The 144,037-nt window shown below is 41.6% G+C and overlaps 2 protein-coding genes across 3 annotated transcripts; both read left to right on the forward strand.

The window, feature by feature from the left end:
* Positions 1–4,364: 4,364 nt before the first annotated feature.
* On the forward strand, positions 4,365–85,342 carry PLCXD3 (phosphatidylinositol specific phospholipase C X domain containing 3). 2 transcript variants are annotated; one of them, XM_054283463.1, is made up of 4 exons: positions 4,365–4,507; positions 52,191–52,899; positions 77,973–78,109; positions 83,547–85,342. In XM_054283463.1, exons 1-4 carry the CDS (start codon positions 4,405–4,407, stop codon positions 83,567–83,569), a joined length of 972 nt encoding a protein of 323 aa, XP_054139438.1. In that variant the 5' UTR covers positions 4,365–4,404; the 3' UTR covers positions 83,570–85,342. The 2 variants fall into 2 exon arrangements, with proteins under 2 accessions (XP_054139438.1, XP_054139439.1); XM_054283464.1 differs by lacking the exon at positions 83,547–85,342 and having other exon boundaries at positions 77,973–80,747.
* A 27,051-nt stretch (positions 85,343–112,393) lies between these two features.
* C6 (complement C6) lies at positions 112,394–133,712 on the forward strand. Its single transcript, XM_054283512.1, has 17 exons — positions 112,394–112,536; positions 113,352–113,508; positions 115,784–115,928; positions 116,523–116,664; positions 117,501–117,639; positions 119,577–119,777; positions 121,477–121,717; positions 122,388–122,510; positions 123,480–123,646; positions 124,585–124,810; positions 125,988–126,159; positions 127,080–127,191; positions 127,626–127,758; positions 128,724–128,915; positions 129,450–129,540; positions 131,019–131,260; positions 133,190–133,712. The coding sequence occupies exons 1-17, from the start codon at positions 112,394–112,396 to the stop codon at positions 133,369–133,371; spliced, it is 2,808 nt and encodes a 935-aa protein (XP_054139487.1). The 3' UTR covers positions 133,372–133,712.
* Positions 133,713–144,037: the final 10,325 nt, after the last annotated feature.

Below are 144,037 nucleotides of genomic sequence, written 5' to 3' on the forward strand. Positions count from 1 at the left end.
TTTCATGCTCTGCCACTGCTGTTCTTGATAATGCCATTAGAGTCTTTTCAGTAATGCCAACAAAACCAAACCACCTTGATTTTAACCAGGTAAAAAAGTAGCCAGTGGTGTGCTTTGATGCTCGCTGAGACATAGCAGGATTCTGCTTGAAAATGTTAAAAAAGACAAAACAAACCTTCTTCTAGAAACCTGATAAACACTATTCAGAAATAAGTATCTAAGGTGAAATTGATTTCCACATGAGGATTGGATACAAAGACTCTAATTTGCCGTTTATCTTCTTTATTTCAAGCTTCCAGAATTTGGTCAACTATAACAAACTGTCTTGTTATACACCTTATTTAATTTTCTGTATATTTTTTAATGTCTTTGCTTTGATTATAAAGTATGCAAGTAAAAACATGTGTTGTACCTTTGTATTAACCCACCACTGTGCCAGTCAGTGTAATTTACCACAAGAGAGTAGGGATAACATTAGCATCATCCTGAAATTTGTCAGCTGCTTGGAACAAATATTGTTTCTTCTCTGATTCATTACTGGCACAAGCAAGGATGCTTCAGTTTTCTCAGTAGAGAATAACGAATCAGAGTACAGAATAAACCACATTTTCTTCTGATTGAAAATCAGAAACAGATTTATTCTTTCAGACAAAACGAAAAAAATACTATTTTCCTGTTTCTACAAGGTTTCTGACTACTGAGGAATTTTGTAATCTGTTTTAAAAAAACAAATACTGCTAAACAGAGATTGCTTAATGAATGCAGGATGAGATTCTCAAAGTAGCCACACAAAGTAAAAAATGACAAAAAAATACCTGTAACAACCTCTATTCACCCATATAACTATTGAATAAATTATCTCATTCAATCTACTTTGACTCTTTGAGACTTTAAGTACTTGTCCCACTTATTATACTTGTTAGCCATGAGAAGTAGCAAAATTGAGAAAATCGTGGATCCACTGCCTTTCCAAGAACAAAAATATAATTAGCAACTCAGTTGCAAACAACTGGAAAGGCTTTACTGCCCAAGTGTTACTGATAGAGTCACTGAAAGCCATGAGAGATGCAAACATGGGATGGCAGCCAGGATTTGTTCTGAAAAACTTCTAATAATAGAAATGGGTAGTAAGAAGGAGGAAGAAACCAACCTCAGAAGCAGAATCCACTGAAAAAGTTCAATTATTTAAACAATACTAATTCTTCAGTTCCAAGACTTATTTTGAATTCATTAACAATATATTTAAAGTAGATAAATAATTTTTCTATATAATAGGATAGTCACAGAAATACAATGCCCCATTAAGTAATTTTTTCTTTTACCTTTCAGAGTGGAATGTACTTTGTGTAACTTACACAAAAAGATCCTGTTAGTCCTTTGTTATTCACACGATTAAAACAGATGCCAAGGACATATGAAAAAGCAAACTGTGTGATTGCTAAAATGAAAAAGTGTAACAGTGAATGTATAGTGTAAAAATGCTATTTTTTTAGGAGAATAAAAACAACAGGAAGTCTTTTTAAATAGTGTAATTAGTTTTGAATGCTGAAGCAACATTCCTATTGGCTAAATTACTCTATTCCATTCCATGGAAGCAGAGGTGTCTCTATTCATACACACTGCAGACTGGGGAGAACACAGTACATGATGAACAGATAGCACAATTTCAATTTTCCGTCTCTTCATGGCATCTTCAGTGAGCTCAGCATAGCTGTGAATAAAAAAGCAAAAATGGTATTTTCTTGTTTTTTGCTTTTAATTTTATTTTACCTGGTATTTTCAAGGTTTTAAATAATTTCATTCCTGGAATCTACTTTCTTTAACAGTTCAGACTTGCTATGTGTAAGGATTTCAAAAATATAGCCAAACATGTGATTTTCTTTTTGGTTTCTTACTGTTTTTAAATAGGAACAAAAGCTTGTATGGATGTTCTGCCTTTGATTTACAGGCTATCATTGTTTATAAATCAGTGAAAATGAGTCAAATAACAGGTTCAAACTAAACCACAATAAAATGCTCTTTAATCAAGATAAATGGTTTGCCTTTTTTTTATTAAACAACTCCCAAGCAGATAAAAAAATGTTTTTCATACCACTGAAAAGCTAAAAAACCCCCCTTTTTATTTGATATCAAAGCTTCCAAGTCAGTGTTTCTTAGTTTGCTCTATAAATGTTTCTCACATTCTGTCCCATAAAAGTCTCCTTTCCTATCCCACCTCACTTCAAATTCAGCCTGTGATTTAAGCCTGTGATTCCCAAGTCCACAGAGACTCAATGACAGATTTTAAGCCTGCTATTGTAGCAGTTACATTGCACTAGAAATAGAGGCAGACCTCTTCAAGCATGATTTGTGGGAGACATGTTAGAGTGGGCCAGTTTTCATGAAGCACAGTATCCATGGTTTTAAAATCCAGACTATGAGGAATAATACTTCGGGTGTTAAAAAAAAAGAAGATATAAAAGCCCAAATTACTTGCAGAAGCAAATACCAACAGGTTTCTAGTCAGTACAGAAAGGGATATTTACAGGTCTTCATTAGAGTAGAAAGCACTACTGAAAGGTAGTTTTAGACATTATACATATTAATACATTTTAAAGTGATGAGTTTGCTGGTATTTGTTTTATTTTGCTCTGAGCTATCCCCAAGCTTCAGAGACCATAAGAGATCAACAACAGCATGAACAACATGTTTAATCTTTCAAAAAGATTACTTCAGTTTTGTCTCAGAAAAGGTAGGCTACATAGTGAAATGGATGAAAGTTCATCAGCAATTTTCCAGGTGACCAGTGCAATTCATAAACAATTTTACCCCTTAAATAAAATATCTAATTTGATTTAATCATGTTGTTTGAAATATTAATTGCCCCTTACTGAAATGCTCTTTAAAAATCTTGAAATTTTTACTAAAATTTCTTCCATTTTCTGAAGATGATGTAATGTAACACCTTCCACCTTTATGTAAGTAGTATCTTCCATGTTTTTAGTGAGGCTTATGTCTTCATATCCAGAATGTGGATCTGTCTTTTTTTTCATGCTTGCTAATACCAGTCATTTTGGAAAGGGCAGATTAGCAGCTTCATACACAGGAAGCAGGACTGCAAAAACTTGACAGGCCTTGGTGGCTGTTTGCTTTCGCCTCTCCCTTTTTCATGTATTGTTCAAATCAGACTCAACATCTCCCCCAAGGTCAAACATATGATCACATTTCCCCAGTCAAATCTCTCCTCAAGAGCTATTTCTATTGCAAAAAGTGAGTCAGCAAAATTTCTTTTATTTAAATATCTCAGAAATAGTCACTCACTTTTCACGGCCAAAGGATGAGTTTCTCATCATACTTGCTCTGGAAACTTTAGACAGAAAGTGAAGGGAGGGCGATTATTAGTTGTTCCCTTAAGTTTTATTTTCAAACTCAGCTGTTATAGAAGGGTTTGAGTAAAAACACAAGCTACAGAACCAGAGCTGACCCTCATAAGAATTCAAGGTGAACTGATAAAGTGAACCTGCCTCAGTCATGGCTCTCTCTAGGCACTGTTTTTGACAGCTCTACCATATGAACTTCTACACACGTATAAACAACTTCCACAAAAATGGGTAATGCTGAAGGTGAAAAGGCCACGTTTGTTCTAACAGTTCAAAATGGCTCACAGAGCTTTATAAGGTTCATTCATCCATCCATCCTGAGGCAACCACGCAAATGCTTCCTTACTGCCAACGCTAAGATGTTTCTCCAAAGACAGGCTGGAGATGGTAATAGAAGATACTACTTTGGATCATTAAAAAATTATTGCCAAAAAATTCGATCTGCAGGGCATGTTCAACTAAGGTGCACCGATTTTTTTTCGTATGAACAACACATTGCAAACAGAGACGTTCGTATCAAGGGCAGATGAAACTGCCCGGGAGCCGCCTGCGAGGGATGCCAGATCCCGGCGCGGGGCGTTCAGCCGAACCATCGCCAAGGTCAGGGAGGTTCTGCTGAGGCCGAGGGCCACCAGCCGGGGCCCCGACCGCCATCCCAGGCACAGACCACGCTCCCGGGGCGGGCTCTGCTGAGGCTCCCGGGCCGGGCCGGGGCGCTGGGCCCGGGGCCGGGGCGGTGCGGACCCGCCACGACCGGGCTGTGACGCCGCTCGCTCCCCGGACCCCCGCGGTACTTGGGGCGGGATCGCGCACCGAGTGTCCGGGCCGAGCCCGACGGTGCCGTCCGCTCGCGCCACGCTCGGTGCCGGCCCCGAGGGCTCTCACGCCGCGCCGCGGGGAGGTGGCGGGGGCTCGGCGGGGCGGGGGGAGGCGGTGCCAGGCGGGCGGGGCCCGGGCTCGGCGGGGCTGTGGCGGTGGCGGTGGCCGTGGCCGGGACTGGGCGAGTTGGAGCGAGCGGCGGCGGCGGTACAGCTGCGGCGGCAGCATGGCTTCGTCGCAGGGGAAGAACGAGCTGCTCTTCGCCGACTGGATGGCAGCGCTGCCGGGCAGCCTCCACAGCACTCCGCTCACCAACCTGGCCATCCCCGGTGGGTGCTCCCGGCTGCCCGCCCCGCGGCCGCCCTGCGCCGGGAAGGCGAAGCGCTCGGCGCGGTTCAGCGCTCCACGCTCTGGGGAGGCGGCGCGCCCCGGCCGTGCTGCCGCGGGGCTCCGCGGAGATCCCTTACCGCGCTGCCGCGGGGCTCCGTGCCCGTCCCTCGCCGCGCCGCCTTGCACTGCCTGTGGGAGTGGGTGGGAGCCAGCGGGGCAGGTGCGGGCAGAGGCGCCGGCGGGACGCGGCTCCGGCGGCCCCGCGCCGTGAGCGGCTGTGGGGCGGCGGGCGCGGAGTGCGCGGCTGTGCCTGGGGTCGGGGAGGGAAGGGAGCCTGTTCCTGTACCGCCGGACTGGGGTAGCAGCCCGAGCAGTAAACCTCGCCTAGGATCTAAATGCCACATACTGCCCCTTTCCCCGTAAACTTGTGCGGCGAGGTCGGTCGGAGCGGGGACGGACGCAGGGCTGCGGCTGCGGGAGGGGAGGCAGGCTGCGGCAGTGTGCGGCTTCGTGTCATGTCGCTGTCAGAAAACGCTCGATCTCAACACAATTCTAAATAAGATGAGGGATGGCAGGTGATGGTATTCAGACTACGAACTGTTTCCTGTCCTGCCTCAGTATTTTTTTTTTTGTAAGATTTTAAGTATGGTTGTAGACTTAGGCAAAATACATGTTAGAATGCAAACCAGTAATTGTTTCACATGATCTCTGGTTTGAAGGAGCACCTCAAGATTTCGCAAGACCTCCTTACCAGCATCTTTCCTCTCTAAGGTGTCTAACTGGAATGAGGTTTCAGAGATGTTGAAGCTCTAATGTCTTTTAAGCTTCTTATGAGAAATGTTTACTTCTTGCAAGTTTCGTGTAGTAGGTGCTCGTGTTACACCAGTTGTTATAGTACTAAAGATACTTTAGTACAATGTAATAGCAGCTGAAATTTGTGATAATGTGTTTTCTATAGTTTCATTTAGATGCAGGTGTGCCCTTCTAGAATTAAATGTCTCTTAGTTTCTTATGGTTTACACAACCTATATCTAGCATTTCACTGGCTACACTGAGTGTTGCTGTTGGTTGAATATATCCTGTATAAAATTGTGTCCCTCCAAGGCATAAGAACCCAGCATCTGCAATTGTTCCGCCAAATTCTGTTGGAGCTGTAAAAGTCTTCCAGTGTAATAACTTTTCATTAACCCACAAACTGTGGAATGCTCTTATGGAATATTGGCATGATGAGAAATTATTCTCTTTGGGATGCATGGTGTTTTTTCCGGTTAGATGTATTGTTTTAAAGACTTTTTCCAGGTTTGAGGAGAAATTATGAAACTTAACTTGCTTCCAGATGCAAAAAATTGCCTTTGTTATGCATCACCATTAAGTGACTTCCTTTACCGAAGGGAGCATCATGAGGCTGTTACTGGTACATCTATCTTACCAACATCTCACTGTTGCTCCCTTACTGTCCACAATTTTTTGAAGTGGACATTTCTCAGAGCTTTCTCAGTAATAATGCAAGCTTTCACACCTTGTTTAAATTAAAAACAAACAAACCAACCAATTTACAGTGGGCTGTTCTGGTTAATCCCAATATAGCATTTAACAGTGAGCAAGTTCTGCAGGCTGTAAGGGACAGAGACTGAGTCCTTACATTGGCAGAACTATTTTGTTCATGTAACAGCAATGCATGCAGACTTGCTTTTTGTGAAATTAGCAGAAAAACTTACATGATTTGAGTGGCGTAGCATTAAGACCTTTGAAATTTGTCCTTCTGTTAGTGTAAATTGACACAGACTTTTATCTGCCTGTCTCACTCTTAAAACACTAGGTTTGGCAAATAGAGCCTTATGGGGACGGTAGCAATATAGTTCATGTGAATTTTCCAGCTAGGGAGCATGGCACACAGACTATAGGTATCAGTGTAGTTTAAGCACTATCTTTTAACAGTAGACTTATTATTATATTCAACATGCAGTGTGGACATGCACAATAGTGAGGAAAAGGGCTAACATGGGATTGGTTTCATCCTTTTAGAAGAGATAACCTTTTGGACATTCTTAATATTTATATGAAAGTTTTCTCCCATATGTCTACAACTGAGCATTAATAACAGGTGCATAGTAGCTGTTAGCATGTAACTAGTATTCAAGTAGTTAATGCAAGGAATATGTGTAATCCAAACCTTCATGTGTCAAGGTGGCGTTAACTTGTGAATTTTTCACTGTTTTTGAAGTTAGTGTTTAAGAACTAAAATATTCATAGTATTTTTTTACGTTGTCTTTTTTTTTCCCATACCAAAAGAAGTTAACAGTACATTTTTTTTTCTGTTTTTTTCCAGCAGGATTTAAACTTCCCTTGTGCAGTAGGAATACTGATTTTGACCTTATTTCAGCTGGATGAAATTCAGTTCTGGAGCCAGAGTCCAACAATGCTAATGTTGAAGAAAACAAACTATTAGCTTGAAAATGTTAGAATGAATTTTCCATTACAAAGGGTGTTCCTCTGTATTAGGGGGGAAGTGTTGTTTTACGAATCATCAGTACATTTCTCATTGTCTAGAAGGAGGGCCTGGAACTGAGGTGATACACTCAGTTGTCTTTGCACAGACTTGCTTGTATTATTTTAGCTGTTGCAAAGAGAAGCACAAGTCCCATAATACTCTGTCGTGATTGTATTTAAACTATATTGTTGAAGGAATTTTCTGTTAATAATCTGTTTAAAAATTGTGCTCATACTCTTTTATTGTTCAGTTGCTAAGCTTATGCAGGTACAAATTTATACTATTTACCACTCCTTACACTTTTATAAATAACAAATCTGTGCTGGATTTTTCTCATATTTCAGTAAGTTCTTCTACTCATTCCATTCTCCACAGTTCAAGGTGGGTCCTTTTGTTTTCCCAACTGCAGGAACCCTCTAGATGAGACAGAAATCTCTAATATAGCTTGTGCCAGCTTTGTGGATCAGAAACTTTTCTATTTTAATTTCTTCCACATATGAGGATGATGCATTTTCTATGAGGTTTTTGTCTTTGTTTGAGTTGACTATGTCTGTGTTCTCTTATGCTGCAAGTGGCAGATTTTCCTCAAGTGATAATGGTAGCAAATAACAGTATACAATCTTTGGAAATTAGATGATCTGTTAGTTTCCAGAAAATGCCGCACAAATTTAATCTTCTAATGCTATGACAATTAGAAAAATGAAAGGATATATTCTTAGGACTTTGGGTCAAGGTGTACATCTTCTAGTGCTTGCAGACTGCCTCTTGTGTTAAAGCATCTGCCTGGCTGAGCTCTCAACAGTTTGTCTAAGAAAAAGGTGGAGGACAGTGGATTCTGGTCTTTGGGGGAAGGGTGTCTTTCAGTAGTTTATAAAATATGGCTTTGTCAGTGCCTGTGCTTCTTTGACCAGGGTAAGAAGTAGGTTTTTGGAGGCATTGCATGTTTATAGGACTGAAATCATCATGCTCCCAAGCTGAGGCGGAAAGGTGTGGTATGGAGAGCCTGTGTATTCTGCTGTGTCAATGCACCTGCCTTAATCTGAGCTGATCATATCAGTTACATGCAGTGCAGTAAATAGACATCAGTAGGCAGCATTTTCTTATGAATTGTTCCACTTACTGATCAATAAACTTTCTCACTGACAGTCTTTAAATATGTGTCTAGTTTAATATCAGAGTCTTTGTATGAATAATTTGTGCAATCATTGTTGCCTTTTCTCCTGGTGCTAATATTCCAAGACTCTGAGAAGTCCACGAGAATAATTTATGATTGAAAAGAATATTTTCTTCCATAAATAACTCATCCCTCCACCAAAACTGGTACTAGCCCAAGATTCTGCCATATGAGCAGTCATGATGCATGCTAGGGCCATGTCTGTAAAGTATGGGTAAAATCTTTTGAATGAATTTAAGACTCAGAATATCTCTTGAGTGCATAACTTTCTGGAGCTGTGATTATTCAGGCTTTTGTTTCTGATTTCCTTGTGCAGATGAAACCTGTGACCTCAGCATATGTTCTTGTTGCTTGAAAATGCAACATGAACATTACAATTCTTGTGAAAAGTATTTTCCTAGGACCTCTTTGGCTTCTGTCATTTTTCAGATGGGATTTTAATTTTTTTTTAATTTTGACATATAACTTTCTTTGTCCATCAACTGGAAAGCAGTTGCTAGACACCGCAGAGCTAGCTTGGCTCACCTCAAATAAGAAGCGTCAGGTGGAATTTTTTAGTACTACCCATCTTTAGAAAAAGGCTCAGAGACTTGAAATTTCTATTTCCCACTATCATCATACTTTGCAAAGAAAGACCAAGACCTCATAGGGAGTTATTTCACAAAGAGGAGGATGTGTAGTAGAGTCAAATATCAAAGATGTATTAGGATATTGAAGATGGTTGGGGGAGACTTGGGAGAAGAAAGTTAGTGCAAGTGGAATCTTTTGGCCTTTTTTGTGAACAATAGCACTGCTGTGTTAACAGAACAGGTCTGTTTCAAATACTTTAACTTCCATTGTAATAACTTGCAAATGTTCAAGTGATATTTTGTTTCTTGGATAGACATTTCCCATTCTCATTCCCTTAGGGAAATTCTTTCACCTTAAAAAAGTCTAGAAGTTCTTCCTTTTAGTTACATAGACACACAGCATTTTCACTGTTTAAATGTTATTAGGAAACTCTTTAATTTTGATCTTGAATAGCCAATGATTTGGATTTGGCTGAAGAATGAAGGGTGATTGTCTTTGAGATGTGGGATCTGTTTCAGCCTTTTCTGTCTGCTCCCGGCCAGCAGAATACCTCTGCTTCACTTGGGTCCAATTTTTTTCTGTACAAAATTAGCTTTGCCTAGAGCTCTAAACTGATGATACAGGTAAACTTATAAATAAAACTATAATGTAAGTCGCCCATTAGCTTTTGACATGTATATGTACCTGGAAGAGTTCTTTCTTTTCTGCTGTGCGTTGCACTCAGTTTTCAGTGGTTTTCTACCAGAAGTAAGTACCTTATGCTTTCTTTTTTTCTGATCAGAAAATGAGCAAATATCCTTACAACTTTTCTTTAGGATAGCTCTGTTTTAATTTGTTGACGATCTTTTTAAATCAATCACTTTTATCCACAAAACAGTTTCTCACTGGCCTTGCACGTGTTAATGTGTCATTTCCAACCCTTTCAGAAATATTTCTGTGTGATACAGTTTCCTGTGGCATTCGCCATTAATTTCTCCTGCTGTGACATGTTTCTAGCACACACAAAATAAAGCTGTTTGTTTACTCACACTGCCGTAAAAATCAAACAGTTCGAACCCTTCGGTTACTTGCCCATCTGCTACCAGAGGTAATTCGAAACTGCCTTTGCTTGGTTTCCCAACAGGGGCTGTTTATTAATCCAGCCATCTCTGTCCACCGTGTCTCCTGCGGCTCAGTTCCAGCAGAACTGCCTTGCATCCTGCCACCGTGGCAGGTGTGGCAGAGGGAACAGCTTTGTTGCCATCTGGAATTATTTCTGTCTTTCCAACTCAATGAACTGCTGGGGTTTTTAATCTCTTGTCTGAAAATTTCTTGACTGTTCTGTGTATCCAAACTGCCCTTACCTTCTGACAGTCCTAAACTTTGTGTTTGGTGTGTGTTTTATGTTTGGTAATTTCCTATGGTTCTTACTATACAGCAACTTGAACTCTTGTCTTTCATGCAAAATGGATTTTCCTTTGAAGATGCTCAACTGTGACGTGCCCTCAACTGTGTAAGTAGTTTAAAATGCAGATCCTAGGTAGACAAAGTTTTGCAGACTGTAACTTTAAACCCCCTAAGAGTGCTGTGCAATCTCTTCTACTGTTCTGTATAGAAATAATAATTAAAATGCACACTACTTTTTAGAAATTAATTGTATGCAATTTATATAGCATTCAAATATAATGTATATAATTTATTTATATAGTATTCAAATATAATGTATATAATTTAAATAGCATTCAGATTTAGTAGACAGATTTCTGTTTGACTGTTCTGCTCTTCAAAGAGCAGCCAGTTCCAGGGAGAATAACTTTAATTCCCATCTTACCCTTTCTTCAAAGTAGCTTGAAATTATAGGTTTGAGAACAGATCTCCTTGTGCAATCCCTACAGTATAGCCCTTGGGACACTGCAAAAAATATAATTGGTAAAAAATGTGGTTCAAAGTCTGAAGGTTTAGATTTTAATCTAAATTTTTGCAAAGTTGAATGGTTTTTCATTTGACCTACTGTAGCAAACCTTGGTTTAATCTTTTCCATTACTTTGAACAGCTATATAGTGTCAGCTAATAATGATACGTAAAGGCCGAAATATGCAATTTCATTTTAGAAAGTCCCGGTTTCTATTTTTCTGTCTATTTTAACACCATCTCAGTTTTCACCATAATCTAATTTGAAACAAATTGCTAAAACAGTTTTCAGATGCTTTGCCATTTTTTGAAATGGTGTCTCAATATTTAAAAAAGTTAATCTTTGGCTCATCCAGTCTCTTACCTGGTTAGCTCACATACCTCATGCTTAAATATTTAGTGTTTCAACTATGAAAATAAAATGTTGTAGAGTACTTTTAAAAGATAGAGGATGTAAAGAAGAAACAGATTTCCTTTGTTTTGGTTCCAGGCTTTGCTGCCTTCTGTGTATGTCACTTAGGATGTGTCAGATGATTGGAGATACATGCCATGTACTGCTGCCATCAAGGCAAACACCTATCTATGAAGTCTACTGCATTATGAATTTTGCTTGTAATTTAAAAAAGCCAGGATAAAGGTCACTGAACTAATCTAGCCTTTAATAAATTCTGTAGCCATTTTTTTAACTGAACAAACTCCAGTGAGATGAATAATATACTTCATGCTTTACATTGTTGTCATGCTGTCATCCATAGTAGTTTTGTGTTTGAATAGAAATTTTTTTTAATCCTATTAAACCCTCTTCTTTATATATTGGCAGCTTGGTTTTATAATTATGAAAGGTTTCTAAACTGGGATTTAAGTGAGAGTAAGAAAAATGTAGAAAAGGTGAGTTACATGTAGTGCTGTGCAATCAAATTGATGCTTTAGAGCCTCAAAGGTTATTAGTTTGTTAGCTTTGCTAAATCCTGCTCTAATCTCAAGGAGCCCACTGATACCGAGGCTGGCCTTGCTCTTAGGAAGCTGGGTTAGGAAGTCTGCTCAGTGGGTTATGGAAAATTTCACTGACCCCTAGGCTGCACTTTGGAAGTAAAGTTGTTTTGTTTTATACTGCAAAGCTCACAAAAGCTTTTGGTGGAGTTCTGCTTTCCATCCATTGTGCATACTACTCAAAAGTTGCTTTGTCAATGGAGAAGTTTGAGCAGGTGCTCATTCTGGGTGCTAACACAGGAATCCCAAGAGATTGCTGTTTTAGGTTTAGTCTTCTTTCTTTCTGTTGAAACTCTCAGAATTTGCAACACTGTTCTAATTGTGTAGCTCATGTTCACGAATACTGTATCAGAAGCCATGCAAGCTGGGGTAGTGGTCTCTTGTATCTCATGTGTGAGGATGATTTTCATGTATTCCTATCATGTGATCAAAAAATGGGAAACACTTGGATGGGTTCCCTGAGACTTGAAGTGCCTGTATCTCCAAGGGGGCCCATCTGTGTGTGGTGGGCAGATCAGGAGATCACTTTGAAGCTGCTGCAGGAGGCAGTTGCCAGTTACTTTTTCCATTGCTGGAAAGCAATGAAGATTGTGTTGGCACTCAGCATGGCACAATGGTAGGAGTAATTCATTCACTGGGGTGAACAGGCTGGATGAAACTGGTTTTGGACAGAAATTCCCAGTTAACCTAAGCCACAAAAAGGGGGAGGATATTAATTGGAAGAGGAGAAGATCTAGGTTGGACACTGAGTAGCAGATGCTGTATTTGTCTGTATTCATCTGCATCCTCCTTGCACTAATAAAATCACTTTTAAGGGGTTGCATCAGTATTTTTTTTTTATAGATTGGTATGTATTTGGTATATATTTTGGTATGTTTAAATTCAGGACACTTAGACCATGTGAATCCAAACCTGGAATTGTCTGTTTTGGACCATGTTTATGTGTTTGTTTGTTTGTTTTGTTTTGTTTTTAATGCTTTAATCTTCCATCCACCTTGTACAGTTATCTCACCATTTCCATGGTTGAAGTGAAACTTTGCCAGTGGTATGGAAATACGCAGTTTTGATGAATTGTAATCTGCAAAGCATTGCTCAGTTGGAGTTCTGCCTTCCTCTGCTTCTGGTGCAAAATTGACAGCTGTTCTTCTTTCAAATAGGAGAGATCACCTCAAAACAGGTGCTGTCCATGATGGGAATGGGGAACACATGTCTAGACATGCTCAAGGCTTATCTAGGAGTGCAGGCTCTTGCTGTGAGCGAGAGCTGGACTCCTGCCGTTAGCCAAGTGTTATTTAGTCCGTGTGCCGAGAGAGTGTTTTGAGAAACACTTTATAAGTTGACAATACATAAGGAGAGAACAAGCCAGCTTCTGTAATTTTTGGATGTATAATAGGGGAAACAAGCCAAGGGACACTGTGAAGGACGTGAACTGCACATGTACAAATGAATGCTGTTGCTTCTGGTGTGCATGAGGCAGGATTTCCTTTAGAAATCACAGTGTGGAATATGGAGAAAACTGGGATTTCTACGATGAATTTTAATGAACTGGCCAGCAATGCTTCAGACTCTCCTTGCTGAAAACAGTGTACAAACCAATAAAACTAACACTGACTTCTTTGAGAGCTTAAGATGATGCCGTTTTTCTGGTGCTGCAGAGAAATGGTTGGCTTTTGTGCCATTATGTATTTGGCCCTGTCACATCCTCCTGCTCTACAGGGGTCAGAACAAGCCACTGTAAGGCTGGGTGATCTGGTCCGTGTTGGGATTTCAGTTCCTAGCTGCTTATTAATATGCTTTGTACACCACAGAATTCTTACTGGTTCCTTTGAGGCCACATCCTTCACGCAACCAAGAGTAATCGATGCTATTGGAAAGTGACTTCAGTTTTGCAGGAGAGCCCTGTTTGTATCTGGATTGAAAAAGGGTTAAAGTGGGTGAAGGTGGAGGTTTAGGACCAGGGAGAAGTGCTGTGTTGAAGGTACATCAAAGGTGCAGTAAGTTCAGTGCCTTGGCTCTGGTATCATCTCTGATCTATATCACAGAAGAGGCTTAACGACCATGTGAGAAAAAAGAGATATTCCCCTCTATACATATCCCTTTACTCTTCTGGCCTGTGTACTTTTCGAAACTGGATTTTACCTTTTTTCAGCATGGCTCTCTCAGATATGCTAAGAGAGATAAAGTTTCTTAATCTTCAAGCCAGCTATCTTAGGCTGTGAATTACCTTGAATTTTCCCATGGAGAAAGATGATGATGGTGTTTTGTTGCAATTTTTAGGGTTTATTAATTGGTTTTGTATTTCAAAAGGTATACAGAAGTGCTGATAAATAAATTAAATTCCCTGAAAGCAGCTTCTCCAAGTCAAGTGAGAGATAATGCCTTTTCATTTTGGAATTGCTATTGTCTACAAGAGCATTCTGTTCTTGCAATGCAGAAGCCAAGAAGCAAAATGCAATCCCTTTTATATCTCACTTTCCATCACGTGTTACTTCTGCTCTGCCTTAAGAGTGGGATACAGGGCAGAAATACTTAGAGAATATGTAAAACCAATAGAGATATGGAGAAGTATTCTAATTGGAAATGACACTTGAAAGTAAGTGGAGATAGGATAACATGCCTGTTTTTCTGTCTGCTAGATTAAAACAGTGCTTAAAAGACACTATATATGACAAAATAATGTTTTTTTAAAATTTGCACCAACTTACAGACAAACCAGGAAAGATCCAGGGTAAAAGAAGAGAACTACTGTGTTTGCAGTGAACATTTTTTCATAAGTTCTACTCAGTTCATGGTTTGGGTGCCTTTTTTTCCTTCGGATTAATTTTCAGCAGTTTTTTTAGATAACAGGATTCACTCACAAGAGGAGAAATTTTAACATGAATCTAACTGAGTCTGGTTTTCCACTGCCTTATACCATGTGTAAATGCAGATCTGTATGAAATGTCACTAAATTAGAGCAATAACTGTATTTTTACTTTGTGCACTATGTAGGGTGGAACTGAGTCTGCTTCAGTTAGCTCTTGATGAATAAATTGCTCTGAACAGCTGAAGAAAGCAATGCTGACTAGATGATGAACTTAAATATGGCCCGCTAAAATACCCACTGTAATGCATGTGTCAGAAAGAAAAGTACTAGCTTATGTTGCTTATAAGTGAACCATTATTAAATAGCTACATTAAAGAAAAAATAATCTATCTTCAGAGTGAAAAAAGTCACAAGATTTACAGTTCAGCTTTATCCAAAATTTCCATTGTCTTTGCTAATGACCTAAACATAAAGCAGGGAACAGCAAGAGATAAGCAAGTTTGGGGATTTTACCTATTGCATGGCAAAATCAGCTGACACATACACTGTGATGACTAATGGTGCTAGATCAAACCCTTATGTACAGAAAAGGAGGAAATAGCATATAGTCTAATTGATTATTTTGAAGCTGAAATACCACTAAGTAACATTTTGCATTTTATCTGTATTGTAATGGTGTTTGAGGTAGCAGGCCTTTCACAGACTTGCTCCTTTTTACTGTAGAAAATATGGTGCATTAACATTTATTTGTAATAATATGCTTTAATATTTAGACCAAAGTATTTCAAAGACAAGGCGACTTATTTTCAAAGTTTCAACATATCTTTTAAGATGCTGACGTAATTGAAGTCTGGAGAACTCTTGGAACTACAGTAAGTAAAGGTTGAAATTTCTGGGTTTTGTCTCCCAAAGATGTAGTGATTTTTTTCCTGGAATTACTATGGAATTGAGATAGGCATTGAAACAGAAAATACTCTTCAAGAAAGGGCTTTAAAATTTGGATTATTTGAGGCTGCATATGGTTCTTTCATAATAGCAGTATTGCTCTGTTTTCTGAAGCCCTGGAACACCAAGGGTCATCATACCTCTTTTGAACAGCTTCTTCCAAAAGACCAATTCCTTTGGTCTCTGGTCTAGGCTGGATTTTCATGTTGCATTGCTGTGTGATGGCTTGAAAATACATATTTTAAATTATGGTGGGGAGAATAGAAGAGTAGCTGTCAAAAACACTACGTGGATTTCTGTATTGCATTGAAGATAAGGATTTATGGAGTTTTTGATACCTGGACTGGGCACTGAGAAGAGTAGTAGAGCTGGAGATCCTTGAGACATCACAGTGCAAGTGATCAGGCATGGCGACTTTGACATTAGTCCTGCCGAGTTGATACAGGTCTATACCAGCATGTGAAAACACCAGTGACTGGTGGTGGGGCTGATCTGGGACAGGGCTTCTGAATTCTGCCTTTTGCTGATGCTTGAGCCAAAGACATAGGCTTAAAGCTTGTCAGAAAAAAATGGTCAGAACATGGAGAGTGTGTGCATGTTTTATCCATCTCCATAGCCTTCGTATTAAACACAAATTATAAAGGACTCATTTTTCTCTATCATGACAGGATGTTTTCTATGTTTTGTTGACAGGAAAACTAAATTACTTGATTAATATAAGGGATGCTGAGGCATGAATAGAAAATGAATCTGTGTTTCATAGATCTTAATTTAGTGACTTGACCTTTAAGCCATTCGTTTTCCCAAACATAGAGGAGAAAAGCTTCTTTTGACAGCAGATACATCAGGTTTTTTATGTTTTGTACCTGAGATTTGTGTGCTTTGCACTATGTCATACCAGCAAGGAAAGGAAACATTTTTCACAGGAAAGGAACATGTGCATCAGATCTGATGGCATGCAGAGTACTGCATTGCATCACTCACCTCTCAAGTGGTGTCAGAAAAGAAGGACCAGTCAGAGATGAAACCAGGCTGCAAAAAAAAAAGTGGTAAGTGGTTTGGCCTGGCCTCACTTGAGAATCAAATAAAGGGTTACAGCAGCTGCAGCTAAACTGGAGGCTTGCAAGCTCTGCAGAGCAAGGGAAGCCAGTTAGCAGCCCATTCTTCTGAGTTACATTCGAGGTTGCATGTGCTGTCTTGGAGTTATATGCAAGCACTGCCTCAGCCTGCACTGGATGTTCCCTAGTGGCATCTGGCAGCGCTTCTTCCCCTTTCAGTCTGGGAGCCACAGACAGGTGGTTTTTATCTGCGTCGTGTGGAGTTGTTTCCTGATGTGAAGGTTGTTAAGCAAGTTGCATATTGCTGTAATCTTTAATGTATTCTAGTGGGGAGAGAGGCAGGGTGTGAGCACTTGGAAGCCTCATAAGCAGTGCCTGAAAGCATGAAGGCACCAGTATTTTCATTCATGCTCCAAAATGATGCAAGAGAGAGAATAAAGTGAAAAAAAAAGAAATAAATATTCTGAAGGCTGGAGGGATGCAGATGAGCCGTTTAGGTTACTACCCTAAATCTTTGCCTGGAGATTTGGGGGTGAGCACTGCCAGATTTAGCTCCATCTCTTTGCAAAGCACTGCTTCAGAAAGCATCTAGAGCATAGCCCAGGAGTCTTTTGTTGGCTGATTTTGCTTTGAAGACTTCAGCAAAAGTTAAGAAAAATGTGTGCTCAGAAAGAGGGACACAGGTATTAATTACACGACTGTTGGGGAAAATAAGTGAAATTTACAGTAACAAGGCCCACACTTTACTGCTAAATAACAGGATATACCAGGCATTTCACCAGCTGCTAAGTTTTTTGTGGGATCTGAAAAAACTATTTTACTTCTGCTGTTCTTATGTGTGTTCCAAAAATACGCATTGCTGCGATACCCTGTCTAATAAATTTTGTACTCAGGACCCCTGTTTGGAGAAAACCATCTATATAACATTGCAGCCCAGGCCTTATTTAAAAAAAATGTGAGTGTGAGAGAATTTGCTGTGAAGTTTGAGTAAAGTGAATGGTAAACCATGCAGGTGAAAGATTTCTGCAACTCACAGCAGAAGGGGGCTGTGTTCTGATTATTTGGTGCTGCGATCAAGCAATGTTGCAGTATGGAAATACTTTATGAATGCCAAGCTTCGATGTATAAAGTGAAAACTGTTGACAATTTTTTTTTATAGCTTTTAATTTTTTATAACTTTAATTTCAATCAGAATATCAAATTACTGAAGCCCTAAAAGGATGTTTGCCAGTAGGCCTTTGCCTACTGTTAGACACTTCCTGCTGCTCTTCTTGGCAATGAATTCATGATTTCAGAAAAATAAGCTTCAAGGAATTTCTTTGGGGATGAAGAGCAAGGCTGATTAATGACTTTGTCAAAGCAACAGGTTAAAATTTCTTTACAGTTGTCCTGTTGTGCGTGACACTTCCTAAAATATCCAGAATAAATCTTGGTAGCAGTGTTTGCAGTCAATCTGAATGGCTGCTGGTGAAGGCAGCACTGAACTGCTAAAACTGAGTACTGAACATGGCGCTTCTTCATTGCTGCAATGTTTGGGTCCTGTTTTAATTAATTTTTTTTTTCACTAACAACCTAGCTGATAACAAGCTCATTATTGAAGCATATACAAGGAAAACCAATGTAAAGAGGCACATGAAAAAAGCAGCCTGTATTGCATCACAGGGAAATGGACTTGAGTTGGATAAAAATAAACGGAGAGTCAGGGTTGTTTTTTTTTTAAGGGGGATTTTAAGCATGTTAAATTCAGGAAGAGACTTGGAGGGTGGCAAAAGTGAGTATTATGGCAGGTGAGGCAGCTGGGAAGAAATCACCACTGCTGTTGTTATCCTCTGTTGGGGTTTGAAAAGACAGGTGTCTGCTAAGGAGGGCAGGAGCCGCTCTTGAAATGAAAAATGTAAACCCCCTCCATCTGAATTATTACAGTTTTGAAATTAAAGCGCTTTCAAGCAAAGATATGGGAGTAGGAATAACAGTTCTTTATTAGGAAAAATAAAAATGCAGTAATATGAAACAACACTGACAAAGTGAGAATACAACCTGACACCCTGTGGTAGTAGCCCAATTAAATGGTGGTTGCAGCCCTCCTGCAGTCACAGGTGTGGTTCTGTTGAAGCAGTGATCCTGTAGAAGGGTGTAGCTCTTCTCTGAAGGTCCAGTGGTGGTGTAGATGGGCCTGGTCTTCCTCTGGGAATCCAGTGGGAAAAGGCTGCCTGTGGTGTTCCAAGGCTCAGATTGTATCCAGGTGGGAATGCTTGGCTCCTCCCCCTGGGCAGAGCATCTCCCAATGGGATGATGTAATTTTATCAGTCACACAGTGAGACTCAATGGCCCATGAACAGAAGATATATCTGGAGGGAGAATTGGTAATGGAAGAGATAAAGAAAACTGCCCCACCTGGTTCTAACAGGTGGCCCAATTAACAGAGGACGACTGCCCCACCTCTAACAGATGGCAATAGAATGCACACCCCTAGGTATATCTTGCATTTGCAACCTAAGACAGCCATGTGCTCAGAACTGTGATGGTTAATGAAGAGGAGGTGGGTCTGGTGTGGTTGCAAATCAGATGTGGCATTCACAGAATGAGCTGAGTTGGGAGGGACTGGCAAGGCCCTGCACAGGACCATCCCTAAGAATCACATGTTACGCTGCATGTGGATAATGTCAGATGGATCCCAGGAGCACTGGCTGTCGTCTGTTGCAGCTGATGCACCTGTCTGCTGCACGTTGTCAACATGTTGGTGAAGTTTACTCATGAGGAAACTCTCCACAAAACACTTCCAGAAACTTCTTAAGAGATGAAAAATGTTCATCCATGCTTTGTTGATTTCTCTTGAGTTGCGATTACTTTCTAGCAGGAAGCATTTAGAAGTAGTTTAGAGAGTAGCAATTAAGATGCATTTATATTTCTTTATCAGGGACAAGTTTGGAAGAATATTGTAAATTTAGAGACTTTGCTGCTAATCCAGACTATGGGTGACTTGTCACAGCTGTTGCTGTATAAAACTTGATGCTGTGAATGCCTTGGTAAATGGTTTTCCCATACCATATGAGAACTCTGGGCAGGCATTGGAAGACTGAATTTTTGTACATGACTTGATTTGTTCCCTGAGCTCTTCTTTGCAGGGGGCATCTTAAGCTCTATCAAAATGCAGTACTCTTTTATAGTGAAGTTTTGTGATGAGTATCTCTGTCTGGTAAAGAGCCAACGTCTGTGACCATGGAGCCTGTGTCTGGGTTGTTGTGCGTGTGGCAGAATCTGAACCAATTGAATTACAGCCTGACAATTATGCAGAAGTCACTACTTAACAAGCAGCAAATCTTGCATTCTTTTCCTCTTACCAGTGAGGTGTCGTATATGTTTATGCTATAACTGGAGGATGACAACCTCCAGCTGGGCCTTAATTAGTCATTGCTGTAACTCAGTGAAAAGTAAATTTATATTTTAGTTATTTGCTGGAGTCAAAGCACATTCTTTTCTAGAAGAAAATGTAAAGTAGGGAAGACGCAAGAAAATATATTAACAATTAAAAGTAATGCTACTTTTCAATATGCAGATGTACTTTGAGGTTAGCTGTCCCTGACCCATGGGACACACCTGACCACATACTGTATCAGACAGTTCCCTAGCTGTTGTCTGTAGCTCACTTCCCATCAGATCTCAGCTGGCTCAACTATTATTTTTGGGTACTACCTACACTGTTGTTGCTCTCTGGCAGCATCCTTAAGCCCTGCAAGATCCAGACAGAAAATCTGATCTCTCCATGAATTGTTCTGGGGTGCTAGTCATGTCTTGTGTTGTAGAAATACTTCCATAAGATTAACGAAAGATCTGGTGACGCAGAAAAAATGGCTAGTGTCCCCCTCTCTGAAGCTTTTCTTGTAATATGCACTGAAAAATAATTCCTGTTACTTTAAATTTGCACAGTTTCTGAATATGTGCATTAAAATGCTGGGATACATATTGGGGAGTCCACTTGATACCAAATTATCATCTTCTTTTTTAGGCAGTGATGCTGACTTTCTGAGCTGTCCCTGTATCTGCAAATGAAAGAAAGAACCAAGCCAAAACCCCACAATCACCACAGTATTTGTTACTCTGTTCATTCTGCTTGAACAGCCCTTTCACCTTCAATGCAATCCTCTTTTTACTCTCATAAAGGCGTTATGGCTTTCAAAGTGTGTTTGAGGTCCAGGTATGTGACACTGTAATTCTGTATAAATGTATGTTTTCTGCCTATGCTGTGCTCCATAATCATAGTTCTCTGGTTGTCTGGAAAGAGGGTATTGCTGTTTAGTATGTCAAAGCTGAATTTGAAAGCCTTAGGAAGAGCAAATGATGAGGAATTGCTTATCCCAGCTAAAGGGAAGAGGAGGAGGCTGGGGATACCAGGAGAAGATGTTGAGATCTTTGCCCTGCCTGTGCATTTCAGTCTGTATCCTTGGGTGCCAGTTGAAGATGATGTCCTGTAAGTTGTTCCATGAGCTGTCCTTTTAAAGCTTTTAATGACACATTTTATTCCGATACTAGAAATTATGAAATCCTGAAGAGACCATTTGCTACATTAAGAACATGAAGAAAGTTGGTGTTAGAGACCCTGTGAGAGTCATATTTTTGATGGAGCTGTCTCTTCCTACAGGGTATGAAAATGTTTCTGAGTCTGATTAAAGAATATGAGCAATGATTTTTCAGAATGGCTTTCTGGTAGGATTATAACTATCACAGCATACTCTGGGGGTAGTCAAGAAGTGAAATATAAATGTCATTTTTCTCCATATATATTCAGCTTGAAATTAAACTGTTTTTACCGATGAGACTGCTAGAACAACTGAAAGATTGAGAAGAGAAATCTGTTAAAAGTGAGATCAGAGTTCTTTCCAGAAAAAGCACTCCATCTTAGTATGAGGTTTCAGGATTGCTGTAGAGTCTATTAAATTGAATTATTCCATGGCTTGAACTGATTTCTTCCATGCAAGGCAACAGTCCAGCATCAATAACCATTACCTCTTGTGGCCTTAGAGGTAAAGCAACCTTGATCTGAAATGCCTTTACTGTTGTTGTCCGTTTTCCAGTAAATGCTGTATTGTGAGGAAAAGAACTTGGAAAGTAACAAATGCGTTTCTTCATCCACAGTTGACGAAAAACTGCAAAAAAGGAATATTCCATTTGGGACGGATTGTAGGCATTCTCTCATTCAAAAATGATAAATTTCTTGTTGAAAGCTTCCTTTCTGTGATGTCTGAAATACAGATTATTTTTTAAATTTTGTTTTTAACTGCTTATGTTTCATATTTCAGTTTTTTATGAGTATGGACTTAGATCAGAAACAGGAGTCGTGGGACGGAAACTCCTGGCAAAGAGCCAAGATGAGCTGGAAATACTCAATATTCAAGAATTAAAGTGTATTTCCGCCTCCAGTGTTTTAAAGTTACTTCTCTTGTGGAGATAGCTGTTGCAATCTATGTTTGTTGAACAGCCTATTCTAATATGATTTTGGTGTGAATCTATTGATTTTGTCTGTTAATCCCCTTGGGTTTTTCTGTTCTGTAAACCAACCATGTAAAATTACTTTTCTCTAAAATACTACCTTTCAGGCACTCTTGAACAATAGAATGTGTAAGTGTAGATTGATAGTTGAACACACATAAAAAATTAATGTTATTTCTTAGTGACTTAAATAATACAGGAAATATTTTTTGAAATGGACATGTCGTGTTAATTTAGGTATTACAAAAGTAACAAAAGTAAACCTTTTTCTGTTACCTACACGTCCTGGAAAGTGTTATAGTCTCACCACTTTGCAGAGATTTCTGTTGGAAACCAAACCATTTTCACTACTTTTTATTAAATAAATAAAATTTTTAAAAATTCTTCAAGAGATGGAGGCTACTTCTGGCAGGGTTATGAAAGGATATTTCACCGCAATGCCAATTTTACTGTCTTCTTCAGGAAGAGTATCACCTAGATGACTAAATAATTGCTTCACCCGTACATGCCCTGAAGCACTGAATCGTTTTTTGGCCTTTAGGAGCAGAAATTGGGTTTTTAGGAGCCAGAAGCAGGCAGTGATACCTGAAAATATTCAATTAGACATTATACAGAGAGTATGTAGGCCGGGACAAAATTGCTCTCCAGACTGAACAAGGAATAGTAGTTGTGGAACAGTTAATCAAGGACATTTAATCATGGCTTCAACAATTTCTTATAACTATTTTTTTTCTTACTTTATTTCTTCCCTTCATAGTTATTAGACTTAATTATTTGCTTTGCATAACAGATAGTGTAATCACATTGACTTGCAGAATTTTTGTTTTCTGTAAACTTATTGTCTTTTCACCTTAGTTGTGATATTTTTTCCTCTTCAATATTTTAAAAATCAAACTTTTATAGCATTGGAATTAGGTGCTCTATCTTCTAATCCTTTTTTGGAAGAAAAAAGTAATGTTTGTTAAGGGTTTTTCTTTGGATTTTTACATTCCCTGCAGCAGAGTAAGATGTCAAATATGGACTGTTTAGAATGAATTTATAAACATAGACTGCAGTGGGGTAGATGGGGTTAGACAGAACAAGGTATGGCAATAAGGAAACACATTATTCTCAGCAATACTTTCTATTCAGTTTTTCTGTCTAAAGTATGATCCTTTCGTCATCAGGATTGCTTAGATCGAGCTTTGTTCTCAAAATGTTTTATAGAAGCTTAATTCTAAGTGTTTACCCATGTGCTCAAAACAGGAAAAGTCAGAATGTGAATAGGGTGCAGTGTGACTGTGACCCTTGTTCAGTAGCTTACAAACATTTGGGAGGTACTAAATTAAAACTACAAAAAGGTCCTTCTTGAATGCACTGACCAAGTGAACTTCCCTGAACACTTGCCTAACATTTCTCACACAAAACAATTGTGTGGGACAACAATTACTGTGAGTTTACTTACCACTGCCCATAGGAGAATAAATTGATGAATCTGACTGATTAATAGGCTGCAAAGTTCAGACAGTACTATTAATCCCAGCCAAATTCACTATTTCAAAGCAAACTGTGGACTAAGATACATAATATGAACAGTGAATCCTATTCCTGGAATGTGAACAGCTGAGCTTTGACATAATGAATAAATGCATACAAGCCATATAAAGACAGGGAACCTTTTTAGTAGGTGATCAGCAGAAGAGTAAAGTTAATGAAAACATTTTAAATTCCTTGTTTATGACTAGCACTGGTGTCAGAAGAAACAAATATCTGTATGTATTTTCAGGCTTCCACTTTTTTAATATCAAGTGAAGATTAACAAAATGCAAATATTTTTCTGTGACATGATGTCTTTAAAAGTGCTCTTTGGGATTTTGGCTGACTTGCTCAGGTAATATGGATATCTGATTTAACTTTCATGGAACTGGTAAAAGTTCCAATTTGAATTTCTAAATGCATCTGGAATTCATGAAACCATGCTTTCAAGAAGTCGGAGTTAGGTCACTGCTGAGGTCCGTGAACATGTTGCCCTAAGCTGACCCACTTGAACCTTAAGCAAATACATGTGGGCTCCCCTGTGGACAGAATTTTTTATGTTTTCAAGACATTTTAAAAGTGACCCCATTTTGTGACCATGTTCAGGGTGTTTCTCTCTTCCTAATGCAGGGCGGATTACAGTCTGTCTCAGTCTGTATGTCTTGCTAATTTCACCATGCATTTTCTAATTCCTGGAAAGGACAGTGAGTGGGATTAGAATGTGATTGCAAGGATCCATCCCAGCCTTTTGAAGGTGTCTGTACATGTTGCGTGCAGGTGTACTCTTTAGGCTCACATTCAAAGGAGTCTTGCAAACTTTTTAATTCATATATATATATATATATGTGTGTGTGTGTGTGTGTGTGTGTGTGTATGTGTGTGTGTGTATATGTATATATATATATACATATGTATGTAGGCAGAATTTTTTTATCAATTTGTGTATATATGTATATATATATATCTATATATATTTATGTGTGTATGTGTATATATCTATCCATATATATTTGTATGTAATTCATTCATTCATGGCTTTTTCCAGCAGCTGAGTTAGGCTTTCACCTATAGTGATCTGAGCAATTAATTATCCTCTGCATATAGCTCTTTAGGGTACAGAGGTTAAAAGACAGTATGGCTTTTCTTCTCAGAGTTATCACTACTTAATTGATACATTGGAGCTGTCAGTATTTGGTGTCCATGCTTTTGTCAGGCACCAATCTGTGCCACTGATTTGAGAGGTGGTTGTTAAAAGTACCTGAAAGATAAACCTTCTCTTCCTTAAGTATTGTAACCAGCTGAACACAGAGCTTTGTAGCTAACTTATCTCCTTGAATTTGAGTGAGAGGACTAATATCAGTCATGCCTGGGCTTCAAGACAACTCACTCACTTTACTACAGAGATGCTTCAGTCCCTGGCGTTTCTTTTTTTGATTATGGAAGTCAGCTCTTTAAAAGACATTGTTAAAAAGGGACTCACAGGACCAACCTGCCCCTCTGCCCCCTCTGCAAACCTGAGTGCTCTCACTTGGGTGTTCTACTTGAGGGCTTGAAGATCAAAGATCTGCACTGGACTTGGGCACAGGCCTTGTGTGCTGAAAGGAGTGCTCTTTTAAGTCTTGCTGAATTTGTGTAGCTGCTTAGAATCGTAGAGTCACAGAATAGTTTCATGTGGAAGGGACCTTGGAAGTTGATCTCATCCAAACCCTCTGCAATAAGCAGGGGCATTTTCATAAGAAAACACTTGCCAGAGATGAGCATGGTCTTACTTTGAGTCAGGTCCTTGTTAAACCATCCTTTCATGTAGGAGAGCTGAAGAGGGTTCCTCTTCCTGTGTGGGATATAGCAGGCCAAGCCAACATTAACATGAACAGGGATTTGAAATTTCTCTTCATTTTGACTGCCACCAGTAGTTTTCTTTCTCTTCCTCTGCACTTTTTTTGTCTGTCCATTTCTTCTCCTTGTAGACTGTAAGATACCCAGAGCAGACTTAGCAAACTTCAGTTCTACACAGGGGTAATTTTAGTAAATTTTAAAATAATTTATAAAAACCCCTCTAAACAACAAAACAGATCAAAACCACAAAAACTTCACAACACAAACAAACAAACAGAAAAGCCCCACTCCAAAACCAAACAGGATGACGAGCCACACTTTGTATTGGATTGGCTGCTGGGCTTTTTTGGATTGAGTGAGAGAGAGCAGAGACCTCAGGAACTGAAAAACTATTCCTAGGCCAAATCCTGGTTCTTTCAAAATCTGTGTTTTTGAAGACAAGAGAAAGCTTTTCCTCCCCAAGAACAGAGATTTCCCTGTCAATTTGTAAAGAGTACGGTTTCGTGTGGTGTACAGTAGTCACTTGGTTAGTGGGTACAATAATTTGGGTGTGTTTTAATCATTGCATTGACTCCAATGTGTATGTGTGTATGGGTGTTTGCATATGTGCACATGTATTTTTCTGTTTTTTTCCTTCAGGTGACAACTCCCTGTTGGAAGTTTATAAGGGATGAAATTAAACTCTATTTTGCAAGCTGCACAAAGAATATGGGACAAATCAAGTGATAGATGAACAAGTTAGAAAAGGAGGACCTGTTTAGAAACAGCGTTTCCTACAGGAAACCCTGACAATCTCAACAGTCCTATTTCCAGAGTGAACATTGCCACTGTTTTCGCAGTTCTCTGTTCCTCTGTTTTCAGTGTGTGTGGCAGTTGCACACATGGGTGCCCTGCCCCAGGTAGTGCAGAAGCAGTTGAGCAGCAAGAACCCATGTAGAACCTCTCAGAGAACATGGATCAGTTGTGTCTGCTCAGGTACATTATAGTGATGATTCCTGTACTGTTTGCCAGAGAAAAACAGCATATTTGTCAAGGCAAATTATTTACTAGGTATTTAATATTTTGACCTCTTTACCACTTGTAAATGCCAGAGAAGTTAATTTAACTCACCAGATCACATAGTGTCTGGACAACTCTCATTTAAAAGATATATTATAGTTGTTTCCTTTCTCTCAACACCTGTACAAGACCTGTCTGATTTGGCTGGAGAAATCTGGTAGGGGGGAAGAAACTAGATAAGGGAATTGTGTTTTGCTGTGGGTGAGCTTTAATTTCCCAGAAGCCCTTTGTGTGAGAGGTACAACCCACTTTGCTGCTGCAGATAGGTACCAGGCACTGTCAGCATCCCCATACTGTGAATTCACATTTTTGCAATATTGCATTCAGCTCAGTAACCCTGTCAGAGACATGTTCCCTGTGAGTGACTTGGAGTTGATGCTTTGTCTCTTTGTCTCTACAGTGATAAAACTGTAGGATTTAGGGCCACAGATCAAATGCCATTTCTCTGCATCCAAGCCTCCTTAGTAGCTAAAACGTCCCTGGGAAGGTGCTGTCTCTGTGTGGTCAGCAGAGCAGGATGAGCTCCTTCAGGACTTCTGACCAACCTCAGAGGGAACCTTCTATGGAACACACAGATTTTATCTGTAGATTAACTTGTGTTATCTGAAGCAACGTAACTTTTAGCAATGAAATGGACCATAATTCTGTGTCCTTGTAATTTCTTCAGTTAAATGCTTGTCATCCTCTCCAGCTTTGCTGTGATTGTTTTGTAAGGACATGTGCTAAGGACATTCTCTATTGAATGGAACCTAATAGGGCATTGAAATATTGATGAGTAAAAGGTTAATTTTTAATTCCCCATCAGTCTGAACTGCTAGAAATTCAGTGTGCTTCTGTCTAAGAGACTTGCTGACATTATATGGTTTAATGCATCTGCAAGTTAAATGAGCATGGAGCTACAGGATTTTATTTTGCCAAAGACCATGGTGCTTTGTGCAATAGAAGAAAATCATAGAATCATTTCAGTTGGAAAAGACCTCTATAATTGTCAAGTCAACCATTAACCTAAAACTACCAGATTCGCTACAAAGCCATGTCCCTTAATGCCACATCTGCCCGTCTTTCAAATACTTCCAATGATGGTGACTCTGCTGCTTCCCTGGGTAGTTGGTTCCAATGCTTGCAATCCCTTCAGTGAAGAAGTTCTTCCCAGTACCCAATCTAAACCTTCCCTGGCACAATTTGAGCCATTTCTCCTTTTCATTTAATTTGTTACTTGGAGCAAGAGGTGGACCCCCACCTGGCTACACCTTCCTTTCAGGGAGTGGTAGAGAGCAATGAAGTTCCCCCTGAGTCTCCTCTTCTCCAAGATAAACCACTCCACTCCCTCAGCCACTTCTGGCAAGACCTGTGCTCCACACCCTTCACTTTGTTGTCCCTCTCTGGACATGCTCCAGGACATCAAACTCTTTCTTACCCTGTGCTACTATGTGTAGTTGTGCCCATGTCCCAAATTCTGCTCTTGCTTACCCTTCGATGGTCGTCACGTAATGCTGCACCCATTGAGCTAAACCAGCCATAAGGTCTTCAAAAGCTCATGCCAGAAATCATATATTAATGCATTATTATTGAGCATATCTGAAGAATAATATAATGTAGGCACAGATGCAAAATGTACATAGTTGCACATTCCTTCTTTGTGCCGGATCAATGGCTTCCAGTCTTGAATACTTGCATTTCTGGTAGTGTCTTGGGAGACCTGAGCCAGCTAGAGTGATAGTTGTCTCACTTCTGTCCTCATTTGTGTTTTGGTTGTTTGATGGTTTTGCCTGATAAAAATGCATTCATTTATATTATGTTTGTATTTTGAAATACATGAAGATGGTCACAAATCCTGATTTTTATTGGTGAGATATAACTTAAGAAAATGTAATGGAAAAAAAAATGCTTCTACCTGCTTTTCATGGTCAAATGTTGTCTCATTGAAATGCATGACACACAGTTAATGCGTTGGAGCCTCTTCATGCTCCAAGATTAAGCAACAGTTCAAGAAAAAAGGACAAAGAACTTCAGAAGGTAAGGAAATGTTTCCTACTGCCCCAGGAAAATATATTATTCAGTGACCTCCCCTGTGCCTGACTGAGCCAAAATCCATCAGAGTCAGTGCTCAGGTTGCATTTCTGTTTGAGAGAACTTCGATTGCATTTGCATGAATCATGGACTCTCAGTAGGTTTGGCCACAAGGAGAACTGCTAAGGGTAGGTCACCAGAATATCTTCTTCACTGGTGGCTGTCCAAAAGATTGGCTCCATTTATGCATTTGCCATGAAAGCATTTATGTGAGGCCATCTCTGGCATTGTAAGCTTAGCTTATAAACCTTCACTGCCACAAGAGACAAACTTGGACTGTTTCGCTCTTGCCTCCTTAATGTTTTTTTGTGGTTTTTTTCCCTGCAAAACTGGAGAGATGATTGCTGGTATATGCACAGTAATAAAGCTTGTCAGACACAGTCAGTCAGAATTCTTCTGAATTCACATTTAATTTATTCACAGCACAGCACGCAGCAGAGCTGATGGCAAGTTAATGTGCTGCACTTTAATGAGATAACTGTTTCCCTCCCAGGTTTTGAGGTTTATGCTAGTTTTATTTGTCAACCTGGCTAAAGCCATACGGAATCACAGCTCTGTACTAAAATATTTTATTTGCTTAGCTGATGCTTTTGCCAGAGGAGAAAATGGTGAAGTAATTAAATAGCACTGCTTTTATTTTAGAACAGGAATGAGGGATTTTTTTGAGTTTACAATATGTCCTTGTCAGAATTCTGGCTCACAAATACTACCGAGATAAAAATATTCTGTTCAAAATTTTCCAGTTTTGGTGGAATTAAATTTCCATCCATCTTTGAATTGATGCCCTCTTTTTCTTTAGAAGTATACATTTCTGGGGAGGAGGCGCGGGGTGGAAAGTGTATCTGTAGTATCAAATGCAAATGCAGAAACTTCAGTGTGACAGAGCTGCAAAGTCTTCCATTAAACAACAGATGATATGGCTCCACTCAGATTTTGAATTGTAGTTCATGCCAGTTGGGTTCTTGTGTTACAACTTAGTCTTTCAGCTATGGCAGGTCCTCCTTGTTGACTAATTATTGCGTCTGTAATGGAAAGAGATAAAGAGATTTTTCCTGGTCAGGAAAAATGAGGTTAGGATGTATCGTTACTGGAAGGGTTTCTGTGGCGCGGAGGGAGCACGCAGGGTTGGGAGGCCCCGGGTGCATCCCCTGCAGGTGCTGTGGGATGCAGGTCCCTCGCAGGGTGGCTGGAGGAGAGCGCCGTGTGTGGCCACAGTGTCCTGCAGCATTCCACCGTCTGAACTGCGTCTGCCGGCGTCGGTGTCCTCTGACACGCTTGCATTAATTTATCTAAAGCCACTTAAAAATGGCATTTTGGCATTTTAATGGCACACTTGTGCTTGTGCCTCTCTTTGGTGGGCTCGGCACCCAGCAATGTATGTGGTTGGATTCGATGGTCTTGAAAGTATTTTCCAACGCAAATGATTCTGTCATGCTGTATAGAAACATTGTTTCTGTACACAAAAGAGTGCTTGGAAAAGGGGCTTTGAGACAGAGCTAGCATCTTCTGGGTGTATTAACCTTTAATGTCTAAAACCTGTCAAAGTGAAGGTCAGATTGACCTTTCAATTCACCACTGTACCTTTGCATTGTGTTTTCTGCAAAGCTACAGCCACCTTTTGCAGGAGGAATGCAGCCAGATTAAGAAAATGTATAGTTATCTGTCCATTTTGTGCACCCTTTGTGATATATACCATTGTCTATTTGGCTACAAATGCATAAATAAATAATTAATGGAAAATAACCAATAGATTTGTGGAAAAATGCTGTTACAGGCTTCAGTGGAAATGTAGCTGATGTTGGTTATAATTTCCTCCTGGTTCTTTGCTGGAAACAGAAGGTTGAGAGAATTGAGAGGGATGGGGAGGGAGTGTATAGGAGTGGATATGCCACTGAGCATAATCAGTTTTGGGAAGAAGGAAAATCAAATTTTGTCCAGCCCTTTGCTGAGACTGTTCAGAAAAATACATGCAAGGTCTATATTTGGAAATACCAAACTGTGTTTGGCATTCAAGTCAGGTAATATAATCCATAGAAATCACAAGATCGAGCCGACCTTCTGTGTGTTTCTTCAAGCAAATTGAGAAAATGTTAATTTCCAGTGCTGTGCAGGTGGGAAGATGCACACCGACGAAATATCAGCACATTTGCCAATGTGTAATGCTTTTTATTCATAGATGTATTTCTTTCCTGTTGGACCATGAGCTGCCTGTTAGGCTGTGTCTCCCCTCAGATGTCAGTAGCATATCAAAGCAAAAAGTCGGAATCGTTAGTAGGGAGGGCTGGTGGAGGTGACTGAGGGAGAAGGGCTCTACCTCCCAAAAAGTGCAACCTCTGTATGCTGACGGTTCACACATCCTCTGTCATTTCTTTCTCATCTGAAAAATGGAGCCTTTGATATCAGATCAGTCTTAGTTCAGAGGTTGTTTACTTGGCAGAGGGAAAATGTAAACTTCTAGCACTGACTGCTGGGTGTTGTTACCTATATTGTTAAAATCTGACAGTTGGGTTTATTGACCAGGCATTACAGGGATTAGCTTAATGAATAATTTAGAGTTAACAAAAAACATTAAAGGTTTAAGAGGTTTGGGTTTTTATTAGTCTCCTTCTATTGAAGAAATTTTTTAAGGATTTTAGGTTTGTGTCCAAGATTGTTGCTTCTTTATGCATTTGTAGGGATTCCAGGTTAATTTGTTGCCGGCAGTGACGTGTTTTCCTCTTAATGAGATTTTTTTTCTCTGTTTTGTCTGTTACCAGATTATTTTGGCAGTGTAACAGACTTTGCTATGTAGTGCTTATTTTTGTTGCATGCATGTTTAAGTGTTTGGGAACACTTTTCTTGTTTCTGTTATTTCCTGAGGAGTTGAGTTCGCTGAGTGAAACAGATGATTTCACAGTGTTTGAAGTTCTCTACTTAGTTGTATGTAATAGTTAAAAATGAGTAATACTTAGAGGTTTAGGTGTATAGGTCTTCTGGGCATGGTGTGCAAATTTGAGAACTAAGCGGTAATGTGATTTCATTTTTCTTCATGTTGTGCAATCTCCATTCAGATACTAAATTCAGTATCTTCCCATATTGCAGTAGTTTCCTTATGATGGTGATGGTCCCAGGCACGTAGGAAAGGTAATATCTTTTGATGACCAGCAGGTATAATTGGAAAAAATTGGATAAACTTTTAGATACAGAAAGCTTTCTCGAGGCCTGAAATGGAAGCAGCAGACTTCAAGCTATATACAAAAATACAACCTGACACTAATACTAGTGCTGTCTAAGAATATATGCAGTCTGAATAGCTCTGTCTGTGAAACCTGAAAGTGTTACTGTCTGGATATTGAGTGTATTCCAGCCTGGGTTGTGCTGACTGTGTTCCAAAAAATGCTTTCCCTCAGTACAGCAAGGACTGATCGTCTGGGCATTGTTCTTGTGTCATGTTGGGAGAAATACCAAATTGGCTTGTGTAATTTTAGTTTGTCAAACAGAAAGTGTTATGGTATGCTCTTTCTCCCAATAGGATTTCTGTCTCTCTTGTAGCTTACAGAGAACAGTTGAGGGTTATGGTGGGTTTCTCTGGGCTATGTGGAGCTGTGTACATTTGTCCCAACACCACTCACGTACAGCAAATATGCAGAAGTGTGTGTTTCCCTACAGGTGTCTCTGGAGGACCTGTAGCAGCAACTCTGGTCTTGTAGGCTCTCCCTCCTTTTGTCCTGTGCACACTTTCCTGCCCACAACACCCAGCACAGGGTGCTCACACCTGGTTTCAGAGCCCAGCTTGCCTCTGTCCATCTGGTGAGTCCAGGTAGCTGTGGAGAGTTGGTTCTTGCCTGCATCCCTTTAGTAATGGCCTCTGCTCTTGAACCTGAGTCAGCATTTCCCACAAAAGATGATCATCTTTTATCTTTTATGCTTCTGTGTGTTACTGTGGTGGAGAAGCACTGTTTTGTACTGGGAGTCTGTCATGGTTTAGCCTCAGGCAGCCACTAAGTATCACACAGCTGCTTGCTCATTGCCCCACTAGCAGAATCAGGGGGAGAATTGGAAGACCAGAAGCTGGAAAATTCAGAGATAAAGACAGTTTGTCAGAGAAAGAAAAACCCACATGTACAAACAAAGCAACGCGAAGAACTCACCCACCGCTTCCCATGGACAGTCAGGTGTTCAGCCAACTCCAGGAAAGCAGGGCTCTATCACATGGGATGTTTACTTTGTAAGACAAATGCCATCACTCCAAATATCTCCCCCACTTTCTTTGTCTTTCCCCCTACCTTATATCCTAAGCATGATGTCATATGGTCTGGAACATCCCTCTGGTCAGCTGGGATCATGTGTCCTGCCTGTGTCTGCCCCCAGCCTCCCATGCTGGGTCCTTGCTAGCATGGCACTACGAAAAACAGAAAAGCAGAAAAGCCCTTGGCTCTGCATAAGCCCTGCCCAGCAATAACAAAAGCATCCCTGTGTTACATCTCTGTGGAAGTTTCTCCAGCTCCTACCCACAGCAAAACAGACATCCTTCTTGTTGAATAATTCTTCAAGCTGCCCTGTACAGGTGTAACTGCTATAATTGGACCTCAGTGAGACAGAAAAGAGGTAAGACTTTCTATTCATTACCTGCCACAGAGGGGTTTTCAGGGTTACACTTTTAGACTTTAAATTTCCACATTCAGTGTAGATGGACTTTAAATTCTTTGAAAGTACAATTTACAGCCTCTCAGGCCCTAATTTGCCCATTAGTAACAAAGGGATAATATTTCCCTTCCCTTAAAGACTCATTAATTAGTAGCAGAGATATATATGCTGGGATACATCTCACCTAATTTTAGCTGACTGAAGTGAGCTGTTTTTTCCTCATTTGAAGAGGGAGAAAAAGAATCACTTTCACTAATGAAGTGTCCTAACTTACATTAGTCACAGATATGTGAACAAGGTAAATAGACACCAGAGGTCTTTCTCTTTCACCTCAGAAGGTATTTAGATAACCCATATCAGTTTAGACAAGAAGCTTCATTTTTAAGTGTTTGCAACTTGATGAAATAGTTGATGTGATAAGCATGGGTCAGCTAAGTGAATGTGCTACTGTGTGATGAAATTAAATACCCAATAAATTGCTGCTTCTGCACACAGAACTTCTTCAGCTGAGGGCAGTTTTAGTGCTATAATTTTGTAGTGATTTCTGAGTCCCTAATTCTTAATGGTGAGGATTCAAATCCATCCTAAAAGTCTCTAGGTCTAAATATCACTACAATTGCTGGGGCAAAGTCATAAAACATATCTTTCCTTTGGCTTAGTTTCAAACAGGGTGACATAGTTTTTATCAAACTGCCTCTATTAATGCTTTAATTCAGCAGAGATTCCTAAGTAAGGTTCCTTTTCTAGCCAAAATGTCAATCAGAACTGTATGCTCCACAGAGTACTGTACAAATTAACATTTAAACACTACTAGTGTAGTAATTATTTTGAGCATCTTTTTTATGACACTCAGAAGAAAAGGGATGACTTTTTGGTGAGTTTCCAGACTATAATTTTCTCCCTATATAAGTGTGCTCTGCTGACATGTCTTTCCCCTCTGGCTGTGCTGTATTTCTCTACTGCTGATACCCAGCTGGGAGCTCCCTGTCTTAGTTATTGAGCTGCCACAATAGAGGCAAGAAGGATCCAAACAGCCTTTGTGTATGTGGTTTGAATGTTCAGGCAATTTGATGAATAGACAAACATATGATCTGAATGCTAGGGAGATGATTTGATGGCAAACAAAAGGTCACATACCAGCAAAACTGTTAAATGGTGCCATGAGGGTGGGAACTGCTGTTCTGCTCACTGTTCCTTTTCCTCCTACACTGAGGGCCAGATTCTGCTTCCATTGCAGCTCCTCTTGCTGCACAGGATGGGGGAGCCTTTTGGGTGATGTGCCTGTGTGCAGCCACTAAAAGGAGCATGCAGCAGGGGTGGGTTTCAGCACAGATTGCCTGCTATCCCTCCTCATGTGCTGTTGTGTGTGGCATCATACACAAACCCATGTCTAGCATTTACATTCACACTTGGCTTGTCATCCTTCAATGTCACATTAACTGTCCAGAGCATAGTGCCCTTTTGTGCCTCTCTTCTGCTTGTCTGGTGAAAATCAGTCAGTGCCATGAAATCTGGCTCTTTGTATGCAAATAATTGAACTGTCTTGTTTCTGGAGTTCTTCAAAGGATGCTGACTTGTGAAAGGAAACAATTAGTGTTTAATGTATATTTGTACCTTGTCAAAGATGGGTAGGGAAGATGAAATAAGGCAAAAGGTGGAATGTATCTTCTGCTTTCCTGGGTAGCTAAGCTCATGGAGCAAGAAGTTCCTGTGCTTCAAGTGCACTTCAACAAATATAGAAGGCATTGTATTGCCAGTCTCTTCTCATACAATAGAATTTGCAATCTGAAAGCCTTTCTTCTCAAGATTTTGTGCTGATTATTCCTTTGGCTTGCACTTATCTGCACCATGTTTGGTTTTTGTTATTAGTGCTTCAGGAAGATTACATTTCACCTAGCAGATCCAGCAAATGAATAAAGCTCTGCTCTTGAAAACTGAGCTCAAATAAAACTGCCTGGAATAATGCCTGGAAATCAACTCTGAATGTTGAAGAACCGCATGAGACCTGAACTTCAGTAACACCAACAGCTATATCACTATTATAAAGGGTTGAAATCTTTAATTTCAATTTTAAAATTGTGTTTCCTCAATAGGAGTGTTGCTGCATATTTAGTTATACACCAGCAGGCTTAAAACTGTCACATTTGGAAGAACCTAGATGTCACTGACTCACGCAATAGACAGAATCCCACAAATCAGGGTCTCAAAGGTCCTTGGGAACAGAAAGGATGATACACCCAAGAGGTTTTTTGTAAAGAACTGATGATTAGTTTCTGTGTCCTCCTGAAATGTATTTGAAAAAGGTACTAGTCCCTGTAGTAAAGGAGTGATTTTTTTCCTTTTTGCTAATTGTTTCAAATGAACAGAGATTTTCGTGCTTTTAGCTAGTAATTTGTACATGATTTTCAGAAAACCAGAGTACTTAAGTGGAAGACAAGTATGTCATAATTCGTGGTGGGAAAAGAAACCTTTTTTTGCACTAGTGAATTCTGTAAGAATAAGGTAACAGTTTTTCTAGACAGTGATTATAATTTGTGAATTAGAGCTAATTAAAGTATGGCAGTAACCTAATGTAGAAAATGGCTGGTTGCCAGTTGTAGGAAAGATTGTAGAGCTTCCTACAAATTTTAATTTTGATGAATATATTTAGATCTAAAAGCATGCACTCTGATAACAGGCATGTATTTTTTGTTTATATGTCAGTGATATTGTTAATAACAGAAGATTTACAGACTAGGTGCTTTCGTAGGTGATAAACAATTTGCTGTGCAATTATTTTTATACGTACTTTTTAAAACACGAAACATTTTAACCATACACGAGGTTTACTGTCGTGAGCCCAGGACAAAACTGAACTTTGGCGAAAAGAAAGGCCTTCTCTGTTGTATGTGGGATCTGTCTGATGGCTCGTGACGCTTCCAGGGCAGGAGGGGTGGGCAATGTCCTTGCAGCACCATCTGGAGCACCATATGCCTGTAAGGGCAGAGGACAGGCTCTGCAGCTGCCGTGGTGGCTGGTTGTGGCTGGATGAACTGGCAGCAGTGCTGAGGGCTCCTGGCTGCCCTGGTGTGCAGGTTTGCAGGCTCAAGGGTGGCAGTGCAGCTGCTCTCCTGTGGGCAATGCAGATGTTCTTGTGGTCCGTGATTGGCGTAGTGAGAGTGTTGTGAAGACATTGACTGTCAGTCTGCACAAACACTGCCCCAGCTGAAAATCCAGCAATACCCAGTTCCTATGTGGCACTTCTTACTAGGACATTACTGTAATGGGGGAGAGTGTATTTTTAGCCCAGTATTGCAGAAATGACTATTAAGCGATTAAGAGATTTCCACCAAAGCTATATCCTGAATTTGTCTTTCACACCTCCCTTTGGATCACAGCTGTGGGTTGGAGGAATGAAAGGTCCTGGGAACTTTGGTTTCACATGCCTCACAGCTTCAGGGATGTCCCAGCAGGAGGGCCGTTCTATATCCAAGAGAGTGCTTAAAGTTGTGGAAAAGCTTTTTATACAGTTACATGTAAGATCTGGGTCTCCTGCCAGTTGGTCTTCTTTAAGGTAACTGCAAGTTGCTTGCTGTATTGTTTTTTTACCCAGTAGAGATGATCCCAAAAAGAGTAAACAGGACTTTATTTTTCAAAATATCTCTGTTACTGAAAATTTTTCAAATTGCTGAATTAATGTCTATGTCTGGAGGAAAGATAGAGAGATATAACTGGAGAAAAGGTAGAGAGAGAAAAAAAAAAAAAAGCCACGGATCATGGTGCAACTTTGACAGTCTCCTTGAAAAACAGCACAATGGCACCTGTATCACATTCACATTGTGAAACATGTGCCATTGTGTTTGGCTATGAGGTGCAACTGTTGCACTGAGATGCTCTCTGCCAGTGTAATTTTATTGAAGAATTACTTAATGGTTTAAGGAAAAGGAAAAGGGTCTCCTTCAATTCAGGCCACTCACATTCTCATGCAACTGGGTCAGAAATTAACAAGTCCTTGTAAGTACTTTGAAGATATTCAGGATGACATAGAGCTAAAAAGTGGAGAGAAAGAGGACGTTAAGGATGTATATTCTGTGACATTCCTGACCAAGTAATAAAGGCAATCTCTATCCAGAAGTAAAGGATGACACATAGGTTGTTTGAGAATTTAAAGGAAGCATGGAAGAATATGTGCTGGCATCATCACCACACTGTAAATGTCATCTTTACTAATACCCTCAACTTTACCAGTATCACCAGCTGTGGAATTGTTGCAGATAACAATATTTTGACTTCTAAGCTGTGTGTCACACTGAAGCCAAAACAATGTCAGTCTGGGTGGACTGCAGTCATTGCCATTATGTTCAGAGGAGACATGGCTTCTTTTTTCAGCATATGCAAGACTGAAAACATTCAATTTTCAGTTTTCAAGTGTCCTTACGATATGTTTACTAATTCTCAATTTTACTGAATTGAAGTTAGTTTTTGAATTCTTGAAAACAGATGAAATTAGTTAAAGGATGACAAAAGTATGCAATTACATGTTAGGAAAATACTATGAAATGATGATATTTTACTTAATGTTAGTATGAAACAGCTAAACTAATAATTGCTTTTGAAGACACAAGCATATCCAGTGTAAATTAGTTGTATCCTGAGTCTGGAAAAAGGACAGATCATCTGTCTGTTTTTTCAGTTAATCAATAGTACCACCTGTGCTTTTTCATTGACTTCTTAATGCTAAAGTCTAACACTAACAGCCAGATCTGCAGCAGTCTAAATTGGCCTAATGGGTCATTAGGGCTATACTGATAAATGCCAACTGGGGATCTGGTGTGGACTGTAGGCTGGAAACTTAGGAAATGAAATAACATCAATACTGTTTTATAACTGGTTTCATTCATTTCTTGCAGCCCTCCGTATTGTGTAGTGGCTTATTTGATTGCTGTGTTGAATCGAGCAGGGATAATGTTAGCAGCAAATAATGCAAGAAGAACTGATTGAAATTGGATTGCTAGGCGTTACAAGGTGTTTGACAGGAGTCTAGGTTCATTGATCATGCAGACCTTTAAATTGCCTCTTTAGTGATCTTAGAAGAGATGTGTAGAAGACAGGTATTGACAGTTCAAGTTCTCTCTATTCTATGTATCTTTACTTGTCTTACTTGTCTTTACTTTCTGTTTGCAAAATGAAATTAAAAGCAGTTTTATGTTACTGGGCTGGCAGAGATATAGACCAGGGATGAGGCAGATAGATACATTTTGCAATCCTAGCTAAGACTCTTCCAAGAGTGGCACTTTTAATTCTTTAGTGTATCATAGTGTAGTGGTTTGTTTTGATTGTTTGTTTGTTTTTTATTTAACCTACAGGCTAATATAGCATGCAAGTGTGTCCCATTTCCTGTCTGTTGATTGAGATTGATACCTCTGGTGTTTTCTTGTGTTTTCTGTTCTTTTTAATTTATTGTCATGGCTAAAAAAACAGTTCACCTTTGCTTATATTTCCATTTAGCAAGGACCAAATAAATAGTTTTGTTGAAAGGTGTTCTTGGGGTCCTTCTTTTCCAAATAGGTACATGTCTCGGCTGCTTCCCTTTATAAAGCCTCTTGGCTCATTGTCTTCCAGTTTTGGTACCACCACACAGCAGGAGGCTGTTTTCTGGCATGATCCTGTGTTTTACAGGTGTTGAAGTTGGTTTTCTTCATTCAGTGTGTAGCAAGTCACATTTTTATCTTGCACACGTGCTGCTAGAAAGGATAGTCTATCTACAGTGACTAAACATGACTGGAGAACTTCTGTGAGAATCTGAGCAGCAAAGCACGATGTGGGACCGGACTGAAAGGTGTGAGGGCAGCACTGTCTGAGGAGGATGTGCTCTGACACCTGCCGTGGGCTCTGGGTGCCAGTGAGCTCAGAATGTGTCCCTGCCTGATGGCTCGTGAGGCCTTGCAGCTGGCGAATTAGGAAAGCCACTACTTGACAGCCCATGTACAAAAACTTTTTCATGAGGCTGTTTTCCTTGTTATGCAGTTGGGTGTAAAAGACAAATACTGATTACGTGGAGGAGACAGTGAGGCCTCCTAGAAAGGTTTTTTTTCTCTGTAGTTACTTTCTGAGGCAGACAAGCAGTGGTGTGTGTAACAAAGCAGAAGCTGTGCTGTTATTTGCAGACCTCTGGGCTTGAGAAGGCTGGTGACACCACGATGTGGTAACTTGGCAGAGAGGTTATATTTATGGCCAGCTGAACGAGCCCATGTGCTTCCTTGTGGTGAGACTGCTCCACTTGCCCATTCCTTTGCCCAGTCTCCTGAGTTACAGTTCCTGACTGTGTGGGGACCCCTGGGCTGGAGGGACGCTCCATTTGAGCATGTGTAGCTGGTGAATTCCTAAAGTTTGGGCTTCAAGTGCTTAAGGATGTTTTTCTAGAGTCTGGCAGGAAAAAAAATGCTTTGGCAGAAAGGACATAGTGTTTTCTATCTGTATCTCAGGGTCCTAGGGAAATTGCTTCAGTATTTTCCTCTAGGGTACATGAAGTTGAACATTACAATGTCTTTGCTTATAGTTGTGGGGACCTTGGATGAGAGACTTCTTTTAGAGCACCTGGTCTCAGAGGATGAGTCTTGCATTCTACAGATTGGCTTAGGGAGTAACTTTGTTTATAGCTCTTCCTCAAATCTGCCAAGCAGTGCACAAAAGTAGAGCAATGTCTAATGTGAACATTTGAGGCAACTAAATGATAAGGAAGGGTGCGTAACAAGGGCAGTGGTCAAAATATAAAACATCTGACAAGCTTCCATCTTAACTCTTCTTACTTTGCAGTATTTTACATCCTTTTGCTGTCTCTCAGGCATGATGTGGTCAGTCAGCTAAGTCTTTATGTACAGATTTTTGAAATGATGCTTTAAGAGTGTTTCTTCGTGAAAGCCTTTGCAAACTGACTGATAGGTAAAATATTTCTCCTATCACAAGGTATATATTTTGCAGCTTTTCTCCCTAAGCATCAGGTGAGCTGCTCAGATTTGCCTCAGTTTTTCAAACTCGGTGACTGAGAAAAAGCAAAGAAAGCTAGTCTGGATTTCTTGTGTGGTAATAGAAAACTTTATCCATATTGTCTTTAGGCCGTCCCATTCTAGAATTCTGGTAAACTGATGGCCAGTGCACTCAATTCAGTGCAGGAAGAGTCTTTTTTCTCTGCATTGCAGAGGTTCTTGCAGCACAGTTTGGTATTTGTAAAATTGAAAAATCTTACCTATTAAATTTCTTGTGGTGATCCATCTCAGATCACAGTGCTTGTCTTGTAGGGATCTTAAAATAAACAGACAACCTGATTGAAGGTTTTTCATTCTTTCCGCTGGCTTTGCAATGCAGTTTAATTTTGTCCAGACACAGCTCTTGCCATTTTCTTGGCTAAAATTATGGGTAAAGATATGCAGAAACCATATATGCTGTGCAAGTAGTTTCTGTCACCTACAAGATCAGTAGAACTGTTTAGAAGGGATGCTTAGATTGAGTAGAAAATGCTGCACCTTTTTCATTTTGTTGGGGGTTTTTTAAAATTACTGTTACTGATTTTTAAATAGAAAGAAGAGCTTAATGAAATAAGAACTATACTGAGGCTAGTAGATGTGCAGTCGTGAGTTAGGAAAAAGCTGCACTGTGTATTTCAGAGATAAAAAAAATCAAAGAAGAGGGCATATGGAAGAGGTGAGGGAAAGGCAAAATCAAGTATCCAAAACCTTCTGCATTGCCAAAAAGATACAATAGGTGGCAAGACTTATATCAGTGTAATCAGAGGGATTATTTTTAAGGGAAATTTCTCATGTTTCAAAGTACCAAAGAATGTTTTTCACAAAAGTAAGTAAAACAAAAGCTCAAGAAGCAGAAGTTGTCTGATTTGATGCTATTTTAGAGTGTGAACATTGAATTACCTGTGCTCTTCATGTGCATGGAGAGGAAGAAATATGAGCGTTCTCTCTTTTATGAGCTTTCTCAGGTGCATGCTGTCCTTCAAGCCTTTTCTGCCAATGCATTTGGATCATGAACCAGAATTATGGTCAGAAGGTGCTCACTGTTGGCAGATGCCATTTTGCAGGCTCAGCGAAGCTGCCTGGGATCATCACAGCCTCTCACTAGTCCCAAAGCTATTGGCTCACAATTCTAGTGCTTCTGATTGCCCCAGGAGATATGACTAGGATGCTGATGACATACTCAGACAGACTGAGCTGGTGCTGGAACAAAATACGCCCCAAACTATTCCTGGCACATTAATTTTATGCTTAGAATCAGATATACCTCTTGCTATTTTTTCCTCCCTTTTTCTTTCCTTCCTTCTTTCACATTCCTGTCTGCTGGTCCCTAAATTAAGATGAAAAATAGCTATTACGGCACTTCTGAGACTAGTCTTTAACTAAAATGTGAGATCTGATAGAGATCTCTGATACATCTAAACACACAGCAGTGATCTTGCAGAGTGAAAAGAAAACATGTAATACTAGATTTGTTTGCACAGTTCACAGAAAAGCAAAGACTTAAAAGAATTTTCATTTGTGGGGTTTGGGTAATAGATAGCAGCTACAGCTCTGCCCCAATGAATTTGATTTCCCAGTGATTAGGTAGTTAATTTGTCTTCAAATTATAGTTGGGCATAAAATACAAGGTTATATGTGATGCTAATTTATGTGATCTAGAATATTCTATACAATCTCCATATATAGAAACAAATAAACAAGAAGACCATGCCACTCTGCATACTACAGCACTTGACCTGCCCCATGCAAGCTGTGGTGGTGTGTCCAGTCTGCTGCTGAAGTTATAAATTCTGATGACCTTAAACCATGTGTTTTAGATGCTTGGTCAATTCTAATGTAAAGATTATTTTTAGAAGCTTAGATTTTTTTTTTCACTCTTGCTCTGCCAAAAATGAGGACCTGATTTACTAATTTTTTTAAGTTTGGGTTGAAGTATTTCCATGAATTCTGCTGTGTTTTAGCCTGATAGGTGAAGGGATCCTTCTTCTATTACAGAATTTGTGCTTTGTGTCTGCTCACAAAACACTGTGAAATCATGTTTGCAGTTTTGCTTGACTGAACAAATAAAAATAACTTTTTTAGTGGCTTGTTGTGGGCAGGTTTTTAAAGTTTAAAGCCTTTTGCACTTTTTAAAATTTTCAATGCAGTGCCCAGATGTTCAACAGGGTGTTTTTTTAATGTGGTATATGCACAAGTAGTATCACTGCCTTCCTCCTTCACCTTTTCTTCTGTGTACAGATGAGATGTTTAGACCACATTTGGGAAAAAAAACAGTGGAGAAGACACACCAGCTGAATCTCTCAGCCCTCAGCATGATCCTTTCCACTTTTACATCTATAATGCAAAAATGTTTCCCACACTTCTGTTTGTCTTTGAGTGCTGGCAGGAGTTCTGGTGGCCTGACTCGCTCTGGATGGGCAGTGCTCTGGGCATGGAGAGCAGTGCTGCTGCCCTGAGCTGCCCTGCTGTATTGGAATAGGATCCCAATATTACCAGGTAGATTGTGCCTGGACTCGTCTGACCCTTGCTGCTGGGCCAAAGGCGGCAGCTGTGGTATTTCACCTAAGAAACTCTTTTGGCTGGCTGGATGTTGCAGCTGGGCACTGAAACAAGTCCAGGCTTGTAGAAACTCAGTTTACCTTGGGTGGAAAGGCTTCAGGCTAGGGTGAAGAGGAAAAGGAGATGGATTCTGCCGGAGGGTTAATATCCAGAGTCTTATTACATGGTCACAGATGTCTGAATGTTAGTATCAGCTCCAACAGAATGCCGAGCACATGGTTCTGGCTCAATTTAAGCCCAGGGACAGGGGGAGGGGAAGGGACAGGTGAGGCACCAACCAGGTGGGAGGAGGGGGGATCTCAGGGGACGAGGGACACATAGACAGGCCAATGACCCCCAGGCCCGAAGGGCATCCCTTGATCTCGACCAACCACACCATGGCCTTGCTGGAATGTTTAAGACTGACTGACAGCCCAGCCAGGGGCGAGGGGGAAGGGGAAGAGAGGTATTGCCACACCTGGGAAGGGACTGGGAAGTTTAAAACACGAAATTGCAACACACTGCAACACTGCTGCCCCACTCCTGCCTGCTGCCCTGAGCTGCCCTGCTGCACCTGCAGCCCTGGGCGAGGGCTGTGCTGCGCTGGGCAAAAAGGAGAAGGAGCCTTCTCCACCCTGTGCTGTGTCCTGGCCTCACTGCCCTTTTTCTGATTCTCAGCTGTGTTAATCTTACATTTGCCTGTATAACATCTGCCTTGTTTAGATCTGCATTTGATTAACTAGTTATTCACTTAAAGGTGAGTGAAATAACCAAAGGCCAGGAGACTTCTTCTCCTTTTTAATGCCTTTATTAAAAGTGATCAGCTCAGGATTGGGTGGCTCGGCGGGTCTGCAGGTCCCGTCGTCTTCCCGGGCGACTCAGAGGAGGAGGATATGCGCAGCTCTGTCCACAAGGGGCAGAGCTGGGGGAATCCCGTCCTCGTGGGAGCCTTTAGGGCGTGATTCCCCGTCAGGTGGTACTTTTGCCGGCTCAGTCAGCCTGGTCTCACCGCCGGGGTCGTCTCTCTTGGTGAGGGCGAGAGGGTCCGAAGGTGTTCTGCATCTCTGCAGGCTCAGCACTCGGCTCCTCACGTCCAGACATCACTCCAGTCTCTCAACTCTTAGGTGGCTCGTTGTTTTGGGGTCTTCTCTGTACACCGGGGGACCCATGCTGCATTGTGGTCTTGGAGTCACTTTGCATAGCCCCCCCCCCCCCCCCCCCCCAGGTCCCTTCTCCTTACAGTTTGGGAAGGTCCCCACCCTTCACTGTGTCTGAGGAGGGCCATTAACTCGCCCCAGCCAGGGCTTTTACTAATACAAAAACAACCATTAACGACAACGACCCGTGATTACAATAACAAAACACGAAGAGCTTCGGCAGCTACAGTGATCTGGCTGCCTTTTTTTGTAACTTTTTTCTCAAAAAAAATATTAACCGAATTTTGTTCATAACAGTGAGCTTTTAGAATACACCATCTGGGACTCTCAGAAAGTCCCTGCTGTCCATGTGCTGCTGCACCATGCTGCCTTCTGAGTGCTGGCTGCATGAAACCTCCAAGGAAATCTGTCAGGAGGTGGTTTGCCTGGGAAGAAGTGGGAGGCTATCTGCACTTGGCAGTGTCTCAGGAAAAGTTACTTCATCTCACCCTACACAAACAATTACAGGACAGTAAAGAAGTTAGTAAGTAAGAGGGAAAACTCTCAGGAAGGCAGCATGTGCTAAACTTCTGTTAAAGAACAGTTTCTTTAGCAAAACTAAGCTTGTGGTGGCCGTGATTGTGAATGTGCTCACACAGTTTGGAGAGCTAGAAATATAATTACAGCTTGGGGGTTTTTTGTTTCTCTACTTTTCAACACAGTATTGAGAATATGAAAAGTGGAGTTGACTGATACAGTGTTCTAAAAGGAATGGGAGCTGGTCTTTGTGTTGGCAGGAGGGAAGTTTTGAGAAATTGCATGTGGGTACTTTTCTATACACCAAACATTAGTATGAATTGAATAATGAGTAATCTAATCAGATTTGTAGCCAAGCTTGTCTGTCATACTGTGATAATTACTAGCTACCCAGGGCCTTAATACCAAGCAGATCCCTCCCCACCTCCCAACCTGTTTTATTTTTTAGAAATGAGTTCTTTATAGGAAAGAAGCAGGACTTAGGCAAGGCACTGATCTTGGCTCAGTCCAGTGACCAGAAACACTTCCCAGTGCAGGCACTGCCATATTTCATAAGCTGTTTCTTAACAGCTTCAAATGGTAAGTAACAACCTTGGCCTGAGTGAGGAGCAGTTCATCATGGTCATGGGGTACTGGCAACATCAACAGTAGTATTCTCCCCATGGAAGCAATTATAGCCATGTTCAAAAGTACAAACCAAAATGATTCTCAAGAGTATCTCACAGGTGATAAGGACATGTAAGAGGAACAAGAGCAAGTAATTGTTTAAAATCCTCTCTTGTTGCGTGAAAATTTTCTTTTTTTATAGGAAGGACAAAACAAAGTCATTCCAGGTATGAAAGTTGGTCATTAGATATGGAATGCCATTTCTGGACTGATGGCCTACCAGCTCTTCTTTCTTCCTGGCTAAGGAGCTGCTTCGGCAAGGTGTTTTTGAGAAGTCTTCAATGATCTGTTGTCAAGTCCACATATTTTCTTTATTTCACTCAGGAGGAGGGAGGATTGGACCAGATGACCTCCAGAGTTTTCTTCCAAACTGAGCTGTTCTTTGAATCCCTGAAAATAAACTCTCTGTTCTGTATTACACTGAACAAGAAGCAGATGCTTTGTGCTGGATTTTGAATGTTTTGTACATGCAGTTCTAGGCTGTGTCCTAGATCAGTCCAGTAGCTGGTGAGTCTGTTAAAGTTGTGCTTGGACATTTGATATGGACTGAGGGGCTCCAGCTGAGGGGCTTTGGCTGGGTAATGCTGAGTTCCACACATGGCAGAAATAGCATTAGAAACCCAGGCAGAGGTTGCAAAATACAATACAAAGTAGTTCAGCTCACCCGTGCAAGCAAACCACATTAAAATGGTTGCGTGGTGGTGCCTGCGCTCCTGCCTGGTTTCTCAGATTGTCCCTTTTGTCTGCAGGACAGTCTCAATAAAGCAGCACAGTCCAGAGTCCCAATGATGTATTCCCATGCACAGGACCAGGGTCCAAGTTACCTTTATATGCAATTCCAGTGGCTGGTCCAGAACTCACCTGGTGGTGGAGAGAATATGCGGGGGGAGGCAGGGGGAGCTGTCACTTCTGGGAAGCTATGGGGCAAGAAGGAAGCAAACATTTCCTTTCCTCACTGTTTCACACATTGTAACCAATGTTTTCAAGGCAGAATGGGATATAAGTACAAGAAGAATGCAATTTCTTGGAGGACAGGAGTATATTTATTTATATATGCTGTATACATGTACATGTATGCCAATTTTTAATGTCATGCAAGTATTCCTGTTCTTGGGACTTGTTCAGTATCTGGATTTTTGCTTTATCAGAGGTAATGTCTACCTTTCTTCCCATGCCTTTAGATTGTGGACTCTTGAGTGTGAATATGTGACTAAGCTGTGACCTTCAACTGGGGTCAGGGACACACTGCTGGTGATGAACACTGGAAGAACAGCTGGAAAGTGAGGCGGTTACCTGTGTGGACACTTGGACACTGGGCAATCTATAATCTCTCTGTTTCTTCCAGTTCTGGTTTTGTTTGCCTGTTTAGTGTTTTTATCAAACAAAGCTGATATCACCCAAGCAGTTGGCAAGCTAAAGGGGACTGGACTGCTCTTGGCAGCACCTTTTGACTTCCTGAGATGTGCTGTGGCTTTGATGAAGAGAACAGCACTCAGCCATCTCAAAAAGAAGGCAGAAGACAGTACTGAGGCGCATTAACTGCAGGGTTCATGACTAGGCTTTGCTGTTCCTTGAAGTGGCAGTGCAACTAGCTGACAATTCATAGGGCTTCTCCCTTAGCTGTTTGATTGTTAAAGTCAAAAAAGACAGGGAGAACAGACCAAATGAGATTGCAAGAACATTTCCATTGAACTTCTGTGTACCAGAGGTCATGGGCTTTGTTCTAGCTATTCTCTACACCATCCAAGAAACGTGTTACCTGCTGTCAGTCACTGTAGAGCCTTCTTTGATAAGGATGTCTTTAAAGGAATTATGTGGCACTGCATGTGACATTTCAGCAATAGTCACAAAGGGATGACATCTCCTAAATACAGAAAGACCAGAGGTAAAGCTTTTAACGACACTCAAAGCACTAGTAAAAATTCCACTTCCAAAAGCTATTGGATAACTCCTAGCTTAGAGACAAGAGATCCATGGAAGAAGAGGAAGAGCAAAACATGCTAAAACCTGTGAATTGTTGCTTCTATTTGTTTGTGGGTTTTTTTTCTGGTACTTGTGGATCATCAGGGTGTGATAGCTGCTGTTGGAAGCATATTGGTCATTCAATTCTTGGTGCTGCTCAATTCTAGGTGCTGTTTACAAGGCTGTATTTTCCAAGGGATGGCCAGAGATGACAGGAAAGCAAGGAAAGGCATGGCAAAGTTCACGTACACTTGTTGGCTTTGTGAATGATATATTTAAGCTTAGCCACCAAAAATAGTAGATTTGCCATGCCTCTGTGTAAATCTCCAAGAGACTGAAGAAAGAATTCTGAACTAAAATGTATTCTCCCTTAGGGACTTCTTTCAGCACCAAGCCCAATTACTTTTTAAATGGGGGGGTTAGCCCTCCAGGGAAACCATAAATATGTCCATAGTGAGTGGTAGTGGGTTAAATATTCCCAATTGCCCTATTACAGGAATCCAGGAAAGAAAAGAGTAGACAGTTCTCCCTAGCAAAAATACTAGCAGGGGATTTCTAGCAATCTAAGTGATACTGCACAATTTATTCTTTAATATCCAGTTTATGAAAATTTAGTGTCTCAGTGGTTGAAACAGACCACTTCTGTTCTTTGAGTCATGGCTGGTGTAGACACTTTAGGTGTCTCTTGGTAATTTCTTATGGAATAATGGAATGGTTTGACTTGGAAAGAATCTTAAAGGTCGTTTTTTCCAACCCCTTTGCTGAGGTCAGGTACATGTTTCACTAGACCAGATTACAAATGCTATCCAGTACTTGGCCTTGAATACTTCCAGGGATAGAGTATCCACAACTTCCTTGGGCAACCTGATGCAGTGCCTCACTGCCCTCTGAGTAACACGGCCCTCTTCCTGACATCTAATCTAAATTTCTCCTCTTTAATTTAAAACTGTTCTTCCTAGTCCTGTGGCTGTCCATTTGAAAACTTGCTCTCTCTCTTCTGAATAAGACCCCTTTAGGTACTGGAAAGCTGCTATTCAGCAGCTTCCTGTTTCCCAAGCTTAACAACCCCAGCTTTCTCAAACTGTCCTCAGAGAAGAAGCCCTTTCATCATCTTTATGATCAAAGGTGCTGCTCTGGACTCACCCCAGCCGGTCCCTGTCCTTCCTGTTCAGAGGACCCCAGCTCTGGATGCAGTGCTCCAGGTGGATCTCAGCAGAGCAGAGCAGAGGGGCAGAATCCCCTCCCTGCCCTGCTGCCCACGGGGCTCTGGGTGTAGCCCAGGACACGTTTGGCTCTCTGGGCTGGGAGTGCCATGGCTGGGCCATGTGCAGCCTCTCACCCACAGCACCCCCAAGCCCTTCTGGGCACGGCTGCTCTGGGGCTGCTCATGCCCAGCCTGGGCTGATAGTGAGGTTGTCCCTAGCCAGGCGCAGCACCAGCACTTGGCCTTGTTAAACCTCATTATATTCTCATGGGTTACTTCTCAAATCCGTCCAGATCCCTCTGGATGGCATTCAATCCTTCAGGTCTCCAGCCCTGTTCTGTAGTGGACCCGTTTTCTCTGTGCTTTTTTTGTTTTGTTGTTGATATATCAGCAGAAGCTGCATGTTGCCTTTCCCATTCCTTGCAGGTTTCCCTTCCCAGCTGTGCCCTTCCTAACTCCCTCTGTGCCTTTGTCCTCTGTTCCTCCCTGGCAATCTGTCCTTGCTAAAACCTTCTGTAGTGGCTTCTTAAGTTTGATGCCACTCAGAAGTTACTCCTCCAGACAAACTTGCCTCCTTCATTACGTCCTTGTTTCTTCACACTCTATTCATATGCTTTAGAGAAGTTGCTTTCCAAGTTCAGCCCTTTCTGCTGAGTCCCTTGGCATTTAAGGTAATTGAGTTCTTCCAGGCTACCACTTACCAATTTCCTGAACAAGCCAAGACAGTTGCTCTGAAATCCAGGATCTTTGTTCTGCTTTTTGCCTTCATTGCTTTCCTGAGTATTTCAAATTCTTATTTCTCCTTGTAGTCACTCAGTCTAAGGCTGTCATCAGCCTTTATGTCCCTATCAATTACTTCTTTAATTCATACAACATCCAGCAGTGCAACTTCACTACTAAACGGAGTATCTGCAGAAAAAGTAAGTTTCTGGTGCTCTCTGAAGGTCCTTCACTCTGCTCTTCTGCTCTGCCAGCAAATGTCTCAAAATTCCCCCATGAAAATATGTAATTATGAAGCTTCTTCCAGTTGTTTAAAGGCTTCATCCACTTTCTTTTCTTGACTGGGCAGTCTATAGTATGTGCACTCCACATTAACCCCTCGTTTGCTGTCCCCATCATGCTGATCCATGAGCCTTTATCCTTGAGTTCTTGGATATGCTGGGTTGTTGAAATAGTGGGAAAACAGTGTGCATGGTGAGAAACTATGTCTGCACACAAGAGGAATATCTTCTTTTGCTCCCTGAATGACTTGGGATGAGTAATTTGCCCTCTTTGCTTCTCCAGGTCTCAGACTGTGAAGTCTCTGTGGGACAGACCTGCCATAACAGAGATAGATGATGTGCAAGGGCTGCCACCTTCCGAAGATTGCAGGCATCATAGCATTTGTGTTCCTAAGTGTAACCTGTGTCCTCTCTTCATGGAGGCTGAACTTTGGTGGTAGAGAGAACCTGCAAAAACACTTTCCAGTGAAAATGTAGGAGGGGAGCGTCCCTGTGCACAAAAGAAAGATTTGGAAGGAAACATGGTTGCCAAAAGCATGTTTTTACAGGATTCCCTCATTACCAGGAATATAGTGATTTTGGGCATGACAGTGGAAAAGATCTTACCCTAATTTACTCTGCTAAGTGTAAGGATTTTGAATTTCTGTGAGTTACACCAGTAAGCTATCTGAGACAACAAGGCATGATTAAGGCAAAAGGAAATATAGATGAGTGTATGATGAAAATTAATATTTAATTGACCTGTTCCAAGTAGTTATACATATGAAAAGACAAAATATTTGCTGTATTTTTTGTTCAGGATGAATGTTTACATACTTTTGAACAGCTGACCTCTGCTTCATTTTGTGTCAACCAAGTTAAGCCTTATTTCCTTTTTGTATTAAACTGTAGGGCTTCCTTGTTTGGGTTACAAAACATGAAAATTCACTGAGCACTGTGCGGTTTTCTCATTATCACCCACATAGAAATACCTGTTTTTAGGCTCAAATATGTGCACAAAGACTTTAATGAGGAAAAAATATTTTTCTGACCTGTCCAACTTGCAGTGTTCAGGTATTTCTAGCTGTGATGTTCACACACACACACACACACACACACACACACACACACACACTCTTCTCTGTGTTTTGCATCACCAGTAGCTAAAAGGTGCCTGTTGACAGGTTGTTCACCTTGGCTTCTGCTGTGAGAATTGGAATTGTGCTGCTTTTCTTGACTAAAGTAGTTTTAAGAAGAATTTTAAACCAATACGTGCCTACTGGCAGTGGTGGGGTCAACTTTAGCTACTGCGTTTTCTGCAACTTCAGGTTGCCCATGTCTGCAGACCAGAAGATCAGAGACAAATGGTTTAATTAGTCTTAATACCATTTTGAGCCTACTGCTCTAATCAGTTGATCAGGTTTACACAGGTACTTAATCTGGCATAATACAAAAATAAAATGGGCTTCAATGGACAAAGGGGGGGGTTGCAAAATCCATCCCTTCCTAATATCAGTGGCTGTGCTTTGTTTTAAACAAGACTGGATTTACTTTGATTTCTAGATTAGTGCAGGTTACACTGAGCAGAACATTTAATGCATCTCATTGATTTTCCCTGTAACACTGTTGATACACAGGTCATTGCTCTAATAATTTGTTTTACCATTAGAATTCTGTATGCAGATCTAGTCCCTAAGGATATCAATGTGTAACCAGATACTGCGTGATCTAATCAGGTGCTGCAAGAAATACATTATCACTTCAACACCTAGCAGTAGAAAGCTTCATCAAAATGGAAAAGTTATTTGATATTTAAAGCAAAATGCAGTTCAAAGAGACAACTAGGAGAAGTAGGTGTGTACAAAATTTAAAGACATTTCTCAGATTAAACAAAGCCAAATCCAAGCCAGAGTCTAGGATGATTTGTCATGACTCCATTTGTTGTTAAAGAAGAAAATGTTATAGCTGCTGTTTCAGTTTATAGGGTTTATTCCAGTTCAGGTAAAGTAGCATCACTCTCAGAAATTACCGACTGGCAGAATTTCATTAATGTGATACTTACTTGCTACAGCATGCGTGCTTTGGAAAGCAATTTCGAAAAGCACCTGCAAAAGCATTGGTGACAGACAAGACCAGTGCTGTGAACTCATTTTGATGTAGGATTTGGATCTCTGAGCACCTAGTACTGCAGTCCATTTCCAGAATACAAGTCCTGCTGACTTTGAAGGAGTTTTGCAAGCAGTGTGTCTCAGGCTGAGCAGCAGACCTGCTTGCTGCTGCGAGTCTGACCAGAACCATCTATGGCTGGAATGGCAGGAGTGTGGCTCTGCCTGCAGCTGGACAGTGTTTCTGTGCAAACTGCCAGGTGCAAACACCAGGTGCTCAGCAGGGTAATGGTTGACAAAGATGATAAGCATCTCCTAGGGTCAGCTTATAACTCCATATAACTGCTTTCATGTCAATGTCTGAATGCTGAGCATTGTTAATTTGGCTTTTGTCTGAGTTTCTGAATTTTATCAGTGGAATGCAATGCTGTTCTTCGCTCTATGTCTTGTACTTATTTAGCAAAAGAAAGTAAAGAATTTTAGAAGTAAATTTAAGAAGGAAAAGCATTTAGTAACCTTGTGTATGACCAGATGAGACTTGATTTAAGATAGAACATAAAATATTTATGTTCCTTGACATTTTTCCAATTCCTATTTTATCTGGCTATAAAGGTATGTGTGGAAGGATATTGGTTTGTTTTGGTTTTTTCCTTTGGTTCTACAGACTAAACAGTGCACAATTCAGTGTGCAGGGCCAAACTCTCCTCCTTGGCTCAAGGCATTTATTGTTTTGCTTTGCTACCAGAATTGCTTTGATCTTCAGAGGCCACTGGGTTCATTGAGCCTAAAGGCATAAGTAAGAGCTGGAAGAGAGTGACTGAGCATCCTGACAAGCAGTGAAACAGACTTTCTTTCAAGCTCCTACAAAGTGTTGTTGGGGCAAATGCTGCCAGACAAATGTACTGTTGTTGAGGGAACGGGTGTGAGGGTTGGTTGGTGGATGTTGGTAGAGGTCAGAAAATTATTTTCATTGAGAAAAACCCACTAAAGGCTTTTAATATATTTTTTATAATTTTTCTCTCTTGCGTTTTAGGGTCTCATGACTCTTTTAGCTTCTACATTGATGAAGCCTCTCCAGTTGGGCCTGAACAGCCAGAGACGGTCCAGAATTTTGTGTCAGTTTTTGGGACTGTGGCTAAAAAGCTGATGAGGAAGTGGCTGGCTACACAGACCATGAACTTCACCAGCCAGCTGGGGGCAGGTATACGGTATTTTGATCTCAGAATTTCCACCAAGCCCAGAGACCCAGACAATGAACTCTACTTCGCCCACGGTTTATTCAGTGCCAAAGTCAAGGAAGGTCTGGAGGAGATCAACGCGTTTCTCACTGAGCACCCAAAGGAAGTGGTCTTCTTGGACTTCAATCATTTCTACGGGATGCAGAAATGCCATCATGAAAAGCTTGTCCAGATGCTCAAGGACACATACGGCAACAAAATGTGTCCTGCTATATTTGCCCATGAAGTCAGCCTCCAGTACCTGTGGGAAAAGGAGCACCAAGTGCTAGTGTTCTACCACAGTCCTGTGGCCGTCGAGGTGGCCTTCCTGTGGCCAGGCCAGATGATGCCAGCTCCATGGGCAAACACAACAGATACAGAAAAGCTGATTCAGTTCCTGCAGGCATCAATCACTGAAAGAAGAAAGAAAGGCTCCTTTTTCATATCTCAAGTAGTGCTGACACCAAAGGCTAGTACGGTGGTGAAAGGCGTTGCAAGTGGTCTCAGAGAAACGATCACAGAGAGGTGAGTTTGTGGCTGGTAAGGTGTGCTGACTGTGCTGAATGTGTGTTGGTAGTGCTGTTCTTCCAATTCCTTTTAAAGGCACTCTAGCAGATGCATTTCTTCCATGCTACTGTGGGCCAGTCAGAACTTGGCATAATGCTAAAATATTTAAAGAGAAACACATTGAAGGACAAACTTTTGCATCTTGAAAGAAAATCTGCCAATAAGCCTTATTGGCTTAACCTTCTCTTTTTTTCTGAATGCAGGTTTTGCTTATTTGCTTTGTTTTCCAAATGTGGTTTCTTACCATAATCACTGAATATCATGTCTAGGATTTCTGTACTGGAAAATCTTATCTGTATGATCTAGAAAAATCTATGATCTAGGTAATCTTTTGCTTGTGCATCAGGCTTCAGATATTGGATTAAAAAAAAAAACTTGTCCTGGCTCATCAGCAAAGCCTGATGCTGCAGGATTTGCCATTACACCAAGATGCATGGTTTCTCTGTCTCTGCACCATCACACATTGCATCAAAGACAGCAGGACACCATTAGAGAGAATTTGACTCCTTAATTTGACTTCTTAATTTCTAAATGACTTTCTTCATTTACCACACAGGAAAGAGATGGCAGACCATCATATAGCTTCTGTATATGGAATAGCTTGTTGACAGGCCATTAGTTGTTCTATTACAAAAAAAAAAGCCACCTGTGTAAGACATGCATTATTTATACCATTCTGACTTTGATAAATCACAGCCAGTTTTGAGCTTAAAGGCATATATATGTGACTATGTTCTTGACAACTTGGTAGGAAAACTGAAACTTAATGCCAAGATGCTAGAGCTATTTTCTTTTTCTCCTTGAAAATAAAGAAGTGTTGCAGAGTGTAAAAAAATTACAATGAGGGTCAGTGTCCTGCTAATGTTTTGCTCTCCTCAGGGATGTGCCTGTGACAGGAAGGTCTGTTGGGAGCACAACCCCTTCTATGAAAAATGCAGTGTCTGCAAAGAAAACATGCCTCATATTTGGGAAAGGTTGAGCTGTTTTTATGGCAGCTTTCCAAAGCAGCTCTTGACTGGAAAAAATAGGTAAAAACCTCACCTGACATGGTAAAACACTGACTTGGAAGGTTTTACAGGCAGTGGAACGGGATTTAGAAGCACTTGTGTGACTGCACTTGCAGCTGTTGGTATATCCTTTATCTGTGTTTTAGGGGCTCCATCAGGCTGGGGAGTCTCCCTCTCTCCTGAGTCTGAAGAGCACTTCTCTGCACTAAAACACTGCTTTGTTGATGGATTTTACTGATAAACACCTTGTTGTTAGGGGACTTTTTCCTCTGGTAAACATCTTCCTGAGTGTTCTTTAGAACATGAAGTAGGACAATCAGGAAGCTAACAGGTTGTTCTTAAAGCTTGTTGTATCAATAAAATAGCCATCAAACCTCATTTTCTTCATCTTTGGCTTCTAATGTGCTTTTTAGAAGCTGTTTGTAAAGCAAAGACTTGAAATAGATGCTGAAAACGTTTGACTGAGTTTTGAATATCCAGAGCCTTTGAACTCTCAGTGTGCCTTTCCCAACAGCAAATCTTGAAATTATAACTGCCTTCAAAAGCCAATAAGTAATTGGGCTGAAAAACCTGGAAATGTTGTTTTGCCAGATTTTAACTGATATTTTTCACATGATCCCCAAGTGTGTAGTCACATTTCTACATGAAAAGTTGTTTCCTTTTTTGTATAATTCTTTTAGCACTTATGAGAGAAATGGATCTTCAAAATAATCTCCAAGGCCGATATTTAGTCTTCCATGTATGGCATCTCATTTTTAATTTTTATTTTAAAACAAAAATAGACTGTAGGAAGAAATTTATGATAATATTGGTTTGATATGATAATATGTAGGTTTGAAATTTATGATAATATTGATAGAAACTGAGCCTGTATTTTGAGTTAACTGCTCTAAAAGTAAACATCAAATATATTCAGAAGTGCTCCTCATTTTATGAAGATTCTGTTAAAAATAAATAGGCAAGCAATTAAAAGATGAAGTACTATTTACACAGTAGAATTTGCACAGTTATCTTCAGTCTACCCTTCCTTAATGTTTCAGTAGCTTAAAAATATCCACACCAAAGGTAACAAGACATACTTTCCAGCTGTGCTATGTTTGTCACCTTGAACCATCACTCAGTAAAAATGTAATTTTGTTCTTTTCAAAATAAATACCCAGACCAAATCCCATCTTTGTGTCCAGGTGGGTAACATGCGTGCTTTTGTTGCCAGTTACTGCATAGACTTATACGTTACACTCTTTTCTCCTTTTTAAGAAATGGTGGTGTAGAGCCTTACATTAAGAATGTAGTTATCTTGCTTTTGGAAGCAGTTTTGTAACCATACTTGGATGGGGTTCTTCCCTCTCATTGAATTTTAAAAGTTCTGAATTCAAATGAATAAGGTTGAATTTTTCAAATAATTCTGATGTGAGGGTTTGTTGTTTGGTTTGGGTTTTTTTCCTAAATTAAGTATTACATTTAAGAAATGTTCCTTTTGCATTTTGAATAAAACATATAGTAATTTATTTTGTTTTGTTTCTCCACCTGCACAGTGGCCTTTTACATATTGACTTCGTTTTGAAAACAGGGCAAAGTGTAGATCGCCTCAGATGCAATGAAACATGTCAGGTTTTGATCTCTGAAGTTTTTTTTAATAATGAAATTGTTTATGATTTGAAGAGCAGTGGCTGCCTTAGAGGGAGAGCGTGGTTTCCCCCAGTCACAGCATCCATTGGACTAGGGAATCTGTGAGCAGACTCCATACAGCAATCCCATCCGGACTCCATTCTGCTGTTTTGCAGCTTTCTTTGGGAAAGAACACAGTGAAAAATTCCTCTCAGCCAAATGGTTGGCTTAATGGCTTTTCATCGTGATTGCCTGTGATGGTGGAGGTCCACGCTCACGCTGTAGTAGAGAAGCCTTCCAAGGCAATATATTTCAGAAGGCGTAGAGATGTTATTCTATAGCTTGTTCCCTAGAGCTCAGGTATGCAAGCTGTGAGGCCCAAAATAACCTCAATTAAAAAAAATCCAAAGCCCAAAACATTTTCATGCTCCTAAGACTCAATTCAGTGAAGATATACCAGGAATTTTCCACTGATAATGTTTGCTCACAAAGTTTGCTGTCATAACAAGTAGTAAGTATTCTGTGGGATGGTAATTAGAAAGAAGGAGAAATTAAAAGTTTTGAAGCTTTCTGTCCTGCACAAATACATGAGGGCAAAGCTATTTTTTGTAAGGTCTTCCTAGGACCACAGTTCAGTGTAACAACACTTGGTAATACAGATTTCACCTTCACTACTTGAATGAGGAGAATTGCTTGCATGTGTGCACATTATGTTTCTTGGATTTGATTAAAAACTTTGAGGACTATCAATGTGTTTCCAGGCTTAACATTCTGTCACACACGCAGTTTAGATGCCAAGAAATGCTCTTTGATTAGCAAACAATATATGCCAAATGAATTACATTTGCTGTGCTCATTGAATTAACTTCATAGTGAGGCAGCTGCCTTCAGTATATCTGAAAGGTGGTTGTGAGACACCCTTTTGATTAGTGTAGAGCTGTTCCTAATAATCTAGTTTGCTTTCTGATTTGCAGTGAAATTGCTAATTTTATCTATGACACTTGAGACAAGTGTGATACTCTCTTTGTTGTCTCTGTCGTTTATTAATGTCGCAGAAGAATAGATCTCCTTCAGAGGATGCAGAAATCCTATGGTACTTGTAAAGCTTTCAAAAAATAGAAAGTAAACACATACCCTGCCAATTGTCACTTGATTTCCAAATTAATCTCTAAGGATAATGTTCCCTGTGGCTCACATATGACTAAATCCTTGCCTACCCTGCTAAAGCTTCCTCCTTAGCAACCAAACCAAATTTAAAAAAAAATGTCCTGCACATGAGAATAAAACCTTTTGAAATGGAGGCAAAGCATCCAATTCACAATATTAACAGAAGGGGTGGTAAGTAGGCCACAGTAACTGTCAGGAGAAAATCCATCTCTGGGTACAGTCATGAACTAAGGACAGTCAGATTTAGCTAGGGTATGGATATTAGATGATTAGGTGGATATTGTGTGGAAAATGATTCCTGAAGTTGCCAGAAGTAGGATTTTTTGAGTCAGTTGCTGATGGTGCCACACCTCCGTCAGCTGAATTTTTGAGTTTCTGTGTGACAGGAAGAGTGGGAATTGATCATATTTTAATCCGCATTCCATATTGACTGATGTCATTCTTAAACTATTTTATATGAAAAAGAAAAACAACAGAAATGGCAACTATGTTTTTCTAATTTTCTGCATCCTTCTTGACTGTAACCTTGATGTCTGTCTCCACTATAGATTTGCAGGAGAGGAGCAGGCTCCAGTGAGCTGGTTCCAATTTTAGAACTCGAAGCTGATGTGTCAGCTCTTTAACTGCTGGGAGGTGAGGGGAGCCTCAGTCTCTCGCTAATGTGTGTGGTACAAGCACGCCTGACCACACATGTTTGCCTTGGGACACAGCTGGCTTTTCCTTTTTTCCTTTTTTTTTTTGGTTATTATTTCCTGACCACAGAAGGCACACAATGACATTCTGGTATATTAGCAAGCTATTCAAAAGAACTCTGGGCAATCCTGACAAATCCTTAGTATTCCTGTTCTTCCTCAAACTGTGCTTAATTAGTTTTCCAGTCTTTCTACACAACAGGCAGTCACTGTGTTTTGCACACAGAACAGCACAGGGAGCTTTCTTTGGAAGAATCTATCCACCATGTCTACAGGCCAGCACAATGAAACCCGCAATGGGCTGCGTGTGTGTAGTGGCATTTCATCACGGACCATCTGTCTGCATGAGAATTTCAGTACAGCATTCCCACAGGAAGGGCTGTGCAGTTGTGTCTGATGGCTCTGGTCATGAACTTGGAACAGTATTAAATTGTCACAAAATACAGGAGCACAGGTTTTTAATGGCTTTGCCAAAGTATTTGTCAACATACCCAGTAGTAGCCTGTGGGATTTGGCGGAGGAAGAAGATTGGCGTGGTGACCACCACGGTGACATCTGTGATCAGTGGCTTGGCTTCTGGTTGTTTGTTTGGGGTAGTTGTTCTGATGTTTTCTTGAGGCAGGTACTGGTGTCTCACAGTTTTTTGCTCTGCTTGGTGTGCTTATGAGTTTTATAATGTTGGGCATCAAAACACCTGCTTACAGTTACTGTGTGTGCTGTGTGACTACTTGTAAACATATTTATGTTTTCCTGTCGTTGCACTCTGGGCACAGTGTGGCCCTGCACATACAGACTGCAGCAAGTACTTTTCATCACGAAAAAGGAAATGTTAATTCTCTCAGCCTCACTGCTGTAAGCTGTCTCTAACATCTACTTGTCTCAAAGATTTCACACTTCACTCTTTATGGCTGATGTAGTGAAATTGCAAATGTCTCATTAAGTCACTTGGGTTTTCTTTGATCTTTCTGCATTACTCAGATCACTAAGGAAACTCAAAAGCTAATAGATGCTAACAAGTGCTGACCCCAGGGAAAATGCATTTGCTAATGTTGGGCTTGGGTCTGTGTAGCTGCTTCCACCTCATTGTGAAGGAAATGGTTCCTTGATGGGTTGATCCTTCTGCTCTTCAGTTATAAGGGACAAAATGAGCACAGAGATTTACACAAACAAGCTTTTCCAGCTATATTCACAAGGTGGTGTTCAAGTTGGTAATAATTTTGTGTAAAGCAAAGATGTTTCACATAAACACAAGCAAAAACAAACTCAGTAGATAGGGCAACGTCCATGTCTCTGTGTTGTGTTAGCTCTGCATGCTGCAAACCATGCTAGTCTACTTATAGGGTTTTATAAGTAGATCTATATGCACATCCTTGTCACAGTTTAAGCAGAGAACTGGACAGTCTCCACGAACTAACATGCTCATTATATATTTGGATCAAACTTCCAAAAAACCCCTTCCATTTTTAACCTTCTGTTGCTGCTCCATGATCCTAGAGGGGTAGGATGTGAATAGAAATGTCAAAATCCTGTCAGCTTGTAAAACCATGTTGAACACGCTGTATCATTTTTGATTGGTTTGAGCAATTCTCAGCAGCCTCTAAAACCTTAGAGGGCTTTCAAATGCAATCTGGAGAGAATGCATCCACACTGTCCCTGGAGAAGTCACCTGCACATGCCCAGCTTCTCCAGCGGGTATTTCCACTTGGCTGGTGGGAAAGATTTAAGGCAGGAAGGGTGTTAAAGGAGCCTTAGAGACAGAAACCCCTTAAATCCATTTTCAGCAGATACACCAAGCCTGCAATTAATTTACTTACACATTTCCCTGTGCTTACAAGCAAGTAGCCCTTGTGGGCTGAGTGAGCCGTTGGCCATGCAGGCTACCGTCAGAGATGTGTTGGATAAAGCCTGCAGAGGAAGCCGTAGGGATTCTGGCACACTGCTGCCACAATTGTACAAAGAGATCACTGCGACAGGGGGGCTGGAAATAGTGAAGGCAGGCAGGCCAAATGTCTTGCTGATGTACCACCTTCTGTATAATGCAGAATTTGCATAAGCTGTAAAAATGCCCATGCTTTTCTTCTGTTAAAGCAGGGATGATACGGTCTTTTCCCTAGGAATTCGGTAATGTCTGTGGGCTGCAATGCAATTTTTTCTTTAAGTGCCACTGTCACTGTGAAAGATGCTGGTTTCATGAATACAAATCCTTCAAATATCCAGCCTCCTTTTATTGATCTTTTCTTTACAACTTTACTTTTAGGCACATTTTTAATAATTATATTTTTCTCCAGGAATGATTGGTTTTTTTGGAGGGGGAGGGGAGAGCTAGGTCTAGTACACAAACTTAATATAGTCAAAGTTTATAATAAGAATTTAGCTGTAATTATAATGATATAATTGCATGTATTGTCCTGGGTTGTACAGTTGCCCTAGAGAGCACAGCCTGTTATATTAAAATGACTTTCAGTATTTATTTCAGACACTAAGAAAAAACAATAAAAGACATATCTATAAGATGCTGAATGATCATAGAGTGGGATTTGACCTTTGGCAATATTTTAATACTGTAGCTGTTGATCTGAGGGTTTTTGTAGCTAAGCAACTGTCATCCAGAATGTATTATATCATAAAAGAGTATTAAGATATGAAGGAGACGAAGTAGTTAGAATGAAATAGAAGCCATGGTGAGATGCAGGCACTTTCCTATTGAACATTCTTTTTTTCAGAGGTATAACACAAAGGATGAACCTTACCATGATTTCTTCCATGGTGGGGTATTGAAACCCACACCCTGCACTCTCAGTTCTGTGAGCAGACACTGTTGTGTAGTAAATCAAGTATGAAACTTGATCTTGAGTAATGGACACAATAATTTTGCTGATGAACAGCAAAGAGGGACTGCCATGGATCTTTATTCTCTTCTTACTTGGATTTAGAATCAAAGACTCAAAAAGCTTGGAGGAGATCTCAAAGATCGAGTCCAGCCTTTGACCGAATACCATCATGACAAGTAAACTGTACCATAAAGTGCCATGCCCAGTAGTTTCCTGGACACTTCCAGGGATGGTGATTCCAGCACTCCTTTGGGCAGGCGGTTCCAATCCCTAATCACCCTATCAGTGAAGATGTTCTTCCTGAACCTCCTGATGTCCAACTTGAACCTCCTCTGGTGCACCTTGGGGCCATTTCCTCGTGTCCTGTCACTGGTTGCCTGGTAGAGCAGGTCAACCCCACCATGTTGCAACCTGTGCAGCTTTGTAGAGAGCAAAACTGCCTGCTGAGCCTCTTTTTCTGCAGGCAAAACAACCCCACTCACTCAGCCACTCCTCACTTGACTTACTCTCTAGACCCTTTCTCAGCTCTGACTCAGTCCAGCATCTCCATGCCTTTTTCCAGGTGAGAGGCCCAAAGCTGGGCACAGCATTCGAGATGCAGCCTCACCAGTGCCCAGCACAGGGGGACAGTCCCTGCCTGGCCCTGCTGGCCGCACCATTGCTGATCCAGGCCAGGATGCCATTGGCCTTCTTGGACACCTGGGCACAGCCTGGCTCATGTTCAGCTGCTGTCACCAGCACCCCCAGGTCCTTTCCAGCTACTCTGCCCCCGCCTGTGGCACTGCCTGGGGCTGCTGTGACCCAAGGGCAGCGCTCAGGACTCAGCACTTGGCCTTGTTGGACCTCACACCACTGGCCTCAGCCCATCAATCCAGCCTGTCCAAATCCCTCTGCAGAGTCTTCCTGCCCTCCAGCAGATCAACACCCCAACCCAACCTATTTACACACTCTGATGTCTGAAACTGACTTCTTTGCTTTTCCAGTGAGACCTGTTCAAATTACAGCTCTGAGGCAAGGCTGTAATCCCAAATGATTCCTGCAGTTGTGGTAGTGCTTAAATAATGGGAAAGTGGTCATTTTGTCCAGAGTGTTCACTGCTGTTTCTCAGGGTTTGAGTGGATATTGAAAAGAAACTTGCCTCCTTATGAGCAGGCTTTTTTTCTCAGAGCTAAGGTCATTATGATTTGTCTTGGATTTGCATGTCTTACCAGAGAAAACCAACTACAGGGCCATTTCTCTGTTTCCTGCATTTGGCTGAGGAAAATGCTGAAACAGTGAGGACTTGGCTCCTCATGACTTTCCACACTCTCTCAGCTGACCTCCAGCTGTGTGGGTCTTGCGCCAACCACCCCGTGTCACGAGGAGGCTCTGCCTCTGCTAAAGGAGCACTGTTGTCACATCCTTTCCTTAGCCCCTTTCTTCACCTCTCTCCTCTCACATGCTCTTTTTAATTAGATTTGCTTTTTTCCTCTAAACTATTGCAAGCAGTCACCCCAGCAAGCTTAATTTCTACTTCAGCTGCATGTGAGATGCTGGTTAGGGTTTGGGTAATTAGGGTGAAAATATAAGCCTGAAGCCAGAATGTTGACAGCTTTTAAAGATGGTAAATATTTAGGAAAGGATGTTTCATACCCAGGGGTGCTGTTTCAGGCTGTTGTCAGGTGCCAGGCAGGTGGTCCTGAAGCTCGCTGCTGGAATGTCATCAAGGTGCTTGTGTGTTGTCCAGGACTGGCGCTGTGTCCATGAAGAGTACGAGCACATGGCACGGGGAGTGTCTGTGCCCAGTTTGTTAAGCGTCCTTCTGCTAGAGGTAAAGGATAGGACTCAGCTCAGAGATGTCAGCACGGTCCCTGCAGTGGCGCTGCAAACAAGAGCAGTGCCTTGCCTCTTGCCCTGTTTTCACACCAGGCACAACGAGTTCTTCTGAGCCTGTTGCTAATTGCAGCTCAGAACATTTGGCTGATAATGATCTTTCTTGCCTGGTGGCATTTGCTGCTGGCTTCCTCTCTCCATCAGACAGCGTTTCACTGCTGTTAGTGTCTGGCTGTGCTGGAACAGGGGAGACGTAAATCCAGATGAATTGTTTTCTCTTGGTGGAAAGCACCCTCATTTGAGCTCAGCAGTCTGAGGAACATTTGTGGAAGTATTAATCCACATGATGAACACCTGGTTTTGTTTTTGTTTGTTTTGGTTTTTTTTCTTCTAAGCTATTTCTCGTAAGAAATACAAGTAGACTGTTTGAAAAATACTTTTCAGCTCTGGAAGGACATTGTTTTTCCTTTAGTAACTGCAAGAATAAGTATCCAAAGGAGAGCTACAAAGATGCTGAAGAGTCTAGAGGAGATACTGTATGAAGAGAGGCTGAGTTCACTTGGCTTGTTCAGCCTGGAGGAGTCTCAGAGGAGACCTCATAGCAGACTGGAGCTTTGTCACAAGGGGAAATGGAGAGGCAGGCACCAGTCTCTTCTCTCTGTTCACCAGTGACAGGACCATGGGAATGGCATGAGGCTGTGTCAGGGAAGGTTTAGGTTAGATATCAGGACAAGGTTCTTTACCTGGAGGGTGGTCAGACACTGGAACAGCTCCTCAGGGCATTGGTCACAGCACCAAATGTGACAGAGTCCAGGGAAAGTTTGGGCAATGCTCTCAGGCACATGGTGTGACTCTTGGGGTTGTCTTGTGCAGGCCAGGAGTTGGATTTCGATGATTCTTGTGGGTTCCTTCCAAGTCAAGATATTCTATGATTCTATGAAATAATGCATTGGATGGACTGACATCCAGGGTCAGTTACTGTAATTTCTTCTCAGTAACTTTCTGTATTCCTCTGCTGCTGACAGCCAGCACTGACCATACCTGCTCCCAGCTCCTGTGAGAAGAGAGGGTGTATCTCTGGAGATACATTCACATCTGCTTGTTGAAGTGGTGTGTGTTTTTCTCCAGGCCATGCTTTGTGAACTTGTGTTGTCTCATAAGTAATGTCTCTGTTGACACTCGTTACCCCAGCGCACTGGGTGACAGTGACAGAGGTTGTGCAGATCTACCCCAGTCTGTGCTGAGGCAGAGCTGTGCAAGGTCTGTCTGCTGGTCTTTGATGCAAGGCAAGTGCTTAGGCAACACTGACCACTGTTAGCCTCTGGTGTGAGAGGTTCACTGGAGGAAGAGGAGTGCAGCATCTCTGTGATGGATGTGCAGCCTGGTCTGCAGCCCTGCAGGACTCTCAGGCACCACATGTGGCTGAGGTGGCAGGTCTGCTTTTCCTTGAGCTGATGAAGCAGCATGGCTCAATGCTATGATGATGGAGAAGGGAATGGCTTCTCTTGGCAGCCTTTCTTCCCAGGTATCTCAAGCGAATTGGCATTAAAGCAGGGAGGAAAATCACTATAAGAGGGAGATCAGATCTGTGTTCTTCTCAGGAACTTGGTAGTATGTAAGTGTATGGGACCTGATGAGATGCATCCTAAAGTCCTGAGGGAATTGGCTGTTGGAGCTGCCAAGCCGCTGTCCATGGTGTTTGAAAATTCATGGCTGTCCGGGGAAGTCCCAGGTAATTGGAAAAAGTGAAATATTGTGCCCATTGTTAAGAAGGGTAGAAGGGAGGACCCTGGGAACTCTGTCCTGTCAGCCTCCTGTCTGTGCCAGGGAATATGATGAACGAGTTCCTCGTGGAAGTTACACTAAGTCACTGGGAGGACAGGGAGGTGATTCAAGACAGCCACCACAGCTTCACTGAGGGCAGGTATTGCCAGGCCAGCCTGCTAGGCTTCTGTGATGGAATGACCAAAACAGTGGGCAGGGGATGTCATCTGTGTGGGCTTGTGTAAAATCTTTTACGTGGTTCCCCACAAAATCTTTCTCTCTAAATCAAAGATGGATTTGGTGAGTAGACTTTGGTGAATGAGGAATGGCTTGGATAGATATCCAGAGTATAGTTGCTAACAGCTCAGAGTCCTCCTGATGGACATCAGTGACAAGCTGTGTCCCTCAGATGACTTTTAAACATCCATTTTAACCCAAACAGTTCAGTTATTCTATGACCTCTTTGCTGAAGTGTTTCTCAACCAAGTACCTCTCTTTTCTTCTCTCCATGGGGATTTTACTTTATTGCTGATGCATCCTCTGTAGTCCCTTAGTAAATTTTTACAAGATACATAATGTATTTTTTAGTCTACCTTTCCCTGTGGTTGGTAACCATGGTTCATTGCTGTGGAGTTCTTGTTAAATAAAATATGAGATCAATTCAAAAGTTATCAGTATTACTGGAAACATGAGAGTTCTCACAATGTCTGCCTTTTTTTAGTGCTGATCAGAACCAGTAAGAGTGCTTCAAATCAACAATTAATTTTTGTCTTTAATGCTAATTTGAGATCGAATCAGTGGTATATTGTTTAATATTCTATTTCCTTTGTAAAGAATTTGATCTCCAGTTGTTAGTTTTTTAGATGTGACATCAAGTGCATGTTTCTGTGACTTTTTTCAACCCAAAGATTACAAAGCCATTTTTTCTTTTTCCCATCAATGCCACTTTTTATTGACAACTACAGGTATTTAAAAGTCTACTCTTTTTTCTTTTTTTTCCCCCAAGAATGTTCCCTTCAGTGTTTTTCCCCAGGGAAAAGTCTATTTTAGAAAAACACGTCAAAATATTTCAATTTTCACTCCTATTAGTTCTGTCTTGTCTTTAGATTTATGTTACACTCTTAATTGCAATATTTAATGCTGTTTCTATATTTACAGCTTTTCATTTTTTTATTCAGAAATAGTTCTTGGATGTTGTTTTGTGGAAAGGCCAAAATTTTTGTTTTGCTTTCTAATATGAAACAAAATCACATTTTGAAATGCTGGAGTTTCACGGAACAGCAGTTCTTGGTTTCAGAATCTTGGTTTCACATCTCTTTAGTACCACAGTGGATGTCTAGCCCTGAAGCATCCAGCTTTTGCCTGCCCCTTGGTATCACAGTTGATCAAGTGGCAGTCTTTATGTCCCATTCTCCATATCCATTTTAACTTTGCTCATGAGTATTAGAACTTACAGTTTTTTCTGCTGTCTGGAAGGTGAATACCACCAGCCCAGCAAAGCAGCAGTACTATTCACAATATTAATTAACATGGTGTGCACAATCATAAACAGTGTGGAATGATATAATTCTTCAGGGAGACTCTATTGTTTAAGTAATACTGTGGCACATTTCAGGATGCTTTACTGTTTTGCGGGAGAAATAAATCAGAATCTGTCCTTAATTTTTCTCTGAGAAAGTTCAACTGCTTTATTTTGGATAGAAGTTAAATTATCCAACTGCTTTATTTTGGATGACCCAACTGCCTTCTCTAAAATTGAAGATTATTTGAACTCAAGGCAGACAGCATATTGGCAGATGTAGTCTAGAGGTAGTGATTCAGGGCTATGCAATGTGGAAGAGTCTGACTTAGCTTTTTGACTGACTGCAGTCTGTCATGTTGTGATGCTATTGATGGTAACATCTGACTTTTCAAGACTGGTTGCTATAAGTTTGAGTTAAAAGACAGGATGAGTATTATTGTTTGATAACAAAATATGCCAGAAATGAATGCTAGAAAGGGTTGCTCAGAGGTCAGCAGAACTATCTAACAGAATGAAAGAAGCAGATATTATTTCCTCCAATGCCTCCCCAAAGCCTTCTCTCCTCTAGGCAGAATAGCCCCACCTCTCTCATACTGATCATACTAATCGTCTTTGTGGCCTGCTCTGGATCCACTCCAAAAGGTACATGTCTTTCCTGTGCTGAGGACCTGAGAGCTGGACACAGTGCTCCAGGTGAGGTGTCATGAGGGCAGAGGGCCTCATGAGAGGCCTCCCTTGACCTGTTTGTCACCCCTGGGATGGCCTGGTGCAGCTGGTAAATAATGCATAATGCAGTTGGTAAAGTGTAAAGTAGTGTATTATCAACTGAAATGGAGTTTGAAAATCAGAAATTAAGTTGGACTTGTTAGAAGTACCAGACTGTAGAAATGTTAGCTGTCCTCAAAGACCCTGGTTGTCTTTAATTTTGCCAGTAAGGACCTTGAATTCTGCAGTAAAAAAGGGAGTTTGTTGCTAACACAAAGTAAGAGTCTGTCATTGTAACTGAGGAAAGCTAAGGGGTAACATGTAGCAAGACATGGATGCCTGCAGGAGAAGTGAGATGAAATCCAGTGGTATAAAATGTAATGTCATGATGATGGGACCATGCTCTGTTAAGGCAGGATCTCATCAGCTGGGATTGCCGGGCAAAGTAGCTGCTGTAGTGTCACCCATGGTTGGCTAAATCTTAGCCCTTGGTGGAAACGGTGTAGAAGAAAGGGTGGTATCCTCATGTTATGCACCTAGACATTTACAGCATGCACAGAAAGATGCTGAGGTATGATAGGATATCTTTTTGGATGTTCAATGCAATTTTGGTCATCCTTGTTCTGAGTAGATAATACTGGCACAGCTGCAGAGAGGGACTACAACCAGGATAAGCAGGGAGTGAATTGCTGAAGGCATTGAGAAAGCTTGTCTTGTTTATCCTGGCACAGTGAATCCTGAGAGATTCTGTGATTACCTACTCGCTGTAAATATCACGGGAATAAATACCACCGAGGGAAAACAGTTTAGGCTAAGGGCCAGCATTCTTAGAAGAGCAACACTGACTAATTAAATTTAAGCTGGAAGTGAGAGAAGGGCTCCCTACAGTGAAGTTTTCCAGCTGGAAAAGTGGGGGTGAGAAAAGTGACTGCTTTTAATATGAGCTTCATCAACTTTTGAAAAAGGAACGGAGATCACTAGTTAGCAAGTTCCTCCCGGACACCATTCTACAAGAGAATATTGTGGCTGCTAACCTGCCTTACCGTGGCACTTTCTGGAGATGGGAGAACTTCACTCACTGTGCTCTGCTCCCCACTGGCCTGCTTGTGGGAGCCCTGGGGGAGCTCTGGTCTTGAAACATGGGATGGGGACTCCCACGTGGGGGTGGGCAAAGAGGTGCTCTTGCAGTATTCTTTCATGACCCCATTGATTATTGAGAAGTCAGAGAAGTCTGTGTTAGGGGCACAGTTCCCACCTCAGCAGAAAGACAACCTGGTGAGCCTGTCTCCACCAGCTGTATCCAGGACAAACATTTCTCACTGTAAAAGAGCAGTGACTATTTTGTAATATCTCCTGGGTACTATATTTTAGATAATTATAATTGGCATAGTAAAGGGTTTATCATATGAATGCTTTGGGCTTGTTAATTCTAGGTTGTGAGGAAAGTAGAAGGAATGAGGAATAGCTCTGGGAAGGCTGCTCCTGGTAAATGATTCACAGCAATGCCCAGGATGCTGTTTAGGAGGATAGTGCCTCTGGGATCCAGCTGATTAACAAAGATGGTTTAGCTGTGGGAGTCCAGAGCTAGAAGCCAGAAGATGTATAAATTATAATAAGCAGCTTGATCCTTCTCTGTGGTGAGGTGAAGCAGGTTTTGTGGAAGAGTTAATAGGTGTGTGCCTGTGGTCCAGGCACCAGGCTAGCAGAAGAAGTGATGCCTCAGGTGTGGAGAGGTACAGCAGAGAGGAGTTTGTGGGCTAAATTAAATGTACTGGGAAAACAGAATTGTGAATGTTGTTGATTCTGTTTGTGAAATGGGAACAAACTTGAAGACTAGTTGTACATGAGAAAAATATGTAAGAAAACATTTACATGTGATGGTTTCAACCTTAGTGTTTTAGAAATATTGAAATGTTTTGACAATTTTAAGAGACCAAAGAGTGAGAAAAGAATGTTTAATTGGCTGTGCTGAACATGAGCTACACATTTAATATATTTTTAATTAACTGAAAAACTGTGTGTTCCTATGTCATTTTGTTTCCACCATCTAATTTTCTGACTTGTTTTAATCACAACATCATTCAAATCAGAGCTGTAATTATGCCCAATTTCTGTTACTTGGATGTGCTGCCTGAAACCCTTACTATATTCTTTGCTTCTTGCTGTCCAAATAGCACTAGGGATGAAAAACTTCTATTTCCTTTCTTTGGAGGTAATTCTTTCTCTTATAATTTTCCCTTTCAACTTTATTAGGTGGATTGCTTCATCATAATCTATTTGCTGAATGTTTAATGAACAAAGCACATTTTCACCTTTATTCTAAACAGTAAGGAAGTATTAAACTCCAGGGAACCATAAGATGCATCTCTTTACTGTAACTTTCTATTATTTGAATATGATTATTTTCCTTGCATTTTTCAACTTTGCCTTCCAAATGAATTATTCTCCATATGTCTTTCTGGATAACATATTGTGGAATATACTGAATAAGATACTACGGCAAATAGTCACCTGCACATTTTTCCTTTTTGGTTGTCTCTATATTCAATAGCGAAGAATTAAAATATTGGTGAGATTCACTTTCATTTAAGGTATCTGCAGGAAGAAACAGTTTTTCAGGCTACACCATTAGTCTGAAAAAAATGCGTGTTTTATCTATTTACTTAAGTAATTTAGATTTGTTGCAGCAATGATGTCAGTGGAAACTGGAATGATGTATGAAATTCTGTTACAAGTCGTACAGCAGAGAAATAGTGCTGGCACCCAGAAGTTTCTTACTAAACCTTGCCCTCCATCTAACTGCTCTGCTTTCTCTGCTAGTGTTACATACCTTTTTTACTAACTTTTCCTGTTACTCAAAAGTGGGATTTTCATAATCACTCTGCTAATTCTTCTGTGTTTTAAGGTTCTGGGCAGGGCTAAATGCTTGTAAAAATCACTTCTTCTACATTGATGTGGTAGATTTTCTTTCATTGTTCTCCACATTAAATTTCAAAGTATTTCCTCCATGCACTACCTTCTATTTTTTTTCCTCTCTAAATCTCTGTCTTCTTTCTTGAATCATTCAAATTTTATGTTTTCAAGAATGTGAGTTTTGTAACAAGGAGATGAGCCAGCAGTAGCAAGTGAAACTCCAGAATGGGGGGGTAGCTGAACAGTTCTATGCCTCAAGTACCCAAATAAGTTCCTCAGCAGGAGACCTCATTGAAAGATCCCAGATAACACACGGTGGCAGCTCCTGGAGAAAACAAAGCCCTTGGCAGAGTCTGGTGGAGGAAACCTTGGCTGTGAATGGTCTGGTACTGGCTACAACATACGTCTGTGTCAAAGGAATTCCAGCTCTGCTGTCAGATTCTAACACCTGACTTGGATGCTTTAATGCAGTGATTCAAGGGTAATGGGTGTATGAATAAATCATATCTGTTTTTTAAAGAACTAAAACATGGGGGAGGAAAAAAACCCCAAACCTGTAGCTGTTCCTTTAATTGGTGACAGATATTTTCTTCTGTAAAGCAGCGGTTTTCTGTTTCACAGACAGTGGAATAAGTTCCAATTCCAGTTTCCATATTCCAGGCATATTGTCATTTATGTGAATTTTTTAATGTTTCTTGAACACTCAGATTTCTATGTGGAACTGGGACCAGGACCAGCTGTCTCACACAGATAAAATATGCCTCATCCATGCACCTGTGTTAATGACTGTTCAGGCTTTGTGTTTGGGCTACAAGAGGTTAAAAGGGCTAATGACTGACCACTGCTCTGACCTCCCTGATCACCACTCTGTGATCTGCAAGAGATAACTGATTAACATAGAATCATAGAATGGTTTGTGTTGTAAGAAACTTTTTAAAGGTCATCCTATGCCAGCTCCTGCCATGGGCAGGGACACCTTCCGCTAGATTTGGTTGCTCAAAGCCCCATCCAAGCTGGACTTGAACACTTCCAGGTATGGGACAGCTGTGACTTCCCTGCCTCACCACCCTTAGGGTAAAAAATTGCTACCTAACATCTAATCTAAACCTGCTCTTTTTCAGTTTGATGCCATTCCTCTTGTCTTGTCACTCCATGCCCTTGTGAAGAATCCCTCTTTAGCTTTCCTGTAAGGCCTCATTTAGGTACTGGAATGAGCTCTATGGTCTCCCTAAAGCCTTCTCTTCATGCTGAACTATTCTCTCAGACTGTGTTCACAGGAGAGGTACTCCAGCCTTCTGCTTCAGTCCATCATCTTCATGGCCTCCTCTGGACTTACTCCAAGATTCCATTTTCTTCTTATTTTGGGGGCTCCAGACCTGGATGCAGCAGCCCAGGTGGGGTTTCACCCCAGTGGAGCTGAGGGGCAGAATCCCCCACTCCAGCCTCCTGGCCACAGTGCTCTGGGTGCAGCCCAGGTTGGCTTTCTGGGCTGCAGGTGCACATTGCTGAGCCATGTTGAATTTCTCATCCCCCAACACTCCAAAATGCATCCCTGCAGGACTGCTCTCAATCCCATCAGTCCTCAGCCTGGAGTTTGCCCTGACCCATGTGCAGAACCTTGCATTTGACCTTAAACTTCATGAGGTTTGCACAGGCCTGCCTCTCAAGCCTGTCAAGGTCCCCCTGGATGCCATCCCTTCTGTCCCGTGTGTTGATTGCCCCACACAGCTCAGTGTCATCATTAAACATGCTGAGGGAATCCTCAATCCCACTGTCCATGTGATCAGAAAAGATGTTAAACAGCAGCAGTCCCAATGCCAGCCCTCGGGGAGCACCAAAGCTTGACACAGCTTTCCATGTGGACATTAAGCCACTGACTACAGCTCTTTAAGTGTGACTGTCCAGCCAATTCCAGTCCACCAAGTGATCCATCCACCAAATCTATGTCTCTTCAATTTAGACACAAGGATGCCATGACCTTGTCAAATGCTTTGCGCAGCTCCAGGTTAGAGAAGCAGTTGGTGAGATTGTCTAATTTGATCTGCTGAATCACTGAGAAAAACCAGCCTTTGAACAGAGACATCCTCATAGCAAGTAGTACTTTTCCTTTAAATCCTTTGGCTAGTGTGTATTTTCCATGCAAGGGTAACTACATGTTTTACAGCCTTTTTCAGTCATAACGTAAAAGCTAAACACCGTGGTTTGTATGGCAGCAGCTCAAACTTTTAGCTCTGTCTTTGCCACTTCAGTTGCCTACTGCATTAACCAAGAGTAGCCAAAATACTAGAGTTGTGTCCTTAAAGAGGGCTCTTGTATTACAGTGTCCAATGAGTCTTTTTCCTCCTGCCTGTATTCCTAATGCTATTAGTTAATGCTCTAGATGCAATGGCTAAAAACGGGGGAAAAGGGAAGAATGGGATGTTGAGCATTAATTATCTCCAGAAACCACCATTTGCTGCTATTAAGTATCCCATTATATTTTTGTACAAGAAGTAGGTTTAACAAATTCATTTTACAAATGAAACCCAGAAAGCCAACACCAGTTCAATCTGAGAAGGAAGACATCTGGCCCTTGGCAACTCTAAGGAATATGCTGCTAAAATAATTACATTAAAAGATGCATGTGACCCCAGCATGCTTGTCTGTGTCATTTGAATGGATGCATTTCCAAATTGTATAAAGCAATTGAGGATGACTAAATTAAGACAAGTTTTTCAGAATAATAAATTCAAGGTTGTTAGATATTAATGTAGCTTGTTCTTGCAACATGGCAGCTCACGTTGCAAGAACAACCTACATTATATAATGACCACTCAAGATCCAGGGAAAGCAATTCCCGCTCAATGTTGCCCAAATTTTCTGGTTTGAGTCAACCTGACCTTGGTGGTGCCAGTTTTATGGCACCGTGACTGCTGCCTAAAGAGGATCCAAGAGTTGTGGAAGTGCATCTGAGGAGTTCCTTTCCAGCCTTTTTGTGCTGAACTCGTGTAAATCTCTGTGCTTCAGTTCATTTGTTCCTTGTTTGTCACATTTCAACAATTAGTGAGGACATGTTACAAACCAAAACTTGTCAATGAGTCAGGGACAGAGGGAGAGCAAAACCACTTGTTCTGTTTCTGTTAATTCAGACTATTTCCATGTGCTGTGTTAATTTTGTCTCTACAAGTCTATTAGCATAACTGAGAGAATTGTAAATTTTGATCAGGGAGTGGAAACAAATGAACAAATGGCTAGCATATAAAAGAGGAGGATCTTTTAAAGTAGTTTTGCCACAGAGAGAATTATGGTAGAATGGTGTAATGTGGAACGGTACCTCAGGCTCATCCTTTGCAGGGAAACTTATTTACAGATGCAGAGTAAATCTTCAGCAGGAGCAGAGTGAGGGCATGGTGAATGCTCTTGAGCAGCATGCCACATTGCCATTATTTCTGGGTGCTCCGGGTGAAACAAATGAGGATGTATAAGGGTTTCTCTATGGGGGTGCTCTGAATACACAGAAAGGTATTCTCCCTCACTGGGAGCTTGTAAATAGATTAAACTAAACCAGGAGTGGTTTGTATCACTGATCTTAGTGTAGCTGATCCTGTTCAAGGTGGGCTGCATGAACTTGGATGACTTTTCAAAGTTCTTTCCAGTTTTGATTTCATGCTTCAGTGACACACAGGAAATCCACTGCTCCCACTGGAGCAATGAATTCTCAGTATCCTTGAAAAGCCAAGGTGACCATATGTTGAATTATGGCTCTAGAATTCAGTGTTGCTGCAGACAGTGGTAAAATTGAATGGAGAGCAGGGAAATCAAGGAATATAGGAGCTCTCAGTCAGGCTTGTGTAAGCACAGCTCCTGCAAAGGGGTGCTGGTTTTGTTCAGCCATAATACCTATTTGCAAAAGGCTGCAGGGAGCAGGGTGTGTGCTTCACTGGAGAGGGAAGAAATGCCACATGTCACTTTGCCCTGGGCATGGAGACCTGCTGCAGTTCTCACTGGTGTTACTGGGAATGGGCACTTAATGCTCGGCAGCATCACACCACGTGAATGGGACCAATTTCTCACTGTGGATTAGGTTGTACTGTCTCCCTGCACTCCAGAAGAAAACGTGTTCTTTGCCTTTAGTGATCAAACTCTCATTAAATAGTGAATGGCCATTCTGTTTTGTGTTTGTGAAGTTGCTTTTCCTTCTCCTCTCCTGTGAAAGATCTGCAGAGAGGAGCGGCTGTTCCGCCATGGGAGGTCCTGTCTTACAGCACTGCTGTCATTAGTCTTCTGTCACACTGTCGGGCTTTCATGACTCAGGCATTAAAAATACCAAATAACCAACCCTCTTTCGGAACTAAAATAGCCTAAGAACAGTTTTTTAAAAGCAAATCTTAATACAAATAATTAGGTCATATTTTCTTTCTGAAAGCTTTTAATGGGAGTAATGATTTTACTGCTTGAACTGAAGCAACTTGAATGCTTAATTATTATTTTTGAACAAAATTCAATGCCATTGAAGTCACTTGAGAGCTTTGATAGATTAAAAAAAAAAAGAAGAAAGAGGTCTTGAATATTCAGTAACATTAAAAAGGGCTATGTTTTGTAGTTGAGGTCAGTATTTCTCAGCAGATCTCTAATGCATCAGAAAATGGTTCCTGAAAGACGAGAAAAACTTAAATATGTGCATATTTCTGTTTATACAAGCAAGCAAGCAGAAAAGGGAAAATAGAGGTAATAAAATAAGTGTCAAAGCTGAGCCTAGATTTTACTGGATTGTAAGTGAAAACTGCTGTAGCTATGCTGTATGAGAAAGCATATGGCCCTTCAAAAATAACAAAACAGCTGGGAGTGGTGATGTAGGGCATGCTTGCAGTCATGGTGTGAACCATCTTGATACCCAGGTCATGCCCAAGTTATGAGTACCTGACTAACCTAGTGAGGTGCCACCTGAGATATAAACTTAGATCTCAGAAGAAATGCAGCCACATCAAGCACCTCTGTGTGACTTTGATTGTCCAGCATAGATAGGTCCCTATCACCCAGATCTCCTCTACTCTCCCCCTTCTCATGCAGACTTTGGCAGGTGGAAATGCTGCTCCAGAAGGCTGCTGGGCACCACTGGTGGTGGATCTGTCTGCTTCCGTGGAGGTGCAGTGGTGGTGGCTGGGGCTGGCCCACAGCCCTTGCCATGAGGTCCTTCCACATCAGTCAGTCACTGGCTTCACTCCCACCATCCTGGCAGTGAGGGGCAGATGTCTGGCACCTCCTCTCCAGTTTGTGAAAGGAAATGAGATACTCCACACATTCCTTCAGGCCAGAAAATTTATCACCAAGATTCCTGATCTCCATTCATAGTCAAATCAAGGTAACATGCTATTCACCTCCTTCCCTGCCAGTACTCAAGCCCCCCAGCCTTGTGTCTTTGCCCTCCCTAGACTACTGTTTCCATTAACCCCTCTGCTTCCACCAGGGATGTGGAAAAACTAATTGACTTCAAGTGCTGGTCTGTGGGGCAGTGCTGCACTGGCCTGGCAGGATCAGATCTGGCCAACTCCAGCCCAGGTCAGAGGAACTGCAGCAGAATGAAAACAGGAAGAGAGGTAAGAGGAGAGGACTCCTCTCTTTCTCCTGGCACAGCTCTTGTGGAGGAGCATGCCTGCTCTCCTCCCTGGCTCTGTGCAAAGACAAGCAGCACCTTCTGTGCATGTGGCTCTGGGTGACACGGTGGCTTTGGAACCCAGAGGGGTTAGAAATTATTCCTTGTGAGACCTGGGAATGGCCATAAGGGCTGGACTGTACCAGCTGTGGGAGGCACACTAAAGACATCCTCCACAGGAGAGCCAGGACCTGCCTAACACAGTGGCAGTGATGCTCCTAGGGTTTGCAGGCTGAGAGGCTTCTGCCTATATGCTCATGCATAAAATAATTTCTTACAGTCCCAGCAGGATGGGTTGAGTTTGAGTAGCATGGTTTTGGTAGAGGGGGATGCTACACGGATGGCTTCTGTGAGAAGCTTCTAGAAGCTTCCCCCATGTCTGACAGAGAACCACATAAGAATATTTTTGAGGACTATGGTAGGTACTGGTCTTTTGTGAGCTCAGTCATGTAGGTGGTTTGTTCGCCTGAGTAAAACCCTTGGTGAGAACAATCACTAGTTTGAGGCACAATTTGGAAATTACAAGGCAGGGTGAGCAAGGTTTGTTCTGCTGCCACAAAGGCACCCTGAGGAATATTAAAGCAGGCTTATTCTAATAATTATTGTGAGCATTTCAGATAAACACTGAAACTGAGCAACATATGGTTTTTAGAGTCATTGGTGTAATCCACTCTCAGGATGGCACATGGGGAAGAGATCATCTGTATGGTTTTTGCATTAACTTTTGTAATAAAGAGACCTATAGAGCTGACATCAAATCTTTAAGGTCAGTGGAATGGTTTCTTCAGCTATCTTTTTTTTTTAATAGCATTGTGTTATTTGGCATTGCTATGCAAATAAGCTTTTTGTTTGATAATGTGATTCATTTCTGACTTATCTTTAAATGCTTTCTAGTCTCATGAACAAAAGGTTTCCGTGACTTTATCTAGCAATTTAAGTACAAGCAGAGGGTCATGCAACTGTGTCCTGTATGAAATATCAGTAAAACAAAAATAACCCATTCAACTAACAAAGCCAGCTGTGGATGAAATGGCAGGACAGGCTGACTGTAGGATAAAGCACTGATCAAAAGGAGGCATGACTTTTTGGTGGAGTCTGACTTACTAAGAACACATCAGGAAAAGGAAAACAGTATTTTGGTCGATATGGGTAAGTGTATGGACAGCAAACTGTAAGCTGTGAAGAAAGAATGACATCAGAACCAGCTTCAGAACAAGTAAAAGACACCAAAAGGAGTTAATTATGCCTCAATGGGGAGTAAAATACCAAGGTTATCAGGGAGGGAGGGAGGGAGGGAGGAAGGAAGGAAGGAAGTGGCGGAAGGAAGGAAGTGGCGGAAGGAAGTGGCGGAAGGAAGGAAGGAAGTGGCGGAAGGAAGTGGCGGAAGGAAGGAAGGAAGTGGCGGAAGGAAGTGGCGGAAGGAAGGAAGGAAGGAAGGAAGGAAGGAAGGAAGGAAGGAAGGAAGGAAGGAAGGAAGGAAGGAAGGATGGATTTGTGCCTGCCTGCAATGAATGAGTTGACCTTTAAACCTCTAACTGGTATTAAATACAAAACCAAAATACTGCCATCTCGTAGGTTTGACCTTGTATCTTTGAGCAGAGTTCAGCAGTACCTTTCACATATGAAGATTCAGTGGAGTTTACAGCTGCTGTGAGCTGCCTTTTGTCACCTTGGTGGTCTGTGCTGTTCTGCTGAGATCTGTCCTGGTTCTGGTTGATTGCAGATCTTTCCAAGCAGTCCAGGCATTGCCAGGTATTTAATGCCTGACTTGTGTCCTGTTACAGTTGTGCAGAGTGCAGCTTTTCAGCATTACATAAACTTTCATCTGAAGGTGCTGGCTGGGCTCATACACAGCAGAATGCTTGAGTCTGGTTTTATGAGCTGTGTGCATACATACAAGCGCTTCAGTCATACTGAATCAATGACTGAAATAAAATGTATTGCTGATATGTGGATCTTACAGTAGATTCAAGTACATTTTGGTGAAAGAAAACCTTGGTATTCTTCTGTGAAATCACATAGAGGAATAATTTTAGCTGCTTGGGTTTTATTCCATATTAAATTATTTTTAAAACTGACTGATTCTAGTAGCCACTGACAAGTACAATCTCTGTCTGCTAATAGTTCTCTTTTCTTTAGACCAGTTTTCCTAAAGCTTGTGAGAAAAGATATAGATTCAACATGTTCACCTTCATTTAAATTACTCTCAGACCAAAATTTTCCATGTACCTTGTGTCTGTGAAAAAGGCTGCACAACATGCTGCTTTAGGGGAAACCACAGATTTATAGATCTTAGAGCAAAGGGAGAACACAATGTTCATCTAAACTGACTGCAGTCCTGCCCAGACTTTAGGTTCTTTTATTTAACTCAGCAGCTTGGGGTTGACCAAAAGTATAATTTTGGAACGATACCCAGGCTTGATTTAAAGACTGCTGCAGAGTTTGTCACAGTCATTGGGATTTTGTACCAATGGTCAATTACCCTTTCTCTGAAAAATGCCCTTTCTCTGAAAAATACACTTTCCCTGAAAAATGTGTACCTTATTTTTTGGAACTCTGTTAACTTCTTTCTCCTAAATCCTGGATTTTGCTGCTTGACAGCCTCAGCAGGACTAAGGAGCCTTTTATTTTTCTCACAGATGTTTCTTGTGATTGTTAGTTTGTATTTGTGCAGAAAAATGTCAGAAAAATTTCTTTATATTCAGAAGCACAGTTAGGCAGTTATCCTTTAGACCCCAGTATTCCTGTGCTAAGGATCTGACATAATTAAAATCTGCCATCTTAGAAAAGAGTTGATATGACTATGGTGCTTTCTGTTTCAGTTACCAACCACTGGTTTATGATTAAGTCTAATTAATTCATGGCTTGGATATCAGTACTGGTGAAGAAAGGGTTTTTGGTATATGCTGTACTTATACAGTAGGAATCATGGTTGTTTCTGCGTTCCTCAAAATACTATTTTCAGCATTTCCTTGTGCGTGTCAAGCATGCTTTGCAAATGGCTTGAGTTCTCTGTTACTGCTTTTTCCATAAGCAAATCCCTTGGAGTCATATTTTGATGATATCAAAAAGTATCTTGTCCATGGTCCAATTTTGCCTTGTGCCTAGGCAAAATCAATAATTACTCTAAGCCTGCATTATCTTCCTTCCTTTCTTTTCCACTGAGAAGTTGAAGTGCAGTGAACATATTATTTCCCCAGAGAATGAAAATTAAAAAGAATTTTCAAAAAGCTTGAGTAGTCACCTGTGTCCTGTCTCACTTGGTTTCTTTCCCTTAGGAACCAAGTAAGATTGATGGGAGACACTGTCAGTAGATCCTGCCTTGATGCATTTGTCTCAGTGATTTATGAGTAATTATTGTTCCTCTTTTCTCCTCAGGGCTCTTCCTGCAATGATGGAGTGGGTCCGAACTCAGAAGGCAGGAGAGAGTGGTGTGAATATTATCACTGCAGATTTTGTAGAACTTGGTGACTTTATCAGCACAGTCATAAAGCTCAACTATTCTCTGGCTGAAGGTGAAGATGACACTACTTGATAGTACTGTGATATGTGTGTTGTTGTGTTATTCAGAATTTGAAAAAAAAGAAAGATTGTATTCTAAAAGGATTCTATTGTAAAACACTCATCTTCTTGTAACACACTGAGGTGTTTAGGGCTTTAGTGGGTGGGCATAAGGGAAATGTTTTCATCATTTAGGATCATTTTTCATATTTGTGTTTAGTGTGAAGAGCAAAACTAAACATGTTTACAGTGTCTGATAAAAGAAGGCCATTTACTGGTTCTCCATGAGGTACCAAATGTGATTCATGTGTCTTCTGTGGTTATGAACAGTGCCAAGAAATTTGTTGTTTTCAGAGCAAGGGGATGTATATATTGTCCTCTTCCTGCTCACAGCAGGATTCCCAATGGTGTGAGCATTGCACCAGGAGACTGAGGACAGTATATCTGGCACAAAAATTTTAAGCTGCTACATTTCATCTGTTAGGTGGTTTAACTGATCATATTTATCAATGAGCTGCTGGTTTAAATGCCTTTGTGATGTAAATCCAAAGTCATGCTTCTAACACATGCATAATCAGTGACAGTAAACATGACGTGCTATGTACCATAATCAGTGGACAGTAGACATCATGTACTGTGTAGCTTGCACAAAGCACAGATGGAATCCTGCTTGTTTTTCATTCTCAAAAGGGGGTTTTCCAATGTCTCTGCCTCAGGTCAAGCCAGCAGGGATGTGATACTGGCCTAACTGTAGTCACAGAAAGGCCTGGGTTGGAACCTTAAAGATTATTTCATTCTAACACTCTGGCCATTGGCAGAACACTTTTCACTAGACCAGGTTGCTCCGAGCTCCATCCAAAGCCTTGCTTTACACATTTTCAGGCATGGGCATCCACAGCTTCTCTTGGCAACATGTTCTAGTGCCTCATCACCCTCACAGCAAAGAATTTTTTCCTAATATCTAATCTAAACCCACTCTCAGTAGCCGCTCCCCCTTGTCTGTTGCTACACGCCCTTGTAAAAAGTCTCTCTTTACCTTTCTTGTAGACTCCCATCAGGTACTGGATGGCCAAAATTAGGTCACCCCAAAGCCTTCTCTTCTCCAGATGGAACAATCCCAATTCTCTTAGCCTTTCCTCATAGGAGAGTTGTTCCATCTCTCTAATCAACTTCATGACCTCCTCTGTGCTGGCTCCAGCAGGTGCCTGTCCCTGCTGTGCTGGGAGCCCAGGGCTGGATGCAGTGCTCCAGGTGGGTCTCAGCAGAGCAGAGCAGAGGGGCAGAATCCCCTCCCTGCCCTGCTGCCCACGGGGCTCTGGGTGCAGCCCAGGACACGTTTGGCTCTCTGGGCTGGGAGTGCCATGGCTGGGCCATGTGCAGCCTCTCACCCACAGCACCCCCAAGCCCTTCTGGGCACGGCTGCTCTGGGGCTGCTCATGCCCAGCCTGGGCTGGCACCAGGGGCTGCCCGTGCACTCAGTTTTGTTAAACCATGTGAAATTCCCATGGACACACTTCTTGAGCTTGTCCACATTCATCTGGATGGTATCCCATCCTGAAGGTGTGTCAATAGCACCACTCAGCTTAGTGTTACCTGTAAATATGCTGAGGGTGCACTTGATTCTTCATCTGCATCATTAATGAAGATACTAAATAACACTGGTCACAATATGAGCCTCTAAGGGACAGCTGCTGGTCCATATTTTCCCTGGTTCCATCAGGAACACAGGTAGGCCAGCTTTGAGTGCCACTTCTCCCCAGGATTAATCTTATGTAAGAGCCTGATCCCGTGCCCTGAATATGGAAATGACTTTGTTTAGCATGGATTAGCAAAAGGTGAGTTGTGCATACTCTCACATGTGCAGTATTTTGTCCTGTGGTGGAAACCTGATTTCTGCAAGACTGAAACTGCACTTAAAAGTAGATGCAGTCTAAGCTTCTCTTTAAGGCAGCTATGAGCAGAACACTTTTCCACTGATTACAAAAAATCAGTGCCAGTTTCATCAGTGAAAAGTTCCTGTACTGAAGAATGCAGTAGTTCAATTCTAGCTAATAACAGTACTCTATAGTCCTTAAATTGTCTGTGGGATACAATACTGCATAACACAAGGTTGAAAATCTACTGAATGGCACTGTTCCAGCAACAAAATCGCTGATCATCCTAGCTTTAAAAAAACATATATAAAAAGTAAATGGAAAATTCAGTAATTTATAAAATGAGAGCAACTGTATGACATTGCAACTGTATGACACCTAACTGGATAAAATACAGGCAGTCTCGTCTCCTGGACACATCAATAGACACTCACATGACTTTGGAAAATAAAACATCTCATCTGTACAAAACAATAGATGCTATAACATCTCACAAGGAAATGTTTGAAATATTGCAAGGATTTATGGGATAGAATTAAGGTCAAATTTCACTTGATATTACTGGAACTTTTGGTTGAGTGAGAAGAGAGAATTGCATCATACAGTCCATTGCTCTTTTATGTCAAATGACAATGACTACTGTCTCCCATCAGAGTTTAGGAATTCAGAAATGGCCATATTGAACAGATAGGCAACAAGCATTATAGGGGGTTTCTTGGCTTTAGTTTAGGGAGTGAAATAAAAAGAACACTTCCTGCTGTTTTGTACTTGGAAAAAGAGTATGTGTAGAATAAAGAATAATTTAGGTGTATGTGTAGTATAATGACACTTTTAAATGTGTGTGTATAACACATGCATCCTTGCACACTTGCATAATGATCTTTGGGGTTGTGGACAGGACTACTATAAATTTGTTTGAAAAAAACCATGCAGCTGTTATGAAGTCATGATGGCTCTTTCAGTAGCATTCTCTTCTGTATGTGTTAGGACTGTACAAGTCATCCCAAATGAAATCTGTGATCTAAGATATTTAGGTTTTTTATGGCATTTAAACTTCATCCAGACCATGTCGAAAATTTACCTAGAGTCACAAGTCATGGTTTTGTTGAACAAAGGGTAGACTTTAATGCTTTCACCCACAACTAAGCAAGTTATTGAGTGGCTTGATGGTCTTTGTTTCTGGTTTCCATAGGCTCTCCCAGTAAAATTTATGTAACAGATATATAAAATAAAACATGAAAATAAATTTTGACCCCACTTCTATGTGGATGTCCTACATAAAAATATGAAAATGTTTGCTTATTTAATGACAGTGTAGTGTGAAGTGCTCTGTTTTCCATTTAGCTGGAGTTGGTTGTTTCCAGATTCCTCCTGTGATTCTTCAGCTGCTCAAATATAGCCAAAAGAGTTAATCTATAATTTTAATACAGTAAAGTGATCCAAATCATTGGGTGGAGTGAAAATTAGATTTCTTTTTTTTTTTTTTTTTTTTTTTTCTTTTTTCTTTTTTCTTTTTTTTTTTTTTTTGATTCTGGCTGAAATTCTGTTTCATCTGAGAGCACCAGCACCAGGTTTCTGGTGGTACCCCTGCTGAAACACACACCAGACACACCAGGCTTTTCGCTTGCTCAGAGGTGTACTCAAGGCAAATGCTTTGCTGTATTTTAAAAAGTGTATGTGTGTGTGCCTGTATATATGAATAAGTATAGAGCTATCTAGAGTTTGTTAGTATTGTTATGAAATGTTTGCTTAGTGTCAATTTTGTTCTAATTCACATTTGGAAATAAATAAAAAGTAAAAGCAAAGCAAAAAAGAATCCTCTGACAAGAAACAATAATAGACAAAATTTATAATTTGTCCATTAATGGGGAAGAATGCTAGCAAAATCTTAAATTCTGGTCAGAAAAAATATGTTTTCATTTAGCTGTCGATCTTTCTATTGGAGAAGCACAGCACTTTATGGTAGGAACAGGTAAACAAACTTGCCTTAATAACTAAAAGAAAAAAGTGCATGTGGGGATATACTATCCATGCTCTTCTGAAGATTTCATCTGAGAGGGCCTAAAACTCTAAGTCCTGATAGAGATGCACTCCCTGTTGATGTTGTTTGGGGATCTTGCCAAAAAAGAACAAGCCAGAAAGTACTATGCAGCGCAACTGGACCGTTCAAGAGCCCAGTTTTGCCACCCATATGCAGCTAAAATTGTCTTTGATTTCAACCAGAAATGTGCTTGCAGGGTTGGGTCAGATGTCTTCTTCTGATCCCATGAACTTGGAAGGTTTCTTCACATGTATTATGAGGAATCTTGCATGGGAAATTAGTTGACTGTAATCAGCCCATCAAGGAAAAACACCTGTCCACACTATTGATCTGTATAAGCATCTACTTACTCAAACTGTCATGTCATTCACTGCCAAAACATTTTTTTCCTTCTTCTGCTTATTTTCCCCCTCACTATATTCATCATGTATACATCAAGTGCTCTTGTTTTCTGGCAGTTTCATGTGATTTCTTAATCCTTTCTTTTCACCCATACTTGGAAAATGGCAACTGTGCTGCACAAACAGAATGTCTCAGCTGTGTAAACCCACCTGGCTCCGTTTTTCAGTTTACACATGCTGAGATATCTTTGTTCCATACTGATCCAACCTGCAGAAATCCAGTCCAAACAGGAGGTGATTCCTGGAGTGCAAGTGCTGCCTTGTATGGTGAGGGGAGAATCAGAATCAGACCACAGGAACGTAGTTTTAGAATTAATGGGTTATTTGAATTCTTTTGCTGTTGGATACATTACTGGTTTTGTAGGTCCTGCTATTTCAAAACATTATTTTAAATGTTAGCATGTATATATATACATAAAAATATATATGCATGCATGGCTGAGAGGGAATGTATGATCCTGTTGCTGGGCTCAATATTTCTGTCATACTCATACAAATCTAGACAGTTTCTACTAACTTCAAAGTAGTTACTAAGCCTTTACCCTGAGATGAGAGTGAGCAGAGAGTCACTGTGTAGTAATGATAGGCTGTGTTGCAAATGAAATTTAAAAATGTGGAGCTTAATTCCACAAAATAAAAAAAGAAAGCAGAGTGCCCTGAAAACACAGTTCCAGTGCTGTTTATCCTCAATTTAGTATATGAAGCACTAGTTATTAGCAACTGATTAGGCCATTTGGTGATTTCAAGAGTTCAGGTAACACCATTTCAAAGTTCTAAATTCCTTTTCAGTGAAGTAAAAGCTAATAGTGTATGATGTATTTGCCATGTCTCAGTGGTAGCTTCTGTGTTACATACAGTCAATGTTGTTCTGAATTGTATATGTTTACCCAATGATGAGGTTAAAATATGCTGTATAGTATGTGTAATGTACTGATTACAAGTATTTGGAGTTCAGTGGTCTATTTAGTTTTTACTGTGCTGCTGTTTCGTAGATATGTGTGTAAATGGGATTATGGATTGTCTACAGTGTACGAGGAAATAATAATTAATCCTAAAGGAAAAGGGCAGTTATGTGACCTGCCTTAATGCATTAGGATAATATTGTTAAATCTCATAATTATCGGTTCTGTTTCAGATGTTACCAAGGGTTGTCCATAGAGCTGACTCCCTCACTTTCTGGCACGAAGGAGTTAAATTTGAAGTTACTTGGAGCTCACTTACAGATTTGTAAATACAGAATAGGATGTTTGCCTGATCAACTGCCTTGACTGTACGAGGTGGCAAAGACATGGTTTCCAGTGTGTTACAGATCAAATCACTTCTGCACACACACAGCTCCTGCTGATGTCAGCAGGAATTGTGATCATGTAATTGAGTGGCCTCAAATTCATCTTCTGGAACATAGTCATGATAGGAGGATGGGGATATCCTGGCTTTAAGGAAGTGCCTGGATGCTATGCAATACTGCTCATGTCCTGTGTTGGAACATAGCTTTAAATTTGCAGGAAGAGCTTTGAACTTTGCTCCAGTGTAGGTTGGACCTATCAAAAAAAAATCCTTATTTAAAAATTGTGAATGCCATAGGCTGATCAGCATGGCCTGGCCTGCCCATGTATACAGCATTCTGCTTTCAGGAATTGTGGCAGCTTTAAATAAAAAGACTCTAATTTAAATTCTCTATCCCTGCAGGGCCTACTTAGGAATCTCTACATTGCCTACAGGTACAATTCCTGTACTATTCCCACAGTTAGACCTGGCTTTTTCCCTTCATGGTTTATGTTTAGGATGCCTGATGCCAAGAGTAATTAGGATAGAGTAACTAACTAAACACAGCGAGTGCCCACCTTGTGCCTGGCTGGTTGGAGTAGGGTGCCTGCCCTCCAGCAGCACATTTGATATGAGGTCAGCTTCAGTCAGATCCACCTGAACAGTGACTGTGGGAAGGCACAAGTCTGATTCCACAGCCTCTTCAGTTGTCCAGTTAAAATGCAGCACCTTCCCACTTCTCTCCTGTGCCTCTGCTCAGTGCTGCTTATCTGGACTTGTGCATAACATCCCGTTACCTGCCAGCTGTAAATATTAGATATTTGTCAACCTCAGTGCATCACAGCAGTCCACATGGTTGTAAAAGATGTTAAGTGTGTGGGGCTAAGAGCTGGAAGTGGGCCTCATCTGATGTCCCAGGATGGTTTATCTCCACGTTCCGAGTTATGCACACACATCCCCTTGAAGAGGCATCACCTTGGCCAATGAGTATCTCCTCAGAGGGAGGTGCACTTAGAGGTTTTTGTTTCTCCAGCAAGATTGCATGTACTAATTTCTCCTTCAGCCTTTGGTCCTACAGAGGTCAGTTTGATTGGAAAAAAATCCTCAAGTAGCTGCAATTAGTTTTGCTGTGAAGCGGGGATCCTTAAAGCAGAATCCTGGAGTTATTTGTAATTACTGTTACTGAAAATAAAAATACGTGGTTAAAAACACTATTTTAAAAAGAAAAAGAAAAATTATATGGGCTTGCCAGGACAGTTAAGTTTTTGACTGCCTCAGTCATCAGTAGTTTAGTGTCATCTAGGTGATGATTTTTAGCATGTTATTGCCACACTGCCTCCTGACACTGTTCAGGGTCTCTGTACAGAAGCCTTATTATTCCCAGTGAGCATTAATGCATTTGAATGACTTGTCTCCGTTTTGGTGGGAAGGATGATTGTGTAACACTGAGAACATGGAGCTCCCTGTGTGTTGTGCCCACAAAGGTTCACAGAGCTGCACCTTCTCGTTTTAGGATCTGTTTAATGGTACTTTAATAAATGTTGTGTTAAAAATGCCTACAGTTCTGTATAGCAAATGTGAATTTTTATGACAAGAATGTGTATTTAGAGTAAAAAAAGTAATATAAAATCCAGTTTCTTTGTATCCAGTGAAACATCTAATAAAGCTCTGGTACCTGTATTCTTGTTTTATGGCTTCATTGCTTCATTCAAGGCTTTTCATGTGGGAGGCTTTTTAAGCACAGTTTAAGACACAGGCTGTGCTCTTATGTTAGGGGTGTACATGGACTGTCACGTGGGGGATTGCACTGGCAGTCTCCTTTTGAATTGTTAATTGTAGGGACCCTGCAATACCATGGGATGCTGTGAGTGTCCATGGTGTGTCCATGGTGTGTCCATACTGTCCATGGTGTATCCATGGTGTGTCCATGGTGTGTCCATGGTGTGTCCATGCTGTCCATGGTGTGTCCATGCTGTGAGTGTCCATGCTGTCCGTGGTGTGTCCATGCTGCCAGGGACACAGTGGGCTCTTGGCTACTCTTTTCCCCAGTGGGGCTGTCCAGCCCCAGTGTGCCCAGGCAGCAAAGCACAAGAGCTGGCAGTGCAGCTCATGTCCCTGGGGGTGCCTGGAATGTGGGAATTGCCCTTGTGGAGTGCCAGCCTGTCTCACTGTGCCCTGGGCCATCCCACGGTGCTGCCCAGCAGAGCACAGCACAGCCCACCATTGAGCAAACCAAAGCTGGCCTGCAGGAGCAGTGCAGCAGACTGACTGCTGCCACAAGTCTGGCTCTAGGATACTGCAGTGAGGAGGGGAGTCCCTCCAACTTCTCCCTGGTGTCTCCTGTGGGGTGCAGGGACCCCCTCAGAACTGGGTGCAGAAAACTTCCCTGCAAGAGTGCTCTGTACACAGGAGCAGCAAGCAGCTCATCTTCCAGCCATAGTTGGGTGTGGTATGTTAAAAGCTCAAAGCCTTTCTGCATGGCACAAGCTTGAAATTTAAGGTTTGGGTTACTTTTTCTTCCTAACAAGGCCAGAAATTTTGTTTTCCAGGACAGCTTCTGTTGCTCAGTTCTCCTACCATGTCACAGGCAAACGCAGCCCCAGTACAGTGCCCTCCTACTCTTTGTGACCTCTCAGTTGGCCCAGGTGAAGGCTGCAGGGTTGCAGTAGAAGAGGCCACGAAAGATGAGCAAGTCTCAGTGTCTCCCTGCAGAAACCCATGAATTAAATTTGCCTGCTGCTTAAAATGTCTCCCTACTTCTTTCTACTCCACAGGTACCATCTTACCAACAGGTCCATGTTAATTGGTCAGTACACAGACTAAATTTTCACCATTGCTTAAGTGGTTACTAAACAGTAAATGTAGGTGTTACTTTGGATCAGTATCAATCAACAAAACTTCTATCTCTTCTTTAAAATGTTGGAAATTATACCAGAATTTCATATGATTATTAAAAGCTAGCCAAAATGCATACAGAGGGATAAAAATCTGGAGCTCTTGACAGTGTGCTGTTACCAGACTAGAGCATGTGGGGGATGGCACACATTGCAGCAGGAGCTGGTCAGTTGGAAGGGGAGTCAAACATGGGGTTGATTTTAGCATGATGGCTCTTAGTGCTTTCCCCCACACATCCAATAGCAAGCGTTCAGTCTGGATGAACTCTACAGGCATCCCTGCTGGCAAGGGGTAGGGGGATGTGGGGTGGGGTTGGCAGAGGAATATCCCCACAGAAGCTGCCTGCAATCTTGGAAGACCCAGTTGTTCCAGACTCCAGCAGCATTTCATACCCTTGATGCCCAAAAGGATAGAAATAAATCCTCACAGACCGATGTCTATAGAGCAGGTATTCATTTATTGCAGCCCTGGTGGTGAGGTGGATTTCTCCTCCTAACTCACCCACCTTTGTCTAGTGCTGTGGTTTGTTTGTACAATAAGTGTTGCTCAGTGTCACTATGTCACTACAACATCATCACATACGTGCCAGAACCAATTTATGTAGTATGATCTCCTGGTTGTAAATAGTTCTTTTGTACTGCACTTGTGCCTCCCCACTTAGGGGGTTGTCAGGGGCCTTTGATGAAGGCTTCCAAGGTCATCTTCAAATCTGAGCTTTGCAACTTTGTCTTCAGAGCATGTGCAGTTACATTGTTCCTCGATCTGTCTGGCCCTAACCAAATTCTTTGTTTTGTGGCTAATTGGCTTTGCACTTGCCAATTTCTCATTAGTACCACACTTTTCTATTTCTAAAGCTGTCCACCTGGTGAGTTTTTGTTTGTTTTTTTTTTTTTTTTTTTTTGTCTATTCAGCATTAAGCAACTATTTAACCTTATACTAGCCATTACATTGCATAAAAAGTTATTTATATCAGGTTATGTAGGTATGAAAGTCATGATTCAGGTTATATAGGTATAAAAAGTTATGATTCAGGTTATATAAGTATCCGGTTATATAGATATATAAAAAGTCATTATTTAGGTTATACTGATATCAGGTTATGTAGATATATCAGGTTATATTGATATCTTATAACTCAAGCCATATAAGCACCTTGTAAATTTGATCTAAGTTACACAGGCATCGCCCTTCAGCAGGTCAATGTGCACCAAAGTCAATGCAAGCGTCTCAGCCCCCCCATCTCTGGAATATATTGCTTGTGCAGTCACACAGACAATTCCTCCTGCAATACCCACCCTGGTGTTCCCACCTTAGACAAACTACACTGAACATCAGAGGCCTTGGAAAGAGAGAGGGGGTTAATTGGAGAGGGGGAGGATGCACTTGAAGACCCAGCCCTCTTTTGTCTCTATCACAATCACACAGATTCATCCCAACCTGAAAGTATGGCCTGAAAGACCTACCTGAGCACCATCATCTTCAAACAAAAATATTTGAGCCAGATGAAGCCAAGGAAATAAAGAAACTTGAAGACTGAACAGTAATCTGGAGGCACATAGGAGTTTGCAGTGCTTCTTGCTAGCCATTGCTCCCTCACAGCATTCTGATTAAAAGGAAGGGAGGTTTTAAAATCTCCTGCTTGATTTACAGGATACACATGCTCCTTTCCTCCTTTCTCATTAATGTTGTGCCATCTACTCAGACACATTTTGTTTCCTTTTACCTGTACAGTTTCCAGGGTTGCAAACACCATCCTCATTAGCAACACTGTTGTCTGAACAAACCACTTCTGTTCCCTGAGTAGCCATCACATTTCTGAAGCTTGTAAAGTTTTCAAGGAAGAATTTGAGGGCATGAGCTGGGTTGTGTTTTGGATATGTCAAGTGCCACACTGGTGAAACAGCCAGGATAGTTCCTACCTAGGAATACCAAAAAAAAAAAAAAAAAAAAAAAAAAAGCCTGCAGTCTAAGTCCTCTGGCTTTGCTTTTCTAGAAACTCAGAAATGTGAAACCTGTCTCTCAGCTTGCATTCAAATCCAGGAGGAGAGGGAGTCATGCTACTGCCTGATACCTGAATGAATTCCTTGTTCCCAAATTTCCAAGCCCTGCCTGTCCCAATGAAGATGTGACCTGTTGCGGCCAAGCAGTCAGGGTTTGCCACTTTCACCTTTCTCTAGTGCTCTATCATCAACCTGGCAGTCATCTGACACATGCCATCAGAGATCTTGTAAAAGAGGGTTGGTTTCTTAATAAAAAATGACCACATTATTTTCCTGCAGTAATGGGAAGATTTGCCCATGTTCATTAAACACTTAACCCAAAATCTGAACAAACCTCTTTTCCATTGTGTCATGCATCTGCAACCCTGTAAAATACATGTCTGCTTTTCCTCCAATTAAAGCACTGAGAAATAGAAAGAGTGAAAGCTGTCAGAAAGAAAACATTCTGAGTGTACTTTTACCTTCTTTAGACCTTGTTGGTCATACAGAGTCACTGCATGCTCCCAAAGTGGCCAAAACATTTTAATAATCCCATTTGGATTGCTTCAAGAGTAAGTATCTGATTTTATATTTTAACTGAAATGAAATATGCAATTAACAGTGAACACAAACAGCAAATGTGTGCAGTCTATTTCCCAGGCTATTGAGAAATGTGGATTTGTCATCCCTCTGTCTACCTTTCAATCCTCTATTGACCATTACCATCAGCACTGAAACAGACTTTAAATAATGAAGCAATACACTTCATTTGCTTTGGCAGTCAAAAAAGCAAATCACAGTAGGGATCATGGGGAAAGAGATAGGAACAAAGTAGAGCACATCATTATGTGTTCATCCAGGCACCACCAACACCAGTGCAGTTCGGTTAGCCAGTATTAAGGAGCATGTTGCAGCCTAAGAAGATTCAGTCAGGGCAACAGGGATGAGCAAAGTTACAGCAAAGTTCCAGCTCAGGAAAGATGAATTCGGGACTCTTTGGACTGGAGATGAGGCTGGCAGAAGGAAGAATCATAGCAGGCTATCAAGCCACGAGTGGCACATTCCCACAAACAATAGGGTGAGACCTCACCTGAATCTTTCCAGAGGAATGTCCAGAGAGGCATAAGGTGAGAATTTCACCTGCTGGGTAGTTACACCACAACACTTCTTACCACGGGATGCTGGGATGGGTGCTGAATTCTTCATCAGCCCAAAGGAAGATTACGCAGATTCATGAACAGCATATTTGTTGAAGGTTGCTAATACACAGAGTGGATTCATCTCACAAAATTCCTTTGCTGTGAATAGTTTGGTGCTGAGGGAGTGCTTAGAAGCAGTTTTTTTCCTAACAGAAATAAACAAATACTACTTTTAATGCTAAATAAGGTGATGCACGCAAATCAAAATGATAGCACTTGTTTAGTGATGAATAAAAAAAAATTAATTCATATTATTTGCATATGAAGATAAGCTCTGCTTGGATAGTGCCCCCTTGAGCACCCTTCTGATTTGTTATCATAGGGTCACAGAATACTTCAGCTTCACTTATTTCCATATTTAATCCTTCCTAATACCCTTGGCTAGATGGGATTATCAGGTGCTGAAAACACTTCCTGGGAGGAAAAGATTTTGTTGTGTCTTCGTTCATCTGTTTGATGTGCTGGTTTTCATAAGACTGCCTGGATATTTTCCCAGTCCACATTTGGGTGACAATAGTTTTGTGGGATAAATATTTGTGCATATGGTATAGAGCAGAGTGGAGAGCCAGGAGCACTTCATTAGCTGGAGCCACAGCTTGTCACAGGGCCTGGTGTCCCCACGCCTTGTCCCACGGTCCAATCCAACAAGCTATTGTGTCCTCCTGCTCCATGTTCGAGGAAACAAGGACTATGAAGAAAGCCTTTTCCAGATCAAAAGCAAGCTTCCACATGGAATGCTTTGGGGTGATTAACTATGTAGTTATGCAAACAGGTAATCATGTCCACAATTCATGGACTTGCATAAAATAGCAGTGCTGCAATTAATCAAACATTTTGGAGATGAGTTTGTTGCCTACTTGAATTACTGCATCACTAAAACTCTAATATGGTCAGATCAGGCGCTCTTTTGGTAATATGAGGGTTATTACTCTGTACATCTGTTTGTGCAGACAACACAGCCTGCAAGAAAATCACATAATCTATATTCTCCTTACTGCAACAGTTAAATGAGCAAGCTAAACCTGGCTGGAACTCTTTGTACATCTGCATAATTGGTCTGTGTGTAGTGGGGAAGGCAGGAGGAAGCTTTTCCAAAAATCTTCTTGCAAAAATCTGACAGTACCGCTGTAAGAACTGACCACATAGTCTGAACATTGTGATTTTGAACATTGTAATTTTGAACATTGTGATTTTGAGCCTGCAAGCTGGAAGCTGAGTGGGAGGTGCAGGGTAGGGCCATTAGCTGCCCCTCTTTGGCAGGCAGCAAGGCCAAGCTTGTAGATGTCAAGGCTGCTGAAAGCTAATGGGGGCTGTTATACCACATGTTGCTAGCAAGTGCTGAAGTACACTTGATGTTTCAGCAAGGACTGAGAATAGTTACATTCACTGCAGAAGAGGAGCATGAAAAACACAGCCAGCCATTATAGAGTACTTAAGATACAAGAAATTTAGGCTTTTGGCTTTTATTTGCAATAATTTATTAAGAGCTGGTGCCCTGGGCTACCCATACGCTCTGTCCAGTGGAACACACATCAGGCAGGACCTCAAGTTTCTAAGAGTTCAGCTAAATGGTTCTGACCTCATAAAATTTGGCTGGAGTTTAGCCTGATTAGGAGGAATTGGTGATTTTAAACCAGAAATAGAAGCAGATAAAGCGAATGCAAATGCATTTGCATTTCTGGGCTGTTTGCTTGTGAGTGGGGGGAAACATGGCTGCTGCTGCTGCTGCTGCTCTCAAATGCCTGTCATTTTCTCTCTGCTTTAGTTTTAATTAAACCTTGAGTCCTCAATTAGGGCTTAAAGGACATGACAAAGAGAAATGTAAATCAACAATTTGTGATGAAGCTGCTTTTCAGCTTTCAGAGCTGTTCTTTCTGTAAGTTGAAAGCATCAGTTGTGCAAAGGCTGCAGTTAGCAAATATGTATGTGTAAAGTGCTTTAATTTGCCTGTAATCATAATGTTTATCAAAGGAGAGCTCTGAGGAGCTTTTCCTCTGATGTTCTCTTTGTGCAATGAAGATAAGATTTTGGATTAAATAAATACAACTCTTAGAGTAAAAAAAAAGAAGCCTAATTTGAAAAACCAAGTTATTGACATTGAGAACTTACATACACTTTACTAAATTATTCAGTGTACCCCCTGCTACTTTTTTTAAAATTGGTCCTTTTCACAGATGTTCAGAAGAAATCTCTTGACCTTCAAGAAAAATAAAGTAAATACTTTGGAGAATTATGTTCACAATTTTTGTAATAACTCTTAGTCGCATGGCTCTGAGTAGAATAATAGAGAATTGGATTGGAATGTCTCACTTTTCATATCAAACAAAATGCATGGACCTGCTATGGCTGCAAGGCACTATTTTCTTCTCTTTTTTGGGCCTGATGGACAAAACCAGGACAAAAATCTTATGCTGCTAACCAGTGGTGTGTCATGGCAAGGTCTGGCAGCTCCTATTATGGCATTTTAGCATTGCTTAGATCAGATGAGTGGAAGAAAGTGTTTCAGTGGAATTATATGGGGGCAAAATATCAGCATTAACTTTCACTCTGTTTTATCCGGTGAGACACTGTGCATGTCCAGAAATTGTTTATTAATAAATATAAATGGGATTTATTCACAGGTTTGTAGAAGTTCTCTCTTACCTAAAGGCAAGTCATAAATACTGTATCATTAATGATCTGAGCGCCATTTTGGTACATTTGGAATTTATCCTGCTGAGTTGCAAGAACTTGGTTCATTTTTTTTGAAAAGCCATGTTAAAGAGCTGAACCAAACTATATTTACAAACATTTTGCAAGTCTGTGTATTTTTATTTTTAATATATTTTATTGTCTCAGAAAATAAGAAACCGTGATTGTGCCCCATTAAGTATCAAGCATCCACAAGTGTAAGCACTTAAAGGATAGAGAGGACCTACTTCAAAGAGGAATTGTCCTGTGTTTTTATAATTTACAAGATTATGTATTAATTTGGGGTTGGTTTTGGGTTTTTTTCTGTTTTGAAGTTTGTTTCCAGAAGCACACACTATTTCAACACAAAGTTGCCAACATATCTCATGTTAGAGAATTATTTTTGTGATGCCAGATGATCACTGGGCTTTAGCCCCAGGCAACTCCCCATGAGCAGATCTGTGTGCCAACTGGTCTGAAGCTCTTCCATTCTCCCCTCCTGGGGCTCTTTTATGTTGTGTGGAACCCTTAAATACTGATAGATGTGGAAAATAGAATATCTTGATTCTAGTCCATACTCTCCTAAAAACTGGACAAGTTGTAATGGCACAAAATGGTTTGGGGACTTCCATGTTGATATTTTGTGATTACAAAGGGGATAGGTAGCTTCAGATGAGTAAAGGGGAAGAGAGGACAAAACACATTGGTCTACTGTTTTTTTCTCATTCATCTTTCCTTGAATTGCTGTACAAAACCTCTGGGGCAGATGGTTCAGAGCACACTGACCTTCCAAACAGAAAACCCTCTGCAAGCAGATGCTGATGCTGATATGTATTTGCATACCCTGTCTGGGGTCATGTGCAATTTTTTTAGTGGGTGGTTGTCTTGTGCTTGCCTCTTACAGCATCTCTGGTGCAGGGTTGTGCCCTGGCTCTCCTCTTTTGTCTTGCAACTTGCCTCATAGGCATTTATTCCTCTGCAAAGTGCATAGATAATATGGCTGTTTTAATTTGCAAACACTTTGCATTCACTTGGAAAAAGCATAAAGCCTCGGGGGTGGGAGCTTCTCTGTGGATTTTCAAACAGCTGGGGAGAGCAGCGGTGGAGGCTTGTGGTCCCTCACATGCCCAGCTGCCCAAGGGTGGAAAGAAGAAGCCTCCCCATCTGCTGGGGGAGGTTTTGCATCATTTTGCAAAGGATACTATGTACGTTTTAAAGTACAAAATGACTGTCGGTTTCTATGCCTTTGAGCTGTTTTCAAAAGCAGCATTTTCCTTGATTCACTGTTGTCTCCAAGCTGTGTTATTTGAGATCCTGTTAATTGCTTATATTTGATGGAGAAGGCTCTTGTATTTCTTCACTGTACCTCAAAGTTTGTCTTCAAAGGAGCAGCTGGCTCTCCTGTCGGGGTAACACCTTCCTGATGGCTCCCAGCCACGTCAGGATATCAGCGTGGCTCCACAGCGCATCCAGGTGCCCCTGTGCTGCTGCTGCTGTGTGTTCGGATGGCAGAAAGAATACTCTCTTTGAAACACTGTCTCCATGCTACACTGATCCTGTTGCTTTGAAGGTGATGAAGTGCGCTACTCTGAGCGTATTTGTGTGTCACTGAAAGAATTTTCAGGAAATTCGGGAGAGATGTCTGACTCTGTAATGAGCTCATTCTTCAGACTAAGCTGGGGCTTGTGCAAATCTCATACTTTAAGGACCCACTTCATAGTAATTACAAAATCCATGAGGTCCTACTGCTGTTATTGAAGCAGCACAGGTACCAGCTGATTGTCTGGGTCTCATCTGTATTTATGTCTCACTTATGTTTAATCAAACTGAATCCATCCCCTTGGGAATCATCAGTGGTTCAAAATACTTCATGTCAGACTGACTTGCATTTCCCATGAAAAGATTGTTTCACTGGTATTTATAGTTTTACAGGAATTTTGCAGTGGCTAATTGTGAACTGAGCCATCCTCAGACATCTCTACTGGTTCTTCTATTTTCTATTTTATTATATTTTGCTAAAGACTAGCATGGACTTTTTTCTTCATGGGAAGGGACAAGAAAACATCTACTTTCAGGACAGTATCCCCTCCTTTTCTGTCCTCTCCCTACCCAAAACTGTGCTTGTGAAACCAAAATGCACTCAATTCTGATAGCATTTAGAGGATCTTGCATCAGTCTGTGATAATTCCTTTCACAGGGTTGCTCAAGGATCAAATCAGGTGAAAAGGGGCTTTTGACAAACAAGGAATGTGTGATGTGAGCAGCTGTGAGGCTGTGGGCACAATTTGCCTTAGTGCCACCAGCCAGACATTGAAGCCTGTTTGTGTGGTACTTTGAATAAATCAAGACTTAAATCAAGATGAGTTTCTGCTTTAGAGCAGTCAGCAACCCTCAAAATCCTACATTAAGGACCCAAACATCAGACATGCTTGTCTTGTCCTGTAGTCCATAATTTGCTCTACAAGTTCTCACTGCATTATTTCCAGTGCCACCCACTGTTAAGGGTGGCATGACTTGTTTTGTAAGCTGCTGCTTGATTCAGCCGTGTTGTGACCTAAAAGTAATATTGCCACGTCCTACAAAACACAAGAATGCTTACACTGGTCCATACAGTCTGACCATATGTTAGCCCTGGACTCAGCACTGAGTACTAAGGCACTAAATAGCAGTGTTTGCTTCCCCTTAGGGAATCAGGGAGTGGTGGTGGGTCTGCAAATCACACTCCTCAGTGCAGATAACAAGGTTCTGATGTGTCTTCTTACAGACCTGTCTTTCATGGCTATCCCCGACAACTTGAAAAAGATTGGTTATTGCTCATATTTATAAATTCTTAAGTGAATAGTGCAATGAGACCTCAACTGACATTAAAGAAATGAAATCAATATTATAGCAGCACATGTTCAGCATTCTTGTCCTGTGTTAGGCAGAAAACAGTGAACCTGGCTATAATAAACATGCACGCATGCTCAAGGGTATATTTGTATCAAGAAAGTTGTGATTCCTCTTGGGAGGATATTCAGCACAAGTTCCTTTGTACAGCACTGTGCTGAATGTGTCTTACAAATGCAACATATACAGTTTTGGTGATATCTTGCTTTATTTAATCTAGTAGTCCTAAAACTCCTTCTGTATTACATCATCTTTCATTTTAGTCAGACTGTGAGGGTTCTAGAAAGGGCAATTTATATGCACAGCTACTATGAGACATCAACTGGTTCATGTTTAAATAGATAGCTTGTATTTTGGGTAATTTTTTTTTTTTTTGTAGGCCATAGCTCCTTCCTTTCCTCAACTGTTCTAATTCTCCCACCAGGATTTTATGGTCATCAGAACAGGAAGACCAAATTCCTGACAGTAAAGCTGAATGTCAGCTAGTTTATTCACAAGGAAAATTGAAGCTGAATTAATGTGGCGATACAAAGCCTTTTTATTTATGTATCTTGTTCAAAAATAAATAAAATTCCTTCATGAGCTTGGTCACACAGAATGTGTTCCTCTTTGCTGTCATAAGCTTCTCCAAACTTCCAGTTCCTACTTGCTCTTACTAATCCCTCCACCTCATAGTTGTGTTTTGTTACACTCATTGAGTCTGTCTGACAGAAACAGAGAATCTTCTCATTTGATTTGCTCTTATTTTCTTAATAATAATTAAAAAAATCCAGCCAGCACTCTCACAAAATTCCAAAACAATTTTAAAATGAAGAGTCCTTTACTGTTCTTCCCAGTGTCATTTTATGGCCTTTCTTGTAAGCCTGTGTGGCAGGTTGACCCTGGCTGGGTGCCAGGTGCCCACTCAGTCGCTCTGTCTCTCCCTCTCTCACTGGGACAGGGGAGAGAATAGGATGGAGCACAACCAGCAGAGTGAGGTAAGGCAGTTTTATTACAGCAAAAAGAAAGAAACAAGAGGAGATGTGCACGTGCAGGAGCTAAAGAGGAAGAAGATCAGTCTCTACTTCCCATCAGCAGCAATGTTTGGACACTTCCCGCTGATCAGGGCTTCAGCACATGTAGCAGTTCCTCCAGAAGGCAAACACTGGAAACTCACTAATGCCCCCCTCATTCCTCGTCTCTCCCTTAGCTTAGATATCTGAGCTGTTGTCATATGGTAAGGACGGTCCTTTTGGCTAGTTTGGGTCAGCCGGCCTGTTGTGTCCCTTCCCAGGACCCTGCCCACTCCCATCCCCTCTGGTGGGGAAAGGGATGTCAGAGGGTCAGCTCTGCCCAGCAGCACCCAAAACCCTGATCTCTCATCAACACCCACCCAGCTGCCAATACAAAGCACAGCACTGTAAGGGCTGTGAACTTTACTTCAGTCAGACCCAATACAACATGACCTTTCTAATCCTTGTCTGAAAGAACAGCCTGTTTATACCCAGAGATGGAGCTGACCTTGGCTGCAGCACTGCAATTTCACTGTGTTTATGCAAAATTCAGGCCACTGGCCATTTTCTTACCTCTGCAGAACAGAATTAACACTACAGTGTCAGCTTGATGTTAATGACTCAAATTGCCTGTAATGAAATGAAAGGTATTTTGCATGACCTTGTTGGCCAGGGTGAATAGCAGAAAAAAGAACCAAATCTGTGATTTGTGTTGCCTCATTTGTTTCTACAGGTTCCCTTGGGCTAAATTACTGCGGTGATGCAGTCAGCTTTCTTCACCATCATTAGCAGTGCTGAAAACCCTCTCATTATGACTATCTTTAAGGGGCAAAGGTGGTGTTGAGCAAGTGTTCATGTAGTATTCTCTGTGGCTGGCAGCTTCAATATGTTGATGCTGCATTAATTGTTCAGCTTTTTCCAGGTTTTTCACCAAGACTGACTTCAAATGTTGAAATGGGAATATATATAGCCAAACCCACCATCTTGGAGCACCCTTTCGTAGTCACCATTGATGCCTTAAGTTTTAGCTTTTATATTTTTCATATCCTGTGCTACGTTAGTGTATAACTCTGAACTTCGTATATAGTGTTAGTAAGTTCTCTTCACAGTTTGGTCAGATAAAACAATCCTCTCTCAGATAGGAATCAAGGTCATCATCTCAGCCTCAGGCCCAAAAAGTACAAACAAAAGTGAATTGTGGGAATGTGACCTAATTACCTGAAGCTGTAATTGGACAATTAACCCCCAATATGCAAGAACAACAAACTTTTATCTGCCTGAGAAAACTGATGACTGTTGTCCTTGTAGCCTCTACAAGGCTCCTGCACTGCCCAAGGTGTACCCTTTGAAGGCCTTTCAAGAAATACCTACTTTATTTTCCAACTCTGCCTAGCCTCTGCTCTGGGCAGCCTCTCCAGGCATCCCCACCAGGCCCACATGCAGCTGTGGAGCCACAATGGCAGTGTGGAGCAGCCTGGGAAGCAGAACCCTTGGCCAGGGCAGCCCAGAGTGGTGCCAAGGCTCTGTAAAGAGAGGATTGAGGGCCTGCACGGAGGGCTGGGGAGAAAGGAGGGCAGTGGCAGCAGCCATTGCTGCATTACCCTCTGAGCAAGGAAAGCTGGGTGCTACAGCTGTGCTGGTTATCCACTGTGAGTGTATAAAGGATCTGGGAGCCAGGCTGTCCATGCCCAAACACTGGGAACAAGTGGATTTAGTGGAGGAGGTGTGGGTGGGAAAGCAAGCCTCAAAATGCCTGCAGTTAGCATTGATGGTGCTCCAGGGGCCTGAGGGTGCCGTGTTAGTCATGAGGCCTCCTTCCCATGGGGTTAAATCCCAGAGGCACTATGGGCTTGGATCTTCACCAGCTTCCTCCACCAGCAGATTTTTGCACCCTGAGGTTTAAAAGCACAGAACAAAAGCCTTCATGGTATACTCCCCTTTCCTGCACAGCACTGTCTTCTCTGTCTCTTGTGTGAGTTCATGCAGTTGCAGGCAGAGAAAAGGGAAGTCAAGGCTGTTCCAAAATGCGTGACGAGAGGCAGACCTGGCTGTCAGTGATGTCTTTATCAAAGAAAATTAATAACTTGAAGATCATGTAGGGGACACAGAGATGAACAGATCTTTTTTTGAGTAGGTGAATAAACCCCCAAGTCTAAAAATAGATGAAGAAAAGGGCAAGAAAAGTGAGTGACTTGGTATAATACATAGAAAAGGAGGTGTGGGACTGGGTGTTGTAATTTCCAGTTCCTAACCCAGTGTTTGGTTGTCTGGACTACACTTCCCTCTGCTGCTCTATCTTGAATTCCATTTATTTAATTACTTTGATGACAATAGGAGCAAGGCCTTAGATTAGGGTTTTCAGGGACAGTTGAGGGAGTCAGAGACTCGCTGCTAGTTTCTGGAATGATTTTTTTGGTTTTGAAACCAATTAGAAAGGTCAAGCTTTCAGTTACTTGTAAATGATGTTTTTGGGGATTTGAAGTTGCTTTATTTGCCTCCTGCTTCCAAAATAGGAGTTAAGAAGACTTATGTGGACCCTGGTCAGGCTGTCAGTTGATTGTTATGTTTGTTGGCACTTGCATATAACCACTGAGTTCCTTTATAAATATATACATATGCCACCTGCAGTACATTTTTAAGACAACTAAAAATAAATGTAAAACTATGAATCATGTGATGGGTAGACTTAAACAAAATCACAGTGTGTCCTACTGGATCCATGTCTTGAACACCTCAAAATGTATACCTCAAAACAAAATGTACACCTCAAAATACAGGTAAGGCTGAATATCAGAAACTCAAAAAGGACTCACCAAGGATCTACTGACACCTTGGGCAGGGGAAAGGACAGCCTGTGACTGCAGGAATATTCACAATGAGGGGCAAGGCAGAAGCTGGTTTTCTCTCTTCATCAGTATAACTTATGGGTTTCCACCTATGCCTTCTACAGAGGAAAAGCAGCATGAGCAGGCATAATTCAGACCCCCCCTTTATTTTCCTGGCTATGGGAGGCTGTACAGCACAGCTCAGAAGGAGCCAAGCTGGGGGTCAGCCTGGGGATCTCACCACTCTGAAGGAGCTGGATGGGAAGAGTGGGAATGTGACTGCCTGAACCATAAGACACAGTGAATAATTTTTTCCTCCATCTTCATACAGGTGTTCAAGCAGTCATGCATGCAGCTATCCTTGCATACCGAGGTGTGCACACCAAATTTACACTGCCAGGTGCATTCTGCATGCAGGTCACACAGCAGGTTATAGTTCTGCATGCACACACAGCAGGATCAGAATGCAACTCGCCTTCAAACATGCAATGCCAGTGTAAGGCATGAGAATTAGGGACTCACAGCTGAAACCCTTGCCATTAGCATGCAAAGGAGTTCCAGTATCATCAGAGTTCCCTGTGCTTTGTCTTACCATAAAAGGATCATAAATAAAACATTCTGGGAGAAGAGTGCAGCTCCCATAATTGCAGATGAGTGATGTAAAGGTGGCATGGCAACACCAGCAGCTTCCTCCTGCTGTAGAACATGAGAGTGACAGAAACAGTGATGCTGGCTCCACCACCCCGAAAGGCTGTCTGCCTGCTGAGGCACATGGGCAAACATCCCAGCTCTGATGGGGTGTCAGACTGGGAGTTTAGGGCCATCTCAAGGCTTGGCTGGAGAGCTTGGAGGATGCCTTTCTAATGCAATTCCTCCACTGACATCTGTTTTTCATCAGGAAGTTCTGTCCAGCATTGAACTGTCCAGCACTGAACAGCATTAGCCTCAATGCTAAAATTCATACATGTAAACATTTATTCATCTTTTGCAAAACTGCAACTGCAAAGGGGACACAGCTGAGAAAAAGAATCCTTTGAGGAAAAAAAATAATCCTTGAAGAAAAAGAATCCTTTCAGAATTTGTGGAAAGCTGTGGTCATTTATCACTTGAATTGTGCCCATGGCAAAGATATTACTATCCAGCAGGAGCTGTGGCAAAACCCATCACCTCTGAAGATTTCCCACAGGGATGGGGACACTAATGGCAGAAGAAAGAGATCACATTTATGAAAAGGAAAGCAAAGCATCATTTCCAGATTTGCCCTTTGTATAGGTTTCACTCTATGAAGAAAAATCTTCTGCTTCATCCTCTACTTCTGTCGCGGTGACCTGGAGAACAGGCACACAAGTCCAGCATGCAGATGCCTGTCGCTCCAGCTGCAGCTTCATTACAAAGATCTAACCACATTCTTATTCAAGTTACTTTCTAAACCCATCGTGATTAGTATTGTGTCATGTTTCTTGGAAGCAGCCTGCTTCAGGTCATAGCGTGTAATTAAAGGCAATTAATGCAATTACTCACAACTGTGCTACTGATAATGCTCCAGAAGCCATTACAGCACTGTGCCTCCTGCTACTGGCTCTCACAGGCTGTGCCTTTATGCTCTCCTAGTGTTGTCATTGTGGTTAAACCAGGGAGCTGAAAATGGGAGTACAATTTATTGCTCCTAACTCCCTTCTCTCTGAAAATTTCAACTGTGCCAGGCGCAGCCTGAACTCATTCGTTTATTCACTGACTGATGAAGAGTGAGAAAGAGAGAAGAGTTAAGATTACCACAGAAGATTATCATAATTGAAAGGTTATAAAGAAAATATATGCAAAATACTGTGGTTTACAGTAGTCTGTCCTACAACTAAACATATACTAAATGTGCTGATTTCTTCTAATGAGCTTTATAATTATGGAGTAAATTTTCAAAGGAACTATAACTTTAGGCAGTAAAATCTGAAAGATTTTAATTAGCTGTGAACTTCAAACTTTTCCTTTGCAAGCCAGTCCTGCCTTTCCCTTTTGTCTCAGCCACTGCCAAGTAATTTACAGTTCAAGAAAGGCTAATGGAGCTATAAACACAGCACAGATGCCTCTCACATTTCCTTTATTGGGCTGAGGTATGAAAATAGCCACAGCTTCCAGAGAAGGGCACACATGTAATTATAGAATTATCTCAAGTCTTCTGCTTATCTGCAAAACAGGTACACCATAAACCATCTTTCATCTTCATCTTCTGCTTATCTGCAAAACAGGTACACCATAAAGCATCTTTCATCTTCAGTGGGACTTGCTTACGGGGCTGAAACCTGCCTGAATTCACTCCCTGCCCTCTGGATTTATTTTTGTAAAGTGAGTGTTGGTTTATTGGGATGATTGTTAAACTCATTAAGTCTCTAAAGAGGGATTGACTACTGTAAGCTTGATTTTAAAAGCTGTCTGAGACAGATAGTGAGATATCTTTGGATCCCCTTGTGAGCCTGTCAATCACTGCAGGCACATTAGAGTTCAACATTTCCCACTTGCACCAGCACGAAACAAAAATATCTCATCTGCGCTGAATGGTGTTGAAGCAGTTTGATAGCGATGCAGTTGTGACTGGGTTCATTAGCACCAGGTCAGGGCTGCCTCCTGCTCACCTGGGCCTTTCTCAAAATGCAGGTTCAGCAGGGCTGGAGCCTGGGCAAACAGCACTGTCCTGCAGCAGCTGATGTCTGGGAACACAGCCTGTCTCCAGGACCAGATCCTGCTGCTGGGATGGGGGCTTGGAGCTGTCCAGGAGAACTGAAAGCTTTGGCAGAGAGCTTAGTCCATTGCCCTTCTTCCCCTGGGGATGATTGCAGTGAAGGGGAATCCGTATCCTTGGAAAAATGCAGTAGGATCCGTGTAATGCTTTGTTTGAAGAAGGCTAGCTGTGAGCAGACACTGCGGCTGACGGTCAGCAGCCCTGCAAACAGGGTGTGCTGGTGCATGCAGGGCTATTTCAGCACATGAGGGCAAACGAGCTGAGGTCAGCAGCCTGCATGTGCCCTGGCAGTTCACCCCCTGTGTGTTTGCTGGCTCTGGGACCTTGCAGGGCAGGCAGTCCTGTCAGACACAGGCTCTGTGCAAAGCTGAGGCTGATCTTCAGCTCTCTGGTAGCTGGCAGTGCCCTGCAATCTACAGACTGGGTGACACATGAACCAGCCAGAGGGACATCTTCCCTGAAGAGTGTTCATGAAGCCTGATAAGCATTTGCACCTCAGCTGACAAGAGCCATGGTTGATTTTTAGGTCTGCTCAGACATACCACTGGTCAAATCACAGCAGAGCTCCAACAGAGACCTTGGGACCCCTCAGGGCTCCTTCCTGCCTGACACCAAATTTTGTCTGTTTGTTCCACTGTGAGCGTGGCTCATAAGAACTTTGGGGAGCAGACCTTTACATGGGTGCTATGGCAATAAAGGCAGGTCAGAAATCAGGATCCTAAACCAGGAATTTAGTAGTAGTTCTTGTATTAAAAGGGAAGCATCATCTACCAACATAGGGCATTGTTTCATTTCTATTTTCTGTAGTCCATACAATGCCCAGAAACCCTCAAGGCTTTCACCCTCTGTATGGTTTCTCCTATCCAGTTTTGGAGAGTGTATCAAGCATAAATCAGGCATGCAACTACTGTTCTCAGTTTAATTTCCCCTCAGCTGCCCCACTTCTTTTTCCACTCCCATTTGCCTCAAACCCACAGTGCTCAGGTGGACTAAGGCACCCTCAGCTGGGGTAGGCACCCCTGGCCAGCCCAGCAGCACCACAGCACAGAACTGCCCCTCTATATGTGATCATGAATGTCACCTTAAGTGTCATTGCAATATACAAGTGAGCAGGAGCTTTCCTACTGAATTCAATTACACCTTCTTGTGGTATTTAGAGCACATTTACTACAGTGACGTGACTGTTGGGAAGGACAAGGTAAGAAATAACATGATGAAGGCCACTGATGAAGGCCACCAATGCAACTGAAGATGGGCTGTCCTGGCAGGCTTGATGAATACAGGATGGTTTCCATGAAATAACCACTACATCTTACACAAGAGTGCTCAGAGTGCCATCATCCACTGTAGCGCTCTGCATCACCCATCTTTTGACAGCTATGGCACAAGCATGTTTGTTTGGAGGATGTCCTTGCAGCCAGGCCTTCAAACACACAGGAGTTTCTCTTTGAGCAGTGGCCATAGAACAGCCTCCATTTGAACCTCCTCTGTTTTGTGGGAATTGGTCTGAGGTATGCCAAGGCTGTGTCCCAAATGGTGCACATCCTGGTTGGGGAGAATGAAGACTAGGAAGACTGGCAACTTGAGTGGTCCTGAATCCCTGAATGATCAAGCCTAATCCCATCTTCTAGTGTCAGAAACAGAAGATAAGATTTGAAATATTACCTAATGATTGATTTATTTTATGCTTTGATCTCTATCCACAAAGTCATTTAGTAGAAAAAGTTCTGTTGACTTGAGCCCTTGTCTTCATTTCATTGTTGTGAGGCCCCTGAACACCCTCATGCCACCTGGCTGATGGAGCATACAGATAAAGCCAGAGCAGCCAGAGCACAGTCTGACAGGTCCTTAGTGCCTCCCCACTCTGCACAGGGGCTTACAGCAACAATGCTGATGTTTTGTGTCCAACTCTGAGAGACGGAGAGGATAAGGAGGGCTTGTGGTGCCAGGAAGAGGAAGAGAAACTGGAGGAGTACAGGGTGAGCTGTTAGCAAACACCTCTGGTCAGGCAGTTCTGCTGTGTGAGCTGAGATTTGAGCTCCAGCTCTGAATTTTCTTTATCTGCCTCTGAGTCACTGCCAAACACTGACAGGCACCTCTGATCTTGATTTGCCACAGAAAAAAACAAGCTGTTTGTTCTCTTGGCTCTGTAATGTACTTTGGATTTGACCTAGAAAGTTCATCTCTGGTAGAGAAAGATTCCTTCATTGCCTGGTATTTGTGGGTTTTTTATGATGATAAAGTTACCAATCATACTGAAACTTCAAAAAAATTACCCATGAATTGCAGAAATGAATCAGCAGAGCTCTTAGTAGGTGTCCATTTACAGGACTTGCCTAGTGATCAAATAAACTAAAATCTCTTGCCCCATTAATTCTGATTCATCTAGTTTCTCAGTGGGTAGTTATAAAAAATTGCAATTTAAAATATTTATTGTAACGTTGTTAAATGCATTTTGTAGTTTATAGTCGTGGTTTGATTTCAACACAAAAAAGCTGTAAAAAACCTTTGTCTATTGGTGCTCCCTAGCGGTGAAGTTTGCCTTCAGTAGAGCTGGAGGAATTTCACTAGTTATTGTGCAATTCCATATCTTAATTGATCCAAGTCACCCAAAAAGCCTCTTTGGAGATGTAAGGTCATTGACATGTTACAGATGTGCAGGGTTGAGCTTTCATGTGGCACCGGGCCTCTATGATATGAGAAATGTACATCGCAGCAAAGAAAATCCTTTTTCCCTCCCAGGCTTTGTTCATTCCTGTCCTTAGTGATTATGTGCTACTGTCCTAAATAAGATGAGATACAATTCTTATTCTTTTTCTCACTGTGTCTGGAAGAAATCCAGCACCAATGCAGTGTGCCTGGCTGCCTTCCTGTAGGTGTGCCAGGCTGGGGACAAGCACTTGCGGAAAGGACTTTGATGAATGCCAAACTAGCCCCACTCGTGGGCTGAACTTCACAAATTTGAGAATTATCTAAGACAAGAGGGAACCCCACTGCACATGTCAACTGTTTCCTGTGAAACAACTGTACAGAGCCACAAACCACAGCTCTGTGCCTCATGGAAACTGCTGTAATCCTGGGCAAGGCTGACTGGCTCAGATTCTGCAGACATAGGAACTCTGTCCCAAGAGAGGTCCTGGAGAAAACAGCAGAGCCAGAGAATCCCAACTTTCTGCACACAGTCTGAGCTAGGAATGGGTGCGCTGGGAAGGAGCCCAGGTTAGGGGTGCACCCAGTTCCCTCCACCTTTTCCCAGTGAGGCAGCTTTCAGATGCTGTTTTAATCAAACAAGGTGACTTACTTTGACTGATAATTATCAGACTTGTTTGATGGTAGTTATCACTGTTTATCAAGGATCCTTATTGCTTTGCTTTGTTCTTTTTGAAGTTTTTCTGTGCCTTTGTTTTTCTGTTAGGCAGGATCTTATCTTCCAATCTGCTGTGTTTTCAGCAACATTACCTCCTTCAGGAAGCTGAGCTCTACCAGCAAACTGTCTGGAAGTAAATTGAAATAAGTCTGTGGAACCTGTAAAGGGAAATTTCAGTTTCTAGCAGCAGCCTTACATAGACACATTATTAGACCTTCTGTCCCCGTGCAAGAAAGGCCAGCACAGCAGATGGCCCCTGGAGTAGCGAGGTATATTTCCAGAGGCCTGGAACAAAGCCTGTCCCAGCTTCTGAGAAGTGGTTCCCAGAGAGCACCTAAAGCCTGTAGACAGGCAGTATGAGCTTCCTTGCTGCTGACAGACATTGCAGATGACATTGGGGAATCAGCTGTGGCACAGCCTGCTGCCTCCTGCACTCCAGGTATGTCTGCAGGTACTCAGGATCCCACACCTGAGTCCAGCTGAGTTAGTTGGGCGGAATGACAGGGATTTTATCCTGTGCTTTATCTAGAATATCTGTTAAGCTATGGGGTACCAGTGCCTCACAGCTCTGCTGTGAGCACTCCAGAAGTGCCATTTCTCACAGGAGACCTAAGCACAGATGCCGCATCCAGCATGTCTGGCTGGAGGATGTTTCGGGGATTCCAAATCTGGTCTTGTTCCCTGTCTCAGACCTCAGCATCCCTCTCTCACTCCAGTGCTCCAGTGCCTATGGGTACCAAGAGAGAGTTAATTTGCTGAACGACTTCAACAGTGATGGAAGTAATTTAGGCAGCAACTGCAAATGGGAGGCTGCGGTCCCACCCTGCCATGTGACAGACACTTTAGGATAAAGTGGTGGTGGCAGCTCATGTGCAGTGATGCTCATGGTCCAGCCATGAACTGTGGGCCAGGCTGATGAAGAAGAACAAGAACATGTGGCCAAAATGCTGCCATCTCTCCCCTGCATTCATCCCTCTGTGACCTCGCAGTGGTGGCTACTGCAGGCTCCTTGCTTTGGTGCAGGAGGTGCTGTCCATTACAGGCAGTACTACCGAGGATGAGTGACTCACTCCTGGCACAGACCAGCTCAGACTCTCACTCATCTGGTGCTTCCCTCTCCCTTGGAGGCTGGTTTGCAAAGCAGGCTACTGTGCAAAGGGTGGCTGCCTTTCCACCCACCTTTCATGGTCAGGTGAGGGGGCTGAGTACTGAGTGGTGGATGCCTCTCTGCAGCATTTCTGGTTGGTTCCACTCCCTTCTTCTGCTGCTAGGGTGCCTTACAAGCATGGAACCTGGGATTTGCTTTCTCCATAATTTTGGTCCTTCACTGTGTGATAGATGAAACCCACTTTTTAAGCATCTCAGACCCTGGAAGAAGAGATGTTTCTTTGTTCAGGGGAATGTGTTTATGCTGTCATTGGCCTGGGGCAGGCCTGTAGTCATGCTTCTGTCTGCTTGAGCCATTGCTGGGCTCTCAATGGGGATAAAATCCAATGTGGTTTCTAAAAGTGAGATGCTTTAAGTTAATTCCAGGTATCCTGTGGCCTAAAGAAGTGACGAGACAGTGTTCTGAAAATAAGGGGTGGTCCTGAGCTGGGGTTTCCATCCTTAGCTCCAGGCCAACCATTACTATGGGGTACCAGCAAGAGGGCAGAAACCCAGCAAAAAGTATTTGTGCTTGCCTCATCTGCTGATGATGCAAGCAGTGAATGTGCTTTTCCGAGCTGAATACCCTGAACTGGGACTAATCCAGAGCAAAAGATCCTGAACATAATTTCAGAAGTGGTAGCTAGTTCTGCTTCCTGCTGTCCTGAAATTACCTTCATCAGACTCATACCCACACTCACACCCACACTCCCCAACATGATGACGTCCTTATTCCTACTGCTGACGCTCCCAATACTTCTGGGTTATTAACTGAACTCAAGGAAGCTGAAAATTCTGCATAACAGAAAGAATGCCTGACTTTGTTCATTCAACAAAGCAGCTGAAGAGGGAAGCTGATTCCAAACTCTGCCTCATAAAACCTGAATCTTCTTGTCTAATCCTTGGACATAAATAATTTTTCTTCACAGGTGCTGCTGTTCCACAGAATCCTCCAAGCTGATTCAGTCCCTCTTCTCCAGGTCTGGACCCTGCTCTTCAACCCCACACCTCCCTCAGCTCTGCAGAGCAGCCAGGGCAGAGGCAGAGGCATGGGATCCCTGTGAGGCAGAGCACAAGTGGCAGATGCCAGGCTGCATGCAGGGCTGCCTGCCGCTGCTGTGCCATGCCAGTGACACTGCCACCCCTGTCCTCAGACAGCCCAGAGAGGGACGGAGGGTATAGGATGTTCTATGGGTCACTTTTCTTATTGCCACAGGATGTGTCAGAACAGGTCAGTATTGAAGCCATTCAGATAGCCTTTGTGCTTAAAGTTGTCTTTTTTTCTTTTTCTTTTTTTTTTTTTTTGAATATCCCTTCTCATGGTGGGCATATATGGAGGAAAAACAACTCTCTGAATTGTTAAATTAAGTGCAAGGGGTATTTTCCTCCCCCTCCATCCTGATAGTAAATTTTCATCTGCTGTGTAGTGGTGGAAGATTTCTCTTGTGCTTTGTTTTCAGGAGGATTTTGAGGGGAAAAAATGTCTAGTGAATAATATCACTTTATGCTCTTAAAACTCCAGATTTTGTCAGAACACAGACAGCTGATGCTAAGACCAGTGTGAGATGAGGGATGTAGTGCACTAAACTCTTGCTATGCATTTTCTGAAGAACTGAAGGTTGTTGGTGACAGATACAAATTTTAGGGGACAGGATGAACAGCTTTTCCCTGTACATAGGAAATATGGAAAACGCCAGGAGATGTCACTTAAATTGAAGATCTGTTTGATTTGTTTTTCTTATCTCTCAGAAAATGTTGTGGTGTTTGCCCCCGTCCTTTCTGTTCCCTTGTGTTCTTTCCCCTTTGCAGTCCCAGACTTTCTTCTTCAGGGAGGTTTGCAGTAGGAACATGGGCTTCTCTAAGAGGGGAGTTAGAGGTTGAATTGGGAGAATTACACAGTTTTTCTGAGTTTGAGGAATTAGATATAGGAGGAAATAGATGAGACGTGACCTTGTGAAACCCAGCTAGAAATGTTAAAGGGTCAGGCAGAATACTCGTTGAATTTCTTTGAGGTAATATTTTCAGATTGTTTGAAAAATGATCTTTTATTCAGACATTGCAACAGAGTTGAAGAGACGTGTTTGTTTTCTTGGATAAATAGTTCTTGTATAAATAATGAAACTGAGGCTATGAATATGTACATAGACATTTCCAAAGTCTGGGGGCAATAACCTGACCTCTTTGGGCCGCTCCCAGTTCCATTCCAGTATTGGTGCTTTGGTCTTTAGGGAATACTGCACCAGAACTTGAGACCAGAGTCTCAGTAAGGCACAGCATTTATGGAAAATATATCCATGTTGATGGGAATCTTTCCATGTTGATGCTTTTCTATGTGAAAATAATTTCTGGAAGGTAGCCTGGTTTGTAGGAGCCATCATTTGCCATATTGCTGACTGAATTTCTAAGTGCTTCTATCTCTTGCTGGCTGTCAGGACAGAAGGTGAACACGAGCACTGGGGTACTGTCCACTGTTTAAGATGCCCTTGAACACCCCATGGTTCAAGGGAAAGATGCACTTATGCAAGTGCTAACCTCCATCTATGGCAGAGAGTGGGATAGTTTTGAGGATACCCTGTAGACAAAATCTTTGAGAAACAGATATAAAACGGAGAGCAGTGAGGGGTCATGCTTGTGAAAAACTCCTTTCTTTAGTCACCTTGGTGACAACATGAGTGCCTACTTTGTTGTTCTGGCCCAGACCCTTCATTGGTCTCGTCCCCTTGCCAGCCTGCAGAGGAGCTGACAGCCTGCTGGGGCACATCAGCAGCTTTGCAAAAAGTGAGTTAGCCCACACAGTGCTCTCTGCTCCATGGCCTCTAAGTTTCAGGCAACTGATTTACATGACCTCCCATCTAAGCATTCAATACAGATGCAGCCATGCTGTTCTCAAGCCCTGGCTTTGATGTGAGGTCTACCTGTGCCCATCTCCACCTAACATTTCTGTTAATGCTAAGTGTGGTGCTAGACCACACTTAGCATTAACAGAGCTTGTTCTCTCTAATTGCAAATGGCTTTTCTTATAAAACTGCTTTTGTAAAAGACTGCTTTTACACTATGTGACGTATCTTTCCTTTGAATTATTTTAAAATTTAATAACTCTTTAGTAACTCCTATTTATTCTGATATGAAGAAGTGAAAGAAATAGTTCCTCAACTAGAAGGTTTTAGCCATATGCATTATGTACTGTGAACGCTGACTGCATCTCTCAGCTGTGGTTTGTTTCTGCAAGGCTGGGAGAAACCAGGCATCTCCTGGGGTCCCACTGGGGCTGGAGGGGCTGCCCTCAGTGAGCTGTGAGTGCTGAGGTTTAGAAGATGTTCTCTGGAGGGTAGAACATGATATTTTTCACATAACTTTAAAAATCCCACCCAGCAGCAATGATAGAGCCAGTGATGAATATTTTGATTTCCTATGACAAGTTTACACAATGTAATAAGGATCTGGCAGAACATCACTTTGCTAATTTTGTGCTCAAGTTGTGCAACAACAATTCTTGGCAAGCTCAGAATTGAAAGAAAAATCTGCAAAGGCAACTGGAAAATAAAGCTATGCAGGAAGCTCTGAGGTTTTTTTCCAAGGATATAGATGACCTTGGATCCCAACAAATTGGGAAACATGTTTTGAAGACTCTGACATCTTGGCATATTTCCACCAGTCCAACGGAATCAAGGGGACCCAGTGTAGGATTGCCCTCTGCATGGAATCCTTGCTGGTTATCTGGGAGGTGAGGGATTCGATATTTCATATTGTGATTATTTTTTTAGAGCAAACGACTTCCTTGTTTTGTCCTTGCCATTGCTGTTTCTGTTTTGCATGTGTGTATTCTCTCATTTACCACTCCAATCCTTGGCACTCAGCTGTGAGGTGGTGCCCGTGCTGCAGGACAGAGGCTCACAGTCCTTGTCTGCTGGCAGCACCTGCCCGGGGTCAGAGAACAGATCTCGCCATGGAGGGCAAAAGGCAAACAGCTGTAAATAACCTCAAATGTATTTTGCTTTCTCTGGGAGCCTCCCTTTGGTGGAGATGGTGCAGCAGCAGACAGGTGTCTTGCCCGAGCCTGGACTCCGTCTCCTGTCTCCTTGTGAAAGCAGAAATGAGTTACAAGCATGAGCCTTCTTACCAAATTCCCACTCTCCCACTGTCAGACTGAAGGCAGAGAGGTTGTGCAGCTCCCTGGGGCAGCACAAGGAGACCTGCAGAGCATTGAGCCACTGTGGTGGCCTGATGCAAATGTGCTTGGATTCCTCTTGGCTCATCCTGGGCAGCTGCATTTGTGCACAGAGGAGGTTCTCCACACTTCTGCAGAACGCATCTCCCTGGGCGTGCAGGTGCAGAGGCCGTCTCATTCTGAGCACTCCTCCCACCAGATCAATTTGCCTTCATTAAAACATAACCAAACCAAACAAAGCCTCAGCCTTTCCTTTGAAAGACTGCAGCAAACCACACCAGGGTGGCATGAGGCTACAATGTACACTGACTTTTCAGGTAACAATCTTACAGTAAGTTCGAAAGGAAGACTTTTTTGTTATTGTTGACTTCAATGCACAAGGGTTACAAGAACTATGGAAAAGTGTTCTGTGGGGTTTGCTCTATTTCTTTAAAATGTTAATTACTCTCTCATGGGCTAGTATTTATATGCACTGGTGGGTGCATATGGCTTCTGATGCACTGATGGGTTGGTGTTTTGCTCACTGATAAGAATAAAGAGTTTTTTCTATGTACAGCACAGTGACGGAATAAAGCCAGTAATTGTTGCGTAGGGCTTCATCTCTTTTCCAAGCTGGCATTGTGGGTGCAAGAAGCCAGGAAATCAGGAAAGGAAAAAGGAAATATCTGTTCTCACTGGCATGACTGCTACTTCCTCTGCCTTATCATATTTTTTATTCAATTATACTTATATTTCTCTGAAAGGTTTGTTCATTCATAAGCTTTCCATGTAAAAGGTCATGCAAGTTCTCATTGCACAACAGTGAAAACCTACTGCCTTTCTTTGCTAAGAGAGGAAGCAATGTTTGGATTTGATGCAATTTCATTTTTTTTTTGGCAAAGCATAAAAATCATGATAGCATACATGGCTAAAAACCTTAAAGAAAAAAACAATTCCACAATTAATTTCAAATTTATGGAAATGAAGTATTTTGGAGTATTGTTTTGAAACAAATACTTTGGTTTTTAAAAGTTCTGCTGAATTTGGGGTGGGATTTTTGAGGTAAACCAAATTTATAATTCTCTACTGTAACAGCCTATCAGATTTAGTGTTGATTCAAGCACATGATGAGGTTTGCATTTTTTAATAAATATATTCTTTTTCTGGAACTTTTTTTTTCAGTTTCCCAAGTATTGTTACTTCCTAAACACTGGCTGTAACCTTCTGTCCCAGCAAATAAAGTTTGATTGACCACTGGAGTAAGAAACAGGCTAGATGTTCTCTTTCTGGTGGAAAATTCAGATGAGCTTTGAATAGTGATTGTTTGCAGGCTAGTCAGAACTTTGAGAAGGGAGAATTCACTGCAATAAAATGCTTATACAAAGGGTATTTATAGGCATGTGAAAATTAAGGTAACAGGCTAATAGATGTGGCTACTTAGTCTTATGTTCTTGTTTATTGTTTTACATACTGTATAAGATGAACTCTCATATTTTTATTCCTATTCTAGAAAATATTTTTGAGGATATTCTGAGCAATGAAGAACAATAACAGATCTTTATTTGTCACATTCAAAATAATTTATAAGCAAATTCTGAAACAGAAATAACGCACAATTGTATTAGTACTCCTGATAAATAAGTGGCCAAAAAACACATCGTGACTTCTGGTCCTTGAAGTATTGAATGAATTGCTGCTATGTCTGTCATGCATGATTCTCCCTCTCTAGGTGCCCTGCTTAGCACCTTTGTATTTTGAAGCAGATTTATAGATTCTGCACTTTAGAAGAGGCATCTGTGTAAGAACTGTGGCATAACTAAGTGATGGTTTCCTGAGCTTTTGTTGCTTGTCTCTGCAGACGGACGCCTTCAGCATGGGCATGACTGTGCCAGTGCTCCTTGTCCTGCTGAGCCTGGTGATTGGGAGCGGCCAGGGGTGCTACTGTGAGCATTACCCATGGGGGTCGTGGTCTGCCTGCTCACAGACCTGCAATTTGGGCACACAGACCAGGCACAGGTAGGGCCAAGACACCTCACTGCTTCTGTGTTTCTTCTCTGTGAAAAATAACACTTCTGGAGAGTGGCGCCCGTGTCCAAAGCTCCACCTTCCACAACATATTGAGAAAAATTGTCATGCTCAAGTGTTTATCAGATAAATAGGTCATCTTTTAATTGCAATGCTTTAAAATTACAAAATTCAGTATCTAGAACATTACTGCCCATGAGGCAGGGAGGGAAGGGGAGGGCTGGAATTCAATGATGCTTGAGATCCCTTCCAACTCAGACCATTCTAATCCTAGGAGGCAGTGGCTCCAAACAAACCTGTACCTGCTAATGGATGTAATGAGGGGAGGACAGCAAGGTCCTGCAGTGGCCTTGCTGGCAGAGTGCTGTGGGTGCTCAGCCCCTGTGGACACAGGAGGCTCTGGGGGCCCTGCACTGGCACAATGCCACAGCAGGAACGAGCTCCAAATTTCCTCCCTGCACCATTAGTTATATGACAACAGATGATGTCAAATAAAGATTCAGCAGCATCAAATTTGATGCAGCACTGTGGTGTAATCTAAACTTGTGAGAAATCCCCTCTTTTCTTCCTGGCTCTGTCTGTAGCTATCCTCTGGGACATCTGAAGTGACGTGAATCAAAAAGAATTGCTCTTTAAACTTAAGGCATATTTGGATTTTTCTTGTAATCAACATTCTGCAAATGCATATTATCTCTCAGGGTTTCTAAGTCAGGTTCAAATAATTTTGTCAGCTTCACTCACAAGTACAGAACACCTACAGTCTGTCTATTCTTTCCTAGCATATTTTTTTAACTTTTTTTTTTTAGGCAAATAAGAATGGATGAATATTATAGCCAAAACTTCTGCGACCAGCTGTGCACAAAACAAGAATCTCGTACATGTAACCAGCAAACATGTCCTATCAACTGTCAGCTTGGAGACTTTGGCCCTTGGTCAGAATGTGACCCATGTGTTAAAAAACAAGTAGGTAGAAAGTGCATTATATGGGCTAAATGCAAGAAATTATGCTAAAGAGATCTCTTTGTTTCAGCTTTACAGCAATTAATCTGAAAAATGAGAGTTTACCTTATCAAGGGAAATTGGTTATGAATTATACAGTCGGAGCTGGAGAGAAAAAGTTAAAATAAGCAGATCAAACCAGAAAGGGGTTTTACTAGAGTAAATCCATTTATGAGACTGCTTGTGATGCTTATCATAAACTTGCTTCAAAATTTCCACTGCCATAATTAAAGGTGAATTTTTCACATAAAGAATCAACTAAACTGTAAAGTGTTCATGTAGACTTAAGCAGGACAATGTCACTGAATCTGTGCTTATCCATAACATTCTCTAAGTTCTAAAGACAAGAAAAATGGAATCAAATAATCTCTTGAAAAGAGTCAACAAATCCTAAATGCTGTTGGCTAGAAATTCTCAGGGTGTATCTAACACTGATTGTCAGGATCAGTTTGAGATTGTTGTTAAGAAATAAAGAGCCCCATTCCCTGAACCTTCATAGCATGTACAAATCCCCCCACCTCCACAAGCAGATATGCTAGTATCTGTGGGACAAACACCCAGGATGGCGTTTTTCCCCTTGGGCTTTTCTCTGGTGATGATGGTACACTTTTAGGTGAAACAGTAGAGAGGGAAGAAATGAAGCATCAGGTTAAAGTGAATTTGACCTAAACAGACCAAGGGCTGTCAAATGTAAGGTTGTAGAGGATAGAGGGAAGTGACAGCAGATTGTGTGGGGTAGTTTGTATGGCTGGTGGGTATGAGCTTTGAAGCTGACCATGAAAGCGGCTCCGAGGTTCTGTACAGACACAGCCCACATCCCTCTGCATGTACCGCTTGGTTTCAGAAATCCATGCCTGAAAAGCAGCCCTGAAAAATCTGCCAGACATCATAAATACATCTTTACATAAATATCTAACTTTCTGATGCCCAGATAGGGTGAGAAAGACATAAAAAAGCAGTTCTATGTGTGAGAGGTGAACCAGCCTGTGGGATTGCAAGTAGGATGGGCAGTATGAGAGCAAAATATGGAGAATCAATGAGAGACTGGGAGATAGAAAGCTTCAAGAGGTGAAAGGGAGTGTTCCCCTCAACTGAACTGATTTCAATACCCTCTTATAAGTCCAAGTTTCTTACCTTATAATACTATATAAATGTATTAATTTTTGTTAGTTTTAAGTATTGATGCCACATATTTACTTCTGAAAACTAAAAGGGGTTTCTGTGGACTGTGGTCCATTTTCCCCTACAAACTATAAAGATCATTACTTGTGTCATTTATAAATAGGAATAACCAACAGAATGGAGGACCTGGCTTACAGTGTAAGAGTCGACTCCTAGTGTAGCAAGTTCCCATTGATGGGGAGGCATAAAGAAGTGGAAGCTCTGACAAATAATATGAGTGAGTGGTAGAGGACCAAAATGGAGTGTAAGGAATGGTTCCCACAAGCTTGAAAACTTTCTGGTGTTGTTCTTTGCACTCTCCCTTCAGAGTCACTTGGTTACTGATTTTCACTAGAATCTTCCTGCCCTGTTTGTCTCCAGGGTCTGTCTACAGGGAGGGAAGTCTGCAAGGAACTGTACTTTTCTACTGCTGGGAAAAATTCTTAGAGGAGAAACTGTTCAGGCACACGCAGACAGGTCTCACTGGCAGTCCTGTGAAATGGAGTGGAAAATACATCTGAAGTGGTTTATCTATCAACTTTACTGTTTCGTGTGGAGGGTGCTGCCTCAGGGAAAGAAAACTCAATGAGCTCCCAGAAACTTTCAAGAAAAGCTTTTTTGTCCTCTCAAGTAAGCCAGTTCTCCTCAGACAAGTGGTCCCACATGTGGGAGTCAAGCCAGCTGGGTTGTCACAGTCAGGATATTTCTAATTCAACAGAGATGGTAAAGAACAGGAAAAGTCTCTGTAAACCTGTTCTCACATCCTTTCCTACTGTATATCTTGAAGATACAGGGATGGAATTTCTGATTCCTTTGGTCATGCAGACCAAGTAGTCTGCAGTTGAATAATTTATGCTCCATCAGGACTAATGAGACTCTTGGATACCAGTTCCCTACCTGCCTCACCTGGGATGATGGCACGGCAGAATGGAAGGACAAGAATGAGTGATTATTTCCTTCAGGGCTCTGGTTCTGATAAAGCTTCAGCAGCACTAAAGTGTGTGGCTCTGCCTGGGGTGGGACTTAGCTACAAACAGCTCACAAAAACAGCCCTGGGCTTGTTTCCTCTGCCTTTCAGTTCCGCACCCGGCCACTCCTGCGACCATCCCAGTTTGGGGGCCAGGACTGTACCGAGCCACTGGTGGAGTCCCGCCCGTGTTTCCCAGCCAAGCTCTGCAACATAGTGGAAGTTGACTGCAAGAATAAGTTTCGTTGTGAGAGTGGTAATGACAATCCCCATTGTGTAACTGCAGCGTTACCATTTAGTCAAATTATAGGTGGTGAGGCAAAAGACATCCATACATTCTTTGCATAAATTCCAGGGAAAATGGACCAGCGAGTAAAGCTTATGTGAGGATTTTATATGTATTAGTAACAGCTTATCTCTTCAGTTTCTTCTAGAAGTAATTAAAATATAGTCCCTAGCCTGGGATGTCAATATGATTATTCTAGCTGGACAGTAGCACTGTTCCAATTATATTTCTTTGCACAAATTTTTCATATACAAATGTAACTGGAGAGTTTGTCTGAACATAAATTCTCACTATTTTTATTAGGCTTGTGACTATATACCTGATTCAACAAAATAATTTTATCCACATATCCTTTTGCCAAACTTAAAATTAAGGCTTTGCAGCTTTGAAACAAGGCAAAACTCACAGAATTGAAATAATAATTTCTTAATTGGGATAATCCTGGCTTTATACTAATTCAGTGTTAACATCTATGGCAAGCTCACACCTTTGCAAGGGAAAAAGATTGTCCTTTTCTGCATTTAGACATGATGAACCTTTGCTGCTGTTGTTTCTCTGGTGCAGGTCGCTGTATTTCAAAAACACTGGAATGTAATGGAGAAAATGACTGTGGGGACAACTCTGATGAAAGAAACTGCGGAAGGAAAAAGACTGTGTGTAACCGAAAGTATGAGAGCATCCCAGGTGTGCAATTAATAGGCAGTGGGTAAGCCAATTCTGCTAATCTTTTTGTAAGCTTTAGTTGTTACCTCACTAATTTACATGAACAAAATAATTCCCAGTAAGCATGTGAGAGCATTCATTAAAGCATATAATATCTCAAATTAAAACTGGCAAGAAATTATAAAAATACAACCAAAAAATTAGACTAGGACCAGTCTGCTGCATCTTCCAGTCCTGCTCTGCACTGCTGGTAGACCAGATGAGGAGGTGTCAAGGAACACTGTCCCCAGGTGATCTGTTTTGTCCTGCAGCAACCAGAGCATGTACGGGCAACTTCCAGCTCATGGAATTACCTACCTGTATATCATGCCAAGTGCTTCAGAGATTTTAAAGACCCTCCTCTACAGATGTTGTTTGTCTGTGTGACATTTCACAGGATACCAGCTACTTCCACACTATTAATTAAAGCAATATAAAGCCTAAACATGGGATGCCTGTCCCTAGCAGACTTGCATTTTAAAATCGAATTTTGAACTCATTGTGGTCCAGTAACATCACTTATGGTAGAAATAGAGAACCAGTGGCTCATTTTCCTAGAACATTTTTAGGCTCTCCACTTAAGACTGACTGCCTTATGCTGACTTTGGGGTTATCAGTAAGGTTAGGCACTGATGGAAAGCAGGAAACTGGATTGATGCTACTGCATTTTTCAGGTGAATTCAGTGTGAATGAAAAGTTCTTGTAATTCCTTTCAAAGCAGTAGCAAGACCCAGATGCTCATGCCCTCAATCGAATCTACAGTACCTCACTGCAGCTGTATACCATGAAATGTTTCAAGGCCATACATTTTTCTGGAATTGTTTAATAAATTTTTTTTAGATTTCACATTTTCTCAGGAGAGAGCCGAGGGGAAGTTCTTGGCAACTCATTCAACGGAGGGCGGTGCACAACAGTGAAGCGCAATGACACAAGGAAGTTGTATCGTGTCCCTGCAAATCTGGAGGCTGTCAGCTTTCAGGTACTGTCAAGCAGCAGCTCCCACTGTGAAACTCTTGCTGTAATCACAATCCAAATTAGTGTTGGGTAGTACTGTATGCTTTAGAACAAAATTTCTCAACCTGATGAGGCTTGGTGCTTCAGTTGGTGTGTGGAAAGGGGATAAATGTTCACACTCCACTCATGGTTTTCAGATCTGTATTAACTCAATGCACCATGTATCAGAGTCATTATGATTGATTTGAACTTCTCCTGCTTCCAGTGGCTGTGGCCTTTTTTTGTTCCAACTTGGTACCAAGGGCCTTCTCCTAGGCAGACATCATCTAGGCAGAGGTTTGTTCAGCTCCAAGGCTTATTCCAGCATCACTTCTGTGTATTTGAAGAGCCAGTGGCTGCAGCTCTGACTCCAGCTTCCCTCCTGCAGCCTTGGGATCCAGTTCCTACCTGAGCCATTTCAACCCCTCAGTCCTGCCTGTTCCCTGCCCAGCCCCTCCACAGGGCAGCAAGGAAAGGAGGCAGGCACTGGGTCTGGAAAGCAGGAGGACAAAATACACACAGCCTGGAGAGGAGGCTTACAGGACCAAATGGGGAATGGCCAAAATGAAGCTGGAACCTGCTAATAAAAAATCTAGGAACCACTAATACATCTTTTGTGGACACTAGCATTCAGAAAATGCTTTTGAATACTGTGGTTGGGGCACAACATCTGGCTGTGTACATATGAGCAGGCCCAGTTTGAAGCCAGTAGATGCTGCATTGGGAAAATAAGAATGCAGGATGTAAAAAATGCTCAACTAATGGATGAAGCTGATTATTTTTGCCACAGGTGTTGTGAGATTTTAGGATTTCTTTAACAGAGGCAACTGAAAATAGGACACCCTGCTACATTTCACAGAAAGTGCAATTGAATTGGCCATGACGTAGGATTTATCAATAATGGTGAAAAATTACTGTCTGCAGAAATATTCAGATGGGAAAACCAACCTTTGGTTTGCCCAGGTCTTTTTATAGCCAGTAAAGTTCATTCAGTTACTCATGTCCATTTGCAGAACTTTTAAGGGTTTGTGAAACTCACCTTTAGGAGTGCATCTTTAGCTTTTAACATTTAGAGCAGCTTCTCATATAGAAGGGTCACTGGATTGGGCCTTCTTGGAACTCCAGTCTATTTTCCTGCAAAAGCATAGGATTTCTTGAAAAATGGAAGGTGGGGGAGGAGAATGGGCCACCTCATTTTCCAAAATCCTTAGCAGCCCTATTAAGCAAGCAGGTCTAGAGGAGGGAAAAAAACCTCCTAATTTTTCAAAAAGACACAGGGATTTTCTCAAATTTTGGTAAATAAATAATTTCTGATCTGATGCTGAGTTTGTCTTTGTACATTGCTCAACACCACCACTGGAGGTTTACCAACTCAATCAGCAGGTTTGATCACAATTCCTCTTCATCTGCCTTCAATCCATCATGCAGTATAGGTGCTAACAGTCCAAGCACACTCTGAGACTCTCCTGTGAAATCCTGTTCATTCTTCTAGCTGGAAATTGAGAAGAGAGGTCAGGAAGCACCAAACTCTGTCTTGTACAATATAAAAGCCATAGGGCTGGGAAGTAGTCATGATGTGGACACAACATGTATGCCTGGAATTCTTTTAAAAGTGTGTTGGAACTTGTTGAAAAATATTCCTAAGGTTTAGGGCCTGGGGGTGACAAGCTTTAGAGGAAAGTGCTACATGCTTTTTTGTGGTTGTATAAACAACTATTAGTAAGTCTAGTTCTTAGCTTGTATTCATTTTGCCTCTTAGCCTTTCTCAGTCTCATCTTTTGTGTAGCTTACTTTCACATTTCAAATAATCAAGGCGTATTTTTTCCATTAAAAAACATGAAAAAATCAAGAATTCTTTGCTTAATAGTTTTCCGTTTCATATTCTCATTTATGCAAATGCATTTTGCTTTACTGAATTTCCAGGTAACAGATGAAGAGGATGATGTAACATCAGATTTCTACAAAGATTTAACTCCCCTGAGTCACGTCGCTTCTTACAGTGGTTCATCCACTCATAGTGGTAAACGTTCTTCTGGTATCCCATTTTTATTCTCAAAAAAGACGCGGGTCCGGGTTACAAGCTCTTCCTCCTTCAAGAAAGCTATTGAAGCCTCGTATGAAAAGGTAATTTAATGTTGCCTTCAGTTTCTTTCTTTCAGTTGATTTGTGTCTGCTCATTTCAGAACTGAGCTGCCAAAGGCTACTTTCCCTATCAAGACATTGGCCTGCTAGAATTAGCTATTGAAAAAATCCTCTTCTGATATTACAACCTGTTCCTGGTTGTAACATACCTTTTGTAATGCATCATGGTTTTCTGCACTTAGTACAGAAAACATAGGCTTATTCCATTTTTAAAAAGCATAGATTTGACATTATCATGTTGGGTAAGCTACTCCTTCCCCTATCCTAATTACAGATTAAGAGGGCATAATATCTAACAGCAGCAGACAACTCAAAAAATAAAGGACGTGCACTCAAGAATGTTATACATATGCACGTACTGGGTATGAATCTACATTATCTTTTAATTGGTAACTGACTTGCATATTGAAGTCTCATGCTGGAGTCTCAAATGCCAAGATGCATTTTGGTCATAAAGATAATCTCAGAAACAACACATCCACAGAAAAGTTTCTCAAAACAGATAATATTTTTCCCATAAGATTCTGTGCCTTGAAAGCAAATGAATACTGGTAGGGTAAAAGATTATGTATTTTTATAACTTAATGGCAGTAAATGCAGTAAATGATGGGCTATTGTTTGCACTTCTGCATGGGAAAGGCCACAGGACAGAACTAAAATAAGTCCTGTTGAAACCCAGGAGTTCTAATGCAATTACAGTGAAACTTTTGTGGAAATATTAGTCTTAACATTAAGATTTCCTATGATGGAAGTTTGCTGCAGGCCTTCCTCACTTGTCCTAATGGTTAAGCAATTTGATTGCTTGAACAGTACATTGCTTCTAGTTTGAATACAACTATCCTGAAGTTCCAGCTGCTGGAAACTTGTGCACTTTCATGCCCATGTACACACATCAGGCAGCTCTCTTGTACAATTGGCAAGTTTATTTTGGGGGAACAGTGGCTTCTTATTGGCTTAAGCTCAGATCAGAGCTAATTATGAAAATGTTAATTTAGGTTAAACTTCCAACAGAAAAGTTATTCTGGGTATATGTTGGTTTTCAGCATTGTTGTCATGGAAGGTGGTGAGGTGCAGGAACAGGTTGCCCAGACAAGCTGTGGGTGCCCCATCCCTGGGAGTGTTCAAGGCTGGGTTTGATGGGGCTTTGAGCAACCTGGTCCAGTGGAAGTTGATTCTGCCCGCAGCAGTGATGCTGAACCTGGGTGGTCTTTAAGGTCCCTTCTAACCTAAACCTGTTCATGATTCGGTGAAACCAGAGAAACCCACCAATAACTTAGTCTGGTGTTGGCTAAAGATGACATGGTTTAAAGTCCTTTCTTAATAAATCCACAGCAGGATTAGTACCTTGGATCTTCCTTGTGTTGTGTACTGTATCAGACAAGAAGCCTCTATTTTTATCTCTGTCTCCATAAATTGTATTAGTGAGTGTTTGTAGGTAGATGTGTATTTGTGTATGTTTGAGAGACCTACAAGTAAATTTGCAACACTTCCTTATATAGTGAAAAAAGAAGGTTATACTGATCATTTAAGAGGAGAGAGGAATTTTCCTGCACTTTGGGGCGTCTCATTCAGACCTTTATGTTAAAATATGTATAAATAAGATATTAATACTCTTGGCTTCTCTAGTTTCTGCAGTCACCTCCTGCTGAAGGTGCTAAGACTCCCCTTTCCTTATTTCTAGAATTCCAACTTTATTAGAGTCCATAAAGTAATTTCTGTTGCAAACTTCACAATGAAACAGTCAGATCTGCAGCTATCAGACATCTTTCTAAAAGCACTTAACCACCTGCCGCTGGAGTACAACTATGCTTTATACAGCAGAATATTTGATGACTTTGGCACTCATTACTACACCTCTGGGAAGATGGGTGGTTCCTATGATATTCTTTACCAGTATAGCTCTGAGGAACTGCAGAACTCAGGTATGTAATCTTTAACAAGAAAATATAATTATTTGTTTAACAGCTTTTCTTATCCCTCTTTTTAGGTCTTACATCACAGAGTAAGATCTCCAACAGCAAAAAATTCTTTAGACTTTCAAAGACATTAATTACTCACATTGCTTACATATAGAGCAAGAAGAAATTTTTGCTCTACACTGTATTTGAAAAGTTCAGGAGATTCCTTATTTGGTAAATGTCACTGCGTTCAGTGAAACCACTTAAGATCTTCAGAACAAGACCAGGTGCCACCAGGAAAAGTTGTTCCTATAGCATAGGACTGAGGTCTGAGAGGTATAAGGGGTACTTTTCAGATGCAGTCAACAAAATTGATGGTTCGGATTAGAAATTACTTTAACATTTTCCCATGACTGCTGGACTCTCAAAATGAAAAGACAACACCACAAAAGCAGAAATCTAAAGTTAAAAGCTGTGATCTTTAATGGCACTGCTGTAACTTGCATGGGCATAGGAGGGTAGCTGAAGCACGCCTCTGTCCAGCACTGCATGTGGGGCAGCACATGCCTGCCGCAGTGAGGGCTCCAGGGGCGGATGAGGAGCATGGGAAGCTGCTGGCTCACCTCAGCGGGGCATGGTGCCTGCCATGTGTCATGGTTGTGCTGATAAAGATGCTGCTCTGTGGTGTTTCCAGGCCTGTCAGTTGAGGAATCAACAGAGTGTGTCCGCACAGAAACAACCCGGCGTGTGCTCTTCTGGAAGAAAAAGAAAGTCAGTACCAGATGCACCACAAACAGGATGACTGTGACTCATGAAGGTGACCATGATGAGAACAGGGCCATGTCCTGTTACTTACCCTGAGAGATATCATTTCCCTCAGCTGCTCCAGATGACCTCTCAGCTTTGTTGAACTACAGGTGCTCTTCTACCACTGTCAGAGCAGCCAGTGTTTTGGTGTCTGGTTCTGATACAAGCACCGAAATCACATTCTCATTTGCAAAAGAAATTAGGATATAGGTGTGCTATTTCTCTGCTCTGTAGTGCTATCACTAGGGATCTGGTGTCACTGGCTCTCTAGCTGGTCACAGATCTGCTGAACACCACCCCTCACCCTGAGTCCCGGGCCAGGAATGCTGAACTGATAAATGAGCAACACTAGAAATTTGTGTCTATGACTCAGTCCCTGATCTTCTTTAAGGGTTTCTCAGAGCTCATTGAGAGAGTTGGGCTGCAATAACACAGTCCCTGGCTTTCCCTTCCCACCTTCCTCATGCCAAGCAGACATTTAGGTACCAGGGTTCCAGAAATGTGTCTCAGAACTGCAGAAGGTTGGTGCATTTTCCATGAGAATGGCAAGAGTCATGTTCTGCATCACTAAGGATAGGAATTTCATCACTTCCACCATGTTTTTGTCCTCAGTAATTGATTAGTGTCTTGGATGTTTGCAGCCAGGACTAAACCTGCCATTCTGTGTGTTCTAGAGGTATCCTCCTACTATGCTGTGTGCTCTAGAGGAGGCTGTTGCATCCTCTGCATTTTCCACTACTGTCTTACACTCTGGATTTCCCCATGGTTCAGGTCTCAAACAATTTCATTTGGAATATTATCACAGGCTGAAATCAAAGCTCTTCTGAACTTTGACTTCATCTTTTCAAGGATAGTTCCAGAAAATTAATCTTAGTATATTCTTTAATATCCTCTTACACTTTTTCTTATAGTTGTGTTGTCACATATGCTGTCTTTGGAAGACTTTGTCTGAAAATACGGTAATGAAATCGTCTTTCAGGTTCCATTTTGGAGTCAGCTGAACGATCAATTTCCCTGGTAAAAGGTGGCAGGTCAGAGTATGCAGCAGCTCTGGCCTGGGAGAAAAAGGGGGCTTTTCCAGGACACAGAGTCTTCACAGACTGGCTGGAATCAACAAAGGACAATCCTGTGGTGATTGACTTTGAGGTAAGAGAAGAACAAGAAAAACACTGAGATAGCAAAGACTAACTGCTCCTCATAGAGCTGTGCAGATATTTTTTTCCTGTAAACAGGGATGATGATGTGTCTGATATGAATGTACATAAATATGGGCATAACATAAACATACAGAACTTTTATTAGGATAGCTTCTTATGCATGTTGGTTTTTAAGGCACACCAGTTTTGCATTGTCCATGGACAGCAGGATTAAGAGTGAGGAATGTGAATTACTTGCTCTGGCATCAGCAGGAACTCCGGCATAGGCATGGGTTAGTTACTGTGCAGGAAAACACCGCATGGCATCATTCCCTTGTCGGGCCTATGTTGCAAAGTGTGTCACATAGCTAAACTGAAATAAAACAGCAATGCTCTCTGTCTGTGTCCTGCTCCTTTAGTGCAGCGTGCCAGTGCTGCTGTGGGTGCACTGAGCTGTCTCCCTCCCCAGCTGGTACAGCAGCTGCTCAGCAGCACTCGAGGCCAACAGCAAAACCTGCCTGAAAGCAGCATCCACTGAGGGATGGGATCCATGAGGGATCGGCTGACCACATCCTGCTGCAGCTGCTGAACTCCTGAAGGCAACATAGGGATGTCTGACATGACAGGGACTGGATGCAGGCAAACCCTACAGCGCATGTACATGTACATACATGTGATGTGTGGTAGAGAGTGTCCTGAATTTTAAGACATAATATCCCACTTGGTTGATTCTGCCCTGGTGCAGAGAGTCCCAAACTGGGGAGATAAAAGCATTATGAACATGGTAACCTTCATATGTATATAGCCCTGCTGTGCTCATTTAAAACATCCCCAGTACCTGTGTGATACAGCTTCATATGTAAGCTCTAGCTCCTTTTAAAGCTCTGACTTTCCCGGTGAGGGCTCTGCTGTGTTTCGGTTCCCGCTGACGGAACAGCTCTCTGCCAGGTGTCGCCCATCGTGGAGCTGGTGAGGAACGTGCCGTGCGCGGTGACCAAGCGCCGCCACCTGCGGAGGGCCCTGCGGGAGCTGGCGGGAATGTTGGACCCGTGCCGCTGCGCCCCGTGCCCCAACAACGGCCGGGCCGTGCTCCTGGGGACACGGTGCCTCTGCCTGTGCCCGCCCGGCACCTACGGCGCCAACTGCGAGACGCGGGCTCCTGGCTACACCGCAGGTACTGGGCCATGGCGGCGGCCTGCAAACCGGGGCCTTCTGGAGCCTCCTCATGGGGGCTGATCTGCCATAGCCTGCCCTTTCTAAATCCACAGCACCACATGGTGATGTCCAAAAAGCACAAGGATAAATGTGGGGATTACAAATGAAAAATGGCCACGACTCCAAAGACAGTGTAAGGCATGGTAAAATATTCCTTAGCTACAGAATTAAGGTAATATGAAATGAGCTATTTGGCAATAAGGGTGAAGCTGAGATCAAAGATAATTGATGCAAAAAATTAAGAAACTCCTTGCTTAACATTGCTAGTTTTCCCTATAGCCTATTATGCTTAAGACTGAATGGCTAATGAACATAAAAATTGTTGATTACAGTTTAGAAGGAAAACTCAGTTGTCATAAGGAGAGAGACTATAATTATTCTGGAAAATTTAAAGAGCAATTTAATGCAAAAACATTTTTAGAATTAAATTTGCACTAGTGCCATACCTAAGGGAAACAAAGGAGACATTATATATATTTATATTCCCCAATCAAAAGGAAACATAAATTAAAGTCACTCAGGCAGGTACAGTTCTCATTATCTGACCCTGATGGAGGAATATTTTGAAAGAAATAAACAACTGAAGACAGAGATGGATACACTCTATTGCATGCAGAGAAAGAAAGGGTGTGCATGGTGGTACAGGTAATAGATACCAGAGAAAAGAGTTATAGTAATCTTTAGTTAAGAGAAAAGAGTAATAGTAATCTTTAAATGTAAGTGGCATACGTTGTAGATTTTGGGTTTAGACATGGTTTTAAAACTCAGATTTATTTGAAAACTCATTAAATAATGACCTATCCAAGAAACTTGTAGGTACCATGAAAACACACACATCTCTGAGTGCAATAAAAGTATAAAATCTGCTGCTTCTGAGTTTTAATGTTACTTGCAACCAAAAATAGAAAGGTAAATGTATTTTTGTGTTTTATGAAGCAGCTGGAATTTGACTGGACACCTTTTGGAAAATTTTACATTCTAGATGCAATCTATTCCCTTAAACTTAACAATTTTAAATTTTCTGAAAATGGCTAATATGAATTTACCATCATCCCTCTCATATGTGGCCTTAAAGTAAATATTGTGTATGGTACTGGCCTGCCAATAAAAGATGGTGTCTCTTTTGTTCCTTGCAGTTGCTGTTGATGGCCGATGGGGTTGCTGGTCTGAATGGAGTCCGTGTGATGCTTCCTTCAAAAGAAGAAGGACCCGGGAATGCAATAACCCCTCCCCAATGAACGGTGGGAAGCCGTGTGAAGGGCAGAGGGAAGAAGAGGAGGACTGTTATATCTCTGTGTTCACAGACAGGTGAGAAGGGCAAAAGATCTCCTTAGTCATGGGATGGTTAAGAAGTGCTCCACAGTGGCTCTGTAACCGCCAAGGAGAAATTGCAGACAACTTTCCCCTCTCAATTTCTTTGGTGGAGCATAGAAAAGGAAAACTCTGAAAATCTCTGCAGTTTGCTTCACATTTGGATTTAATAATTTTTTATTCCTAGAAAATTGCTGATTAATTACATACTAAAGTATGCCTGTAGATCTTGTTTGATACTTTGCGTGGCTTCTTTTCCAAAGCCAAGGAAAATATTTTTGTTCCCTTCATTGGAGTTCACTGTTTCTATTTTTATCCCTATCCCCTCTTTTCTTAGAGGTTTAGATCTGAACTCAGCCACAGAGAGAGTTTGGATGAAGCCACCAAGCTTCTCATATTTCAATTTCAAGTATGCCTGATGTACCTTTCTAGCATGGTTTCAATTTCAAATCCCAGCCCCAAACTGGCTCAGTTTTTTTCATCTTCAAGCCCAAGGCTTCAGGTTTTTTCCTCTCCGCAGGGAACAGGAGAGAATTACAAGCAGTGAGCTCCACAGTTCTTTCTTACCGAGTTAGACACCATGAGAGACCAGCCACATTTAACCACTGCTTGGGGGAAACAGGAATTACATGGATTATCAAGAGATTTCCTGTTATGTTGTTCTTTGCTGCCTCTTGTTCTTGATGTAAAAAAATCTTTAATTAATTATGTTGATAGATGTATTTAGCACTTTTTTACTGCTCTCATGCTCTCCCCCCTACCAACCTGCAGTTTTATCCACCATCTTTAATTTAACAGAATAAAACTAAAGGGGGAGGATGACATGACCCACTTGCAACTCTCCTGGCATTCTGCCATGGTTACTTGGTGACAGGAATGCTTAAGACACAGCCTTACAGCAAATTTTCACTTTGCAGAGGTGCTCCTTGTATAAATGATGATGAAGCCAGGAGAGAGGAGAATGTCTTGATCGGTGAACCTCAGTCTGGATGCTTTAGACCAGGCCCACCAGAATACGGCTTTATCAGGGTGAGCATGAAAAATGATACGGAAGAAAAGTGTAGTAGTTGCAGAGATTGGAAATTTTGCGTCTTCTGTGCTGTATGTGCCTGATATCCAATCTAGCTACTGTGCTAGTGAAAGCACTGTGTTTAAAGAATGCTGCAGGACTCTAGCCACCACACTGCACCAGCAACTGAAGAAAAGTCAAGGTAAAATTCATTTCAAGTGGTCCTTGAATCCTTGTTTGGTAACCATGACATCAGTTACTGCAACTGGAAAAAGTTATCATTATATTGGTGAGTGGATGACTCATATTTCAGAGTAGGAAATGCATGCATTCATTACATCTTATCAGGATTTTGCTATTGTTTCCTTTGACAATGCCCAGTCTTGTTACCATAGATCCTTGCAGAGCTTTTTGGTATGGGTTTCTTAAATTTTTTTTAATTTTTTTTTTTAAGAGTGAAAAGAACCATTATGCTGTTGGGGAGGAAGTTGAAATTGCTTGTGTGAGTGGATATAGCCTCATTGGCTACCAATACCTTCGGTGCCTGCCAGATCAAACCTGGACACAGCAACATGTTGAGTGCCAACGTAAGAAAGAGAAAATGAACAAAATGCACACCAACAAAATAGAAGGGGAAGAAAACATACAAAAAAGATTTTAATAAAGGTCTTTTAAAAACAAATCTCTAATATATCTGAAAAGATAACATTTTAAGAAGGTATTTAATGTAGACATGGCAAAAACACCGTGAGTCACTACATCACTCCTCTTTCAATTTAGAAGTGTTACTATTATGTGCTTTGTAAGGAAATTGTAATATGCAGTGCATTAGAAAATCCTCAAATGGATGCTGCAAGATCCTTCTCTTTTCTAATTTTAAATAGCTTTAACAAAAGGACTCACCTTTTGTTTTCAGACTTACATAGATATCTTTAGGCTGATACAGTTATGAAGAAGAAATCATTCCTACAGAAACTTGTCTACTATCTTTTATATTAAATGGATGATACGTTTCTAAACATGACCTCCCAGGCTGCCTTGAAAATCTCTACTATAAATCAATACCTTGAAGGATTTATAGGTCAGTTAAGAATTAAGGATCAAATCGGTTTGTGTTTGCTAACAAGAGAGATTTCAGAAGTTTTCTAAACCTTGGTATAATTTCATTGACTTAGACTTTATTTTAACAAAAAGAAGTACCTGAATATACTTATGAGCTTTCTATTGCTGTTGACTTTCTTCCATTTACAAATGAAAAATTAAAATATGTTGTTAAATGCAATTTTCTTACTATTTTTATATTGGCATACATTAGAAACCTTTTGTCATTATTTAGTTATTACTTGAAAAATATTTTAAAGACTATGACAGTGCACTGAAAATTTCTAGACTTGATTATGTTAAATTTTTATTAGTTTTGAATGTCAGACAAATGTTCAGTATTACTGAGTGTCTTTATATGGTTCTTCAGATAAAGCATTTTGACTTTCTGTAAATATCCACAGAGCATTAAACTAACTAGAATTATGCTTTTTTTTATTGTTTGTTACAGTCTCAGTATGCCTCAGGCCACCAATATCTGAGAGTGTCACAATTTCCCCATTTAAGCAGCAGTACGACATTGGTGAAACAATGAAGCTGAGCTGCCCAGCTGGGTTTATAGTCACTGGTCACACAGAGTATACCTGTGGGAAAGACCTGTCCTGGACACCTCCTATTATGATGTCTACTACATGTGAAAAAGGTTAGCATGCCTGCAGATACTTACTGCTTCCATATTGCTGGTATTAACAGTGCTGTTTATTTCAGCTAGCTAGAGCTAGAAGGCTGATGACTAGGTTTAAGACATATAGCAGCTGTTCATTAATTTTAGTTTTCCTTTGTGTCTCCCATGGTGACAGAATTTCACCTCTAAACTTCTGCATTAAGTTCAGAATTTTTGGATGCAATGTACTGTAAACTTTAATAATAAAATTGAGACACTGCAACCGTTTTCTTAAAATCAAAACCAAATCAAATCAAACCCCAACTGCATTAACAAGGCTTTATGAAAGCAAAATAGGAAAATGCATTCTATTGAAACTTTAGCTGCTCTTGTTATTTTCCAGTGATTTTTACAAAGACTGATGAAAATACTTGTAGCATGCCAACCAGGAAGCTTTTGAAAAGAGAAACTTAGGACAAATAGAAATAAATCCATTTTAGCTTTTATGGTAAGAGTGTAAGATATTTCTGTTCACTCCTTACTAGTTACAGTAGTTCTCACTTGTTTTTTCAGATGTGCTAACCAAAATTAGAGGTATTTGCAGTCCAGGACAAAAGCAGATTGGATCTCAATGTGTTTGTATGTCTCCAGAAGAAGATTGTGGGTAAGTGCTGTAATTAGAAATCAAAATTTCTCTAATGATAGACCAAGAGGCCATTGTGACACTGAACAGGAAAAGCAGGAAAAGACAACTGCAAATCAAGACTGCTCTCTATTCAGATATTAGCTAGCTAGCTGTTCCTCTGTATTCAAATTACAGTCCTGTTTGTGGCCTATGAAAGAAATAAAAAATCACAGAATCCCAGAATGGGTCAGGTTGGAGGGGTCCCCAGTGGTCTCCTGGCCCAACCTCCCTCCTCGAGCAGGGCCATCCCAGAGCACACAGCACAAGATTGCGTCCAGATGGTGCTTGAGTGTCTCCAGTGAGGGAGACTCCACGACCTCCCTGTGCACCCCTGTTCCACCAACAGTAATCCACTTCTTCCTCATGTTCAGGTGGAATTTTCTGTGCACCTCTCACTGCCCGTTGTCTCCTATTCTTTTGCTTGACAGCACCGAGCAGAGCCCTGCTCTGTCCCCTCCCTGCAGACACTGACAGACACTGATGGGATCCCCTTTCAGTTGTCTCTTCTCAAGGCTGAACAGGGACAGCTTGCACAGCTTTTTCCCATAATAGAGGTACTCCAGTCCCTTGATCATCTTTGTAACCCTCTACTGGACCCGCTCCAGGAGTTCCATGCCTCTCTTTTGCTGAGGAGCCCAGAACTGGACACAGCTCTCTCCACACGAGCCTCACCATGGCTGAGTTCATATGCAGGGTTACCTCCCATGATCTGTGGGCAATGCTCTCTCTAATGAGCCCAATTACATTACTGTAATGAGACACCACAGCTCATCCTTTTAATCTACACTGCTCTCTGCTAGTGGAGACCTCTGGAAACAGAGCCTCCTGGAAACTCCTGGAAACTCTTCTTCTCTATTTCTCCAATGTTATAACCATACACAAGGAGCATGCAAGAACTATGATCTCTAAGGTTCCTTCCAGTCCAAACCATTCTATGATTTTATGATCCTCTTTTTGCAAAATGACTAAGTTCCATAAAATTATGCTGCTTGGAAATGCATTCACCTTCAAGGAATGAATTCACTCAGTAACTGAGAGCAATACAGAAAAAAAGGAAACGACAAGCCACATGACTGGTTTTGCCTGCCCTTGGTCCCAAGACACCTGTGTGTCGCAGAGAGTTGCACACACAGCTGCAGGGATGCATTAACTCAGAAAAGCCACCCAGGCCCAGCAGAAATTTCCCATCTTTGTGGAGGTAACAGCCTCTCCTTTTTCCTGTACAGACACATGTCCTTCACGTCCCAATGGCTGGATAGGACCAAAGCTTCCCCATCTCACAGCACTTGTTTTATCAGGTCCAGGTCCTGCAGTGCTAGGGCAGCCTTAGGTCTTCAGGTGAATTTCCAGCCTGGCCATGGCTTTGCTGTGTTTCATCCAATGCTGATGTACTGTTTAAAAGTATGGACTTGTTCCATAGCCTGCTAAAATAATTTTTCTTTTCTTCCTTTGGGCAGCCACTACTCAGAAGACATCTGTGTGCTACATGCTGTTTCTGAACAGAATGTGACCAAGCCCAGCTGTCAGTACTCAGCTGAAATGTGCCTTGGAGTGCAGTCATTTCATTTCTTGCATGCTGGCCCTTGCCATGGTAATTCCAACCTAGACTGGCCTATTGAGAGGGCAAAGCTCTCTGCAAATAGCTTGAAGAAAGAACCCTGTGGCTATGACACCTGCTATGACTGGGAGGATTGTCAAGGTATGACTTCTGAATGGGTGAGATTCAGCCATCCCTTTGGATCTAAAAGTAAAATGTGCTGACTTTCACTACTCCAAGAACAGGATTTACAGATGTCATAGTCCTTCTGGGCACACAGAGTGTGAAAGTGTGGTCAGTCCTGGGTCCCTGCTACCTAGGGTTACACTTAGACATGTACCTTTTCCCTTTACTCACAACTAGTAGTGTTGTTACTTCCCATTAGAAAGGCACTAGAGGAACTTGGGAATTAAGAGAACTTTTTCAGGAGAATTAATATTTGAATCTTTAATCACAAAAAATGTAGTTTGTAAAATTTTCACCCATTCCTTGTAAGGCTACTAGCTCCTAGCTTGTACTTCAGGAATTAATTTGGGGCCACACCCTCTATAACATATAATTAAATTGGGAAATTAAATTATGTTACTACTTCAAAAGCAAGACTGGGGCCATCAGGCTAATGGAATTTTAATGGCAAAATTTGCAAACACTCACATGTGAAAACTGTGGTTATCAAGAGTTTTAATGAACTAGCTAAGCTGGTAAAAAAACCTAAGAGGATTATTTTCTAAACAATATTGTGCATCTTGGCTATTTACTATGTAACCAGGTAATATGAGCAGTAGGTTTTTCTGTAAATGTCTGAGGAGCTGACTGGCTCTGCTCATATCAAATGTTTGCCAGGCAAAGGCTGAGTGACAGACACACTCACTCTGTCCCTCGCTGCCAGAGACAAATCTGATTCTTATCACACCTGGTCTGCTTAATGACAAACAGAGCAACAGCAGTGTGCAGCAATCCTAACCCTCTGTTTTGAAGATGCAAGATTTCTGCAGCAGAGAATTTGAAGTAAATATGGCTGTAAAATTACTGCATGGCCTGCTGTCCCCTGTGGGCTCAAGCAGAGGGCATGACCAGGTGTGTCCATCAATGGACATGCTCTGGTGGAACCTCTAGGTTCCATGTGCTTCTGGGGAAAAGCTGGTACTTTTTTTTAAAAAAAATTACTTATTCCAGAGCCTCTTAGAGGCCTAGTTCTACTTCCACTGTGCAAGTGTCTTCAAGCTGGATCTTGTGCCAGCACTTCAGTGTTTTTCTCTGGAAAGCCTACAGAGGGGCTCTGTTCAGAAAAATAAGAGAAGGGGGAGAAAAAGAAATAAGATTAGTTGCCAGTGTGGTGCTCAAGAGATTAGAACTGGACTCTTTACCATCTCCACAGAAGTACACTTTTCATGAGTGTGCACAAATATTTAGGAAATTAATACTTTGTTTTTCCTGAAAATGAGTAATTGGTATCAATACAGGGACAGAACATGCTGCAGAGAAGATACTGCAGTACCATAAAAGAAGCTAAATGGAGGAAAGCACACATTTTTCATGCTTTAAAAAACTGAAGGCAGAAACTCTGCCTAGGGACTTTCTGGGAAAGGATATAAAGAGTCAGAACCTGATTAGATCAGAAATAGGTAATGAAATAACCAGCAGGACAGAGCTTTACCACAGGCCAGCAGTAGGTAGCTTAGTATTCATAAAGAGAGCTTTAATGAAATAGGAGCTGACACAATATGGACCTTAAGACTCCATTTCATAGCAAGATTGTGTTCAAGGATAATTGGGAAAAGAAAGTCAACTTAATATATCTTTGTTTAGAAGAAAAGTCAGGGAAAGCCAGTGGGTAAAAATAGTTAGATCGATTCTCCTTTTGTATGGGCCGTTGCTGAAAAAACAGTTACGTTTTTTTATGCCTCTATGATTATGCCTCTATTCCTGATATCCAACCATCTAGTGAGTGCACTACAGGCTTTTCGTAACTAATATATCACAAACATCCACTAGTGTTTTTTCCCTGTTGGACTTTGAAATGTCATCAAGGCATAAAATCTGGTTTTAGTCATCGCATTTGCTGCTATATTTCCACACATTTGTTCCCAGATACAAAGACCCAGTGCTCCTGCCTGATGCCTTACCAGTGCCCCAAAGGAGAGATCCGCCCTCACTGCATCCAAATGGAGACGACAGGGAGGAGGAGGACGGTCAGTCACTGCATGCTGGCAGCCATGAAGTGTGCTGGCGTCAAACTGCAGGTGCTGGAGCAGGGGAGCTGCCTACAATAACCCATTTGCTCTCTGCACACACCATGATCATTGCATCAAATGCAAACTGAGCCACCCACGGAAAAGCTTGGTTGGTTACGAAAGGATAAGTGAAGTGGATCAAAACAAAAGGATGAGGAAAAAAAAATAATCCAGCTTGTTTAACAGCTTTTTGGGAGAAGGGTGGCAGTGATGTTTTCTGTCTGAAAATGACCTGGGCTCAGGGGTATAAGGGTGTAACTTGTCATTGTGTCGTTGCTGGCACCTCTGGGAATGTACAGAGGAAGGGAGGGGAACAAATGGAAAGGGAGAAAAAGAAATATTGCCTTTAGTCTCCCCTAGAGCTGGATGAGACTTTTCCTTTCCTCAGCCATTTGTTGCTTTGTCCTTGTGCTTGTGACTGCTGTTCACTCTTGTCTCACTGGCTGAGTACCTGCTGTATCACACAGGCAGACAGAGCAAGCACTTCAGCACCACTTTTGACATCAAATGGGGAAGGGGTAGCAGGAAGATACCTGCAGTCATGGTACAAATGGAAGGAGCAAAACCAAACACTGAAAACCGCAATTACACAATGACTGAGTGAAGTCATCAAAATGATGTGATTTTTAATTGGAATGGCTGAAGGGAGGAGGTGTTTGCTTTCTGTGTTTGTTCACTGGGTTTCAGCTTTAGGCAGAAAGGCTGAAGCCTAAAGCTTGGAGAATTTCTATAGTACCCCTCAGCATGAATTAAGAATGTTTGTACTTTAAATATAAAATAAATATTTAATGAGCAATGCACTGGGCAGAGTCCTACTGCAATATGTGGTTCTACTTGGAGTGGTTGTACTTGGAGTCTGCAGAAATACATCACAGTCAGATTCCTTGCATATACCTGCATCAGCATCAAACCTGAGAGCAGTTGTATGGGGCACCCCAGCCCTGCCATGGTCCATGCCCCTGGCATTCCTTGGTCACAAATAATTATTTCTGAGCAGTTGCTCAGAAACTAGAACTTTCTCTTCAGCATGCAGAATTTCACAAATCTGAGTATAAATCTGCCTTTTAAGAAGGGGAAAACTGAACTCCACTTCTTTCTTTACCAACAGACATTAGAACAATGACAATCAGGAAAAAAGCTCCATAGAAAAGAATCATAGAATTTGCTGAGCTGGAAAGGACCCATATAGATCATCAAAGTCCAACTGGCCCTGCACAGGACACCCCAAGAATCACACCATATGCCTGAGAGTAATGTCAAAATGCTTCTTGGACTCAGCTTTGTGCTGTGACTACTGCCCTGGGGAGACTGTTCCAGTGCCCAACCACCATCTGGGTGAAGAACCTTCTAGTAACCAACCTAAACCTCCCCAGGCACAACTCCAGGCCATTCCCTCTGCTCCTGTCACTGGTCACAACAAAGAGACAAGTGTGTGCCCCCTGTTTCCCTCATGTGGGAGTTGTAGCTGCAGTGAGGACTCCCCTCAGCCTTCTCCAGGCTGAACAGACCAACTGCCCTCAGCTATTCCTTGTACAGCCTCCCCTCCAGACCCTTCAGCATCCTCATGATCCTCCTTTGGACACTCTCTAATAGTTTCATGTATTTTTTTATATTGTGGCACCCAAAGCTGCCCCAGCACTCGAGGTGAGGCTTCCCCAGTGCAGAGCGGAGCAGGACAATCCCCTCCCTTGCCCGGCTGGTGATGCTGGGCCTGATGCCCCAGGGCAGGGCTGGCCCTCCTGGCTGCCCGGGCACTGCTGGCTCCTGTTCAGCTCACCATTGACCAGGAGTCCTGGGTCCCTTTCCATGGCACTGCTCTCCAGCACCTCCTTCACCAGTCTGTCCATACATTCAGGATTGCCCTGTCTCAGGTGCAGAATCGAACATTTTTCCTTGTTGAACTTCATAGTGTTGGTGATTGACCAGCCCTTTCAACAAGGATTTCTCCTCCCAAATTAGTATCATCTACAGATGTAGTATCCCTTCCAGTCCTGCATCCAAAGTTGCTTTTGAAGATGGACAGGGCCCATGATGGAGCCCTGAAGAATCCCATACGTGACCAGTTGCCACTCTGATGTGACTCTATTCACTACAATCCTTTACATCTGACACATCAGCCAGTTGCTCACCCGGCGCACGATGCCCAAGAAGTGCCCGTTACTGAACAACCTGCCCTATGTGTAAGTGTCACACCTTGCCAGGGGCTGGGCAAAGTCACCTCGGAGCTGGGACAGAGCTGGATGTGAAGTGGTTATCTTTCCCTACAAAGAAACATATTTGGGATGTTGTCAAGCTCCCTAAAGCAGCAGCTAGTCTCAACTTGATGGAAAAAAGGCAAAATTAATCAAGAAAAAGAAGAAATTAATCCTGATGCTAAATACAATAAATTTATGCTTTCTTGCTTAAAATTTATAGTAAAAATTATTATAAAAGCCTGAGATAGTATTTTCTTTGCAGTTCTATAGCTCTTTCTTCCAGCTGAAAATCTATAATAATACGATAGTGGTGACCTAGGAGTGAGTTGCAAATTCGATTATGTTTAGATTGGTTTATAGTGCCCTTGTTTCTTCCTGCTGATTGCATTCTCTGGAGAAAGAATCACTCAGAATGGTTGTGTATGCTCTCTGCACCACCAACAAACTGAAGATTTCTTGCTCCTGATCCTCTAACCTTAATACTAACCTTTCATTACAGGCTTCTGATTCCAGTTTGTCTAGCAAAGTTTCTGATAAAGGGAATTTTTTATCCCTGATACTTTTCAACATGATAAATTGTCAGATGAAGTTATTGCCTGGTAAACAGAAGGCAGCCAGGTCCTCTCCGACTGCCTCCACTTCTCCATCACCTCTAGTCTCAGAGTGGTGGTGTGCTATGCAAGTGCTTGCAGTGAGATTTGCTTTGCTCTCTCTTGCTGATGGGGATTATTCCCATAATTTCTGTTTTGCAGTTGAGCATTACAGCACAGAATGGAGACATCACCTGCCACTCACTAATAAGGGGATGATTCTGCCATACACTGAATCCAGAGGATTCAGCATGCTGAATCAGAGGATTTTCAGCATGCTGAAGCAAGTAGGATTTTTTGGCTTCAGTAGGGTCAGGATTGCACTTCCACAAGGACTTTGGGTTTGCTCTTGTGCTCTGTCACAGGGGTCCCCAATCCTTAGATCAAGGACTGAAGTTCTTTAATATTTCCTGCAGTATCTGTCTTTTTCTTAGAAGTGATGACTTATATCAGGTAAGATAGTTTTCTGGTTCACTGTGAACCATCCCTCCTTTGCCACTGTAAGTTCCAAGTAACATACCTGGCTTGATGTACCATTTCCTGGGGCCATAACTTATAATTGGAGAAGATACAGCAAACCTGAAGTGCATCTGTCAGAGTAACCTAGGTCACAGAGACCTTGCCAATTCTCAAAGGACATCTTTCTTGGTAATGCAGCTTCTCAACTGCACAGAAAAGACCCATCTATTTGGTCTTAACATTAGAGAGGAAGCATCATTCAAAATAAATATAATGAGCCTTTCTACACAATTTTCCATACAAATTCCAACATACCTAATTTTTCACTAGCACAAGAGTGTATGTAATGAATATAGATTACACTTACCAGGGACTGAGACAGCTGAGGCATGATTCAATGGCTGGACAATTAACACTGCTCTTTGTCTCACCCCAGCTTCTGTATAAATACTTACTATAATGTAGAATGCAAAATTTGAGAAAACATAGAAGAGAACTGCATAGTGTCTGTTATAATGTTTATCTTTATGCAACCTCAGACGGGGCTAATCCAGAATTTTCTTCAAAGGCTTGAAGGTAAATCAAATATATAGGTTTAAATATCAACTGCCAAACTTTTGCTAATGACCCACGGCTTAGTTATAGCAATTGTTGTTCCTTCTTGCAAATATGAAAACCTCTGGTATTAAATGTTTTTATCCTGGTGTCTTTATATTTCAAATGCTGTGAAAGTGGTAATTATCTCTTGATTTAAGATTTTGCTGCAAAATAAAACTATTAAATGCAAAATTGCTAGACATTGTAAACAGAGTAGAAAATAGGCACCAGTGGTTTTGCTAGTAACAACTTCTCAGTGAATGATAAAACAGAGACTATCTCAGCCAGTGTTTTTCCAGTAAGTTCTGGCAGGTGCCATTGCTGTCCAGTGCATGCTCAAGTTTGCACTCTCAGGTTTGCACTCCAGAAAGGGCAGGGATGCATCTCCAGCAGCAGTATAAATTGTGGCACTCATGATAGCTCCAGCTCAACATTCTCAGTTGTGTATTCAGAGGGAGTAAAAGTCCCTCACATTTCTCCTCACCCAGATGTCCTTGAGCAGTAAGCTTTGACTATTTTTTTCAGAAAAGGGAAGCTTCAACTGTATCTGTAACAGAAACAATTCTGTTTCACTGACGAAGGGTTATGGAATAAAGATGCCACAAACAACATGTTTTTAGAACCAAAACTTAACTAAATTATTGAAACTTTTGCTCACAGATGTCAATTTTACTACAAGGGTGGTGGGGGGTTTGAGCAGCTCCCTAGGCTGTGTGTTCATATGTGGGTTGCCATGAAGATTTCCAACGCAGATAGATCTGAACAAGCTGATTTTCATTCCTTGATTATCACAAATGAGATGGCCCCAAAAGGTGTATGGCTGCACCCAAGTTAATCATCTTTGGCTCTCCTTTTAGTCAGCTGAGGAGAGAAACAGACCCTTTCTGTCTTAGACATCTCAAGCTGGGTGAGTCATGCCCTAATGATGCCTGTCTTCCTGTGCTGACTTTGAAGGAAGGTAGGGGGTGATGAGGACAAATACAAATATTTATGCTATAGATTTCCAACACTGGATAAAACTTTCCTACTCCTGTTTTTGAAAGAGTATATGTTTAAGATATTTAATTTATACCTTATTTCCAGTGCCAAATTATTTGTCTTCCAGATCAGCACTATTTTTATTATCACTTTTCAGGAGTAACTGGCTCCATCCACAAAAGACCAAAGATGCTGTGGGGTTCAGCAATGTGATAACTTAAGGCTGGCTCCTGAAAGGGTGCTGAGCACCAAACGAGGTGCCTGTGTATTCTTCCCTTCACATGTTCTGTCAGCCAGAAACCAGCCAGAGTTCTTTGCACATGGGTGGAAGAGATGAAGGTGTCTGTATGAGACGCAGCCAGCCATGAGCAGAACAGGGATGGGAGATGGGTGGCTGTTGTGGATCCTGCCCAGCTTATCACCCAGAGAGCCCTGGGTTGTTCCTGGACCTGCAATAACCAAACCCAGAGCTGACAGAAAGTGATATTAAACTTTGTTCATTTTTTAATTAAGCCTTGTTGCCAAAAATTCCCATTTTATCTTTGGAAGCTATTACTCCCATAATTTTTAGGATAGCAGAGTCTTTCACCCAGCATCATCCTTATCTGGGGAAATAATTTACCCAGAGCACATATAGTATCTCCAGCATTAGGACATGAGGGTTGCAGGCACACTTATGGCCCACACCAGCTTCTCATGGGAATTCCCCATCTATCCATGCCCCGGGAAACTGTTGTCACAGACATCTTTTCATGAAAATCCTTTCCTTGGAATATTTTTCCCCCTGAGAAGCTGTGAGGCCTCAGGGACAAAATGTAAATAATGGTTATCTGCTGCTGTAGAATGCAACAGGTGGATCTGTGATTGGTCTCATGTGCTTGTTTGTAATTAATGGCCAATCACGGCACAGCTGGCTCTCTCTCTCTGTCCGAGCCACAAACCTTTGTTATTCATTCTTTTCCATTCTTAGCTTAGCTAACCTTCTGAGATGAAACCTTTTCTTCTATTCTTTTACTATATTTTTAATATAATATATATCATAAAATAATAAATTGAGCCTTCTGAAATATGGAGTCAAATCCTCCTCTCTTCCTTCAACATAAGACCCCTGTGACCACCGTCACAAACTGTTTCAGCCTCTCAAGGCCATCAGGTCCTGGTCCTCCTGGTCATTGACCTTGCTGGTTGGGATCCCTGCCCATGGACCAATAAACCAGGCTGGCCTTGGCTTGTCCCCATCCTCTGGAAGGTGCCTAGGCCTGGGGCTGCCTGGCTGTCAGGGTGTGGGGTGGGGAGTAGACCTGTTGAAATGAACCCAGAGGAGGCCACAAAGGTGATCAGGTCCTGGAACATCTCTCCTATGAGGAAAGACTGAGTTGGGGCTGTTCAGCCTGGAGAAGACCCCTGAGAGACTTTATATCACCTTCCAGCATCTAAATGAGGCCCACAGGTGAGCTGGAGAGGGACTTCTTACAAGCACGTGTAGTGGTAGGACAAAGGGAAACGGTTTCAAGTTGAAAGAGGGCAGATTTAGATTGGATGTTAGGAAGACATTCTTTACTGTGAATATGGTGGGGCACTGGAACAGGTTGCCCAGAGAAATTGTGGGTACCTCAGGCTGGATAGGACTTTGAGCAGCCTGGTCTAGTGAAAGATATCCTTGCCCACGTAATGGAAACTGGATTAAAAGATCTTTAAAGGGCCTTCCAACCACAAGTGTTTTATGATTTCATGATTGGTTTGAGCCACCAGGTATTGCTGCTCTGGGGGTCCATAGGGGGACACGGCCCCTATGGCCCACAGTAAGATGAAGAAGTGCACATTTATCTGTAAATCCAAAACATGTCAGCCAGAGCAAACTTACAATGATATTTTCTTTACTGGACATATAACCCGGTTACCAGTGACTTTCTTCCTCTCATGTTCTCTACTGCTGAGACCTTGCTAAATAATAGAATCAGTCTTCCTCTTTTATTAGATTCTTCTGTGAGTACAGTGTAATTGTGCGGCTGATAGAAGAGCCTTAGCTTTTACGTGATACTTCAATTTTCAGAGAAATCAACTACGAAAAATCATCACACGAGTGATTGTGGGTAACTGGGCACCAAGTGTGAATTTCAGGCCCATGTGTTAAGGTCAATGTGACCCATGTGTTAAAGCCCACTCAGGGAGAAAATAAAGCTGATTATCTGCAGTTTCCTCAGTTCACTGGCTGTTTATGTGTATCTCAGGAAGACTTTCTGACACAGCACTCTAAAGCAACCGATCTGTAGCTTCATATTACCAGTCCCGAGAGAGAGCTGCAATAAACAGAAATGAGATCTGTTCCTGGAAATCAGCTCAGCTAAAGGCAATTGAAACTCATAGCAGAATCAACCATGACTAGTTGAAAGCACTTAATTTTTTGTTTTTCTCAATTTCCACAATTGCTGTTTACGAGGCACATCTAATCAGGAAGATCCAGGTCATATTAAGGAGGTGGCATATGTGTCACTGTCAAAGCCTTTTTCCAGAACTGAGTCACTGAACACACCACCAGCCACTCTGGGGGGTGCAGGGCTGACGAAGGTCCTGACCTCATTGAAGCCCATCAATGCTTCCCCTAGCACAGCTAGAGAAGATTACAGAAAAGTGGTGATCTTGGTTTACCAGGAAAAAGATCTATTAGAAAAACACATCTTGTCCAAGGACTACAGGGACAAAGAACCATGACCAACACCAGCCAGGCTGCTGGATTCAACAGGTATTCTTCAGATTTTAGAAGGTAAAAATAAGCTGGCCTTCTCTCAGGTTTGGGGAGTACAGAGCTCTAGAGTCACTTGTGTCTTTGTCAGAGCTGTAGAATAGAAGATAATGAAGCCAGGTGCCCAATACTTGATTGAAAATGTCTCAATGACCCACAACCTCTCTTTCTCCATCTTGGTCCCTGTAATTGTGACATTGACATGAATTGGCTATTGAAAAGAGAAAGTCTTAGTGAAGATTGGATGGAGACTTGCTACCACTGGGAAATGGATTCTGTATAACTATCAAGTGCCTTGATTTAGGCCCACATTTTCAATGCTAAATTTGATGGCCAGTCCTTGGATTAACAAAAGTTCTATGATTTCTGGTTACAAAGCTTTGTACTGCATGTAATGACCTGCTGATTTCATTTGCAAAGGTTTGAAAGGTAGAAATGAGCCTGACAAATAAGTACCTCTCATGAAATCAATTTGGGAGCTAAAAAAGTATTGTGCAAATAAATAGCACTTCAGAGTTGGACTTCAGCAATGGCCTAATTTCCTGAAAGTATTTCAGAACAGTTACTTGGTAAAGCAGTAGCAGTTAAGATTTTATTGCTTGTTTAAGTTCAGGATACTTTTATAGAGAAGTGGGTTTTGCTCTGTGTCCCCAGAAGCAGCAGAGAAGGGTCACCATAACATTGCAGCCATTTCTCTCTTCTGTCAAGCAGCCTGGTAGTATCTGTGCTGCTAAAAGGAAAGAGGACCAGGCCATGGGGTACAGAAAGTGGCACATGATTATCCTTCCTGTTGAATTATTTAATGTGATTTTGGTCTGTACTAGCTGGTTCTCTCCCAAAAGAGCATTTGAGGCCAACTAAACCACCCACATGGGCCAGGGACTGTTTCCAGCAATACGACAGTTTTTGTGGGGTTTGCTGTCTGGATGTGAACAGACCTACATCCCTTTGCCTCTGGGACTGCAAAATGAGGCCTGTCCAGTTTTATTTACTGTTACAATCACTGGTTATTTTCTCTTTCCCAGGAATTCCTAGACTTGATTTACTTTATCCACATGCCCATGTCTGTTATGAAATTCCCTAGCATGCATTAAGGATGGACAACAGTCCATTAGGGACAAACAACAGTCCAAAGTGTCAGAGTTCAGGGCCAGAGAAATGTTCCAGGTTTTGGAGTATAAATTAAACATGACATAGTGTTTCAGTCATCTGAGATGTCTAAAAGGGGCTGAGAAATTTTAAGAAACCACGATGTCTTCTCAGTATTGACCAAATCCTCAAGCAATATTCCCTATGTGTCTTCAAGCTCTTCTAAGTAAAACCTGCATGGTACAATAGCTGATGGTATCAGATTATAATCACCTCATATCCTTGGTTTTGTTTGCTAGGGAATAATTTCTTAATAAATACATGTGAAATCCTGGGTTACTGGATTAGCATCTGTGAACACATGGTTGTTTTGTCTGTGAAATTCCTCTGAGAGTTACTATGTCAACATTTGTTGTGCAGTGCTTTTATTTGCTGTGTAACAGGGTGAGACCAGCAGTGAGTTTTCCCGTAAATGTAAATTCTTTTCTTGGCTGACACAGCTTGCAGGGCTGTGCTAAAAACATCTGGGTAGTGGCTGCATTCCTTACTGGTTTGATGGGTGTGCCCGGCGGGTGTGTGTAGGTATGTGTGTGCCCACAGGTGCAAAACTGCACATTTACTGGAGGCACTGGAAACACTTTAGCACTGGCCAACACCAGTACATGTCTTAGTGTCTTGGCTTAGTTTTTAGCCTTATGATATTTGTCATATCATCGTAAAATCAATGAAACCTGAGAAAAACCTTGAGTGCAGCAGCAAAACAGCACAAGCTGTCAGTCCTTGTTATTCCTTGCAGTTAGTCCTGGCTCCAGCTCTTTATTTGTGCCACCTCTTAACAGCTTTAAAGATGGCTGAAGTCTCAAAGCACTGCCCAGTGTTCATGTTAATCCATTCCAACCTCCTCAGTGCTTATTAGCTAGCCAATGTATTTCCCCCATGCAGCTACATGGTCTCCAGACCAGGCTGTCTTGTCTAGACAGTGTAAAGGGCAGGAATAGTTGGTATGCATAGCCTAAAACAGTCTTTGGGATTCCCACGGATCCAGTTGTCTCAGAATGAGACTTTATTGGTGAGTTTCCATAAAATCTGGTAGAAGAAACAATGTAGTGAGAGAAAAAGAATAAAAGCCCAATTATTCTGTAGATAATGTTCCCAAATTTTCCATCTGAGAGACACAATACCTCTCCCTCTTGCTACAACCAGTGTTCAAAGGACCAGGAGAAATTTGACTGCATCTTGGTGGGAGCTTCGCATACTGAGAAAGACAATATCCAGTATGTGTGTTCTGGGAACAATGGTATATAGTGAAATAAAGATGAAAATCCTGTTTTCAGGTCTGTATCAACATGTATGTGTCCTGGGAGATGATGTAAATAAATTCACTCTCACTCAAGAAATACCAGCTGCGGCATCTTTTTCTATGTGGAGAGGATTTGCAGCAGCCTTTGCTTCTATATGTGCCTGCACAAGTGGAATGCTACAGACAGCTTTATGTACGTCCCAGTACTTACACAGCTCTCCTCATCATAAGATTTGATAACTAGAGCATTAGTTCCCAAAATAAAAGAACATTGCTTGTGTTGGTTAGCTGTCTGTGGGAATCAGTAATGCCTGTAGTATGAGCAAGTTCAGCTATCAACATAAATAGCTTAATTATTCAGAAAGCAAATAACACAATCACTTTAAAAGTTTCAGTGTAATTGATGTCAACAGTAAATTGTAAAACCATGGCTTTGCTTTACCAGAAGCTACTGATCAAGTCTTGTTAAACAATCACTGACCAAAAGCACTGATGGCAGCTGTTTGCCACTGCTTATCTCTTGCTGAAGTTCATTTTGCATATTCACACAATACAGTTTTTTGAGGCTGCATAATAAAAGTCCATTTAGAGAAGTGCTAAAGTGAGTTGATAGTTTTCTCTTGTGTACTGTGGCATAGAACTCTGCTCATGGGCCCCTGACCACAAGAAGTGAAAAGAGCCACCTAAGGAACACATGCAAGAGAGGTCCCTGATGCTGAGCTCTGAGCAATCAGCACGTCTCCTGAGGCAAGCC

Source organism: Melozone crissalis, unplaced genomic scaffold, assembly GCF_028551555.1.
Source record: "Melozone crissalis strain CALT ecotype California unplaced genomic scaffold, PUWL_Pcris_2 ptg000036l_1, whole genome shotgun sequence".
Taxonomy (NCBI): Eukaryota; Metazoa; Chordata; class Aves; order Passeriformes; family Passerellidae; genus Melozone; species Melozone crissalis.

Coding starts and splice junctions, on each gene's coding strand:
- PLCXD3 (XM_054283463.1), top strand. CDS start 4,405: ATGGCTTCGTCGCAGGGGAAGAACGAGCTGCTCTTCGCCGACTGGATG. Junction 4,508..52,190: donor CACCAACCTGGCCATCCCCG/GTGGGTGCTCCC, acceptor CTTGCGTTTTAG/GGTCTCATGACTCTTTTAGC. Junction 78,110..83,546: donor CAACTATTCTCTGGCTGAAG/GTGAAGATGACA, acceptor GTTCTGTTTCAG/ATGTTACCAAGGGTTGTCCA.
- C6 (XM_054283512.1), top strand. CDS start 112,394: ATGGGCATGACTGTGCCAGTGCTCCTTGTCCTGCTGAGCCTGGTGATT. Junction 121,718..122,387: donor TGAGGAACTGCAGAACTCAG/GTATGTAATCTT, acceptor TGGTGTTTCCAG/GCCTGTCAGTTGAGGAATCA. Junction 127,759..128,723: donor GCAACATGTTGAGTGCCAAC/GTAAGAAAGAGA, acceptor TGTTTGTTACAG/TCTCAGTATGCCTCAGGCCA.